The sequence below is a fragment of the Amblyomma mixtum genome, chromosome 1 (genome assembly GCF_055824585.1).
Source record: "Amblyomma mixtum isolate Tamu chromosome 1, ASM5582458v1, whole genome shotgun sequence".
NCBI classification, from domain to species: Eukaryota; Metazoa; Arthropoda; class Arachnida; order Ixodida; family Ixodidae; genus Amblyomma; species Amblyomma mixtum.
In genome coordinates, this window is record NC_143012.1 from 271692038 (window position 1) to 271836216 (window position 144179).

Consider the following 144179-nt stretch of genomic DNA (forward strand, 5'->3'; position numbering starts at 1 on the left):
CCAGGTGCTGATATTCGTTGGCAAAGTTAGTCAGGAGGACGTGGGTGCGGCCGTCACGTAGTTGGACGAGACCTCTTGCAACGGCAAGTCCCCGCTTAAGCAGCAGTGGACTATGGCTGTCCGCTAGGCCCTCGTAGTCATGAAAGAGGTCGTTCCGCACGAGCACCAGAACACTGCACCGCGGCGGCACCGTGACGTCGTTCTCGACAATGCGCAGAGCGTTGCTGCAGGGATCGCGGGAGTCAAAGCGCGCCACGGCCTGTTTGGTCGAGAACGTGACACGTGCCTCCTGAAAGTCAATCACAGCGCCGTTCGACTGCAGGAAGTCGATCCCCAGAATCAAGTCTCTGGAACACTCGGGGAGTACGACAAATTCACCATCGTACGTAAAACCACTAATCCCAACTCTAGCCGTGCACTTGCCCACAGGGGAAATTAGGTGGCCACCAGCGGTGCGAATGGGGGTCCCCGTCCACGGTGTCAGAACCTTCTTAAGTTCTCCAGCGAAGGCACGGCTCATAACAGAGTAATCAGCACCGGTATCGAGCAGCGCGGTAATGTCAGTGCCATCAATTGTCACACGCAAATCGGATGCAGCGTATCTGATACTGTCGCTGCCTCTCTCTGTCCGGGTATCGTCGGCTCGAGGGTTCCGCGATGGAGGATCTTGACACGTCCCGACGTCAGCGGCCTTGCCTCCAGAGGTCGCTGGTGTTAGTTTTCCCGACGCGGACTCGGCGAGCGACGGCCAGCAGAGCTACTCTGGCGGCCAGGGCTGGAAGAGCGATAACGGAGAGGCGAAGGGGAACGGGACTCGCGCCTTCCAGAGTAGGCAGGGTTCTGGCGTGCCCAGAGATGCTGTGCAATCTCATGCGGTCGTTCGCCGTTCTGAGGGCAGGGTGCGTCGGGATGGAAACCGCGAAGGCCCACTTGGCGGTACGGACAGGCGCGGTAGAGGTGACCAGGCTCCCCACAGTGGTAGCAGAGAGGCCTGCGGTCCGGTGTACGCCACAAATCCGACTTGCGAGGGCGTGGCCCAGCTGTAGCAGATGCGGTTGCAGAATACGTGGCGATGTTACTCACGGAGGTCGACGGGGTCACACCGTAGCCAGGCACGCTTGCGTGACATGTGCCGATGTTGCGCACGCCAGGCGTTGGGGTAATGGGACCGTAGCCTGTCGTGCGACGTACAACAGATGCGTACGTGGGTCGGTCATCGAGCCGGGATAGCGCTTCGGGGACAGGAGGTGCCTGCGCAGCCTGTCGCACCTCGTCCCTGACAACTTCGGACAGCGCTGCCAGCGGCGCAGGTGCAACCTGAGGCAGATGGATCCGTTGCAGTTCCTCCCGGACAACGGAGCGAATTAGTTCACGCAAGGTGTCTACACTGCCGCCGAGACACGACGAAAAGCCTTCGGGCACCATGCAGTTGATGTCCCGGTTGTACTGGCGGGCCCGTTGTTGCAGCGTCGTCTCCATCGTGGTCGCCTCGGTTAGAAATTCCGCCACCGTGCGGGGTGGGCTGCGCACGAGGCCCGCGAACAGCTCCTGCTTAACCCCACGCATGAGATGGCGCAGCTTCTTCTCCTCTGTCATGTTGGGGTCGGCGCGCTTGAAAAGACGGGCCATGTCTTCGGTGTACATGCGCACGCTTTCGTTCGTGCGCTGATTTCGGGAGTGCAGCGCAGCTTCGGCCTTCTCCCGGCGGTCAGCGTTGGGGAACGTAGCCAGGAGACTCCGGCAAAACGTCTCCCAGGTGGGAAGTGTAGCCTCGTGGTTTTCAAACCACGTCCGAGCAGACTCTTCCAGGGCAAAGTAGACGTTATTCAGCTTGCGCTCGTCGCACCAGCCGTTGTAGCGTGCGACCCGCTCGAACGTCTCCAGCCAGTCCTCAGCGTCTTCGAACACGTCACCGTGAAAAGATGGCGGTGTTCGCGGTGGGTGGCAAAGGATCGGCGCCAGGGGCCTGGTGTCAGCGGCCATGGCAGTTGGACTCGACGGTAGAGGCTGGATCGGCGGCTGGGTCCTGGTGTCAGTGGCCATGTCAGTTGGACTCGGCGGTCGAGGCTGCGTCGTCCTTGTTGGCGGGTGAAGGGGCCCAAATTCAGGCGACTCTCCGCGGAGACGGCGGCTGGGTCGCTGGTGAACCGGTGTGAGGTCCGTAGTGACGCTGTACGGAGTTTGCAGGTCGGGAAGCGTACCCCGCACCTCCACCAAACTGTAGCGTGCAACGCCAAAAAGAACACCCGCGCAGAGACGAAAAACCTGCGGCGGTCTCCTAGTGGTTCGAGCGCGCGCGAGAGAGCCAACTAACTTCTTCCTCTTCTAGCGCATGCGCTACTTCTGTCTCTTCTTTGAATGCATGTATCAATATTTAGGGTGGTGTTTCTAACGCTGCTGCCAGTTTCGTGCAGCAGAAAATCGACAGCGCGATGACCAATTAGAATCTGCGCGCTGGTGCTACACTGTGAACTGGAGAGACACCCTGAAGGACACGATTTTTTTACCTGTAGTTCGATACGTCACTCTGTGTTCTTCGAAGTTTATACAGCGCATCTGTTTTGTGAAGGCAGCCATGAAAGTAATGGTCATGTCAAAAGTAAGTGGAAAAAATTGGCAGAGGCTCAGCTTGGTTAAGGCCGAAAATTGCGAAAGCAACTTCATCCGTTTCTTCAGCCCGCCGTCGTTTCCTAGCTTGAGCGAATCGTTGCAGCCTTGCCTTGTGCATGTCGGACGACATGGCCTGGCTGAAACGCACAGCGTGGTTACGCCGGGACGACAGCGACGAGCCGGGTCGGAGCCCGATATATCTCCGTGACGTCATCACAGCGAGCGCCTCCTCACGCTGCTGCTCGCCGCACCGTGGTTACGCTGGGACGACCGCGACGAGACGAGTTGGGGCTCTGTCTCTCTCCGTCTGGCGTGACGTCACAGCGGAGGACATGCTAAAGGTCAAACGTGGTTACACCACCGGGACGACGCTGAAGGGCTCAAACTAAGAGCAGTATTGCTTTCGCAATAAAAACATAGTAGATTTAGTGATGACATCCAGGGTGCTGCAAGTTAGGCGCCGCAGTAAGTTAGGGCACAAATGTGACCCTAAAAAATTCACACATAGGCACAGTTGGCACATAAATTTCACAAAACTGCGCGCTTGCGCTTATTGATCTCGGATGCATCTGCTTACTTGTGACCTCTTTTGCGAACTTTACATGCAACATTAAAAGGCTGCAAGGCACAAAGCGTTCAAAGCCTTGGCGAAAAGTACCGCCGCTTCCCAAGCTCAGGCTAGAATGGATGCTGGCGGATGGCCGTCCTTATCGCCGGCCCGCACAGGGTCGCAGAGAAATGACCACGCTCGATCTATCGACCCTGGCCATTAGCGCTGGCATCGCTGCGGGCGCTCCTAGAAAGCTCGGAAGAGGGTCAGGACATGGTACCGCGCCTTACTATCGACCTTCCGACCTTGCTGAGAGGGGAATCTTGGGATGATCCCAGTTTTGGTGTCACAACACTTGTTCAAAGGTACGCCTGACCCTGCGAGGAAGGAATTGCGGTAAGAAGTCTTTGCTGTCAATTTCCGTTGGAGAAAGGACAGCTGACGCATTTAAATCTCCCACTCGTGAAGGACGCTCTGTGTGTAGATTTATTCTCACTGTCCAGGTATTTTTTTATAAAGCAAGATTAAAATTTTATAATCAGCAGGATATTCTTCGAGACCAGCTGTCAAATTTCGCAATGAGCCATTCTTTTTCGTGGTTAATGTCTGGTTAGAAGCATGTAATCATCCCTATTAAAAATGTTGCATATAATAGCAATTGTCAGGTTAATCACTACACTACATCACTACTTCGCTACACTACTTCAGGACACATACGTTCAGCGGCGTGTTTTGTAGCTGACGATTCCATTCGTGCACTGGCTGCTGGCCTATAGCGGTGGCTATTACCAGCCGCATGTGAAACCGATCCCGCTGAAAAACCAAGCCGCAGGTGAAAACAAAATAGAATACAGCTTTGTACTAAAGCGAGTACACAAAGCCAAAACTAAAGATACTTTGGCAAACTTTCCATCTGCCCCGTGGTGCCTACTTGCTGCACTGCCGCCGGGGCAACGCATGCGTTAACAGTGTCTTTCCAGTCCCGTTGTGGGCGAAGCTGTCACGTGACGCGTGGAGACCTTAACTATGTCGTGAGCAGTGATGCAAAACTATCGATACTACTATCGATAGTATCGATTGTTGAGTCGCTACTGAACTATCGATGGTAAAACAACTATCGATAGTACTATCGATAGCCATATCGATACTACTTGATATATATATATATATATATATATATATATATATATATATATATATATATATATATATATATATATATATATATATATATATATATATATATATATATATATATATATATATATATATCAAGTAGTATCGATACTAGCAACTGTCAACAAGGGAAGGGGAATGAGGGGCTTCTAAATTGATCAACACCACAAAATAAATAAATTAATAAAAAGAAAATCCCCTGTTCCCCTGTGCCCCTTGGTTTCTGTGGCAGTTGGCGTCTGTCATATATATTTATATATTGTAACGTGCTTCCATAGAACCTCGACGGAAGAAGCAGAAGATGAAGGACGAGCAGAGAGAAAGGAAGAGAAAGAGCTGAAGGACGCTGGTAGGCTTCCTGCTTCCATCCTGCTCCGACCGATCCCCTCTGTGAATAACCCCCCGTGCGTGCTAAGCACGTAACAGCTTGGTGGAGGTGCTGGGTATCGACCACGGAGCATTCCATCTACCGAAGGAGCCGTAGACTCGCAGGCTTCCCACCACTGCCATCGGACATGCCTGGAGACGACAATGCCGAGCAACCCGGGACATCCACAGCGAACAACTGGCCACATTACCGAGAGCCCCGCACATTTTTTGGAAAACCTGAAGAGGACGTAGACGAGTGGCTGAAACACTACGAGCGGGTGAGCAAATACAATCGCTGGAACGCTGCTACCAAACTGGCTAACGTGGTGTTTTTCCTTGCCGCCACTGCCCTTGACTGGTTCGACAATCATGAGGATACACTGAGTTCATGGGCAACCTTTACGACCGAAATCAAGAAAAATTTTGGGGATGAATCGGCAACAAAGAAGCGTGCTGAACAGACATTGCTTCACCGCGCGCAAGTACCCGGAGAAACTTGCACGGCATACATCGAAGCCATCTTAAAGTTATGCAAGCTAGTTAACTCCAGTATGCTTGAAGAAGACAAAGTCGGCCACCTTCTAAAAGGAATTGCGGAAGATGTTTACAATTTCCTGATTAGTAAAGAGAGCCTGAGCACCACCGCTGACGTTATAAAACATTGCAGAACATTTGAAGCTCTTAAGCTGCGTCGAATTACCCCTAAATTCGGAAGATTGGCCAATGTCACCTCTATAGCCAGTGTTGAAGCCTGTCCTCCAAATTCTATGGCTGAAATGATTCGAGAGATTGTGCGCGAGGAATTGTCCAGATCCCGGGACACCTTCTGCCGCACAGAATATCTGCAGCACAGTTCTGCACCGGAGGAAGATGTTGCCGCCCTGTCGACTCCGTGGGCTCAACCTAACGGCACTTTGCCCAAGGACGATCGGAACATTGCCCAACGTTATGGCCACCAGCCGGCGGAAAGGAGGCCCACCTACCCAGAAGACGTTGTTCGTCAGCAGCGAGATCCTGGCTCCAGCCAACGTCGCGACTTTGTTCGCCAGGACTTTTATGGCGGTCGCTGGCGCTCTCAACCTTTGTGCTACCGGTGTGGCATTGCAGGGCATATCGCTAGATATTGCCGCCGTCGTTTCCCGACTTCTCAAGACTGCCAACCCCCAGCGCCTACTTACGGACAAGTGCACACCGCGCAGCAGCGACCCTCAACGTCCGCTTGGGACCCATACCGTCCGAGCACTTTGCGGAGTTCATCACCTGCATCTGACCGCAGTGTGACGCCGCCACCTCAGCGCCAACGGCGGTCACCTTCTCCTCGACGTCGTGCATCCCCTCCGCCTCCGGGAAACTAGGAGGCGCGGCCAATGGAGGTGAGGCCGCCGGCGAGTCGATGACGTCCAATATACCTCTGCCCGTGTTTATGTTGAAGAACAAGCTGGAAGTGTTTATTGATGGTGTGAAAACAATGGCTCTTGTGGACACTGGTGCTACCGTATCCGTTATGAGTTTGAGTTTTAAGAACCGTTTAGGTAGGAAAGTTATGTTTAGTGGTGACCGTGCAGCGTTATTTCGTGGTGTCGGTGGTGAACCTTTGGTTCCACTTGGTGTGTGTGCTTCGGATGTTGTTATTGGTGGTCTAACGTTTAGAACAGAATTCGCAGTGCTACCACGGTCAACGAATGATGTGATTCTTGGAATTGATTTTCTGCAAGAGTGTGGTGCAACTTTAGACTGTCGTACGGGAGAAATTGCTTTGAATTCTTCACTACTTTCAGCTCTTGTGGATAACTCGACACCGGATTTTGGAGCATTTGCGGTGGAAGAAGACACTATTGTACCAGCTTTCTCCGCAGCATTCGTGCGGGTTTCCTCTATTCACAATCAGTGCGAATCTTTTGAAGCTGTGGTAGAGCCTACGACACTCGCGTGCTCTAAGAAGAGTATCGTCGTGCCTCGTTGCGTCGTTCCCGTGGTGAGAGGCCGTACTGAGCTGTGGACAGTGAACCACTCTGAAGAGCCAGCTGTGTTGCCCCGGGGCCTCAAACTCGCCCGTTTCGAGGAAGGTGTGTCAGGTTCCGTCGCGACGTTAACCAACTCTGTCAGTGAGCAGCACGTGAAAAGAGATATGGAGACCCAAGTTAAGGCTATGATTAATCAGGCTCTTCCCACAACCGAGCGTCGCACTCTAGTGGAACTCCTTCTGAAGCACGTGTTCGTGTTCGACTTTGCCAAAGACGATTCTACACCACCGCCTACCAGTCGTATTCATCACACGATCAACACCGGCTCCGCACCTCCTATACGCCAGAAGCCCTATCGAGTCTCAGCCACTGAACGTAAGTTAATAGATGACCAAGTTCACGAGATGCTAAAGCGAGGCATAATTCGAGAGTCTTCAAGTCCTTGGGCAGCTCCAGTTATCCTTGTTAAGAAAAAAGATGGCACATGGAGGTTCTGTGTTGACTACCGTCGCTTAAATACGGCCACGAAGAAGGACGTCTACCCGCTTCCACGTATAGATGACGCAATTGATTGTCTGCACTCCGCTTCATACTTTTCTTCTATTGATTTGAGATCCGGCTACTGGCAAATCCCCATGCACGCTGCAGATAGGGAAAAAACGGCATTCATAACACCAGACGGACTTTACGAGTTTAACGTTATGCCTTTCGGATTATGTAACGCACCTGCAACATTCGAGCGGTTCATGGATACAATCCTGCGTGGCCTTAAGTGGCAAATTTGTTTATGTTATTTGGACGACGTTGTAATTTTTGGCAAAACGTTTAGTGAGCACAACAGCCGCCTGGATATTGTGCTTGATTGCATGGAACGAGCTGGCCTTATCCTCAATTCCAAGAAATGTCATTTTGGGAACCGTGAAACAATTGTTCTTGGTCATTTAGTTGATAAAGAAGGTGTTCGACCAGATCCAAAGAAAATTGAAGCTGTCAAAAGTTTTACGGTGCCTCAATCAGTGAAAGAGCTGCAGAGTTTTTTAGGACTCTGCTCGTACTTTCGACGCTTTATAGCTAGGTTTGCGGACATCGCTTACCCACTGACGTGTTTGCTGCATAAAGATGCACCGTTCAATTGGACCAGCGAATGTGACGCAGCTTTCCGACATCTGAAATTTCTTTTGACCTCGGGCCCCATCCTACGCCACTTCTGCCCATCTGCACCAATTGAAGTGCACACTGATGCAAGTGGTATCGGTATCGGCGCTGTACTTATACAACGCCATGGTCACGATCAGCACGTGGTAGCATATGCCAGCCGGTCATTGAGTAAGAGCGAAAGAAATTACACGGTTACTGAGCAAGAATGTCTCGCCGTTGTTTTCGCTGTACAGCGCTTCCGCTCCTATCTGTACGGGAATGCTTTCACCGTCGTGACCGACCACCACTCGCTTTGCTGGCTAGTGAGTCTTCGTGACCCCTGTGGCCGGCTTGCTCGATGGGCTTTGCGCCTACAAGAATTTAATTTCACTGTGGTGCATAAAAGCGGCCGTAAACACTCAGATGCCGATTGTCTTTCCCGTTTGCCGCTTCAAACGACTGATGACGACGCAGACAACTTTGATGAATACTTGGCGTCACTTTCACAAGCCTTCCCCGATCTTCAAGTTTTCCGAACTGAGCAACGCAAAGACCAAACATTAACCTCTTTGTTTGATGCCGCTCAAGATTCTGTAAAGAATACTTTTTGCATTCGCGACGGTTTGCTTTATAAGAAGAATTTCGCTTCTGGAGGAGCACGCATGCTTCTTGTCGTACCCGAAAACCTACGCATCACAGTTCTTGAAATGATGCACGACGACGCCACGTCTGGGCACTTGGGAGTGACACGCACACTCCACCGCACACAGCAACGATTTTACTGGCCTAACATGCGTTCAACCATCCAGCACTATGTAGCCAGCTGTGTGCAATGCCAGCGCTTTAAGCTGCCGACTTCAAGTCCACCTGGCAAACTGCGGCCAATCACACCTCCAACAGCCCCGTTTGAGCAAGTTGGCATTGACCTCCTTGGACCTTTCCCACGGTCCTCGAAAGGAAATCGATGGATTCTTGTGTGCGTAGACCACTTAACCCGTTATTGTGAGACAGCCGCGATACCAGCTGCTACTGCGTCTGAAGTATCTAACTTCTTACTTCGTTTCGTCATTCTTCGGCACGGCCCTCCTGCAGTTCTCATTAGCGACCGTGGACGCCAATTTACAGCGGACGTTGTTGAAGAACTTCTCCGCCTCAGCAGCTGCAGTTTTCGCCACTCCACGCCATATCATCCCCAAACGAACGGTGTGGTAGAACGCACTAATCGGACGCTCACCACCATGCTTGCTATGTACGTCGCTGCAGATCATAAAGACTGGGATGGCGTCCTCCCGTTCGTTACTCATGCATACAACACAGCGCAACATGAGACAACTGGCTACAGCCCCTTTTACCTGCTCTATGCTCGCTCGCCTCGCTGTGGCCTTGACACCATTCTACCATTTTTCATCCACGACGAACCTTCTCTTGCGACCACACTCTGCAGAGCTGAAGAAGCTCGCCAGCTTGCCCGCGTTCGAATTTTATCTTCGCAAGAACGTTCCAAGAACCGCTACGACGTACAACACCAAGAAGTTTCTTATGTTCCTGGTGACATTGTGTGGTTGTGGACCCCTCTACGCAAGCGTGGTCTGTGTCAGAAACTGCTATCCCACTACACTGGACCGTTTGTTGTGTTGGAGTGCATTAGTGACGTTAATTACGTTATATCGCGACTAACTGCTAGTGGTCGACGGTCACGCCAGTCTCAGGTGGTGCATGTAGCCCGCCTCAAGCGATTCCATCCCAGGCGGTCTGTTTAACTCGCCCGACGGGCTTCGTCTGCGAGGAGGGAAATGTAACGTGCTTCCATAGAACCTCGACGGAAGAAGCAGAAGATGAAGGACGAGCAGAGAGAAAGGAAGAGAAAGAGCTGAAGGACGCTGGTAGGCTTCCTGCTTCCATCCTGCTCCGACCGATCCCCTCTGTGAATAACCCCCCGTGCGTGCTAAGCACGTAACAATATATATATATATATATATATATATATATATATATATATATATATATATATATATATATATATATATATATATATATATATATATATATATATATATAGGATAAAGTCACCAGAACTTGAAACACATAACAAGATTTAATTCACGACGTTTCGGCTGGAGGACCAGCCTTTTTCGAGTGTGCCTCGTGGATGCTATAAAAGCTGCTTGTTTCAAATACTGTAATACACTCGAAAAAGCCTGGTCCTCCAGCCGAAACGTCGTGAACTAAATCTTATGTTTTTCAAGTTCTGTTGGCTTTATCTTATATTAATCAATCAGCTGCCAAGAAATAATTTACACACATATATATATACACACATATATATATTCCTTCTATAAGATCAACCACGCGTACACCGAGCATCCTAAACTTGGATTCATGAGTGTCCGGTACGGTGGTGATGGTATGAGTGACAGGACTCGCCGTTTTCGCAGCCTACGTGCCACCGAGCTCTGCAGACGTTCCCTACGTAAAGTTACTGGATAAAGTGTCAGTGTGCGAATGTCCTAGTTGCGAAGCATGTGTGCGAAAAGCATTGCTGCAGTGGTTACGTCAGCAAGACGACGTCTGCAATACACGATGGTGTCGTGCTAGCCAGCACAAGTTGTGCAGTTCTTTCATCGGATGCAGTAGCAGCTATCTTTCCGAACTGACCCAGCTACCTTTTAAACTAAACTGTCCCGTTTCTGCGTCCCAGTTGAAAGTGGTATTGAAATTAATTTAACTCTAGTGTGCTTTCACAACCCGGCCAGTTTTCTTTAAAATGGTTAATTTGTATACAGAAGTGAACGGTGAGTGGCTAGTTTGTATGACATGATTACAAAAGATAGAACTCAACAGTGGACAGGACACAGGAAAGAAGCAAACAGGACGAGCTCTGATCTCGTCATGTTTGCTTTATTGCTGTGTCCTGTCCCCTGCTCGATTTTATGTTTTTTATATAGGTCGGCGTATTGAAGAAAAATGCACCTTACATGCTCAGTGTATATGCCATGCTATCACGAGCCTACAAATAATGACATGCACAGCATTTAACGTTCGTTCTTCTTGTCCCGGCCATCATGCTGTCGAATGCTTTCGTTACGATGTGATGCATAGATATATTATGTAGAATTGCTTCTCTAATCGGGGATTTTGTGCTTATATTTAGCTTTTTTCTAGCTCGTGTATCAAGATGGCCTTCTCAGGTAGTTTTCTACTTGAAATGCTCCCGAGATTTCGCCGATAAACCCCTGCCACGCTTACAACCTCACCATCGCCGAAATGCTTGATAAGCATCGCATTACATTTCAATGCACTGAACACAAGGTAGATATGGTCTAACTGAATGCATCTAAATGTAACTGATTATATGTATCGATGAAAATACTCTGGGTCTTTTATTGCGGAAATAACTATTTTAGGCGTCCACAAGCTATTTCATAAATGCATGAATTGGGTATTGCTGGCAGTCAGCTATCGCAAATCCCACGCTGGTGGCTCGGGGTTATTGTACTCGGCTGCTGACTAGAGGGACGCGGGTTCGGTCCCGAGCCATAGTGGCTGTATTTCGGAGGCGAAAGGCCAAAGGTTCGTGTACTGTGCGATGCCAGTGCACGTTAAAAACCACAGCTGGTCGAAATTTATTCGGATACCTCTACTACCGCATCCTTCATAGCTTGAGTCTCTTTGGTACGGTAAGCCTCTTAAGAACGTGAAATCAATCACGTATCGCGAATGTTTTGGTTATATCGCTTGCCAACGAGTGCATAATATCAGTAGTGTTACTATTGGTAGTCTTACAATCGACAGTCTCAGTATCGATAATCTTGCTATCAATAGCGGTACTATAGGTAGTAATACTATCAGTAGTAATACTATCGATAGCAATACTATTGATAGTAATGCTATCGATAATACTGTGGATTGTTTTTTTTTTTTTGCACTATCAATATTTTTAAAAAACTACCGATACTTTTGACAGTCAATTTCCTGATAGTTTTGCATCACTAGATGGCGCCGCGCGTGTTACATAATGACCGCGCCCACGGGTAACTACGGGTGACGGCTCTAGTGCGGAGCCATGGCGCCATGCTTCGCCGTGGCGCGGAGCCGTTGAAAACAGTGAGGACGGCTGCAGGCAGGGGTCCTGAATGTTGCCCTCTGCCGCTTGAAGGACGACACGGACGTATGGTTGTTTTTCAGACGCGAGGCTTTACAACGAGGTTTCGTCTCTACAGTGAGTTACGCCGGTACTGAAAGGCACTTCATGCTTACGTCTCTCTCAGCCACGAGATAGAGTGCATTATATATTGTATCGAAAGGTGCGTTGCAGGTAGCGTAAGTGCCATTTAATTATAACGATGTCCTTGAAGAGAACTTTAGAACGCCCACTGAACCACAGGTAGTTTAGGTTAATGCAAGTACCGACTGGAAACATCAATGGCAGTCTTGACGAGACGGCAGAAGGGTTAATTGCTTTAGGGTAAGCAAGTCATTTGGCAGGTACTGAATGTCGTGGGTTCGAGTCCCTCTAGAGGCTAATTTTTGTTTCCTGAAGTTTTGCTGTCTTGTGGAGGGATGAAAGGAGAAAAATTAAGCAATTAAATACGTTCCTACACAAAAACTTCGGATTAGTCATTAAGGGAATCAAGAGGAAGTGTGATAAGAAAATCGATACGTCTGGCATAGGGCTTTTCCTCTGTCCCGTTTCAGAGGTGAGTTCGCCTTGGAGCTAGGCCTATGACGTCATACCAGCTTGATCCGACTCTTCAGGGGCTAGGGGTGGAGCCACATGGGACGGGCTCTGAAAAATAGGTCTCGCTCTGAAAGGACTTCTCCATGTACTTAAATATAGCGCCGCTCTTTCCGCTCGTTCTCAAAGCACTGATGTGAAGCTGTTGCAGGAAATGTCTTTCATAAAAGCGTGATAGAGAGGTTGATGAGGAGAACGGAACTAAGAGGCCCGCATTGTTCTGCGCAACCTGAATCTTTAAAACCTTATTCGCTATGCTTTTTTGAAATAGTACGCCTTTTGTTGAACTTTCAGTAGGGCATAAATTACTGCCCACAGTTAGTTTTTATTCTGAACGTCTGACAAAATTGCAAAGGCGAGCAGATAAAATGTACACCAAAAAGTTTTTTTGAGAAAGCAGGATATACAAACTGGCAATGTTGAAATAATAACATCAATTTACTTTTTCTGTATTTAATCAGATTAGAAAGAGTTCTAAAAGATATGTTGGCTATTCAATTAAAGTTAACAAAAGAGCCTTCCGAATCAAATGGAACACAGGAACGAGCGTTTTGAGAACTTTGATTTGGACTCAGCAAAAAAAGGCAGAAAACACTCAGAACCACTGAGGAGAGCAGCCATTGTACGTTGAGCTACCAAACGTAGAAAGTCTGCGACAACGGCTCGGGTAATCCGATCAATGAGGTTCGGTCGAAGGTTCCCGAAAACGGCGAGCGACTGCAGTTCACTGAAAACCCCGTTTACAAGCAGTAAGCCCTGTACCCTGTTATCAAGGGCCTTCGTTCGGAGCAACAGCCCGCGTGGATCAATCGGATATGTCGAACTGCTGGTTTAAAATGAAGAAGCCGAGTGAAAAAGCAGAACATAAATGAACAACAAAATCGGAGCAGCGTTCCATTTCATCTTCAGCTGCGCCCAAAATTAGGACGATATTTTTCCCAGTTCCACGCGTTTCACCTTCCTTCATTTTTCACCACCAACTTTGTCGAGACAAAATCGTAAGAACTAATGCAATAACATCGCTCTTATACGTCTAGATGAAGTTCAAACAGAAAAAAAATTGCTGTTTTTTTTTATTGCGCTTTGTTGCACTAAAAAAAAACATCATTAAATTAACATGCAGGTTAGTGCGTTTGACATGGCTGTAGTGTGCACAGCACCCGCAACAGGGACAACACAGGCATGTGGCTCTGCTGTTACCTGTCTTGGCTGGACTCGAGCACTGAACTCTCAAGTGTATTGAAAATACTTCGCAACAATTTTTACTTTTTCTTAACTTTATTCGCTTTTTTCTAGTTCATTGACGCTTACAAATTTGCCCAGCACTCCTCGAGGTCTCAGCTGTCAAGTATAGTTACTTTTTTTTCAATTTTTGTGCTTTGAGGAAAGTATATCGTTCAGTATTTAATAATGACCATGATTGAAACCTTCGGAAGACACGCCAGGAGAAACTAGATCGTCCAGAAATGAAGCTTTCAGTGAATCAGCACCGGACAGGAAGCTGTGAACATTCATTGAAAAGAGCGATCCCATTCACACAAGCGGTGTGTAAGGTGCAACAGCAGGAATAACAGTTGCAGTCACCAAATACATGTGTCTGTAGGGTGGATGTCAGCCAGCAGACCTGACTGACTTAATTCCCAAGTGAAAAAAAAGTGACTTTCTTTTTTCTTTCCCGCAGGTTGCCTGGTAGCATCCAGTTGCGCTTCCGCCTCGACGTCGACCCGGGGTGTCGCAGGACCCCTACCGTCCTTCCGTGGTCCCTCGTTCACGTTGGAGCCGCCACACTGGCTAGAGTTCTCCAACGCCAGCGGCGGCGAGGTGCGCTGCGAAGCCCAGGGGGAGCCACCCCCGCAGCTACTGTGGGCCACGGCGGACGGCAGTCCCGTCACACCTGTCCCCGGTGCCCGGCTGCTGGCCGAAGACGGCGCTCTCGTCTTCCCTGCCTTCCCTGCGGACGCCTACCGGCAAGATGTGCACGCGGCCTCTTACCATTGCCTCGCCTCCAACGAACTTGGAACGGTGGCCAGCCGGGATGTTCACGTCAGTGCCGGTGAGGGGACGCCACTGCTTCTTCGTTCTCTAATGTGACAAAAAACTTTGATCTTCCATTACATTTCTGTGCATAGATATGAGTTGTGGCTGATTAAATATTACTGGACATTCGTCGACCAGTGCTTCATTAGGGGTTACGGCACGAGGTTCAGCCACTCTCCGTAGAATGATATGCGTCAACAAATAAGAAACAGAACTCAATAAATCCTTGAAAGCTGCCGTGCTTCGAAGCTTGCATTTCAGCTTAGTGTCAAAACATTGTCGAACGAGTGATTATAACCCCTGCAGGTGGCAAGGTGTGTTTTCGGAGGGTGTCATGCGCAAATGCTACAGCGCTCCCTAAAAAGTGACATAGAAGTCAGCTTTCTGATTCTCAGGTTCAAGCTATTTTTGCCACATGAAAGCGAGCTGTTCCTATTTGAGCTCAGGCATTAAATTCAGCCTGCACATTAGGTTAGTTTTCTTTCCAGGTTACGTGTGACTTCTGTGAACAAGGCAAAAATTAGATCAATTCAGGGGGTTTTTTGTTGCTTCCTTTAAACTTTTCTTGGAATGAAATTTCATGGATGCTCAAAGGTATACAGCTAAAGTACATATGATAAAAGTATACAGGTAATGCAAGGGGAAACATTTCTTAAACCTGCTTTTCTATTTTGTCGCAGAAGGAGTCTGTAGGGGTGGTTTGCCAGGTGGTCCATTTAAAAACAAAACATGCGAGCTTTCAATTGGGGCGCATAGGCGCACAAGATAGCCTCTGTTGCGAGATCATAGCGGCGCTGGTTTGGTAGTATAACTCAGTGCATTGCACTATATTCCAGTTTAAAACGCGGTAACAGATCTACCGTCTCCTCGTGGACAAAATGACTAAGACATCAATGTTGCCATTCGTGATAGAACACTGCAGCGAAAGCAGCACTACGACAAAAGAAAGGCCTTGTGGCGCCAACACCCTGCGTCACCGTGTCAGAAGCCAGTGCAGAATAAGTCCATTGTTTTTATCTTTTGATTGCGACATCGCACTAAAATTAGCGTTAAAAAATCACTGAAGATTTAGGTGCACGGCAAATTTATGAAAGAATTCCAGCAAAGCCCGACGCTGGGGCGTCCAGCACCAATCTTCTACATCCCGCGATCGAAAATCGTTCGGTCGCCATTTTAGAAGCGATTCTATCGCCAAGGGGGCCGTCGACGGCGACCAGGCTGTTCGGCAGGAAAAAAGTTCGTCAGATTTATTTAGAACACCTCGTAATTAGAACAAATTGTCGGCCGCCGTGCCGTTCGACTTATCAATAAACAAATGTTTGTGTCTAGTTAAAATTCGCACTTTACCTACAATCTGAAACAAAAAGAATTGAATATTCAATGCTGCATCATATAATGAAGTGTACAGCGCAACCAAAGGCACGCACAGTGAAGGCGGGATAACTTCATGTTCTAGACGCAGCACTATGTATGTCTCCAGTCGCGAAGCACTCTTCATGAAGCCTTCGAACTGACTATCCCGCGAAAATCCCGAAGTTTAACGCATAATTGCAACTTCCCGTCCCACGGAAGGAAATTGCTTTTTTACTAGCACTTCATGTGTCTTGCGCTATGAGTAGTGTTAATAAATCCTCCAGACATCAGTCAGCTAGCTTACTATCAAGCGTCGCCCGCATTTCACTTTCTCTCAGAAACGAATTGTAGTTCCCAGGGACTCAGTTTTAGTTGAATGCGACGAGTTACCCGAAAACATTACAGGGTCCTTGCTGCCTGTCATTTCCTTTACGGCAGTAGCACGGAGGTTAATTCATTGGGTTACGAGACCTTTCTTCCATTCTTCGGGAAGTGGTGATTTAAGTTGCGGTCGCTAAGTTGCGGTTCCTTTTATTATATCGCAAGCGCATTCCGATCGGCAGTGAGCGCTCCAAAATGGTCGCAACTGAAGAGGCATATCTATTTCTACTGAGTAGCATTGGAAGCAGACGGAAACTAAGTGCTTCTTGGTTTCTGAGCTTTCTGTATTGCCTTTTCGTGTTTCTCATCGTTCTGCCAAGACGCTTTGTGAAACAAAATTGCTGAGGTAAAATAACCGGGCATTGCTTCCATATTTAACAGTTTCATGTTTTCCTGCTGCCATAGCCAGTTATAAGTTTTATTTGTAGTGAAATCTACCAGGAATTGTATACAGCAATGCATTTTCATTGGTTAAATTCGCAGTTCTTTTTCAAAACTTCACCTCCTTTTACTTAGTTTTTTTCAAATGATTACAATTTAACTTTATACTTTTATGCTAATACATGATGAATCTTTAGTGGAAGAAGAAGAAGTAGGCATTCGACCACGTTTAAAACCTCTTCTCGAGATCCAGAGACTGAAAACAATAGCAGAAAATTTCATTCTAAAAACAATATATGCGACATTGTGCTCCGGGCCGCCATGTGCAAACCCCAAGAGGAAAAACGAAAACATTAAAGGTGTAGTGGTGTAGCTCCTAAACCACTACCTTTCTTAACTCTTTAATGCCCATCGTATTGTTACGACGCAGTGGAAGTGGAAGACGAAGTGGACTCCCGCGTGAAAGGGACGAACGAAGAAGAAGAGGTTGATGGTGCTTCCTGTTCGCGCTGGTGCTCCCGGCTAGGAATTATTCACCTACGGGTTGTAAATAAATGTAAATAGTATTTCCCCGTAACATCTTTGGTGGAGGTGCGACAAGACGGAACTACGCAGCGGACGCTACCTTCCACCCCCGACCTACCTTTCACGCCGCCGCTACCTTCCACGGCCGACAATGACGGAAACAACTCCTCCAGATTCGGCAGCATCGGTGTCCTCCGTCGTCCTCACTCACCCTCGTGATCCTGGACCCTTCTCTGGGGACGACGACGCTGACGTCGAGACTTGGCTTCGCAAGTATGAACGGTGCAGCGCTAACAACCGGTGGGACCAAACTTTCATGCTTGCGAACATCGTTTTTTACCTCAAGGGCACGGCGCTCAAGTGGTACGATACCAACGAAGAGACATTGACCAGTTGGGATGACTGTAAGCAGAAACTTATCGACCTTTTCGGCAAACCACTCGGCCGGCAGCTTGCCGCAAAACGAGATCTCGCAAGTCGCGCCCAGTCATCCACGGAGTCCTACGTCTCTTATATTCAGGATGTGTTGGCTCTTTGCTACACCGTGGATACAGAGATGAGCGAGGCTGACAAAGTGGGCCATGTGCTCAAGGGCATCGCAGACGACGCATTCAATCTGCTCGTTTACAAAAACTTTGACAAGATTGAAGACATCATAAAGGAATGCCGCCGCTTCGAGGACGCCAAAAGCCGACGGATAACCCAGCATATCGCACGCCTGCCCAACACGGCTGCGTCTTCGTCGTGCCAAGATCTTTGTTCTCGGAACCAGCCGACCTCACCTGAGAACGTGACCCGTATTGTACGCCGTGAGCTTGAAGCCATTGCTCCGGCTTCCTTAGCAACACCCGTAGCCAACCAGCCCCTGTCCCTTCCACTTATTCAAGCCGTCGTGCGACAGGAAATTGCTAACTTAGGTTTAAACTCTGTCGCCGCTCTTCATCCCTCCCAAGTCCCTGAAGTCCCTCCTCTCTACCCTGTCCGGCCTGTTTACACCGCTCCTCGACCGTGCAACCCCTCCGAGTGGCGTACACCTGACGACAGGCCCATCTGTTTCAACTGTTCCCGTGTCGGCCACATCGCCCGTCATTGCCGTAGTCGATGGTATTGCTCCCAGCGGACCCGTTACTCGGCCCCACATTATCGCCCCGACGCTCCAGACTCAAGCTCTTCCTCGCGACCCTTGAACCCATCAAGCCCCACCACCGACATCTCGCCGCCCCGCTTCAGCCGCTCACCGTCCCCACAGCGCCGCCAGTCCCGTTCGCCGCAACGACCGCGCGCTTCCTCTCCTGGCCCCTACGGACGATCACAGGCGGAAAACTAGTTTCTGCAGCGTCTAGAGGTGATGCTGCAGTGACGACCCGGGCCCAAAATCCTCGTTTAGTTCTTCGTGCCCCGCGCAATTTACTGACCATACAAGTCGATGGCGTTGCCGTCTCTGCTCTGGTTGACACGGGCGCCCACATTTCTGTGATGAGTTCCGACCTACGACGCCGCCTTCGCAAAGTACTGACGCCTGCTCCTACAGCCGTTGTTCGAGTTGCCGATGGTACAACGTCCCCAGTCCTCGGCCTGTGTGCTGCTCGTGTGACGATTTCTGACCGACAAACCACCGTGCTCTTTACCGTTCTGAATCAGTGCCCTCATGACATCATACTCGGCCTTGATTTCCTTGGTGAGCACGCAGCCCTTATTGACTGTGCTACAAGTGTGGTTGAGTTGGACCTACCGTTCCTCTCTGACCCACCTGCCCCAGTTGTGCACCGTCTCTGTACTGCCGAGTTCATCCGGTTGCCACCTGAAGCCGCTACTTACGTATTGTTTAAATCTGTTCCACCTCTTCCTACCGGCCAGTATATCATCACTCCTGTCCTTGATTTGCCCGTCAGGACGGGCCTTCATCGAGGGCCTCAGTTCTGGAAGCTCGAAGCGGTCCCTGCAGCTCTTCGTTACCGAAAATGACATCCTCTATCGCCGCAACTTCCGTCCTGACGGGCCCTCCCTCCTTCTAGTCATTCCCCAGCAGCTGCGGTCTTCTATAATTGCAGAACTCCATGACCTGCCTGCCGCTGGCCACCTTGGTGTGGCACGAACTTACGACCGGATACGGCGCCGTTTCTTTTGGCCTGGATTATACCGTACAGTCCGGCATTACGTCACCACTTGCGACCTCTGTCAGCGCAGGAAGAAGCCTTCGGTACCACCTCCTGGTCTTCTGCATCCTATAGACGTGCCTGTGGAACCGTTCCACCGTGTAGGGCTCGACCTCCTTGGGCCATTCCCGACCTCGGACTCCGGAAATAGGTGGATCGCGGTAGCCACAGACTATGCGACTCGGTATGCGATCACCCGTGCATTGCCTACGAGCTGCGCGACCGATGTGGCAGACTTTCTTTTGCACAATCTCATTCTGCAACATGGTGCCCCTCGTCAGTTACTCCCAGACCGCGGACGCTATTTCCTGTCCAGAGTTGTTGACGACATCCTGCGTTCATGTTCTACCAAGCATAAGATTGCCACAGCATACCACCCGCAGACCAACGGGCTAACCGAGCGTTTGAACCGAACATTGACAGACATGTTGTCTATGTACGTCTCCCCCGACCACAAAGACTGGGATCTCGCCTTGCCCTACGTCACGTTCGCTTACAACACCTCGCGGCATGACACAACTGGTTACTCTCCTTTTTATCTCTTGTACGGGAGACACGCCGTCCTGCCTTTGGATACACTCGTCCCATCTGCTGACCGTCCAGTCACCGCCTATGCCCGTGACGCCATTGCTCAAGCTGCAGACGCTCGCCAAATCGCCCGTACTCGGCTACAAGCGTCCCAGCAAGCACAGAAGTCTCTGTATGATCATCACCATCGCCATGTCACTTACGAGCCGGGGTCGCTCGTTCTTCTGTGGTCCCCTTCCCGCCGCGTCAGTCTTTCTGAGAAACTTTTGTCCCCCTACCATGGTCCTTATCGCGTTGTGCGTCAGGTCACCGACGTCACGTATGAAGTTGCACCTCATACACTTGCGTCCTCATCATGTCGACCATCCACCGATATTGTTCACGTTACGCGCCTCAAGCCCTATCACGCAGCTCCTCTCTCATCGGCCTAGCACCGGGACGGCGCTTGTGCCGCCGGGGGTCATGTTACGACGCAGTGGAAGTGGAAGACGAAGTGGACTCCCGCGTGAAAGGGACGAACGAAGAAGAAGAGGTTGATGGTGCTTCCTGTTCGCGCTGGTGCTCCCGGCTAGGAATTATTCACCTACGGGTTGTAAATAAATGTAAATAGTATTTCCCCGTAACAGTATTATCAATGCCCTAGACTGTAAACACACGAACCTGTTTAATTTGTGCTTCCACAAATTCATCACTTCTGCACAGACCTGCTGAAACAGGACTTTCCGACAAGTTTTAAACCCCCACCTACAGAGGATGCATGAGGCCCTCTAGAAGGTAGCAGGCGGCATCATCTAGCCCTAACGGCTGAACGCCGTAGTATTTTCGTCGTTAAAACTGATTCAGTAGGAACTGAGGAAACATTTTTGCATTTTGCTATAAATTTATTGCATGTGCGTGATTGTTTCTTAGCAGGGCTCTTTTGCTCAGTAATTTAAAAATGGTCATAATTCAATGATTCTCTACGGATTACCAGGAGCTTGTTAAATACTGTACCCATTATTAAATTTTTGCAATGGAATTGCAGCTAGTGAGGGTGCGTTACAGGAACTTTTATCCGCCGTTTTACGTGCCTGGGCAGCGCAGTACTAAAACGCGAGGTCTTTTACTGCGCACTTTACAGAGAGAGTTTTGGTTTGGTTTGGTTTATGGGGTTTAACGTCCCAAAGCGACTAAGGCTATGAGAGACGCCGTAGTGGAGGGCTCCGGAAATTTCGACCACCTGGGGTTCTTTAACGTGCACTGACATCGCACAGTACACGGGCCTCGAATTTCTCCTCCAAAGAAATTCAGCCGCCGCGGCCGGGATCGAACCCGCGTCTTTCGGGCCAGCAGCCGAGCACCATAGCCACTGAGCCACCGCGGCGGCTGCAGAGAGAGTTTTCGTTTGCTGAACGAGAGAAGAACTAAATACTTTCGCTTGATGTGAAGTTCTTGCTGCATTATTGCCGCAGCAACATCTACAGCTACAGAGGCTAGAGCTTCTCGAATTGCAAACGTATCTAAACAAAAAAAAGAGCCTCGAGGACTGCAGTGCTTTAGCCGAATTTTCATGTTAACGCTGATATGGCATAAATGTCAAACCCTTCGGCTGCTATTCTGCGCTTGAAAAGAAGTGTGCCCTGAATCAACTGTATCTACCGCTCCATTCTGTCTTGTTCTCCAGTGGTGGACTACCACTACGAGCCTCGAGTCTACGACGGCTTCGTCATACGCGGGAACACCGCCGTTCTCAAGTGCCACGTGCCGTCGTACATCCGCCAGTACACGCTGGTCGATGCCTGGATACGAGACGACGGGTTCACCATCAACGCGTCTGGCAACAAAGGTACGTGCGATCTCTTGTATCGGATAAACGTGGTTTATATTTTAAAAGTTTCCATCTGGAGACGTTGTTTTAGTTTGTGAGAAGACGAAGTAACAAAGGGCATCTTGTTTGCAGTTTACATTGCTAGAAAATGTTTTTCGTAATCGGTTTCTTCATGCCCGAATGCGAAGACGGTGCAGATGACGGTCTCCATAAAATGATCGGATATGACTGCGCTGGGGACTGCAGGACACTGACACTTAGTTCACAAGTTTTCCTTCATCTTTGCCTCGCTAGAACCGTTAGTCCTATCTGAATGCCTTATATATAGGGTGCCTTTTTAAATTTTACGGCTTTTTAATCCTATTAGCACTGAGAATCACGTCGATGCTGCTTTCATTGAGCGTGTGTTGGACTTCGCGAATATAAGATTACGAGACAGCAGTCAGTTATGCGGTTAATTTACCAAAAATTTCTCATTCAAATTTAAATAAGTCACTTTTTATCGAGCCTGGAAGCGAAATCTCCCGAACTGTATCAACTCGAGACTAATAAGTCTACAGAACTTCAGATTGTACAGTAGGCCTTGAAATATTCTTGAATCCATCAGCCTGTCAATCGGCTTCTTTTATTTTGCAAAGCTGCGAATATAAAAAAGCGTCGTATACATTTTCGTCATAGGGTCACCTGAAGCGGCATTTTTCATGCATTAAAATTTATGTATTGAAATTAGACGCCCTCCAATTGTGCAGCGGTTAAAGACTTGAATGCCCAAGGCGTACTACATGAAGTGAGCTATGAGAAGAAAAGTGATAGGTGTAACCTTAAAACAGATGCTCAGGGCAGAATGGTTCAGGGATCAAACACTGGTTAATAACATGGTAGTCGAAATCAAGAGGAAGAAATGATCTTCGAGATGGAAGGTTATGCGAAGGCAAGATAAGCAATAGTAATTAAGGGTAAGTGTCTTAAATCCAAGGGAAGGGAAGCGTAGCAGGGGGCGACAAAAAGTGAGGTGAGCGTATAATATAAGACGTTTGCGGGGACATGGTGGCCGCAGCTGGCACAGGGCAGGGTCAGCTGTCCTGCAATGGGCGTAATCAGGCTGGTAATGATGATTATTATGATGATGACCACATAGTAAATTTTAGGATTCAAATTTATGGCATCGACACGTAGCGCTATGCGCATGAACCATGAATTGTGCTGCAGCGCAGGACTCGGGATCATGCTATGTTTGCAACGTGTAACCTATACTATGCAGTTCAATGCTACAAAAACACGAAGACGGCTTAGACACGCTGGCGAAATTGCTCATGTTTCATGCACAACGGGGAATGAAAGCGGATAGTTCTGGGTACTTTCGCCTGTCTTGAAAAATATATTTCCGGTTCGATGCATTCGAGAGAATTGCATGAGCGCCGGGAACTGAAAGGCCCTCACGAAGAATAACACCGGCGCGCCCGTGTTTTTTCTGCCAGCTGAAATGTTTTCCGCAGCAGGTCCTCGAGCAAGCAGCCTCGCTCTCGGCGCAGATCGATGGTAGTCTTGATGGCTTCTGCCCGGGCTAGGCGCCGGAACATTGTCGGTGCCTTCATTCAAGCCTCGGCAATCGACGCGGATGTTTGCACGGTGGAGAACAAAAGAGATCTGCTTTTCCGGTGAAGACGTGGCAGCGAAACAGCAAATAAAAAAATACCGATGGCACACGAAGGTTCGTGGTGCGTCGATAATGCTGTTTGTGAAGTGCGTTAGCTCACTGCAGTACTAGGCTGTGAGGCGTAAAGGGTGGGCGTTGTCGTGGAATACGATCATATCTGTTATGTGATGGAACTCATAAGTCTACAAAACACGTTCATTGCTGGAAATTTTGCGTGTGCCATCAAGGGTTTTCTCTTTCCATGTGCACAGTCGTTGAATCCTTCAGTGACGCCAGCAGAGGTGGAATACACAGGGATCGCCAGGTTGTCGCTGAGATTTCACGTTTGGGTGATTTCACATGTCTAATATGCAACTCCGTGCATGCGAAACTGACATGTAAAGTTTCTGGAAACTTGAAAATCTAGATGTTCCGCGCGCTGTTCCTCTTCGAAGAGAAATACACAGCCGTACCACTAACCTCCTCTCCGACCAACAACAACATTCACTTAATTACCCACTTGAATCACATGATTAGCAGGAGGTTTTAGTTTCTCTTCTTTTTTTTCAGCAGGCGCAGCTGGGTGATTTTGTTTTCGATACACAAAGTCATCGTCAATAACAACACCATTTAAGGGAACAGAAATCCGTAGACAGGCACAACTTTACTATGGCTCAAGCTCTTCGCCCGAACAAATCAAGAAGATCTCTTCAGATGCGTGGCAACGCTTTTCGTTAGCACTGTCTCGTATGCGGGTTATATCGCTATGGCGGGAGCAGTAGCGGAGGCGGGGGTTGAGGGAACGTGCTTGCCAGATACGCAGATCATCTCTTTCACATCTTTCTCTTCTAATTTCGGGAGGACTTTTCTGACGTGCGTGAAAACCGGGCTTCTTTTATATGAGCAGAAATGTTCTAAAGCTGACCTGGCCGCAACGTGTTGCGGGTTCTTCACTAAAAGTTTAGGACTGATATTTGCGGTCACTCAGGTTGGTTGCAAGAATATTAGTACTAGTGAAGCAGCCGTCGCTGCTTATAAAACTTTGGAGACTTCTCGAACTAGTTCTTTGTTCTTTTACATACAAAACCAATGAATTGAACGCACACGATTCCGAACATCCAGATATTGGTTTGAGGCTGTTTCTCCGGTCGAGTATTACAGTTCTGTCACGATGAGCTCCCCTGCAGTACAGTGCGTCCCCGCTCGCTGAGCCCGTACGCCGCAGATGACCGCGAAACGTTTCTTTTTTTTTTTTTTCAAAAGCTCAAGAAGGGGAACAAAGACAGCACGTTCTGCAGGATGTTAATAGCCTGTTAACCTTTATTCTGTTGTTTATCTGCCTTTATTTGCTACTCTGTTTGTTTATTTGGACTATTCCTCGTCTTGGCAAACTTCACATTGCACAGTAGCCCAAGGTAACGTTCCCCAAAGCTTTAGTAACAGTCCCAGCAGGGAAATTAACCAAATATTGTCCAAAATTATGTCCTCGTAAGAGTGTGTTGAACCTGCTAGATACAAAAAGTTTGCTGTTCCCCTAAAAAACTTAATTTTTTTTTTGCTTCGGGCACAAATAAAGCTGGAAACTTCTACAGTTATAGTGGACACCCACACTGTTTGCCTATCGCCGTTAGCTAGAACACTGATGCGCCGCACTTATCATCGAAATTTGCCAGTCGGGACTAAGGCTATATGAAGACAAAATTGTATGCAAGATGAATAAATGGGTTTGATGTATACCCTAGCTCGAAACGAGAAGCACCGCGTTGCGGAACTTCATTTTGGGATCTTAATTGAGATGAAAAATTTCTTCTATGGCAGAAAGTACAGGCTGAGAGGTGGCTTTAATTTTGATATCTTTTCTGGTCGTACGATGAAAATAGCACTGTCCTGTTTTGTATTTTATTTCGCATAATGTTACATAATCTCCTCGGTATGTGCTTAGGTTCAGTTTCTGACGGTGTTCATTATTAAAAACTACTTTTCTGCGCGAGAATATAGTGGCATTTTGCATAAGAAACCAAAATCATGCAATTTTTCTTTGCAAAATAACTGGTAAACGGGCATACCGCAAGGAGAGTGTTCGAAAACTATTTCCACCACTTCGAGTACATTAACTGGCCTGCAACCTAAAGTCTCCTCAAGTATTTTCGACTCGCCGCTTTTAGTCAAAAGCTGTGGATCTCCGCTGATGAGCCCAATGCCACGGGTTGTAACCAGCCCGTGGCGGCCTCCGTTCGATGGAGGCAAAATACAATACCACAACATCTCGTAGTGTTAAAAACCCGTAGCTTTCTACGACGACGTGCATTACAGTCCAGACTCTGTAGGTTAGTACGGTAAAAATTATTCCTTCAGGGGTGCTTCTTAATACCCACCAAAATGTCCCTCTGAGCCAGAGTTCAAAGCCTGAACCTTGTAAGCAGGAGTGAAATGTGCAGCCATTTAGCTATAACGGCGGTTGTTCTACTGAAAACTAACAAAATATACGCAAAAATCATACTTATGCCACTCATCTGCAATTTTTGACAGTCGACCTAGAACCGCAGTCTCACAGCGTCGCGCTTTACTCGTGCCACAAGAGCCGCACTGCGCCAAGCATCCCGATTGAGGTGCTGAGTCTGTCGAGTGCTGTGACACCTGCTGCTGCTGGCCCCCAGACATACACGACGTTGCAGACATGCTCCCAAAGCGAGCGGCACTCTGGTCTAGCGCCCTGCCTCCCTGTGCGCGCAAGGAAATGCGGGTCAGCTTTTGCGACCGGGACACAACGTGAACAGGCGTAGTTAACGGGCGCACCGACGCCGGCACTACCCACGAGCTAAACGGCTGTGTACGGCGGCGCGGAATAGCGTACTCGTAGGGGGGAAGAGTACACGGGTCATAATTACCTTGGACTCAAGCAGTTTACTGCTGCCTGCTAGCATTTTATTTTAGTTAACACAGGGTGTTTACGTCCCTACTGCTGTTTAGGATAATGGCCTTTTCGGGCCATAAATGTTTGAGAGTCCCGGGTGCGGCTAACGAGACACCGTTATTTACTTGCGTTTTGATACTGTGACAAACGCGTGAAAATGTTGCTCCTCGTAAACGACGCCGCTGCTTGGCTTCGCAGTATGCGGTGGCTGAAGACTCTTGCGTTGTCTTCCTATCCGAAGCATATGGTGTATCAAAAAAATCTATAGGCTCCCACCTAAAGGTTGGCCCGGTACCTATTGTGCAGGGCTATATGGATAAGCATATGTCTACCTTAAGGCCCTACACATATAGATATACGTGTCCTGTAAGTGGCCTATTGATGAGACCCACCGGCAGGTGCGTGGGATTCATGTGGGGCGTCCATGTCGATTAGAAAGCAGCGCAAGAAACACAACGCAAAAAAAGGGTTAAGAGATACACGCAAATACGGCACTTCTCTCTGTTCGTGTTCCCGGATTTCATGGGCTTGCTTCTGACAGAAATGGACTGAAACAACTAGCTCAACTCTCTATCCTGCTTATCCTAAGGGACGTGTGCGGCTGGAAAGAGACGCTCATAGTGTGCCATGTATGGTCACGTGATTCGAATGACCAGAGAGGATAGACGCACTGATTAAAGTTGGGTGCGAGTCAATTCAGTTCATCGCCTGTATTTAAGGCGCAAAGTATGAGAGCTCTTCATTTTCTTTTCTTTTTTCTTTCCTCTCTTAAAATTCACGATGAACTCTGCTGATGCGTTTGCCATTTTAGTCAGTTCTAGGTGCGCTAGTTGCAGAAAGCAAAGCGTCAGTTATTGGGTAAAAGCGCACAATTTTTATTAGATCCTTTACAGTGCCAAAATGCACACAAGAAGAAAAAAATGCTCGCCCGCCCCAATGGTACATCGATTCTAAGGGAGGGAGCGGCAGCACATTTTGAATGCCCGCACCACTTAGGATAAGTACAAAGTCTCTTTTCTTGAAATTCCAAGCCTTACGGAAGCTGAACTGAATGAATATTTGGATTTAGTTGGGGATCCAGGCACGAATAAATGAGAAGCTCCAGTAACATAGTTTTGGGACGCAGAAATGGTATTGGTTATCGCTGGAGACTTGACGCCTTGACCGCATATGCTAAAACTGTACTAAAAGCATGAAATGCGAAACTGACAAACCAGAAGTCAAGTACACAATTCACATCGACATTGATTCACAATTATTTTGAGTTTCTTGAGCATCAAATAATTGTAAATATATCTTTTGTGTTTCTGTCTACACTGTTGCTTCTTTGTTTTGTTTTCAGTCCACTAACGACAGTTTTATTACCCCCAGTTTGTAATGAAGAACATAGTTCATTGGCTCAAATACTGCTAGTGTAATGGCTTCACCATGACTCGGAAACCGGTCAAGCTCTTATTATAGGAGAGTTCCTTTACGAACTCATTGCTCTTAAGTATGTCGCCAAGCCTATAGTGTATGTACCGACGCATGTGTTCAGATACTTTTTTTATCTAATGTCGTTTTGTCACATGTCATTTCGCATGGTGAGTCTTGTGTCCTGCTATTAGGAAATGTTTCGATTTAGTTGACTCTTGCAGGGAGAAATATGCGGCCATTACATCTGCCAAGAGTGCTCCATGGCATGGCCAGCTGTTTAAAAACCTTTGACTTGCTTATTTTAAAAATGTAAGCCTCAGGAGACTATATCTGTAGACCGTTTGGTAGCTCATAATATGTTTTAAAGAACGCAGAAGACAACGGACGGCAACAGTAAGAGACACAGGGCTTTGTTCATGCCGCCTTGTGTTCTCTACTCCCTCTGTAAAATGTTTTCTACGGCTCTTCGCCAAAGTTTTGGGCAAAGCTCACACATTTAGCCGCTAGAGTAGCAACAAATTTCAGTTGTTCTTTGAATTATTGCATTAACATATTAATATAATGGTCATTATGCACCGGTTATGCTATAAATATGCATGAATCTGAAAGAATCGCCGACGCACGGTAGCGCAAAACGCATTTCCTGCGGCAGGACTTTAAACGGGCTTGTACCTGAGCTTGCGTGCTCGCTTTCGCCTACGTGAGGAAAAACCAGCCCTGTGTTCTGCAAATCGGTGCGTGAACAAACGCTAGTTGAAGAGCTTTACTCCTCAACGATGGCTTCATATTTTATAATTTCGTATGCTGTACGAAATTTTAAAGCTTTGGCGCTACAGGTAATCTAAGTCGCGCGCATTTCTAGTGTCCACAAATTTTCGCCCTAGCTCTTTGTACGCTGCTTTCAAAGGAAGAATCCATTTAACGCCTACAGTTCCGCACCTATCTCTCCGGGAAATTTGTATGCTGTTTATTTCTCAGTCCGTTCATGCCCGGCCTCGAGGACCTTCAGAAGTGCACAAGGTATTGCTTGATCGAGGTTCAAACTTTCTCATTTCCTGTTTCTTGTTAGAAACAACAGCGTCAATTTGAGGTGTGCTAACTACGAGGAGTTCCAAGTTATCGCCTGCGTTACCAACGTTGTGAAAGCAGCTGTGCACGGTATCGCAAAGGGGAATGTTTTAATGAAAGGATTAGGCAGCGACAGCAATATAACTTTAAAGTTTGCAGTGAGGCTGTCAGATGGCGCCACGTGCCGCGAGTTTGGCCCAAGCCCGCCGCATCAAGACCAATCAAAATCGCCGTGAAAACGCCAGATAGCGCCACGTGCCGGGGAGCATGGCGCAGGACGCCTAAGTCATCTTGACCAATCAACGCGTGAGCACTGGCGGCGCGCGATTCTGTTGCGCTTACGGTACGCACAATGTTAAACATTCATTTTGCGCTCGTGAACGTCTCAGTGTGTCTCTCTTTGTCCCTTGTCTGTATTTTTGCGCTGAATTCAATTTAACATTTTGCTTGAGATACGTCCTTCTGTCTTTCAGTGCCTTTTTCATCCGTTGCCTCGCGGCAACATCCAAGCCTCCCCCCCCCCCCCCCCCCCCCTACTTCTTGTGCGCGTTCCCTGACACTTTTGGCACGTTCTCTGCACTTGTAGAGCAGGCTGTGCGTGCGGGATATGTTCTTTACACGTAAACGCTTGCTGCCTGCACAAACTGTTTCTTTGACACTAAGAGCACTGGTCAGCATCTATGCAGTCCTGTAGTGGGGTAGTTAGGCGTAGCACCTATTACAGCACAACTTTTATTTTTTTCTGTTTCTTCTCTATCACCATTAAAAGCAGCTAACCGAAGTTTATTTTTCTGGTTGACTTGCCTGCCTTCATTGTCCTGTTCTGTTTATTTCTCTCTTGAGAAATATCGGCTGCCAGCACTATTTAAAAAATATCAAGTGCAACCAACAATGTTACGTTTTCGTAGTTCACAAGTGAAAAAAGGAATTGCGCCCTAAACATACCTATAAATAGCTAGCGTACTTATGAATTACGGACGCACAAATACATGTGCCCTTTATAGCCTAGCGAGCTTCCAAGGTCGCTTTTTTCTACTTAGGTCATACTAAAGCCTCAAATGATAGATTTGGAAGCTGCCATTGTTATTTTATTCTGAATACTGCCGATTTTTAAATGCGTCGTAGTCGCGAATCTGTCGCGCTGAAAGTCGTCGGAACGGCCCCACCAATCAAGTATATCTTTTTGCGCTTTCTACATAACAAGTAAGAAAAAAAAACTACATATATCTTGGGAATTCCTCAAGTACATGCCTGCCACTTCTGTCTGTGAGATACGGTGGGCAGCAAGTACTTAGACTTATAAAAAACCATGCTCAGATTACCATACAGGGACGTTCGCGTTACTGGTTGCTTCTTGTCAACACCGGAGGAAACCAGGTGTCAAAGAGTTAAAGGCTGCCACATCTTATTACAGACATTCCAAACTTGGTTTGTGACTCTGTACAGAAACTAGATTGGTTAACACAACTGTGTGCCTGCTGCTGTTTTGGTAACGCCAGGGCTTGCAACGAAATGGATGCGTAGCGTCGCATGCGTCTGCGCTACCATCGCTTCGCTGCTTTCAGCGCCGCCGTCGCTGACCTGCAGGCAAGACAGGGGTGACGGCGCGCAGAAAGCCGGGAGGCAGCAGGTCCCGACGCGCGGGCGCCTTAAGTTCATTAGAGGGTCCTCTGTCGAGCGGTGGAACCTCTTCTTTTCTTTGCTTGCATAATTAATTTATCCTAATTGGGAGGCTGCAAGCACCGGCGAGCAGTACGACTCAAGGAACTTCCGTGCGGCAAGCAGCGTATTGCTGAGCCCGCCTACCACTTCCGCGTCCGCACTTGTCTCGCCGTTTCTGTCACGTCAAGAGCGGGTTTTGTTTTGAATTCACGTGTTTATTTTCCTGAGCATTTGTTTAACCTACGCCGCCGCGCTCTGGTTTTTCGTAAATTGCTTGGGTGGCGTACATTTGCACTCGTGGAAGCAGACTTAACACTGACAGAGAGAAGCGTCCTACTATACAGTCGTACTCGCTAAGCTCCTGCGCTATTTCTCGTTTGACCTTGTTTACCTAACACTAAGTATATTTTGTGCCATGGAAGTTTATTTCATATATCTGCTTCAACTGTGCAACTATGCTCAGTGCATCATGCTTGACTGCGTTAATAGTTAAACATAAAATAACTCTTTCCACTGGGGATAAGGGTACAAAGACGGATCGCAGCTATATTTTAATAAGTTTGTGGCACTTTGGCGAGACGAACGATTCAAAAGTTCAACACTGCAGTCGTGTAATTAGTAAGTAACAATGTATGTAATAGAACACTTTATGCTTCCTTTATGGTCTTCGGCAAGATATCAACTCAAGCTGTTCTTGGCATACATACAAAGTGTGAATGAAGAGGTCTGGGGAGCTGCCTACCTGTGGGCAAAGAAGGCGCTAGAATGCAGCAGCTAACCTGTAGTGTCACCTAGTGCAGGAATCTGGCTTTTGCTCATTGAATGCTTCCTCCGTGCAAAGCTTGCATTAGCTATAAGGTGGCTTTCTCTGGTATTCCGAGCAAATATAGTTCGACGCCTATAGAGCCGCTGAGTTAGAACGACCATCTCGCATGCTGGTATTAATGCTGATGAGTACATACTGCTCTTGCACCGTGGAAATAATTTTATCCTCCTGAAATCGGCACGAAGAAAGTCATTCCCGCGGTAGTATAACCTCGACTGTTCACAGAACCGTCCTCTCGTGAAGCCGCATGAGTACACCTAACACGCGTTCGACAGAGACAGCGGCGCCGTTTAAATGTCAGGCACTTGGCCCGTATACGGATGCATCTGACAGAAAATAGCGAGAACGCCCGTTCACCTCCTTTGGAGGGCCTTGAATTTTTTTTTTTTTTCACCTAAGCGAAGATTTTTCAGACATGATGCACTGAAAGTAGTTCTCACCGAGCAACAGCTCATTCGTAACGAAACCCCAAATCGGTATTGAACTTTTTTTTTTATTCAGTCAATTTGTTTCAGAACATTTTTCCTCATCTTGTCAATTGTATTTCTTGTACAATGTTATTTTTGTCTACTAGTGTGAGAGTGCTACTTCGGCGAAGTTACGTAACGCATTCACTTGATTTTTAGGAGCAAAATGTTCAATTTTTTTAGTGCCGCGTTCTTTAAATGTGCTTAATATGAACAAGAAACCCAGTAAATATACGCTGTATTATATTTAGGACTTCCATACTTCTTCAGCAAACAGTCTCGTAAACAAAGCCAGGGTTAAGCATAACCAATTTCATTGAGGCTATGAAATCTGAGCAGGCAAAAATATATCGCAAAAGTTTTCCTCCTCGGTAAGCGTGGTAAGGAGAATATATTTGGGTCTCTTTTACTGATCGTTTTGAGACTGCTGAAGAAGAACTCTAGTTTGGGCTAGTTGGTTCATGATTCAACAGGAAAATGGCGCAAAAGACGTGGACAAAAGAGACAAACACGACATGGCGCTGGTCCTGTCGTGTTTGTCTCTTTTGTCCACGTCTTTTGCGCCATTTTCCTGTTGAATTGAGACTGCTGGCATACTACAAAGAGTTCAAAGCAGATTGAACAAAATACCCTCTCTATTCTGCAAAAATGAAATGTAGTAACTTATTGCATTTTCACTAAATTCGATTAGTCATAAACTTGGAATTTTTACAGCACATAAGGGGATGCCAGCTCCGTGGAGCATGCATCGCCTCTACGGCCCCAGGACCGGACCGCTCAGCACCCCAGGGACACGCAAAGATCGGTAGTTCGCGCCCGTAAAGCGTGCTCCCGACGCATCGCGCGTGATATGTGGCGCCAACGCACTTTAGTCGGCAACGCTCGCACTCTGCGGCTTCTGGAGCGGATATGATGGATGGCAGTGGCTTCGCTACCCCCGTTGCCTCCATCACATATTCAGTCTGGCTATCGGTTCACCCTGCGCTTGCTGCCCTCTGGCGTCCACCTCACGAGGGCTTGCAGACTGCGAGAGGTGTAGGGTTCGATGATTAGGCGGAGATCCGGGAATACCCAGAAGTTTTTCGTTCTCCTTCCGGAAGTGCGCCCACTCCATGTCTTCTACGGATAAGCTTTTTAAGTGGTGTTATGTGGATGAAGAATAAGTACGGTTGCAATTTTTCTGTCCACGATGGCTTATCAGCAGAGTGTGCGTAAAAATCTTCCATTAAGCTAGATCCACACGACAGACTGGTCCGCGGATGAAATAGGGACGTCACTGGTGACTTATCCATCATCCGTCAGCAGTTTGCATACGCACGGCGGGCTGCGAAAGCATACGGCGGAGTGGATAGCCGGGATATTCTAGAAACCGTTGTGCTCTTCGCTCTCTCGTGCTGCTCCATAGTGCCTTCCGAAAAGCGAGACTGGTACCACACCCACAACTGCGCCAGCTCAAAGGAAATGGGCAGCCGACAACACCTCGCCTAACATGGTCATTTGCTGAGACAAAATGCCCTACACTGAAAAAGAATAAAAACTCGAAAATGCGTGGCTTCCACACTGAAGAGTTCCACTCCTTTTAGAAACGCAGCACACAGCCACCAGAATGCGACAGGCGAATGCCATAGAGCTTCGCCTGCGAAGCCTGCGCCATCCGCTTTGTCCCTTGACCAACATTTTTAAAAGTGGACTAATTCTAAGTGGTCGTGTCGAAGCGTTGCTCTTTGGACGGAGGCTTCCATATGGCCTCTTTTAATTTTTCTGGCAATGGTTGCTTAATGAATATGACTTTCGGCAGCTGAGGCCGATGTAACATGATCTAATCCCTACCTTGGCGGCTGCCGAAAACGATCCTGCATTGTGTGATATCGGTGCAAGTTGAAGAAATCCAGGCCGTAGAAATAATTCCGGAGCCGTCAACTTCGGCGTCTCTGTTAGCCCATGTGCAGCTTCGAGGTATAAGCCAAGGTGATTTAAATCGCGTACTGTAACGTAAAACAACATAGCAGAACTGCGTAACATCCGATACAAATACAGAATATACCACAGCAACCTATGCGGTATCATAACATAGAATAACGTACCATTCATGCCATAACATAGCATAACATATAACTTTCCATGCCATATACTTGCATACCTTTTCATAGTGTGTTGAGAGGAATTATTTTTTTTCTGGTTCCTAATCATAAATAGTCTATATACAAAGTAACTCTACTCTACATGAACTTAAGCAACTTCATAAATGAAACAGCTGAAGTATAGAGCACGAAAAGGCGGCTCTGTTGGATCGACTCTCTTCGTCAGTGGAAGCAGCCCCAACACCTAGGTAGATCCTGCGTGCTGGCGAGAAAAAACATCCCCAAGCAGTTCTCTCTGAAAAACCGCTTGGGGTGGCAGGGTGGAGGTGCCGCAGAGGGAAACAATGGGGGTTGCGGAACCGTGCCTCCACTGTACCACACCGCTTCGCGCTCAGGCCGTGTAGCCGTTACCGACTATCGCTCAATTACGTCCTTCAGGCCAGCGAGACGCGTCCGTGCGTGCGCACACGCTCCCGGCATCGGAACGGGCCTCCTTTCTATCGCCACGCTGATGCGGGTAGCTTGTGTGAGACAATCGCATTTCGCTCCCCTCTTTCGCTCTGCAAGGTGTTGCAAGGACCCGGGGGAGCGATTGTGGCGGCGGATTCTTCGCATCAGCAAAAACGCACTGCACTGGCGCCTCGTGTCTTCGTGAGTGTATTATTTATGGGTAGAGGCTGCCCAAAAAATAAATGGGCGTAAAGATCACTTCATTAATAGCCATCACTTTATACCGTTCGGCCTTATAAAAGTCGCCTGCTGAATATATTTCTAATCACACACACTTCCACCACTGCTCAAGCCTTGAGAACGTTCGCTAAAGTGCGGCTTATGCCGGCAGGTGAACGCAGGAATTGTTAAACGGCTGAAACTTCAAGTCGAATGGTTCTCTAATTTGTATCTAATGACCACGAACGGCGTTTGCAAAACAGCGCTGCTGGTAGGAGGGAGGTATACTAGCAAGTGTTTCGTTGTTCCCGCTAGCAGTACCCTGATTTTGTTTTCACTTATCTGCTCATAGAGTAATTCACCATGCTCACTTGCCTTACTTAAGTATGCACCGTGCATTGCTTGTGTGAAGGAAATGTCTTGAAGTGTGTTGATACGCTGGAACAAAGATCCCGATTCTAAATGAAAAATGCTCTCCCCAAAAACTTACCTTCGGGCAATGACGCAGCGGGGATTAAGGTTCATAGTTTTTCTATTTTACCCTTTGTTTACCAGGATTAGTTTTTTTCTTTACAACAGTCAAAAGGTGTGATAAACAGTACCGGATGCGGTTTCCCCACAATGCGAAGACGGATGCTAGCAAAGTGGAATTATGGCAAGGAAACTCTCTTGCAACTCTCGCTTAATGGAACCCGTAACTGGAGAGCTACTGACGCGAAAGTTTGTTGAAGAGAAGGCTATTGTGAGAATTTGTACATTAAATATCTACCTTTTTTCATTTATGTCTCGCGAGTATCCCGAGTATCTTTAGTATTTCCTTTTCTGCAGTGTGCTAAACTTATTAGTACATGATTGCGATGGCAGCCGGACAACCTTTACTGAGGTTGTCATTCATGTTTATGTGTCTATGTGATTCTTAAGTCCGTACATCCTTACTTACTGCTACACCATTGCATATTTACGTATTGTTATAAATGTTTGTTCCCTGCTGTGACTATACTCACTAAATAATGTTTTTTGTTCTGACGGGTATACTTTGTTTAAGAGGTTTCATACTATTCTTGTAATTGTGTTGTGATTTGTCGAGCTGTATATCGCCTGTGCGAGTGATGTGATTTCTTTACATTTTCTATAAAGAGTAGCGTGCGCAGCTACATATCATCAACCGCTCCTTTCGTGTCCACGTAAATAAAAAAAAAAGCCTGGCCACGCCTTTGGCCGCCTAGTATTTGCGAACTTATTGAGGAACGGGTAATAACAATAAACCACAGCGCAGTCACGGGGAATAATGCGAGATTCTTTCTGAGGTGTTTGCGAGATTCGTATGATCCAGTTTAGGAGCAGAGAAGAGACTGTATCCATGCAGCCGGCGTTTTGCTTGTTCCGAGTACATCTTACTTAATTCAAAAAGCAAGTGAAAATGGTCGCGCCAGTTTCACCGTACTTTTGCAAGGAACGAATTTTAAACCGAAGCCAGCCATATTGAATTAAAGCTTTCAAGTTCTTTGATGCTTTTCGCTGTATTTATGAATTTGGCTTGTTCCACTTATTGCTGTTTTTTAGAAGAGCGTCAAAGGTTACTCACAGGAATGTCTTGGCTTTTAATGTCGTTCTGGTGGCAGAGGCCTTCAGAAAATATTCATGCATTCATGGATGCTGTGCAGGATGCCCTGCACTCAGCGCTCACCCGAGTCTTCGAGTTTGCGTGATGGCAGTCAAAGAACAAAGATAGCGCGGAACGCGCAAAAGCAGCAGGCAGTAAAATGCCGAGCTAAATCCACTTGCGCCAACACAAGCGCACCCTAAGTGTGCGGCGCCTACATTTCTAGAAGAACATTTCTAACACTCTAGACTGCGCGTTCGAAGCGTCAGCGTCGCTCAAACAACGCAATATCGCAAATCATAATACCGTGGCTATCTCATTTCACAGAAGCTGAAAGCCGTCTGCCACACTTTTTTCGGGCAAGTGAAAAGAGTGTCTCCTCTTTCGGGGATATCTGTCTATCCGTGGCCGAAGGCGAACAGTGCGCACGCGGCCTATTCTTTCGCCAACCCTTTTTCTTTCAATTACAGCACAAAAATGGCAACTAACAACGCTCTTTGACGCGATGCTGTGGCAGAATGGCGCATGCTCTATAGTACCGCTTCGTCATCGTCGTCAACCGTGCCTAACGCGTTTGCAGTTATCTGCAGTGTCGTGCCGACAGCTCTTTGCTGCGGGCTACAAAGTTAACAGTGCTTTTCTTAGAGCGAAATTTCTACTTCACTACCAAAGCTGCAGAACCCGGGCCCATCACTGAAGCCTTGATCTGGACAATAAATAAATAAGCAAATAAATATTGCCGGCGGCGCGAACAAACTAGCTTTGCTGGACACTGCAGGAGAGCACTATACTATCGGCACAGCTGGTCACGCCTCGTGTTAAACTGCAGCACACTGTCGTGCTGTGCATTACATGTTGTCTTCGTCAACTTTCATATTTGGCGCGAACAGATCAGATCAGCTTAACCGCGATCACAGCTTAACCCTAGTCCAATATGGTTGCCAGACGTGCTGACGACCCATCAAAGCCAAACTATGAGCCAATCAAGCTAAGCACGTGCTTTCGCGTGGCTACTCGGTCCAACTGCGCTAAAACCCTACCATTTTTATGCAAACGCAGTCCTACATATGAAACCAACGGCTGTCGACGCGTTAAAAAGGGCTTTACCGTGACGCTCACACTCATGGGAGATGACGACATTTGTACGTATACCTATTATGACTTGACGCTTAAGATTGTTGTTGCCTGTCCGCACGGCTTTGCTGTAGCCGGCAAGCACGTTGGGTGTGGCCAAGCGGGTTGCGCACAAGAATGACGCTCCAGGCCTGGAGTGTGAAGTACAGTTTTGACCAACATATGAGCTGGGGAAAAATTAGTGAATGCTGAAGCCAACGAATTCAACACGCGACTGTCTTGGAAGCGGCAGCAGCAGCTTGGGCCACGTCAGCAATACCGACTGGAGCCGTTTAATGACAAAATCACGAATATTTCTTTCGCCATTTCCGCCTGCTGAAAACGTCGGTGCGCTGGCTTCGCGAGAGCTACGTGGCGACCCATGTATGCGGAAACTCAGTGGCGTGCCTCAGTCGTTCATAGTAGAAAAAAAAAGTTCTCTGTCCTCTTAGATTTTATAGGAGCTAGAGTTTAGAAGGAAGAGTCAGCTAAGGCCACAACCCTATATATCACCACACCACGGCGGATCACTGTATATGGGACGTCTCCGACGCACTGGGCAGAAGTGGTGCCGACGACCCAGCATTGCGACGGCTCATTTTTCCAAAACTGCTGTGGCCCGTCGTTATATTAGGTCCTTTGCCTTCTTCGCGGCAGCGTCCCAGACATCGTGGAATGTGTCGGCGGCGCATACGCTGGAATAAAGGCTCTTTCAAAGTCTAACCGAGACGTGGTAAAGCAATCAATCAGATTTTCTTGCTTGAGCAAGAAAAACTACGGCATGAGCAAACATCTACTTTCACTTCCTTAAATGTTTGAGCGATGCACAGGCATGAAATCAAAAGAACTTATTTACACCATTGATCAAAAATTTGGAAACGGAGAAACATGCGCCACTCACCACCTATTTAGGCTTCGCAAAGTTGATCTTCAACAATAAAAAAAGTTCAACTCTGAACGCGAGTACAGGCGTAAGCTAAACACTGGAGGGCAGCGAAGTTTGCTAGCTTTGCGCTCCAAGTCCTTTATTTTGCCGTCAAGGTGTATGCTCAGGCATAGTTTTTGCAAAAAGAGAATAATTACTCATTGACATCCAGCGCAGCCATACGGCTACAGTAATTACTCTCTTATTATAAATCAACTACACCTTGGGGGATTCCCCTAAAACATTTGACCATCACAGTTCCCACTCATTTGGTAGAGCGATTGCTCTGGTGAGGTTCCCGGGTTCGAACCCTGGACTGGGACGATTTTTTCTTTAACTGCAACGCTTCCGAGAAAGCAGCCTCGGGTGGATGTAAATGAGTAATTACTCCCTTTTTACAAATCTACTCCACTTTGGGGGATTCCTCTAAAGCATTTCACCAGGCATAGTTTCTGTTTTGTGAAATCAATTTGCAGCGCAACGAAAGGCTGCTCAAGGACAGGCCTCAAAAAAAGAAGCTAGGACCTGAGTTTGCGATGATCTGAGTTGAAATGAATTGTTAAAATGTCCTCTCATTCTTCGTGTTGCTGTTTTGGTTAATCGTGAAACATAAGTCTCCTGAAATGTTATTAATATTAGGAGCTTGCCCAGAGCAATAACTACCATCAATTCCACGTTAATGAGCTCTAGTCAGGCTGTACATCTTCATAGACATTATTTCTTTTGACGTAGTCTAAATACCATTCAAATCGACGACGTCACCACTGCTCCCGATCTTGACCTAGCAGTGCAAGCAAGCACCAAGAATAGTAAGCGGTATGATAGCAAGCAAACGGGGGTATCGTGACATCTGAAATTAGAGTGCTGACTTTTTAAATGCATGCCTACTTCAGGGTGCTGAATCGTCAATTTTACCTCGACAGACTGACTTCGCACCGGTACAAGGTGCAAACGTGCCCATTGTTGATAATGATGCCGAACTTCAGTGTAGTTATAGCTATAAACGAAACCGCTCCTCCGCCACCGTAGTAGGCGCTACGCCGCCTTTTGTCACACTTGACTGCTCAAAGGCAACCTGCAGAACCACAGCTAAATTCAAACCGCGCGCGAAGTCCACGCCACCATAGCTGATGACGTGACCGTTGCGTTCCCTCGCTCTACAAAGAAAAGTATAATGGAATAAAAATATTTCTGAAGCGCATTCAGTGGGCATCTTGCAACGTATTATATTCATACTACTCAAGCGGTGATAGAAATTGGGCTCATCTACGCATACAAAAAAAAGGCCAAGTATAATCGTGGTGAAAGCTTTTCTATTTTCTACACCAGTCTACATTGTTTTAGTCTGGTTACATATCTAGCCCACACCGCAAAATTTCGTACAGAGGTATTCTAATGTCAAGAAGTGCACAGACCCGCTAATTCCAAGAGACTGATATTTATTGCGCAACATTCTTCTCACCCTCGCAGAAGACCGTTACTCTCTTCTGGAAAGTGGCGAGCTGCTGGTGCACAAGGCCACGCCCGAAGACGCCGACCGGAGCTACCGCTGTAGAACGCGGCACCGTCTCACGGGCCACCTGACCGCAAGCTCAGTCGCCGGCAAGATCACCGTGTCTGGTAAGGTACCTTGAGGCGCTCAGGAGTCAGCAGACATGGAAGCCTTTACTCATCCGAAAAGCTTAAACGAATGTGTACAGAGTATATTCAGAAAATTATCACCAAGCAAGCAGTTATTATACCGCTCCATAGTTTCGTTTACGGGTATTGTGACTTATTAACAATGCCAGGGCACCTGCTAAACATATACTGTACAACTGCTTCAATTCGCTGGGCTAAATCTCCTCAGCGTTCTACTACTTATTTCAGACACATCAATCAGCTCTAAACTGTCTAGTACTGCTCATAGTGCTCGATGGAGAGTAGTCTGGGCATGCGCCTAACTTATTCAGCGTAAAGAAGAGAGCAGCGAGAACGGACTAAGTACACTAAAGGAGATGAATTAGATTCCTGCATACTGTTAGTGATCGGTATGCTATCAATTGTTTTTTTTTTTAAGTATGTAGGGTACTCGTACTGCGGAAATTCTCCGTGGTGAGCAAACCACATCGAATCCCATCAATTCGAAGCCAACGAAACACGTAACGCAATAGCAAACAGTCAAGGAAGATAATCTGGAGAGAAACTTGCCTGAAACTGCACAGGTGAAACGCATGAGAGTTTTGTGATCAAATTCAATTTTCAATGCCAGTTTTGGTACCGGGGAAAAAGAAGCACAAAGTTAAGTTTAAAAAAATATATTAGATGCGAGGAAGAGTTTAGGCTCTGACCCGGAGAAGCTGTCTAAACCATGCCGCAAATCTAGTTTTGAGCGCCTATTCAATTCGCGTTGCTGCAACGCTCTTTTGAGAAATAAGGCCTGCGGCTGCTGATTCAGTGATTTCGTCGGCGCTGGTCGCACGCTTTGACGACAACACCCTCGGAAGACGTGCCTAGAGTTTGGCATGTCCTCGGGCGGTTTTTTCGTCGCTCCGAAATGTGAGTCCGCACGTGTGCTCGCAAAGTAATTCCTATTGAGCTGAAGGTGCGACCGATTCGTCTTCGCATCGTTCTCACGTACAAACATCGCTTTAGATGCTTGTAAAGGGCTAACGGAAAGAAAGGGGGGTAAACTAGCGTCGTGGCACTTTCCTTCGGGGTGTCGCTGGTTAAGGAAGACTCGATCAAAGCGCAAAACAGACTACCGCCCGGCAGCATAAACAGCGCAGTGAATTGAGCTCCGCAGCTCTTTTTCAAGCCTTCGATGCGCTCAGAATGTGCGAATCATGGAGCGAGCGCCTTTCTCTTGTTTTCAAAGTCTCTGTTCTAAATAATTAAAAAATTGCTTGGGCAGTACCGACTGCTGGTCATGCAGGTTCTATAACAGATGTGCGAGAGAAAAATCTCCATTGGCTTTCGTGGATAATTCGGCATCCATGAGGCAAATATAACTCCGTAATTCTAAGGTTCGGCAAAGAAATAGACACTTCGCCAGCTTAGAACGAATGTTTAAACTTCTCTGAAGAGAGCAGATGACAGTAATTATTCTGTCCTCATTTTTTTCACTGCATTGCGATTGATGTTTTTTTTAGATCTGTTCCTTAATTTGACGAGGCGTAATATTCAGAAAGAAAAAAATATTTAGCAGGGATTTGCGCAGTGTATGCTGACTTCTGGGTATCACCGTATCAGAGTTAATTTTTCGTTATCGCAGATGCGCACGCAATGACACAGGTGAAAGTCACCCTCAACTTTCCCGAAGTCAGGACAACTGTGGGAAGCCATGTTGACCTACCTTGCGTCGCTCAAGGGTACCCACCCCCACATTACACGTAAGTAATACGTGTCTCATGCGTGAGCACACTATGAGATAATAAAAGAACCAAAAGGACCCATGTATTCGTTGTTACGCCTCGATTACCCCACTGCATTAATGAGTGCGATTGGTTCAATGTTTTGGTGTCAACCATTCAGAGTCAATTACACCAGGTTGGTTATCACTAAAGAAAGCTTTACGTACGATTTGGGTTACGTCACTTGTAAACGCCCACGCGGCAGCAACGGTGAATTAGCGTGTATCGCGAGTCTAATTATAATCCTCGCCTTTTCGCAGCGTCGGAGAGCTAACATTTTTTTATTTTCATTTATTTTTCAATATTCCAACGCCTTCCAGGTGTGGTCTGTGTGGCGGATACAAGAAACGAGAAAGCTAGCGTTTATACAAGCATATTTATGGAGATTTTGTGCAGGCGATCAGCCAATCAGATAGACAGAAATCACCACACACGAACACGACAAACGCAGTATGGTGTCTTAGTATGATCTTAGATTAGTATGGTGTCTTTTATACAAATCTTTGCTTTCGACATTCTGCTTCGCAACGTACGAAATGAATGCCAGTTTTTAGCAAATCTCTTGTTGTTCCGTTTTGCGCTAATTATAGACCAGCACGATAGGTGCGACTAAGTGCAGCTGGGTGAAAGTGAAAAAAAAACCGTCACTTTTTAATGCATTGTCACAGCACTTGGACATGATTCCAGAAAGCCATACCTGCCATTCTCTGTATTTTGTCATGCTCAGAATACAGGTATATAAAATGCTGTATTTTGTCGCCTGAGCTTCCCTTTGCGTTCATTTCAGAAGTCTCGCTAGAACTCCCACCTACATTTTAAGGAGCACTAGATCAGAGGACGATTGTACTCGGTCGACACATCCAACCCGCATCTACCAGAACAAAAAAAAAAAGCTTGTGAGGCGGCTAGCATAAACAGCGTGGTGAAACTAAAGAAGGGGTGTCCACAGAGACGACAGGCTAAGCTCTGTGCAGTGAAGGGTTGCTTAATCCGATTCCTGGCAATGTCGAAATCTGTCGTGATCGCGACACCGACTCGGACGCTGCCCCACTCTGGTCACGCAGGTGGTACCGCGAGGACCGCGCAGGCAGGCGCCTGGCGGTCGCCGAGTCGGACCGGCTCCAGTCTTCCAACGGCGTGCTCAGCATTCGCGGCGTCAGTGTGCAAGACGGCGGGCGCTACGTCTGCGTAGCCCGGAACACCGTGGGAGAGCAGAAGATCGAAACTCTGCTCTCGGTTGCAGGTGGGTCGTTGCCTGCTGGCATCCCTGCTATGCGGCCGTCAATAGTCGGCGCCTCTCTCGCAGCTATGCCCCGGGCTTGGGTATCGACTGTGCCTTTTTCTTGTCATTAATTCCGCTTCTGGTGCTTTTTCAGGGGGGGGGGGGGGGGGGGGGGGGGGGTTTAGGCTACGCATGTTGCTTCGATGCTGAGACGTTTGTCGTTGCACGCTTAATAAGGGTATCTGAATAACGTGTGAAACGAAGTCAGTATTTCGCTTCACATTTTTGTCTCCCCACGTTTTGTGATGCGTTTATTTTCTTTCAGTTGTAGTTGTGAATCTTAGATGAAGCATGATTTGAATTTCTCGCCCCGAGGAGGGAAACATTCGCGGCCGAAACAGATGTGCATATTATGCTTAATGGTATCTGTGCGTTGAAGCTGATGAATATTTCTTTTTAATGGCATGAGGGGCAGCTTTCTTCAAACATGGCATAGCACAAGCAGTTCACTTTACTCGAGGTGGGTTTAAAGGCTCTTTCACACCCAATAATTCTGGACAAAAGTATTTTTGAACGGGAAAGACTTTATAAACGTAATTTTTTGACATACTGTAAGATTGAAATATAACAATCAATATATACGCAGGTCTCCCGTCGATAGGCTCGCATTTTTTTGCTTTTGACGTTCGGGCTATCGTGAAAAGCATTCCCCATTTATTTTTATGGCAGTCTTAAGTGCTCGATGTAAGCAGTGTAATAAAATTAAAAGGAAGATAATGCTACACATCGCAAGAATGGACCATTACCTTCCATATTTTCATTACATTATCTTCCAATTTTGCAGCATTCAAAATTTTTGTCCAGCAATGTCTTACACGTTGTGATCATTTCAACCTCGAGAAGACCAGGCTCACGAGGCTAAGAGACAGCTTGAAATCTGCGAAAGCTTGCGCGTATTTTGCAGTTATTCACTAGTAACAACAACGCACTGCAGTTACACGCAGAAATATATGGACCGCTGGAAAAAACATAGAGAATTTTCTCCTACATTCTCTGAACGTGCGAAAGCGGAATTGTATGAGTGATAACGAGGACGGTGAGGACAGCGAATTCTCTGACAGAGCAACGAAGAAAAAAAATTCAGGTGGAACTTTGGCTATCTAAAGTGCTGCAAGGCGAAAGCGTTTCCTGGCGCACTGTTTTTCTGTTTTTTTTTCCCCATATTGTATTTTTATTTTTATTTTTTATATTTTATTCTTTTTTATACTTTTGTATTTAATAATTGATGTTTTTTATTTACTTTATTTTATTTATGAAACCCATGCATTCACTAGATGCGCCTTTATTCATGCTCAAATTTATTCAAGATGTGGTAGCGTCTCCACTTCAAATACCAAAGGCCCCTGTTTGATTCCCGGCTGCTAACGACAGTATGAGCCATTAAAGGCTTTCGCCTTAAAATTCCGACTTTCTGTTATAGTTCCAGCAGGTATATGTTTTGGGTAGAAGTGCTGTCACCGTTTCCGCAAGCAGTCTTCTGCCTAAAATATGGTGGCAGGTTTTAAACCTGTAAATACAGGCTCGTTTTTGGTGTCTGTAGTCTGAAGCCTTTGAGTGAAGCGCGCTTTTGAGCCCAGCCGGTGCCTTCGCAGTCTGTGTCAAGTCTGTGTCAAGAATCAAGGACTGAACGAAAACATTTTTGCTTCGTGATTGCACAACCCGCTCTACGAAGAACACTTGGGGCTGAAAAGGGTAAACAGCTGCATGTGATCGATGTTTGCTCTTTGTATTGGAACTACCACAAGCAAAACGGGCAAAAAGGTAATGTGGGCATTTAGCGATGGCTTTACTTACGACCTTTGACGATGTGTGTTATATGTCTTCTTGTGTTCGCCGTGTTTCTGAAAAGTTTAAACCGCGCACTTTCTTTCCTGTTTAAGCGCATAACCACTTGCTGTTCTTCTGTAGCTATAAGTCCTCTCAAACCAAAATAAGATCTGTTTTTTTAGGTGAGTACATAGTCCTCGCGCTAATATTGTAATATCAACTACTCGCCGAAATCTGATCTCTTTACCTTCTAATGTTCTAAAAACGAAGCCAGAATATAGGTAAACAACGCTGATAATGTTTAGAGAAAAATCTATCGCTCATTATCTTAATCAATGCAACAACAAAAATTAACGCTTTGCAGAACTTACAAAGACGCCTGAAAGACAAATAAATAAAGCGTTCAAATAATTTACAAAGTAAAGAAGTTCTATTCAACATTATTACGCCGTAGTAGTAGCGCTATGCTTATTGCGAGGTTTCAAATAACGCAATTTTTATTGACGTTCCAAAAGGCACGCGTTTTCAGGCAACATTAGCGCTGGGAGTTAAGTACTAACTATGCGTAACTTTCTAAAACGTCATCATCAGCCTGACTACACCCGCTGCAGGGAAAAGGCCTCTCCCATGTATCTCCAATTAACCTCTTCCTTTGCCAGTTGCGGCCACCGTATTCCCCCAAATTTCTTAATCTCATCCACCCACCTAACTTTCTGCCGTCCCCTGCTACGCTTGCCTTCTCTTGGAATCCACTCCGTTACCCTTAAGGACCAGCAGTTATCTTGCCTTCGCATTACATGCCCTGCCCAAGCCCATTTCTACCTCTTGATTTCAACTAGGATATCATTAACCCGCGTTTGTTCCCTCACCCACTCCGCCCTCTTCCGATCACTTAACGTTACACCTATCATTTTTCTTTCCATTAACTTCAGCTGAACCCTCTTCGTAAGCCTCCACGTTTCTGCCCCATAAGTGAGTGCTGGTAAGATACAGCTGTTGTATACTTTTCTCTTGAGGGATATTGGTAAAACCTCAGTCGCTAAATGTTGTGCTTTGTTTCCCTGCTTGCCTTCCTACTCGCAGTGCCCCTGAGTGCGCGGCTGGAGCCTCGGCTTCAGACGGTGGCCATCGGCATGCCGGCCGAGTTCAACTGCAGCGTGGAAGGGCAGCCCATCCACCGCGTCACGTGGCGCAGGGACGGAGCCCCGTTGCTTCCCGACGGCCGCATCGAGCTGGTGGCCCAGGGCAGGCTCCGCATCCGGACCGTGCGCCGGGAGGACGCCGGCATGTACCAGTGCTTCGCCACCAACGACCGCGACTCGTGTCAGGCCGCCGCCAGACTTCGACTACACGGTGAGTCTCAAGCGCAGCGGGCCTGCCACATTCTTAGACCATAGAGTTTATTACTATTACCTAGAGGGACAGCTGGCGGCGCTGCCCTTCAACCACCATGGACGCTCAAAGCATCATGGGACGGTGAGCTACTTGGTGCGGGACAGTCGAATTTTTTCGGGAACACGGAGTGGCACTACTGAGATGTTTCATTCCGAAAACGCTGTTCGTGTGCGCGCAGACGACTTTCACGCGAACGCAGTGTGCAAAAGCCATAGTAGCGAAAACGCAACGACACACGACGCCAATAAAAGGTTCCACTTTTCCGAATTTTATTAAAAACCTCTTAAAGTATCTAAGCAACAACTTTTTTTTTTGATAACATATTTACTTTTAAAAATGCGCCTGTTAATTACGAAATATTAGTTTTCGTAGTGTTCATTACTTGGCCAATAGGAAAGCTAGTCATCTCTCATTTTGGGCAAACTTTGCATTTACGTGCTTTTCTGCTCGTTTGTTGCAATCTATAGAGAGGATATTAAATGTTAGGGCATTCTTGATTATCGAACAGCTTTATTTTTTATTATTTTTTGGCCAAAAGTTGTAGTTCTGCAGTCGGTAGCTCACCGCCCCATGATGCTTTGAGCACCCATGGTGGCTGAAGTGGTCTCGAGGAGCCTCCATGCAAACTCCCATAGACGCGGCGCCAGCTTTCCCTATAGCTAATAGTAAGAAACTCTATGTCTTAGACGGAACGTCGCAATTGGTGTAAATTAATCCCGAGCACTACACTACGGCCTCACTCTACCACTTGTGTAGCTTCGGCAGGTCAAGCCCCATCAGCGACTTGACACTCTTCTTTTGCGTATGCCAGTCAGTGCAAAAATTTTGGCCGTTAATGAAAATTTAGGACGATATGCACGCCCTCAGTGTGCTTCGGTACCTAGAATATCGACGATCACAATAACACGGCCCTCAGGCATTGAATATAAGCGTCCAGTCTTGTGAATATGGCTGTCCGATTCGTGAAACTGATTATGAATTCACTGCTCTAGTTAAAAAAAAAGCAGCATTTCTTGTTATCGTAATTTTCAAACCTTTTTGTCAACACTATCTCGTCTGAGGTCCAGCATATGCTCAGATGATCACATAGTTGGGGGATTAACTCAAATTTAAACCGTTGTTTTTCGGAGCGCAGGTTTAATCTCACTTAAGGCAAAATAGATGCGTTAGACTTTTATAAGCTTATTTGCAAACGGAACGTTGTTATACGCTAAACTCCCGTCGCCATGATAGAGCAGTGAACGCGTGCACTTTCAGAGCTATCGCAGGGTGATTTGGAAAATGCAGTAAGTTAAACGCAGACGCATTTGCTTTGGGAACATGCGGAGAAATTCGGGACAAATGAATTTTCCCTCAAGCGTATTAGCCACAATAAAAAAATTGGTAGGCTAGAGGATATTAGGGCGTTCAGAAGAACGACAAATGTACTGCTGGAGAGGATATAACACAAGTATTATACAGCCTACTTTTGCACTGGTGGAGTTGGCAACAGGAAATATTTAGGGGTGTGCGAATATTCGAAATTTTCGAATATAATTCGAATATTACATTTTTAGTATTCGAATTCGATTCGAAATCCAAGTATTCGTGTTGTCTCGAATATTCGACCCGACGCGAATATTCGTATCAAGCCGAATATTCATTGTGAGCACCGGCGTTCATTTCGGTCCGCAAGCCCTATTGACAGGGACATAACAACAAGGCGGCGCCCAGAGCAATGCGCATTCCTTCCTCTAAGGGCCATGCCGTAGCTGACTGCACTGGTGAGCTTCTTTGTGGCTATACCTGCGAAGCTGGTATAGTCAGAGCTGGGCACGAAGTACCTCGCAATACGTGCCAGTTCAGTGCCAATTGAGAGGGCATTCTCTGTGGCTGGAGAAGTCGTTTCAGCTAGAAGGGAACTACTTCTGCCTGACCATGTGGAGCAGCCGGTTTCCCTTCACGACAACCCTTCATATTCATCCCAACAATGTGTTTTTGTGCTTATGGCAAGCTAGCCTTGATCAGTGCCGTGTACCAGCCATCTTCTATGATATTTCCACTCTTCTAAAAACAATGTTCGAGACTTTCATACTTTTTGTGCAGCCACACACACCTTTTGTGCTCATTTCATCACTGATAGTTGAACTGTGATGTTCTTGGGTGCTCAAAAAAAGGTTTTGTAGTGGTTAAATGCGTCTATCCTTGATTATTCGATATTCGATTCGATATTCGGAGCCAATTATTCGTATTCGATTCGTATTCGAAGAATTTGATATTCGCACACCCCTAGAAATATTTTTGGCAAACGCTGTAGGAACGTTAAAGTGAATTTACACGATAAAAGAAAACCGTCGGCACAATATTCACGGAATGGTATTTATAGCATTTATTTCATTCGCAGAACTTACATTTTGTAAAGAAATCGGAATAAAAAATTATTTCGCCTCGCTCTTCTATTGCTAACAAACAATTTTTAGTGCAGACTCACGAGGCAAAAACCAACAACAGATAATGCGCCTACGTGACACAGACAGTTCTCAATTACATATAGATATGCCTTTATGGCGGGTTCAAAGGAAGATGTTTTACAGTATGAGTTTGTCTTTCAACTTTTTGACTACGAATTTACTCCAAACTTCCACAGAAATATTCGTCGTTGAGACGTATCAAAAACTGCCTAAAGTCATTGAACCCCTCAAAACTATCTCCGGGAAAGGCAAAGACCTGGCCATAAATAAGCTAACAAATGCTGCAAACGGAGAGATGGTAGTAATTTCACTCCCCATCGGCCTTCTGGCTTATTTGTGTCATACACTCGGTGAGATCACATTCCTTTTTATTGCCCAAATTCCTTTCATACCACTTAGATGAAGAACTTTTATTCATCTTTCTTTGCCTCCAAACTCAGTGAACAAGGAAAATACATTTATGAGAAGGAAAAAAAAGTAAGCTTAGCAGAACCTCAAAAACCAGACGCTAGCCTCGAGATGGCTTTTCTCGAGGGATTCGATGTGAGCTGCTGCGTTATTAATATCACGTCCATCCTCCTGCAAAGATGATGGCCGAGACACCTGCCATCTCATGAATTTTTTCAGAACTCATTTCTTACTCTATTTCATCATGAAGGTGTTAAAACCTGGCGTCCACCTTTAGAATAAGATAGCTTCAGACATCCCATTTTCCATTAATATCTTCAACCTGCATTGCGCAGGGTACAAATTTTGAGAACAATCATTAAATCTGAATTTTGGCGAAGAGGGCTAAAGCTAGTTGTTGTTGACTTCAGCAGGGCAGCCTTTCACCAGTTTGTGTTTGCAGCTCGAACAGACCGCAGTCGTCTGGGCCTATTGCTTGTTGTTAGAGCCCAGGACAACGGGGGCATTACGGGACTGCTGAGGACTGCTAAGTGGGTCGGTTGACGCTTTTCCTTTTATTACCAAGTAAAAGCCCGACAATAGGATTCACCTGGTTAACGCTCAGTACTGAACTGAGTGCTTACCGAAAAACAAATGCGCAACAAAACAAGACACCTCATGGTTCATTCATACAAAACGAGACATTTAAGCTGCAAACAGGATTTGGTTCTTTATGACCGGTAATCTTTACTCCCCTTCTTTGTTCCCAGAGGAGAAGAGGGTTATGTTTTGTAACGTATATGTTCTTCTTGCACCGTATTTCACTACTGGACTATCAGGAGCTTTTTTGTGACTTGACCTTTGAAAACATATTTCTGTAAGCTCGCACTAGTCGTAGCTACCATAAAATGCGGTTACGTACACTCAGGCCGGAATGAAACGCGAACACGCATATGTCATACATTTCTGCTTTGCAGCGAGATATTTCTTTACAACCTATTTTCGATTATGCAATTGAGTAGGCCCTTTGCCCAGACATATGAATCAGGCTAGTTGTACACTTCAGCTGAAAGTAGGCAGGTAAAATATTTGTTTTCTTGACATGCTCTGTTCGCGTTTAATTCCGGCCTGACTGTACATCAGGAGACTATTTTCGTTATGTAGTTGTTTTATTTTTTTTGGAAACCACACGAATTTTCTCACTGCTTCACGCAGTTCGAAAAGACAGAACAAAAGCGCACGCAGTTACTTTTTGTAAACCCCATCCTAAAATAAGCGACGCTGGCTGCAAGGCTCAGAGACCGTTATTCCAGGATAAGGATCGCATCTGGAAAACGATGTGAGCCTGCTTTTCTTTCTTGTAACCTAATAAGCCTGCCTCGGTCGGGTGAACCAAGCGGGACTACTTGCGCGGAAGGCTGAGACCAAATGGAGAAAAAGTCCGGACAAAAGCATGTATACCCTGCACAGCAAGGAGCTCCCGTCTCTCTATGTACGCGGAAAGAGCGCGCTCTCTTTGACGGACGTTGGAGGGCAGCATGGTCGGTTGCGTTTCCACGGACGTCACCATTAACCCACGGACTTAGGAACGAGGACGACACTGAGGTATCCCCTGTCTCAAGAACGGTAAAAAAAAAAAAAGCACCACTGACTCCGGCGGCCGGAAGAGAAACGAAGCTTTGTCCTCTCTTCCGCAGCTTACGATGACGACGAGCAGTAATCGATATGCCATGGATGAGCCCAGCTGCCAAGCGAGGGGATTTTTTTCTCCGAGTTTTCTCGTTTTGTTTTTGCTTTGCGAGTTGCCGTCATCTTTCTTAGTTTTTCCTCATTTCGTTTTTCTTTTTCTTCGCGATCATTACATGCTCTATTTTTCGTTACTTTCGCACGAAGCTTCTTCAGAACATGCGTGCTCGAACTGGTGACACATGTCGCGTGCTTACTGTGCTCCCTAAGGAAGTTTACCGGTGTGTTTCATTTTTCTCTCCATATTAAGGCGACATAGTCGCTTCGAAAGGCTATCCCGCCGTATATGTCCGAAACAAGTTTACCGGACATTCACAGCGTAACAAGCGTTTTGTTGTTGTGTTGTGTTATAAGGCCCATAAGCATCTAAGGCCATATTGTGCCAAACGTATAGAATGCCTCCCGCCCATTGAGCCGCTGAGACGCAGTTCACGCGAGAACAAAAGCTGACAAAGGTGAATAAAGAATGGACATTTTAGTTGACATACCTTTCGAGTGTACTTCTCCATAAAGGAACAACTGAAACTGCAACGCGCATTAGGAGGGGAGACACCCGAATGCTTCCTCATCTGCATTCAAGGCGGAAAGCAGGGCTAGTTTGTGTGTGATCATTAATTAAAAGACCAGCGCATAAAACACAGACATAGAAGAACATAGAAGAGAAGAACAAGTAGACATAGAAGAGCATCTGCGTGCTCGGTTTTAAATCGCAGGGCGCAAATCAATAAACGTAAGTTCGTGGACCTATGCAGTTTAGGTCCTTATTACTCTCAGGAACGAATACGTTCACATAAAAGCTGCAAGTTTCTTTCTTTTCAGAGTTTTTGTTACCTCCTTCTGCTTGTGGCATTGTCGCCGCTTCTTTCTAGCTGTAACGAAACAATATGTAAATTTTTCCTTAGTTTCAGCAGCCTTCATTTCAAGCGATGTTTGCTGTTCCGATCGAAGTTACAGTTTTTAAGGCGACTGCTTGGTAAAGTAATGCTTGTCTACATTTTTAGAACATAGACAAGATGCACTGCGGAACGGAGTTTCGACTTCCAAGGGAAGGAATCTTCTTTTCCTAAAGTAACCGACTTAACGTATTTTGCTTCTGAGCCATATAAAAGGCACTTATGATAGCCCTTAAGCTCTGAATATGCGTACGGTAAGCAGAACCTTTGTCCTCACCTTTGGGGACCATTTTTTGTCCGCAGGAGTGAAGCAGCCGCGTTGCATGGTTACTTACTGTTCTTGCAGCTTGAAAGAAGTTACCCTGCGGGCTGCTCTGGAGGAATATCAAACTTTTATCCCGAAGCATGTCCTGAATTCTAGCTAACAATTTTATGTTCAACAATTCTCTACCGGGTTAAAAAAATAAAAAAACTTCGCGTGTCGATGGAATTGCATAACCAGGCGTGGGTGCGGCAAGATCTCTGCGACCAGAACCGACAACGCACTCCCTCGCCAGAACAGGATTTGGCCACCCTGCTGTAATACTTGGCCGCAACCTTCTATGAACAAACAAATCAAAAAAAAATTTACGCGAGATTTGCTTTTGGCGCAATCTGTATGTCATAAAGAAAACACGTGTTCTTTTTATGTGGTCAACTACATTCCATCATTCATAAGCTTCCTCAATGAAATTTCTGATTTCTTTACATGCAATTAGTGAAGCGCCATCAAATCGGTGCCTAGAAAGTGCTGGGAAAGGAAGAAATTATTTTTATCAACGTGCTGTCTGAAATGGCTACCCTATATTCACGTCACTGCTCCTCTCTTCTGTAGTGTTGCTCTCTTCGCATTATAATCTAAGGGGCCAAGGATTTACAGTGTCATTTAATTATTTAATTGGGTGTCATTTAATTATTTAATTGGGCATCAGTGAAGGGCACCCAATATCCGTATTAAGAACGAATTCCGTTCACTTAGTACCACTAAGATCTACTTCTTCGTCCTAACGTTTTTCTTTCATTCTTTACGCAGACATATCTCCGAAACTAGTGGAAACCTTCCAGCCGCTGATGGTGAAGAGGGGAGACCCAGTATCGCTACTGTGTCGAGCGCGTGGCAGCCCAGCGCCCGAGATCAGCTGGGCTATCGACGGCGACTTCCTCTACCCTTCGCATCGGCTCAAGATCAGCGCCGACCGAGGCGCCTCTGAAGTGGAGTCCCTGCTCAACATCTCTGAGGCACGCGTCGAAGACAGCGGCGAGTACAGTTGTGTGGCTCGGAACGACATCGCGACCGAATCGCACTCGGCGAGGCTGAATGTGCAGGGACCGCCTTTCGTCAGACCCATGCGCAACATCACCGTGGTGTCAGGCACACAACTCACGCTACGGTGCCCCTATGGCGGCCATCCTATCGATTCCCTGGCTTGGCAAAAAGGTAAGCGGAAGTATCTTTTCGCAACCCAGGTTGCTTGGCCGTAGAGAGTAGTGGCGTGGCAGCTACGGCGACGTGGGAAGGGGTGTTGAAGGCAAAGAAACAAATAATTTCATTGGATGTGCTTGCAATCTCACAAACTTTACAAGCGGAGGAGATCCGACTGAGCTAGAAAGCGAATTGAGAAGGCTGTGTTAGACCACTTGCGCAGAGCTTCCACCACCCTTCGCCACTGCCAATATTGCCAGCAAAGCAGACATTTGGGCTAGTTGGTGTAAATTCATAGTGGAAAAAACAGCGCAAACTTTGACAGAAAACACAGAACAAGAGGGGAGACACTACAAGCGCTTTCAGCGCTTGTAGTGTCTCCCCTCTTGTTCTCTGTTTTCTGTCTTAGTTTGCGCTGTTTTTTCCACCATCAATATTGCCAGCGCTTTTTCCAAGTTCGTCGCTATAACCTATCACTGGCATTCCCCGATGATAGGAACGGGATATTTCCCCTACACTTGAATATGTCGACACCGGCTGGTTGCCGGCGGTTAGTCGTGAATCGTGGCGCAAGGCTAAGCTGTTACCGTGCTGCCTAAATGGAGTCCTCAGGGCGATACACGGCCATTTGCTCTGTTGGTTTGCGGACTTCCCTAAAGAAAGAGCTTAAGAAATTTGCAGAAACTCACAATGCTGTTTTTTGCCAAAGTAATGGTCGTACCGAATATGTGTGGTTTACCTGGCGATCTGCGCTTCGCTTTGAGTCTTTATGCTGCCTTAGGATAGCACCTAACACCGCACAGTGAGCATACTTAACGTGTTTACTGCTGTCATATAATGGCAAAAACAATGCATTTCTGCAGACGTAAAAATAAAATTGTCACATTCTGCCATGCAGCAAGAAACTATTGCGAATTTAATTGATGTCAGGTGCACTGACCGGAGCCATTTGCTGATTCACGACTACGAGGGGGTACCCAAAAGAAACCGGACTTATTTTTGTTCGAACTTATTTCTTCACATTTTAAGCACAGACCTTCAATCTCCTTCAAAGTATTCCCCACTTGCAATGATACGCTTGTCGAATCTTTCATTCTATTTTTCACAACATTGTTTAAATTCATTTTTTGTGATGCTTCACAGTGCCTCCGTCGTTTTTTTCTTCACCTCAGCAACATCAGCGAAACGCTTTCCATTCACCTATTTTTTCATTCTAGGAAACAAAGGAAGTAGCACGGGGCAAGGTCGGGAGAGTATGAGGGTTGAGGAATAGGGGTCATGCCATTTTTGGTCCCAAATTGTCGTAGAGACAGGGCGGTGTGAGCAGGGGCATTGCCATGATGGAAAAACCAGTCACCCGACCGCCACAAATCTGGCCGCTTCCACCGCACACCCGTTGCCCAATCTTTTCAAAACATCCAAGTAGAAAGCCTGGCTAACTGTCTGACCCTGCGGAACAAATTATCAATGGACGACTCCTCTCACGTCGAAAAAACAAATCAGCATTGTTTTGAGGTTTGGTTTAACCTGACGAGCTTTCTTGAGGCGAGGTGAATTTGAAGTTTTCCATTGCAATGATTGTTGCTTTGATTCAGGATTCGATTCAGGAACACTTGAGTTGTCCCCATAGCATCGTCCTTGTACGTCTTTCTTAATATTTCAGGAGTTTCCATTCAACTTTTTCCGAGCAAAAATCGTAATTTCACCGGCGCACGCTGTTCACGAAAATCAGCCATTGCAAAAACGACGTTCACACAAAACAGTCGTCACTCTAAAACTCTGCCTAAACTAGTCTGACCTCCTTCAACGACGGCACTCGGCTTACTGACTCTGGAATGTTTGTTCTATGCGCTCCTAGTGGCAAAACGCGGTACCACAGAAGCTTTGCCGAGCAAAAAATTTAGTCCGGTTTCTTTTGGGTACCCCCTCGTACTTAGAAACCTTGCGCTGCGGTTTAGAAAACAGTGTCCCTCTGTGTGTGTGCGATCGTATGTGCGCGTGCGTGTGCTGCGCGCATGTGCACAAATGTGCACACATGTTAGATGTGTACGTGTTAGTGCCCTTGCGTGTGTGAGCATAAGAGTATGGGCATTCCCACGTGCCTGTCGTCGGATGCTTTTGAGTGTGCGTGCGTGTAGGGGCCAGTGTGCTTGCGTGCGTGGGCGGATGCGTAGGCTTGTTTGCGAGTGCATCTCGTGCGTGAAGAGAAGTGCAAAATGAGTTGACTGGTCGTTTACGAAAGCACAATTTTTTAGGCACAATGTAAAATCCAGTAAAGATAGCAATACGGCACAGTTCTACTCCTTCTGAATATACTGATACCAAGCTCATATCAGTTCCTCCAAACAAACGAGAGAAATACCACGTAAAGCGGAAAGTGTACTTCTAACATCACGAACAGAAATAGAGACAACGCGTATGTGCACTTACTGAGTCGAGCGAAACATTTTGAGCGTTTGTTGCGGTGCTCTGATGCCATCTCAAAATGTGTCAAAAGCAAAGAGCGTGAAACGGTCTTTCAAACGAAAGCAAAATGACCACTGTTGACGCGCAGTTTCTGAATATCCATCACGTGGAAAATCCTTTCTACGCTCGTCCTTTGTTTTTCAGGCGCGCGATTTTGAAAATACACTTTATTAAGGATCCTTTTGAGTGTGCATATTTTAAGGGTATACAGTTTGATGTACTTTCAGTAAAGAATAATATTTTTTTCTAAAAAACGACTTTTTCACAATTTTTCTCGCAATTTCAATCTAGCTCCTGCTCACTAATACAAAACTGGCGATAATAACTGGCGATAATCGCCTGCCTGAAGATAGCGCTGCTAACTGAAGCCAATTGGCACGACCGGACGATGTCCCGGATTAGTAGGCATCTATGTGAATTCAAAACTATTACAGGAATGATGCTAAGAAGATGATGAAATGAACAGTAGGCTTTTTTAGAACAAATATGATGTCTCGACCAGATAATAATATTACTGTTGAAATAGATATTATTATTGTGGCTCATGGCGGCATACAATTCCAAATTAAATATGTGCATATCAATAAAGCAAGTGCTCCTTCATTCTCATGCCACCAACCCCATTTCACAACAATAATTAGAGTAAGTAGTAAAAAGTAGTTAGACAGATAACGGCTCAAAAAAAGAACAGCTTGAAAATAAAAATACCGATAATGAGGATTTATCTCATATGTCGTAATATGGTCGCCAGTGCATTTTTAATAATGTAAACTTATCTGTCCAGCTATAAGTAGCGCAATACTACAAGCGTGCGTCTCCGAAGTCGTTTTTGTTACATTCTGTGCTTTTTTTTATTCCATTTGAGACAGAACACTGGTCACTTGATTTTGTTGATTTTACTACTGTATTTGGGCACACATGTCCCGTGGGAGCTCCATACTTTGCGCACGGTGTCGATGTCCATAGTGAAACTTTGAAGGATACCAAAGGAAGGTAAAAGTGCGTTAAAAGTCAGTAAAAAAAAAATGGCTGAGGCTTAACTTGGTTAACCCTGGTCAGATGAGAAGCATATTGATGGCCAGGCTTGGTAATACATGGCTTTCCTTGGTTGAATACTTGGTCATTTTAATACAACCACTAGAAGCCTTCGTCGTGGGGGAAGACAATGACATGGCTACAGCGGAACGCCGACTAACCCCGAGACGCGCGTTGGGTGAGCGCCTGGATTGCCACGGAAGCCGCGTCCGCCTGCCCGGTGGAGCGAGCGTTTCACCTACACCGAGTGTGAACGCGCGTTCGAAATGCGCGGGAGTGTGACGTCACCATACCACGTGATTCACACGGCGTGCAACCGCAGCGACGGCACAAGTTGGAGCCCCGTTTCTCCACTGTCGTGACGTCATCGTGTCACGTGGTGTGACGTCATGTATCACGTGATTTGGAGGCGCACAACCACAGCGACGGCGCGAGGTGGGCCCCCGTTTCTCCACTGTCGTGACGTCATCGTGTCACGTGGTGTGACGTCATGTATCACGTGATTTGGAGGCGCATAACCACGGTGAAGGGCTGAAGTGGTAGCTAAAGTAGTATGCTTTGCATAAAAGAAAACTTCAGCCATTTTTTTCTTTTGCTGCGGAAAATGAGAAAGATAGAGACAACTTATCCTTTCGGAAGCTTGTAGCAACGCTAACTTTAGATTTTTTGATGTTTCATTGGGGTCGCTTTTGAAAATGCTGTAGTAGCTTCTGAATTTAAAGATAATACTACAACTTTGAAGTTTAAACTTTAGGGTTCGAATAATAGCGGATAAATCACACGGGGACAAAAACGGAATAACGATAACAAAAACATTGGTTGTATTCTGGAAAGGTTACATACGTCTTCTTCCGACGACTCCTCTTTTCGCACACTGCTCTCGTCCACCCGCCTTTTCGGCCACAAAGTTCACAACACGCCCTTTCTCCCCCCTCTGCACGTACGCATGGTTAAGTGGCCACGTCCCCCACTCCTCGCACTTGCACTGTGGCCGGCATCTGCTGTTCGGTCCGCCGTCTTTTGGGTGCCGCCGTTCAGATGTCTCCAAGACGGCCATGCTTCCTCCTGCCGTCTGTGTGTGATTATTCCTCATTCCAGCAGGTTCGCGTTTGCCGTGGAACTGCTGTTTGTAATTTGTTTCTTTACTGCTGCTTCTGCTCTATGCTTCTTTACAAATGTTAATGCAAAGAGCAGCATGGTTACATAAATGAATGGATGATTTGCACCTAAAATAACAACTCCAAAGAACCAAATAACAGAAAAAAATGACGAGAATTCTCCTAGCCTTGCCGAACGGCACATTCCGTGAACCGCTCAGGGCTAGTCGTCTTGCTGTTTTCTTTGTTACGGGTCGTTATTTCCCACCGTTACTGCGAATTTAAATCATAACTCAAGCAATGTGAAGTACACCACCGCAAGCTCGAAACGGGAACGAACGAGGCGCGTGGGGCGATCGCCAGCTGGTTTCCGTTTTCTCATAGGAAAGAGGAAATACTTTTTATTCTTCTTCCTGTTGTTTTTTTTTTTCAATGCAAATTTTATTTTACTGTTCATAAGCCAGCCTTTTTCTTCGTATTCCTATTGGTTCATTTTTCACCTCAACGCGCATGACCCGTTCTTAGTAAAACTAAAAAACAGGGCTACTTTAAATGTCTGAGTATTCGACGGGGGATCCAAAGTAAGTTTCCTCGCTCGTCTTTCCTTCCCCCGCAGCTGTGTCTAGGTTTTGCTTCCATGCTCTTCGCCACGGCAAAAGAGATAAAATCGGAATGGCAACGCAAACCTCTGGCTCCTCTCTATGTTAGCGTAACCATCGTATCGTCATTTCCCTCCCCTCCCCCCCCCCCCCTCCCCTTCCTCTTCCTTCCTGGTTTGCCTGAGCGGTCCTGGTAACCGAGCTTCACGATGCAGTTTGCTGAGAGGCCGAGGGAGACGATTCAAGTGGGAACGCAGAAGGCTCGGGTCGACGGAGCGTTTACAAGCAGTGTACGAAATTGTCGGACGCGTTTCGCTTAAACCCAGAGCGAAGGAATCGCTCTAGTCGAAAGATAACAAGCCTTGAAATGTACCAAATACAGATACGCAAACCAAGCGAGGCCAGCCCACGGGCAAACTAGGCTATTAGGTGAAGATGGAAAACCTGTCTGTGGTTTTCGTTCAACTGAGAGAGAGATCTGATTGCTCTTTGAGAACTTGCAGAAGTAGGAAGAAAAGATGGGAAACGGAGAAAATGTACTATAAAAAAAGCAAGGCGCTCGCAAAGGAGAAAGAAAGCAAGTTTGAACATTTGAAAGCCTGCATGGACACAGGTATATTCTTGGTTCGTTTAGCATAACTGGTGAAGGAGGCGCCCGAAAAGAAGACAAACGGAAATATGAAAAGGGAGAATCGCTTATGCCGAAGGGCGACCGGAATTCAAGTAATCTAAAGACTCAGGGGCCTAATGCGCTCCTGTCTCGTCTCAAAAAGAAAATGAAAAGCAATCGATGGAACGCGTAGCGCACTGTGTTCTTAGTGTTCCATTTTTTTAACCTATCCTGAGTTGCGGACAAAAAAAAGCACCTTTGCGCATTTCCTTTGTTTTCTGTTTTCTCTCTTTTTTTTAACAAGACCGCCTTAAGCGGCAATGTGAGGAAATTTCTTGCTGATGCGACATTCTAAAAGTATCTCTATCCGACGAGCACGTAGGGCAGCCAGAAATTCGTTGCTTAATGTTCCTTGTGAATCAAGACATCAAGGATTCGGCTCAGTTATTTATGCGATGAGATTCCTCTACTAGGCCTATTTAGATGAGGAGGATAAATGCTGACCCACATTTTACCTTAGTGTTATATTTATGTAGGAGAAAAATGAAGGGGATTCAGCTTGCGTGGCCCACACGAAACGCATCAAGTCCATCTCACCATCAGCAGCAGGTGATGCTGCATCTCTATTTATATATCAAAAATTCCTAAAATGATTTCAGCGTCATTTTATCAGCCTGCATTCTTATCCTATTGGCGATTTTTAATGCACTATTAGCGTCTACTGTGTTCGTTTGCGGTTGCCTCGCGGTCTTAGGTGCCCGCATAGCACCAATGGTAAAGAAATAATCGATGTCGCTGTGGAGTAGTGGTGTGTTTGAAAGACGGAGAAGCAGATCGAATGCCTTTTTTTAGAATAGAGTTTTTCTTGTAGATGATGGGAACTTAGAGATTAAAACCAATAAAATATTGTAATTTTTTTTGTGGGTGCTCTTTCAGGCTGAAGCCCGAGATGCATTGAGCCAAAAATTTCTATTTAAAAAACCCATAGTAATGGCATAGCTATTTTTTATGCATGTTTGGAGCGAGGTTGCTTCTTATTACTTGACACTGGCCAGAGGTATCTCCTGTATTCGAGTAGCGAAATTATTCCATTATCCCGCACAGTTTGCTAGGATTATTGCCAAGCGCTGGAAAATATAATGTATGCTCAATGCTCTGTGACTTTTAAAGCGATTGCAGTCGATTCTTTCATCATGCTTATATACCAGGTGTTTAGGAAAGTCCTCAACTAATTTTTAAGATGAAGTTTTTTCTGATAAAGAGAACCTTTTTACGGCTCAGTAATGCCAGCAATGGGGGACGTCTGAAAGCCGGCATATCAGCCCAAACTAGTTCAGTCATAGCGGCAATTGCTAACAGCGTTTTCAAAATTTAAAAATAGTGATATGGCTAGTGCCAATGGCCGGCTACAAATCTCAACTGGAATTAGGCGCATATCGCGAATGGGCAACTATTAAATAAGAGTATTTATTCCATCTTATTCTCATGCTTCCTGAAGTCCGCCAACACTGGTAATACTATGCTGCAAAAGCCGCCTCGTTGGCTCTGCGGTTATGGCGCTCGGCTGCTGACCCGAAAGACGCGGGTTCGACCTCGGTCACGGCGGTCGTACTTCGATGGAGTCCAAATGCAGGAGAACCGTGAGCTGTGCGATGTCAGTGCAGGTTAGAAAACATCAGCTGGTCAAAATTATCCGGAGTCTTCAACTACGGTGTCCCTCATAGCCTCAGTCGCTTAGGGACGTTAAACCCCCATAAACCTAAAACCTAAACTGTGCCGCAAATAGCTTCTTTTTACCTCAAAAACCCTATTGTTAAAAATTAGTGGGGGCTTCTCTGATAGACCAGGTGTGTTTAGGTACTATTATATTTTGTTCTATCATATTCTGATTCCTGCAGGCTCAAAGTCTGCGTTCAATGCAAAGTGAATACAAAGGGACAACTGAGATTCATTTTCCGTGCGTTTTTTTCCTGTTGCGTAGCCAGCCTACGAACAGATGAGCATTCATTCATTTATTCATAATCATCAACCTACATCAGAGTTTAATCTCTACAAAGAGAGCATCACCTCTGCGTCACAGCAGCTGCAAATGCAGTCACTCCTCCTACAGAAACAAAATTCACAAAGAAACTCAATCACGCATGTTACAATATATACGCACCTTCAGTCTTTTCGACCCTGAGTGTGTACTTGAAGCTTTCCGCTGAGAAGCCTGAAAGCACTTCCTGAGTTCCTAGTGTCTAGAAAATACTTTTCAATGGCCCCATTTTTTCTGTAACATTGACGGCTGCAACATCGATTAGCGGGAACATAGAAAGTCTTGAGTCATGTTCAACGTTGAAGCGTCTTGAAATGCGTGTTTTTATATGACATTCGTTAACCAGGCACCTTATGTAACACTTGCCGGTGCAGTTTCCGTGCGAATGATATGAATAGTCAGACACAAAAAATAATACGGCGCCCTAAGAGTATCGCTACGTGTTCAGCTGAAAAAGAGTTCTCTTTACATGTCAACACTGAAGCAGCAACGGCACTCAACGCCTTCAAGCCCGCAATTGAAGATCAGAAAAGTTTGATTCTTCTGCGAATAAAACATTCCACATTCTGACGTGTGCGACGAGGCACACAAACATCCCTTGTAACTCTCGTAGCATACTCGCGTCTTCTTTCGTTTGAGCAAGTCGTCTCCTCTCATCCGCGCCGTTTCTTGCACTCTTTATTTTTATTTCTGCACAAGGTGGCAAGCGCCTTCCACATCTCCTTTGCACCACAGCCACAATTCGATGGTGGCATAAGTTCTCTTCAGTCGTGTATGCATGAAAAAGTGTTGACAGTCTTGTTCTCGTTAACTTTTTTCTTTCACGTAAAGTAGGTGCAGTACTTTCAAGAAGGCGCGTTTTTCTGGCTCAAGCGCCTGACCCTTCTTTATAGCTGGCGCGGTACGCGGTATGTTTGCAACAAAGGAGGTGCACGCTGCATGTTTTTAACAAAGCAGACCATGATTCATCGGGCCCTCGCAAGCGATTTCTTCACGTCCCTCTCTCCTTTCCCTTCTCCTCCTTTGATTCGGATCTTAGACGCGGCCTACACTTCTCAACTCTGCAAATTCACGTTCAGAAGGCAGGGCGCTAGTTGATATTGCCCGCCAAAAGACGGCTACCGAGCGGAAGCATAAATTTCCGGCACACTGCAGGCGATTTACGGGAGCTGCGGAAAGCCGCCGCTCCCGCCGCCGTTTCTGCTTGCAGAATGTGCCACTGGCGTCTTCGTTACTGCCTCGTTTATTTGTTCACTGGGTGGTTTACTTCCGCAGTCGCTTCCGTTCGTTCTCTTGTTTTTCCACTTCGGTGTTAACCTGCGCACACCCAGCCAGCACTTTATTTCCGGCCGCTCGAGAGCCCCCCGCGTAAACAAACTGCCACACAAGTCGGAAGAAAACAGCCGCACCGTAAAGGGAAGCACCAGCGCTCGAAATAGCGATGAAAGGAGCCGACACGCTGCGGCAAAGGCCTCGTTTCTCTCCTGAGCGGCACTGCAAGTTTCGTAGTTGATTTGGTCGAGTAGTGTGGCCTGAAAACTTGAAGAACGCTTAACTGCCTCTCTATTGCTAAGGAGAATCCACATAGAGATATAAGGATCTCCAGTGGCGTGCATCTCCGCTCAGCGGTTTTTAGCTTGCCTGGAGAGCATATGTGCTGGTGAAATTATTATCTCAACTTGAGGAGCGAGCACGTGGTTAAAAATGCACACGATGCTTTGGCGTGTATCAAAGCTTAGTATAAATAATTCCTCGCCATCTGGAAACACTTTGTCATCGACTTCGCCTGAACGCTGCATTTACAAACGGCTTGCGATACCGTTTTGGCCAAATGAACTGTCCACTTTGTGACAACTGCGGCTCGATTAAAACCATGGAACATATCCTGATTGAGTGCCCGGCATATGCTGACGAGCGTGCGTACTATGAATATTGCATGGAGGAGCTCTCCACAGTGCCTCTGACAATGAACAATGCTTTAGGTTCCTTAGCCTGCCCTTGGCAACAAAGCCATGCATTGTACTTTTTCTTTGCATAAATAGAGGGCATTGGACATCTTCACATGCTCTATTTCACCTTGCATGTTATCCTCAACCATTCTCCACGCAGTGAACTTTGTTGGCTCATATGTCAGACGATGTCAGTGCACGTTAAAGAACCCCAGTTAGTCGAAATTTCCGGCGCCCTTCACTACGACGTCCCTCATAGCCTAAGCCACTTTGCGACTTTAAAGTTTCAAAGTTTCGAAGTTTCAAAATTTATTTCCCATCTAACACTACATCTAACCACCATAAACCGCATTTCATTAATTCATATGTAAGATCATTACTCGCAGGTGCACCTTAGTAGGCATTTAATGCACGCATTTGATCTTCTCACCTTTTTGTTTTATTCTACCGTTTTTTCACCGCTCTCCTTCCGCCTTTGTCTCCCAAATTCCTTTCCCCACGCAGAGTAGAATGCAGCGATATTTAAACGCCTGCTAAATTCTGCTTTTTCATTAAAGGGCTTCTCCCACTCCCTTATTATAAGGAGTCCATGGTAGAGAGAGGGTGTGGTTGATGGTCCTTTGCGATCACAAAAATGAACAAGGGAGGGGAAAACCTCAGGTTGCTTGAGCCAACGTTTCGACAAGGGGACTTGTCTTCGTCTGGGCAAAGCGTTCATCATTGGCAGGGATTAAATAGGGCCTTCGCTCCGAGGAGGAAGGCCCCGGGGGTGGGGAAGGAAAGTGGTGTGAGAGGGGATGCGTGTCAGGAAGGGGAGGGAGGTGAACCTTGATTCGTTAAGCTGCAATAGTGGAAAAACTTATATCCGGGGGGTGTGTAATGAACAAAGGCTTTGAAGGGGCTGCGACGGGAGGAGGCGCTGTAGTACCTGAAATACTCAGATAAGAGGATTATATTTCTAAAAAGCAAAAAAAAAAACTTCATTTCCTTTATTTTGTATGTCTATAAGAAGCTGAAGCAGTAGAAGCAACTTCATGACAAATGCAACACTCCGCTGGTGCACAGGATAACCAAATGTATTTCTGCAGCGTGATTCCTACGACTGCTCAGCATCCTTGAATAGGACACGCCCTGCCATAGTGTCAAAGAGGCCTATGAAAATTAATATATACCATTGTTCACACTCGCGCATTCTTCGTGCGAGCATTTATAGTAAAGCTAACTAGCCCCAGAAATTCGCGAGATATTTGGAAACGCCTTCAGCTTTCTTAACAGATGTAAAAAGCTTATTGTTGAACTGTCATATCCGCAGCTGGTATGGTGCTTCCTGTCAACTACCGCCAGTCGGTGGACACCAGAGGTCGCCTCCTCGTTCAGCAGGCCCAGAAGTCCGCCGATGAAGGAGAGTACACGTGCGCAGTCACTGGACCCACAGGCCTTGTCGCCAGCGGGTCCACGTACGTCTCCGTTGTTGGTAAGTATCGCAAAGGGGCTTCCGAACCACACGGTTATCGTGATCGTTTAAAAAAAAACTGGAAAAGAGGAGGAGGCTTAAAGTGAGGAGACAGTAAGAGAACGCCAAAGTCAATGCACTCTACATAATAGGATCTATTATATGGGCTGTGTAAATATGTAGTTCGTGAGGGTGCACTAATTTAAACTTACGTTTTTTTTTTTAAATGACCGGTTCTAGGTATCGTGCAGACAACCGAAAGCAAATTGCTGCACGGCGTTTTCCCGCACACGACGGCTGCGTCTAAAACCGATTCATCATAACGTTCGTACCTGTTGACAGCGCTCATACAAAGTAATAATCATTATATTTGAACAATGTAATTAGCATTTCACGATTTATCAGACATTGCAGAAACTCCTGCGTAAAGAAAACACCTTATGAGGACACACAATACAACATATTCGAAATCGAGCATCGAGCTGTTTACACTCGGATATGCATCCGGGGGTTCCTTTTCAGTATGTCGTTTATGTTGACAGGCAATCTAAAGGTTGTCGTCAATGCGCTATCGTGCCGCTGAAGTTGCTATGTCAGCACCAAGAATGTGCGTAGGGGCGGCCTGCAAATGGGTCGTTTCATGCGACTTGATATGTCAGACAAAACCTAAATCAAAACAATTTACTTCTTAAACAGTTTCGACCTAGACTGAAAATACCTGCTTTCTGCTATAACTTAACTACGGGTTGAACCGATAAAGAGCCTTTCTAGTTATTTCGGACATTGAAATATATAGTTATTTGACAGCCCGCATGTAAACCTACAACAGTTCGATATTTGATTCCAGAATAAAAAAAAAACATACTTGCATTCCTGCTTACTGATGGGGTATTCACAACCTTATTTCTGGATGGTTATGATAAAAATGGTGCACTATCAGTTTTATAATATGATATCAGCAGAAAAAAATTTTCATCCCACCATCTTCTCTGCCCTTTTTTTTCGTATAAGCTCCCCAACATATATGTTTAATCAGTTAGGTATAAGGACTTCTGCCACACCCCGTTTTGCTCTTGATAATCAAAGACTAGCACGTTTTATCCAGGTCGCTTTACAATATTATAGTCCTATTCTAATCCTTTCCATAGTGGCACCGGTCATCGACGAACACTTCTTCCCGGATGTCATTAAGGTTGAAGAAGGCACCCGGTCGCGGCTCATGTGCTCCGTATCCAAGGGCGATCCCCCGCTGCGTTTCCGCTGGCTGAAGAACGGCCTCAGCATCGGGTCTCACGGTGAACGCATCATTGAGACCACCGACGACTCGTCCATTATCAAGTTCGGTCGCGTGCGCTTTGTTGACAGAGGGCGCTACGTGTGCTTCGTCTCCAACGACGCCGCCTCCGTCAACCGCACCGTCGAGCTTGTCGTCAATGGTGAGGAAGCCCTACGACGCACTTGCTTAAATGATTATTCACAGAGAAGGAATTCTCCACATTAGTATCAGATTTTAAGCTTTGCGGGCGCATAGTAGCGACGCATTACGTTAACTGGTTTATGAATTTCAGAGAAACAAGCCTGAATTGCTTTTGGTCCGTGCTACGCGCTAACACGAGCTTTCTGGCGTCAGCGCTTTCCAAATGCTAGGCATACAAATATTTGCGTCAAAACTGCTCCTGCTTGCTGTTAAAGTTCACGCATGTGGAACTAATTCTCTAGAACCTTGCTTTGAGTGTACCGGCTCATCGTTTTAGGGTCTTTCCTCTATGCGTTGATGCCAAATGCATCCATCACCCGCAGAACTTTGCAGATACCTCATGAAAAAAAAATCTTCAGCAACACATGCAAGGGATATAATTTTGATGTTTAAATGGTCTCACTGTGACTTTATGATCTCATTAAGGTAATTTTCTTGACTCCTTCAGGCTTGCAACAACCATAGGTTTAAGTCCGCGCAACGGCAAAGTTTTTCTCTCGCGATAGGGTAGTAGCGTGTGGCCATTAGGACATGGCGTCCACAGTCGCTGCGACCCGTGGGGTCATGGATAGTGTCGATTAAGCAGAGCTTAATAGAATGTTGAAGAGAGGGTAGCGTTAGGCTTATAATGGGCTTCTATGAGTAGCCACACGCGCTTCAGCATGCTTCTGATGTACATTATTAATCTATTAATGCAGGAGAGCGTGCGGAATACAAAGGTTATTCAATAGAGCCGTGAAGGCTAAAGTACGCAATAGGAAGCCGTCTCATCAATTATTCGACAAAATTTCTCGTCAGGTTTATATAAAGTTGCAGCCCCGATCTGCGCGATGCGGTTGCGAAATGGTTATTGTCATCGCACCTATGTGTTTTCCTTTGGTGGCGAACAGGAGGACCCAGAAAGTAGTTTGCTTTCAAAGCTGCTGTGTTACTAGCTTAAGTTCATCTCTTAATTTTTCATTCGTTTTCGCATTTTACGCATAGTTTCTCTCTTTTTAAAGTCATAATGTGGTGTGCTGTCTCCCTGCTTTTTTTTCACAGTGAGTCCCCGCTGGAAGACAGAGCCCCAAAACGCATCCGTCGTTTTAGGTGCGTCAGTCTTCTTGCACTGTTCATCGAACGGTTACCCAACACCTGCGGTAACATGGAAGAAAGGGCAGAGTGAGTTCTTGTATCTAGCCTCACCCTGCATCTCAGTTCTTGTTTTGTAAATTGCTCCATTATGTCGTGTGTGAGTGAAAGCTCTCAAAAAAGGGATGAAGGCCCAGCTTAAAGTTCGAACTAAAACTGCCTCCTTAAGGGTCCCAGGGTGAGCATATAAATTTGAGCATTGCGTGTTGCTTTTTTCCCCCCATCTTTGCTTGACCTCCCAAACATTCCAAAAATAGATGCATTGACGCGGGTTAAATAAAGTCATGAACTTACTTCTTCCTATATGGACTAACCGGCAATGTTAAATTTTTTCTGCAAATCAACCTGCGCAATGCATTCTTTGTAGACTTGTCATGTTTACTTTTTGCAAAGATTTTTCAAATTAGGCGGCCGAAGAACGCGTTTCATAGAAACAGTTTCTGTTTCGTTCATTACTTCCCATAATATCTGCGAGTGTTCGTGTGCGTGTGTGAGGGTGGGAATTTTATCGTTTTCTAAAAAAACGTCAAAACAGAAGAGTTCAATAGCGCAACTTTCGAGTTATTAATGACCTCTTTCTCCGAAAGAGTCATGCAGAAATACTCCATCATCCGTAGAGGGCATCCGTGATCCTAAAGTTCACGACGTACTAAAAGTCGTCAAGGGTCCCAAAAAGGCGCCGAGGATTAGAATAAGGACAGCGTTTACGACGCTTTCTCCAACTCTGACTCCTCGTCGCAAGAAGCGCCAGCGGGGTTCCGAAAACTTTCCCCGTCCACATTAAGAGCTGCAGGGATTAAAAATTTTGAACGCTCCATAAACTCTCGCCTCCACGTTCTTGGTCGCTCCCGCTGCCAAGCACTTCGTTCCTCTCCAAGCATCGCAACATTGAAAGACATCCATAGACAAAAAGTGCAGATGCCAGTAACTCCCGAACGAGCTCACATCACTGGACAATTCTCTTTCCGCCTCCTCTGCAAAGCTTTTTCGAGCACAGTTTCGGAGCTCTAGAAAGCAGTTGTTGGCGGTGCCTACATTCGCGGCACGCCTTCAAGGCGGCACGGAAGGTCCCTGAAGGATGCGCCATGGGTCCATTTGTCGAGGCGGCAAAGAAATGAGACGTCGTCGGGTGTTCAGCGGCGCCTCAGGGGCGCTTGTGGGTCGCACTTCTCTGCCAGTCTCGACTTAAGTAGCCGTGCTCTTCAGAGAGCTGCGCTCATTCCCTCTTTCACTCCACCCTCTTTCTTTCTACTATTTCTATGTTCCTCTCCCTGCTCTCTGCACCCTTTCCCTCCTGTGCACTCTACGACTGCGCTCTCAAAACGAGGTCATTTAAAGCGCAGATTTTGTTGGAGCACAGAGTGTGTTTCGCTTTGCTCCAGAGCTCCCATTGAAGCACGAACTGGATTCCACCCGCGTGAGCCTGAGAGAGGAAGTGAGCTTCTGCTAGTTGTTTTGTGTTCACGCGTTGGCATTAATTTGGACTGTTGTGTTGTTTTTTTATTTATAAAAACGTTCCACCTTATCTTTCTTTTATTCCTGTTGCCTGCTATGTGAATAAAAATTTCGAGGAGATCAGTATAATTGATAAGCATGGAGGCAAGTTTATCCCACCAGAGCCACTTTTAGAAGTGTCAGGATACAGCGGTCCCAAAGCATCCAATTAGTCGCCGTGTCAGTTCGCAAGACGAATTTTTTGATCCGCTCGTTGAAGGAGAAAGTAATATATCAAACTTTATTCAGTGCTTTTGTTTTTTTTATCCACATTGTAGCTAAATGTTGGCCTCAGCGAAAACCACCCGCTTCAAACTCTCAGCTAAATCGCTCTAAGTTTTGCCCCTTTTATTTTTCGCCAAACACTGAGACAAAGTTGAAGCAATCTTATAAGTGAAATTAGGTAGTTTTTTTATTGCTGGAACTGGGACAATCTTTGTTATAAATAATTCTGATGACCAACTAACGTAAGAGCACAGCACATTGCATATGTTATACGTCATTGTAAGCATATGTTTTATATAAGACACAGTTCGCAACCTTGTGTGGAGGTTCTCATTGGAAATGGAATTAAAATTTCTTTTCATGATGCGTGACGAATCTAAGCTAACACTGCAAGTCGGTGGAGCAGAATTTTGGGCAACCTGCAACTGGACTATATTATAACCATCGTAAACTATCTGGTGAGACGTATACTCCGGGGGCTCATTACCTTACTAGCGCGTTAAGAAAACTAGTTTGAATTTTCGTCCAAGCAGGTGAAGTTACGAAAGATCGGCATGGCAGAGGAACATCAAGCACGCAATCAAACTTCAAAATAGACCCATACTGCTATGCTATATAATGCTGTGCTATAGAACTAATCCTAAAAAAAGGCAAAACTTTTATCATTTATTTGCCGTGAATTCGCACTAGAGCTGCACATTGAAGATGTTCAGCCAAGGAAAAGTGCGCGATGTTTGCGCGAGTTTACTTTCTCGGGCAACTTCTAAGCATAAACTAACGAAAGCGTGCATGAAGAAAAAGCTTTCTTGTTTTCGACGCATTCATGGTTTTACGAGCTCCCGTAAAGAATTTTATGTTAGACCAGGCTCTTTTCACGAGCTGTTAAGACTTCCTCTTGAGTCATTCTTTTCCAATTGCGGTTCCTGTTCAGTCTGTTAATTTTTTATTCTGCGGGTACTGAGTATTTATGCCTGAGTAAACATTGATGGCGCCAGAAAAGGCGGTTTCGTTCTAAACCATCAAGACTTATGTGTGTGTGTTTATGTATGTGTGTGCGTCTGAACTACTAGATTCATGCGTCTATTTTCTCACTATTTAAAAACTTTTTTTCTTTGCTTAACATTTTGGAGCACCTAAAACCATTTCATTTCATACTTATTTCCTCTGCTCCTTTCTCATTCTCATTCACTCGAGCTTACATTAGTATTAATGTTTCTGCTTACCACAAATTAATCATATAGGTCATGAGTGCTTCTGTGCCTTTTTCTGTTCGTTGTTTACTAGGAAGCCAGCCCCGGAACTTCTCCTACATCCACTACAACTTCCGTAACCATCATTTCATCAATGGCAGCCTGCTTATTCGCGAAGTGGAAGAATCCGACCGGGGCTTCTATTTGTGCGAGGCACACAACGGCATTGGACCGGGTATCAGCAAACTGGTCTTTCTCAAAGTGCAGGGTAAATATTTCCGCAGTCTTCGGTTCCCGCCGCTGACGATTGAAGCTCCTGGCTTTGATATCGTTGCTTCGCGTGTGTGTCCTTTGTCACGCTTCGCCTTTCGCGGTGCCGCTTCTCCTTTATTTTCCTGAAATAAAACTTACCAGACGAGTCCTTTTTTCAATTCTTTTTGTACCCGCGGAAATAAACATCTTGTAACGATGTGTTAACTTTCATGTTTGTGAGCAGTGTTCCTGGGTTTTTTCTTCGAACTACACAACGGTGGTTACTGCTCTGCTACTCCTTTATATTTACAATGGCCAATGTACGGCATGCTTAGTGAGTAGGGAAAAGGGCTGTTACTGATCGGGTGCCTAAGGACACAGCTTTCAATTTCAAGAAACCTTGTTGTTCACGTCATGACGCGAAACTATGCTCAGTAGTGCAGGTTTCTTTTTAGTGGTAAGAACGCGACACACGACACGATTCCGGACGTTGCTTTGTTTCCCAGACACAGACGCTGACGAGTATAACGGAAAAAAAAACATGGTAGGCCGCCAGTTATAACCAGTTTAAATGCTCGCACTAATATAAGAGCGAGAGAGAGAAAATAACAAGGTCAGGTTTGAGATATACTTTCCTTTCAAGTGATAATGGTCAGTAGATCACGTGCTTAATGACCAGGCGTAATGCGTAATCACGAAATGGGGTTTTTTTCAGTAGATGATTATGACGTAAGCAGGGTCGGTGGCTTTTTACTGTATTAGTATACGGAAGCAAAGTAATGTTTTTTACGAAAAGACACATTAATTGAGCTGTTAGGCTTTTGTTACTTTTATCCCACAGTTTTGAGCGTGTGCTTGAGGATAAAGTTGAATTAACCCTTAAAGGCAGAAGACTTTATATTTCATCTACATTATGCGCAGTTCCACCGCGGTTCGAAGTCAAGCACCGGAGCTTCCTGCTCAAGAAGGGTGAAGACTATCGAGCTCAGTGCCTCGCTGTCGGCGATCCACCGACATTTTACTCATGGGAGAAAAACCAGAAGACGCTCGACTCTGAAAGGTAACTGATCATTTATTTTGTAATAGTATTTGTTTTTTTTCTGAAAGCAGTTTCTCTCATTGTTGAACTGTGTAAAAAAAAACTCTTCTAGGCTGAAGTGAATTCCATTCTTCCTTGTGTAGCTCATTCTTAAAGGTATCCCTGCGAAAATAAGAGACCGTAATAACGCTTGTTAAGGTTACTGCAATAAACCTAACTTCCCCTTACTAGTTTTCCCCGGCGCGGTGGCAGTCTATATGAGCTAACCTGTGGGAGGAAAGTACTTATGAGGCCCTTTGGTTTCCGTAAATGATAGCCGCTTGATATCAGTGCACCTCGGAAATTCATGCCTTCAGATGTAGCTTCATTGCGAAAAACGTTTTTTAGCTTACCTCAAAAAGTAATTCGGTTTTGGAACAGCAGTGATATCAACATACTGTACAACGTGTGTGCTAACTGACAGAGGCAGTGAGATGGGCCTAAGACGATAAGTTGGTCTATAAGCGTAGCAAGGTAATTTCGCTAGAATATCGGGGTGTTTTTATATATTCAAGAGTAAAACTTTATTTTTTTTTACTGCTGCTTGCTGCACAGAAGGTTACTATCGAGATGAAAACTGAATATTCTTTTGCACTTGGCTGTATGAATGGCCGCATATTGTCGTATACGTATTAAAGAGCCGTAAACATTAACAACGATAAGTTCCTGGGGATAATATTTTGCTCTTTTAATATTCTCCCGTTCTGGGGATATTGAACTGTAGTGAAACTGTATAAGCTTCTATGCCATCAATGTTCGCAAAATATTTCAAGCGTAATGAAGTTGCATTAGCAAAATATTTTTTCCCTACTCATGACCGCTTTAATGCGGGTTCTTTGCTATCTTTATTTTAATTATAGCAGTGCTTGGCTTGTTGAATGTCACTTGCAGATGCTTTCGTCTCTCAAGCTGTCAACTGTCCTTGCCGTTCCAGATATCAAACGAAGGAGGAAGAAAAATCCGAGCAGGAATTCCACTCCGAGCTCACGATTCCTCAAGCAACGCGCGAAGATTCGGGAGTGTATACTTGCAAGGCCAGGAATATTTACGGCGAGGACACAACCCACTTCCAAGTGATCGTCCAAGGTCAGTGAGACCACCAAACTAAATGCCGCGATCTGTGCCATAGTGGTTCCTCTAAAGTGGACACTGGTGGAGTCGCACGAAAGTAGTCTATATGACTGTGGTAAATCAAGATTGTATGAGATTAGCCTGTACAAGTACATATGATAAGGCTACCTAAGAAAAATATGATTGCTTTTTAAAATTCTCTCATAATCAAGGCAGCGTACAAGATGCGCACACGCTCAAGCTTAATAGTGAATATGGCGAAACTGAAGCGGTGTCTAGTCAGCGTGGCACTAGAAATGCTGCTTCATTTGAGACGGCGTCCAACATCCCGCCTGGCAATAAGTACTGTCTGCAAAGCAGCGATGTACAAGGACCCGCTGCTGAGTGCTTGCACGAAGAAAAAAAAATCACGCTAACAAATTCGTAGCCATACTGAAATGTATCGCAATTAATTTTTATGATAAGGTGATTATGTTCTTATGGGAAGCTATATATAAATAGCTTCAATCACTTTAGTGAATGAGCTCTGTGCTCCGGAATATCTGCGAGAATCCGATAATAAACTTCATGTATCGGTGTTCTGGGGGAAGTATGGATGCTTGTTATTTATTTTTATTACGGGTAGCTCAGATGTGGCTCGGGCAGCTCTGCAATTTCTTAATTCAGATCCAAAGTACAGTCTCGTATTAGGTATTACCCGTATCTATACCCGTTGTTTCTGCTATGACTAGATCACCCACACGCTTTGTAAAATTGTACCCTTTCTTTGCAGAATATGTGTGCATGTTGAAAAAGAAAGAAGCTACAAACGATGCGAAGAACAGCTGTTTGATTGATTTTTTAATTAATCCTTGTTTTAATGATCATGATGATGCCGTGTTTTTATGGCGCATGGGTAACTGTGGCCAAGCAGCGCCATGGCACAATGTTTCTTCTTCTACTCAAGGTGGTGTCAAAGAAGCATTTCCCAAGCATTTCATCCTTTAAAGCAGCCAAGCACCAGGCAGGGGAAAGGTTGTACCCATTGTATCACTGGTGGGTACCCAGTGGCACTGGAGATCGAACCCCGCACCCCCCGCATGCGAGGCAAATGCTCATACAATTAGGCCACCGCTGTGGTTCATCGTCCCTGTTCTGCGGAGCAAACTAGCGGCGCGCGCATTCTTCATTTCCTTCAACAGGCCCACTCAGTGCTGTTCTTTAGAATATTTTCTCTCTACTAATTGGAGCATGAGCATCGGGGCTCGCCTGTATAACAGCATCTTCACGCTTACTGTCTACAGCATTGACTTCCCATTCTTTTATACCTTCTTGTTCCTTCTATGAACGCCACTGTCTACAGAAAGAAAGGCGAAGCCCAATATTCTGTGATGAACGCGCTCGGCACCGTTTTTTGCGTCTGAAGGGAAAAAGTGTACCGCGAGCAGAGCGTACAGTGCTACTGGTTTCGGCCAATAATTCCTGTAGTTCGCTTCGTCTCTCCAATATATAACGTGGCAGTGCAGCTCTGAATCTGATGGTCTCTCCTCTGGTGCAGTAACTTCATGGAACAACAAAATTTTTTTCCGTGCTGCTTCGAACCCTACCCTTGTACACTAAAGGATGGTGAGCGTTGGATGAAAAAGTGATCGAGCTCTTTAGAACGATTTAAGGCCCCACCTTATAGCTTTCGGATGGGCTGTCATGCTGAAGCACGAAGCCACTACCAAGCCGAAAAGTGATTAAACGCGAAGGTGTTTTGTCACGGTTGCAGTTCGGTTAGCTTCCCTTCTTGTTGCACAAAAAGCCTTGATATATTAAGCAACAATTTCTTGATCCTTCATGACAACAGCTTCTACTTAGTTTGGTCACTGAGGAATTGAAGCATGGCATACGCCAGCCATTTATGACTGCAAAAGCTTTATATGGTTCACGAGACGAAAAAGCTGGTGTTGTCCACGTCACACGGTCCGAAAACACACCTGACCTCATAAAGAAAGAAAGAAAATAAAATCCCTTAAGCAAAATACGCTGGCCGCTTCATGAGAGCACTGCACCATCTCCGCTGCAGAACACCCCGCGCGCTCAACTTGCAGCCTCTCGTGCTGAGTTTGGCTATCGTCGTCGTCATCAGCTCCCATTCGGGCAGCGCGAAGAGATCAGCTTCGCTGGCCACGGGATTAGAGTAGTACGCCATCGCTGCAACCTAAAACCTCGTGTACACGCTTTCGGATTCACAGCACGTAAGTAGTCTTAGGTTCCCTCCGCAATTTTTCTGTAATAAATAATTATTTGCGAACCCGTAGCTAGTATGTTCGAAAAGCATTCAGGAAATTCGGGTTGAAGCCACTATATGCTTACAAAAAAGGCGCGCCAGGGTTATGATATGGCTATGTCGCAACACATCCTCAGGTCAAGCGAAAGTGAATGCATCGGTAAAACGCTCGATATTGCGCTTGGCTGTTATCGCTGGTAGAGTTGTAGAGGAAACACGCATTCGACGACATCAATCATCCCCATGGCCTTGATCGTTCCATTCAATACAGTGCCATTTGAAAAAAAAAGAGACATGAAAATAAGACAAAGAAGTGCAAAATTATCGGACATGGTAGGTCGTGGGCGTTTTCATTTCCTCTTTGTCACATCTTCGCCTTCAAGCGTTTTTTTTTTGTATCGCTTTCATTCCTTTACTGCATCACCTGCAAGCATTACTGAGAAGCAGCAGGGCGCGCGCTGCCAGGCTTCCCGATCGATGCGTCCCGAGTCGATATTCGCTTCTGCAGCAAAAAAAGAAAGCAAAGGGATAACCATGCGGAAAGGGAAACTAAAGCAGCAGAAAAAACACAATGGCAATGGAACAGCGAAGCTGAGAGAAAAAGATCGGTATAAAGCGTGGAAAGAATTGTCAGAAAAAAAAGGGGGGCTCTAACATAATACAAATCACACGTAAAATGAGGGAGGCACAATGACAATCGGCCGGGAGGGGGGTTGAAGGGCCTTGTTTCCGTTTCGCGTTACGTGGAATGGGCGTTTCCGCAACGCATTTCGGTCGAGAGTCTCCTGCACGCTTTGGCACCCGGCAGGCCGGGGCCTTAGTATTCGGAGGCATGGCAAATCCGTTCGATGCGTAGCGTCGAGTCTTGCCAGCTCCGGCACAAACAATCACGAGCGCCATGTAAGGTGGGGTTCCGACCGTCTTTACGAATGCTGAATTTGGATCGTTACCCTCGAGTCACGCAACCTCCTCTTCAGGATTCTTCGATGAGCGACAGATGAGGTTGCTTTATGGGAAGGTTGCCTGCACATTTCGGAGGCTTAAAGGGGGAGAAGGGGCTGATAAAACAAGCCTGATGAAACTGAAACACAGCAAGGCATACATTACCTGATAAATTAGGTGAATACCTGAAACAAAGTAAGATTCAAATTGCCCTTTTATGGACATTTGTTTTGTCTATTTGGGCGCTGGATATTGGTACAAAACTCTCTGCTACATGGCCATGCCTAGTCTCCACCCTTCGAATTGGACATAAGAGTACTGCTGCGTGCTGTTCTTTCTGGGATGAAAGCTAGCTTCTTGACAATTGTAAACGGTGTCAAAGGAAATTTAATATACTTTCTAGCTCTCAATAGGAACCTGGGTTAACTAAAAGACTTTGGACCGAAAATTACATGGGCATCCAAAAAATGCTTTTAAAAGGACTTCTCTTGACTTCTCACTCAACCCTGAATGAAGATCAGTGTAGGCCTCGGAACGTCGGTTTTCCCCTCATGACACTTTAGCCAGAGTGTCACGTGTTTTTCGTTCTAAAAGATTTTAACAACTGCCTAGAGTTTATTCGCGGGCGTACCATACATTGGAGCTTAGTTGCGGACATTGGTGTAGGCTTGTCGATACTAGCTGTGCCGGGCCTAGTGCCAATACAGGTGGTAAGGTAATTTGTACATCCCCGAACTACAAAAGCGAACCATGGGTCAGTAAGTTGACCTGAATATTGCCTGTTTGCATCCATTTCCAACAAAACATAACTAGTGTCCATTTTACTTACATCACTTCTATTCCCGCCTATGGACTACGAAAACTTTTCTGGCAACGGAGCAAAATTTGCGTAACCGGTACAAGCATTGTCTTCCTTTGTAGCAGAATGTTGCCCACAGTTTAATTTATTTGTTTTCTCTTAAGTAGTAATGTATTGGCAAAATTGGTTATTCAATTCATATTCCTAACAGAGGTGCCAACTTTAAAAGTGTGAAAGAAAAGTTTCGTATATCACAATGACTTTGCTATGCGCAAGCTTCCACACATGGAGGCAGCTACGCAAGCGATGGAGTGAAGCTGTCGTACGGAGAACAAGGCGCCAGGCAATCAGGTGTGCTGTTGTCCATCCAAACTACTTGGAGCAATGACACAGTTAAGGACAGGACGCTCCGCCCCTGTTGCCTTCCTTTTATTGCCAAGAAAAGCTTTCCCTGAGTGCAATCGCGTGCCTTTACGCCTCGGGCATTGAGGTGCTTCGATGCTCACTTCATTGAGTTGACCTTTAGACGCAGATAATATATTCTGCGCAAGAAATAGCTGCGTAACAAATGCCCCTGGTGACGTTCGCTACGAAGTCAACTGTCATACAGAAGACGAACTGATAGTACTTACGCTGGACTGCACCTTGTAGTTCACTGAAATGACCTCCTTGTTTACAGGCTAGTGAAAGCAATGTTGAAAGATAACAGGTGTTAAGCACACAGGAAGAAGTTCGAAAACAACGCGACCAAAATAACGCAAACGCAAAGGCAGAAATAAAAGATAGACAAAAAGGACAGGAAAGAAAACAACAGGCCCATGCATAATTTTTCAGATTTGTTTCTTCCTGAAGCACAGTTTCTGTTGCAGTGGACTATGTGGGGACGCCTTCGTCCCCTGCGTTCGCTTTCCCTCAACGCACCCCACTGTTGTTAGCTGCCCCCCCGAAAAGCACTCCTCTCGGTTCGGTTACTGTAACTAACAAGGGAGGGCGCTCGCGTCGCAGCGACACCAGCGCCACGGATGGCGTTTTGCTGCGCGCTCGCGGGGAGCGACGGGGTCTCTTCTCCCTCGGCAACGGGAAGCGAGCAGACGTTTCGCTCGCGGCTTCGCTCTTCGTTGACGGGCGCCTCTTGGTCGGAACTTACTCCCGCCGAGCACGTCCCGCTCGACCTCGGAGTTTATCCCTTTGCCCTCGCGTGGGCGGACGTTCGCTCGTAGCCGTGCTGGTGAGTCGGACATCCTAGATTCCTCAGTGTATTTTGTTGCTAGCTGGCGTTATTGTTGCTATAGCAATAAATGCCTTGTTTGTGTCAGCCATTGTGTCGTTCCTTTGTTCCCGCAGAGCAAGGCCCGCCGTGGTCGGCGTGCGCTCAGTAGCGTACGCGACCACGGGGTGGGGTCCGCGCGGTTTTGAACTGAGTCAGCCGCGCTTAAAAGGGGAATACGTATATATCCCCCCCCGATTTTAAACCCCACATCTGGCGCCCAACGTGGGGCCTGCTCTTGGAACATTGGACGACAGTCTGTTCGGTTCGAGGAACGCTCTTTGTCCGGACTTGACAAGTGCTAGGCCTAGAGTGAATTTTGATCGCTAGGACCTGCGGCATGCTTTCTTGAGTGCGAGGTGTATTGCGCTGCAGCATGTTTGAACTTTTCGACATGCTCAGCATGTTTTTTTGTGAAGTTTTCTTCCTGGAGTTTCTTCAAGAACCACTTGGTCCGCATCGAGGGAGCGCGAGGCCTAGCGCCCGCGGAGTTGCCGAGCCCGAAGCGAGTGAGTACGGAAGCCGCGTGGGTGGTCCGAGTTTTCTGTATATATTTTCTCGCTGTCTCTTTTTCGACTCTGGGAGTCGCGGCTCTGGGAGCCGGGTGGCCTGGGGCCACGGGTGCAGTTACGAGCTCGCTGGTATTGCAGCTCGGCACCGGGCGTTCCGACACCGTCCGATACGGTGGGCGCCGATCACTCAGCAGCTGCTTCGTGCAGTGAGCGGGGAGGACCACCCCACAACGCTGATGTCTCCTCGCGGCTGCGCGCACGAAACCCGTTTCGGGTCTTTCTTTTGTTGGGGGTCGTCGACCTTCACAGTGGCATTGAGGCCTAAGGCTATTCATAGCCGCCTGCACCTTGTCAAAAGTGACACGACCACCGGACCGTGGTATTGAGAGGGGGCGCACTTTGCTGGCCCACCCGTTTTTTTTTTAACCTCGCATGAACCGAGCATTCTCGTTCAACTCAAGAAAGGGCTTTGTTCACTCGAACTTTGCATTGCACAGCCGCCCGACACGTTTTGCTAGCGAGTTGAGCATTTGAGCCACGAGGCCCTTGTGTACGCCGTTTCCCCTCCCGTGACCTACGTTAAAGGCATGCGGAGTGTGTTTCGGAAATTTTACAGATCTGGAGCCACTGCGGCTTGCTGTCCTGTGCACATCGTCTCGCCGCCGCCTGCTGCGACGGAGCGGCCTGTATCCTGTTCGCCGCATCCATCCGGGGCAGCCGTGGCGAGACCAGACAGCAGCCACCTCCGGCTGCTGCTGCCCTGGCGACTACTGCGGAATCTTGGCCTGCAGTGGTCAACCGGCCCTCCTCTTCGCGGGCCTGCGGGCACATAGCCCGCGGGCCATGCGAGTCGTCCCAGCGGAGACCTTCACGCCGCCTTCGGAATACCGCGGAAGACTGCGTGCACCCTGTCGGCGTGACCTCCGCTGCACGACCTGCCTCAAGTGCATGAAGACCAGGAGACTCCTCCATAGCATGTAACTTGCAGGCGCGTGGGTCTATTTAAGGTTGGGGGGATGTGGGGACGCCTTCGTCCCCTGCGTTCGCTTTCCCTCAACGCACCCCACTGTTGTTAGCTGCCCCCCCGAAAAGCACTCCTCTCGGTTCGGTTACTGTAACTAACAAGGGAGGGCGCTCGCGTCGCAGCGACACCAGCGCCACGGATGGCGTTTTGCTGCGCGCTCGCGGGGAGCGACGGGGTCTCTTCTCCCTCGGCAACGGGAAGCGAGCAGACGTTTCGCTCTTCGTTGACGGGCGCCTCTTGGTCGGAACTTACTCCCGCCGAGCACGTCCCGCTCGACCTCGGAGTTTATCCCTTTGCCCTCGCGTGGGCGGACGTTCGCTCGTAGCCGTGCTGGTGAGTCGGACATCCTAGATTCCTCAGTGTATTTTGTTGCTAGCTGGCGTTATTGTTGCTATAGCAATAAATGCCTTGTTTGTGTCAGCCATTGTGTCGTTCCTTTGTTCCCGCAGAGCAAGGCCCGCCGTGGTCGGCGTGCGCTCAGTAGCGTACGCGACCACGGGGTGGGGTCAGCGCGGTTTTGAACTGAGTCAGCCGCGCTTAAACGGGGAATACGTGTTTATCTCCCCAGTTTTAACCCCACAACTAACAAACTAAAATGAGAAAGAAAGTTGATAAAAAAAAAGAAAGAAAGAAAATCACACTGGAGCTCGACAAAACTTCTCAGAGGCACACGCATTGGGCTCACTCAGATAAGGCAAGCCTTAAATGCAAGTGGCAAGGAGGCGGTGCTCAGCCATGTCGCTTTTCTTCTCCTTTGAAAATTCCTTACTCGATCTGGTGAGAAAAGAGCAAGTTTTTCTCGTCCTACTAATAGCAGTAGTATTATTAACACCACTCAGTGCTGAAATTAATGCAACTCATAAAGCACCTCACCTCTCCTACATTAAGTGTGAGTAGCATAAGTGTACAAGTAATATGATTATTACTTCTTGAACAGCTGTCATGAATCCATAGGATCATGCATTGCGCAAAAAAAGTGGCTGCGTACAATTATTTTGGCATTATCTGCCTCTAAAGGCAGTGGCTCTTGTGAGTTCTGAATGATCGCGGTCAAAAGCAAAGCTGGCTCAAAAAAACATGTTGCAAGCTTCATTCTCTGCAGTACTAGTATGGTCTCTGAAATAGCGTTGTCGTACATGATATGTTACATCATATATAAAGGTCAAAACAGGTCGTGAGAGCTCCACAAAACAGTCGGGGCGCAGGTAGTGAGAGACCAATTGCCGATTCTTAAATGGTAGTTGCATATCCACAATATACCTCAGTGACTCACGTGCTCAAAGCAGCGTTTATAAATAAGCGCGCAGATATATTTTTGATGCCAGTTCTTCCAAATGCAGGCAAAAAATTCGTAACCACTGCTTAATTGTAATTGTTATCCGAGACGGTGCACTAACTCAAACAACCTGATTCGTTGCATGAAAGCGCCGAGCTCCAGCGTGGTTTTGCTGGTTCTTCTTAAATCGTGATTGGCTATTATTGTCATGCAACACTGCATGCGCTAGAGCAGGAAACAGCCGTGAAAACAGATACGTGAATGTTGTTTGTTTGTTTTTTCTTTATTTCGTTTTCTTGTTGCTTTTTGGGGAATTGTGCGCGCTGTTCTCAGCTGTTAGTTTACATGTTTCTTTATTTTATTTTTTGAAACACCCTGAAGGCCCAGCAAGGCATTAGATAGGGGTGGGAATATGAGACCAATAAAGAGTCAAAACAACAAACATGATGAGAGATGACGTTATCAGCATAAACCAAAGTAGTAATTAAAATGGCAAGTAACTTACATACGAAAAGGAAAAGTAGGCAAACAAAAATATTACAATTCAATAATATAACTGCGAAAAAAACAAAAAACTAAGGAACAGCGGTGTTATGAAAATTGCATCGAAACAATTATATAACGCATGACAGCCTAAGAGAACGAACACTAGACACTAAAATTAACACGAATGCTCACAACTAAGAAAAAGCAAGTTCAAAACTAAGTACCCCAAAAACTAAACTGTCCAAAAATTACATAGTCCTATTTAATCAGCGCTTATTTAAAGTCAAGCTCTTTTCCAGCGTTTTCCTCGCCCTTTCCTCTGTGTATCTTACTTTCGGATACCTGTTATTGCCGATTTCACGCAAGAACTACCAGCAGCACGTTTTTCATAAAGATAATCTATAGGGATACACTCCTTAATGGGCCCTTTCATATCTACCTCTTTCGAATCTAAATCAGGATTGTGAGGAGAAAATTAAAAACCTCGATGACATTCTACTCGGAGAACTTGGTCTGTAGATGCTGACCAAATACAATGATATATTCTATTCGCGCGGAGAGAGAACAAAACAGGCAAATTAGTGTTATAATCAAAGAAAGGGCGAAAGTATTGGTCATGTCTTGAAAACGTTGCTGTCCTAATATCAAGGAACACTACGCACTAAGGTCTGAAAGGTCAGTGTAGTATCAACATTGACTTTTCTTTCAAGCGAGACATTCATATGATCAAGAAACTGATCAATAATGATCAATTCTTAGAGCGATAGTGGGCTCATTTTGATGAGAGCAGGAAACTGAGACAAAATTATCGGCCTCTAGTAGCCCGTAAGGGACGCAACTCTCAAATAAAGCATAAAAAAAGATGAACTGGAAATGATACATAAATATTATGTGCAAAAGATTACTTCCTTCTCATCAAATGAATGCGTATTTTGAGACAATGTTTTTCGAAGCCATAGATTAGGATGTGTACACAAAGACACACGTACATAGATGATTTCAATATACGTGCCCAAGAACAAATGTAGGCCGATGTCACGACGGACTGACTTCGAACTGTATAACAATTAGGACGTGTTCGAAACAGAGCACATCCTCTCCCTGCCGTGCAAACAAATAATCGAACTAGCACTATCTTTGACAGGCTTTCTTCTACGTGAGATGCGCACAATGAGCCTTGTCAGCCAGAACCGCCGTCCGTGCATCATGCCGTTCCGAGTCAGTGCAGGGAACCTGTCCGTCCTTCTCATATCTCAAGTTGTCCCGAAAGCTCGATCAGCAAACGCCGAAAGAAGGGCGTTTTCGGAATGGTGCCGCCGCCGCCGGTGCCGTCCTTGAGCCCGCAGAGATCCCGTTCGGGAAATTCTGCTTTCGATTCTTATTTCCCTCCTTTCGTGTTCCGAAGAGGTTGGCCTGACAAGCGGGGAATCGGAGCGTGTTGAGAAGACACGGCATGAATCTGGTCCCGTTATCTCGAAGCAAGTGCGGGTGTGGAGCACGTGCGTGCGAGCAAGTCGGCGTTCGTAGAGGAAAGTGGCCGCGCCCTGCTATAGACAACTGCGCCGGGAGGGCGCCTTTCATTTTCTCTAAGTGGAGTCGGCTGGAGACTCATCGACTGATCTTGTCTCTTGTGCCGCGTCTGTACGAAGCAGTGCGTTTTGGGGAAATTCGCGTCGATGCGTCTGCGTGTCCTTGCCACATCCATTTCTCCTGTGCGGGCCGACATTCTCTTTGAAACCTTGTCTCTATTTCTTTGTTTTCTTGTTTTTGTAATATGTTATCAACTGCAGCACGAGAATGTTAGTCGAAATAGATTTCTTGAGGCTATAGTAGGTTCGTAATTTAAAAGTAAAAAGATACAGATGATGCGGGGCTGCTTTTACCCTTTTGACTGAGCGCACCACCGCCCCTGGCGTGCGGCCATCACTCACGGTTCGAGTGAGTGATTTTCCAGGGGGGTGCAGCCGCCCCCCCTTGCCCCCCCCCCTCCGGACGCCCATGTACAGAACACTAGTTTCCTTTTTGGTTTACCAGTCTTCATAGGTGTGAGTTCCTCTCTTGATAATTTACAAAAACACAGCGTAAATACGGGATGAAGAAAGACGAGGACAGGACGGTGCTATCCTTACAACTGAATGAAATCTTTCTTCGTCCTGTCTTTACGCTACGTTTTTGTTTAGAATGTCTGACCAATTGGCTCTACAGCATACTTTGTCAAATTTCTCTCTTTATTTTGACTTTCCTTTAAAGTCACCTGCCTCTAATGTGCAAGATAAAGGTAGTGTATCACTCGACTGGAGAGTGTAGAAGAGGAGGTTTTTCATCTGTTCGATGTATAAATGCATTTAAAATGCATGACGGGTGAAAGCAGTTAAATATAAAAAAGTATTGGTGTTTCTGGCTTACAGATATCCAATGTAACCATATAAAGGCAGTATGACCTCGACATCACATATTTTACATGAAAGTGATCAAATGATTGCGTCTGGTCACACAAACCAGTGTGGTGAACATTGCTTGAATAAGCGGGCTGTGGGATCCAGTTTGCGAGTCGTGTTAGCTACCTGAATGGAAGACACCGATGAATTAGTGGGATCTGCTGGTTTACTGCAGTCGTTATGGGTGGCCACGGAATCGAGCTTAAAAGAACTCTTAAAGGAACTCTGAACAAGTACCGCCCATATGCAGTACTGAAAAAGACATCTAACCTCACGCCATGCTCCTGTGAGTGATCTATTTAATAAAGTTAGCAGGTAAGTTTAAATTGCAGACCTACAGAGGGTGGAATTTGTACGATGGAATTGTCCCATGTCAAATAGTTCACGTAGTAGTTGCTGCTATCAGTTTCGATTATTTCAAATTTGAATAATGCTCCTCCGACGAATACTAAATAGTTGTATGGTAACTCTTGTGCACTATAATTTAACTTTGCTAGGTATAAAAAATTATGATGATGTTATCATACTTATCGCACAGGTCAAAGTGTTCGTGAAAGGAGAAATGTTGCATGCGCTGATATTGCGAGCAAGATACAGGTACCGTTTCCTTATGTTTTGGCAGCGACCTTGCATCACTTAAAGGACCGTGGTCAATCGCCTTTCTACTCCTAAGCAATTGACTTAAAGGACAGGTTCTAATAGTCCATTGTTGCTAAAATGTAGAGGTGGATTTATCCGTGTTTTGCTTGATTTTGATACTCCTACTGCCATGGAACTTTGGAACTTGTCTTGGCTAAATACAAATGTTTGTAGTAATGGGCGACTGCAGAGCTTAGGGTGACCGTAGCTATATAATGTCAGTGAATACGCTTGATAAACTTGCTCATACCTCTACCGCGTACCCGCACACCAACGCACCGATATGTACAACGAAAGAACTCAATACAATCTCGGCATCCATACTGCACGACATCTGTTGTCTGAGCACTGTGATGTGAAAAGTGATCCTTCATGCGGTTTTGACGACATGGTATCGCGAGGCATACCTCTTTGTTCTCTTCTAAGCGAGTAATACGACAGCCCGTTCCAATAGGCGGCATTCAAATCTTTTCTTTGTTTATGGACATGGCGATGGCGTAGTGTGCGAGAAAGGAAACACATATGGTGTGTTTTAATCGTCCTGTTTCATACGTAGCTTTTGAAGTGCGGTGTCAACTTGTAAATCAATGTGGATCGAATATTTTTTCGTTTGCAGAGCCTCCCGATGGTCCAACAGGGGTGACGGTGACGAACTACACAAGTCGTTCTGCGACGCTGCAGTGGCAGACTCCGTACAACGGCAACAGTCCCATAACACGCTATATATTGCAACACAAGCTCCAAAAAGGTGACACTTTTATTGACTGAAGTGCGCAGCGATTTATATTGCTTTAAATTTATATAAAGCAAAAAAGCTCATGGCTTATGAGAAGGATGACACGTTCCACGCTCCAAGCAGTACTAGTACCGAGCACATATAAGCAATCCATTGATGTGTCTGAACAGTGCGATCGCTAAAGTTGTCCGCTAAGTGTACAATGAGTGCAACGATCTCCCATGGAGGCCCCTCCTTTCAGGTTCATCAGCTTTTAGTAGTCTTTCCGGTTGAAAAAAATTGCGTTTAGTTGGCAGCCAGAAATACTGACAGGCTTTCGAATTTCAGTCCGGCTGCAGAGACTGAGCCCAAGATTCGAGGAGCTATGGTGGAGGAGGAAAAGCATGGCGAGAGGACTTCACACTTTAATGCTATCGAATTCAAAACACATAATTGAATTAATTCTCCTCTACATTTTTTGGCAACTAACTGCGATAGAACAATGGAAATGAGTGCGCGAGTTTTCTTTACTTTCTGACAGTGAAAGCGCTCAAAAAAGAAAAGGACTACAGATCCCTCCTTTGCGCTTTGTATGTCTCTCCTTTTCTGTCGTCCTTGTCTTTTTGAGGGCTTTCACTGTCATAACCGCTATTGAAGGGTAGCACTCACTCCATACAAGAAGGCGGATTGTAATCTTCATGTCTTTGTTCGGAATTGACGGCGGGCAGGCAGTCATGTGAAGAATTGTGTAGCAAACTCGCTGAGAGGGATTGCTCTCACAAAAGACGAGACAATTTCCGTTGAACATCAGTTCCTTAACTACTGATTGCAAGAGTTGTGTACACTCCTCTTGATTTGGGCAGGACAATAAAGTTCTGCCCCACTCTTCTCTTTTATGTACAAGAGTCCTGGAGCGGCCCCGTGTCCCAGCTAGTCGTTCCCGGCTCCGACACACAGGCCACTGTTCGTGGTCTTCAGCCGGTCACCAAGTACGCGCTTCGCATTGTGGCCGAGAATGTGCTCGGACCAGGTACGCCCAGCAACGAGACGTTGGTCGCAACTCAAGAGGAAGGTGAGTGCTGATTGCCACCAAATTATAGAAAATTCATTTCGTCCTGCAAATAATAATAAAAGCATACTTATGCTGAACGGTGAATTTTATGATTACTTTCTTCAGCGGCTCTTAAAGCTGAGCACTGTTTGGGAATTTTCCGCCTTTGCTTGTGACTATTTATTTTGAACATAGATGGAGTCATAATGTTTAAAAATTGACAGAGCCTTAAGTTGCGAGGTCTCGCAATTGCTCCTATATAATATGCGCGGGCGTACAATAGAGTGATAACTAGTGGATATAAAAAGATTTTTTCTTGCACTGAAATTGACCCTGACTAAACTTTTGTACTTAACCAAGAAGCCGGCTTATTATATTCTAGAGACAAACTAAATGCAATTTTAATCTTTAATTTCTCAATTATTGGGGTCTCTTTGTTATCTAGCTCTGAGCAAATGATTCGAACCTTTGATGCTATGAAAGATGTTTTTCTTCTCGATCTGCCTATTTATTACGCTCGCAGCTCCCACTGGTGCGCCGTCTTCTTTGACCGTCCATACAACTGGTTCTCAATCGCTGAAAGTTTCATGGAAGGTGAGTGCTACTATGAGGGAATACTTCGTTTCAGTTTATTGTTCGGCTGCTACTCGTAAGACACCGGTTCAATCCCGGCCGCGGCGGTCGAATTTTGATGGAGGCGAAATTCGAGAGGCCCGTGTACAGTGCGATGTCAGCGCATGTTAAAGAACCCCAGTTGGTCGAAATTTCCGGAGCCCTTCACTACGGCGTCTCTCATAGCCTGAGTTGCTTTGGGACGCTTAACTCCATAAAAAAAAATCAAACCATTATTACCCACGTAACGTTTGAAAACTCATACAAGAAGCCTGTAATGGCGACTTCAAAAATTAGACATCCCTTGAAGTCTATGCTTGAAATGTATTTTTCGTGACTTGTCTAAACTATTGTATTTTTCAGTATGCGGGACCCCTAAATGGTTCTAAGCATGGGCCTACCTAGAACACTAATTTATTTCGCTTTTTTTTTGCACTGAAGATTGAATACAGTTGACCTCATTTGTGATAATTTCCCTGGTTTTTGAGATGTACCGTTCCGTCGGGTTACCTCCTTAGAAGCTTTGTGTTGCCGGTGTGTGAGCAACGAGCTTTGTAGCGTGGGGAGCTGATACTCCATCCAGGGGTTAGTTGTTTGCAACTAACTAGCAGGCAGCAGAAGATTTTTGTTTATTGCTTGTTCTTTTATTTCTAAGCAGTCACCTCACTCTGTGCACATGTTGTTGCTAAATGGATTATAATAAAAACAGTTAAAAGGGATTTGCTTTTCCACTCCATCAGAATCATTGCAGGCAAGCCACTGGACTGATGGCGAGAAAGGTATCACGAAACTACTAAACGGAGAAATTGCAAGAGATTCTGAGGCTTATTTAGGGTTTTCCTGTAGTGGAAGCTATGAGCGATCGCCGGTAGCTCTAAGGCCTGTGTCTTTGGCTGGTTAGTGCCTGCGAACAGCGCGCTGGTGAAAGCCGGCGTCTCGGGCTCGTAGCTTCTACTGCATAACCACAGAAATCTGTCTCCGAGTATAGAGGCTGCCAGCGGTCAATCTCTTTTCGCGGGTGACCCCTCTAGGTGTCAATGCACTTAAATATGACACACGTCTAATGCTATCTGAGGTTACGCTAGACAAAAGGACGCGCCTCACATGCTGACAAAAATTATATCAAGCGGAAGTATTAATGTGCCCCGTGTTTTGAAGAGCATTGTTCACTGGTGCTCACCAGAAATGTATCAGCTCACAAAACCCACGAGTCAGTTATCATCCAGACAACGCCTAACACACTCAACAGGCATGAGGGCACTTGCATGATCCTATCTGTTTATAATAAGTAAAAACGCTTCTATGTGCTACAAAAACTTTAATACGTCCGCCCGCTGCCTGACTGTGAGCAAGGAAGTCGTTTTTTTTCACAATGCTCACTGACCAGTGAACATCATCAAAAAATTTCCTGTCAGGCTCATGTGAGATAATTTATGCGCGAAATTCCTACAGAAATGTATATTACCAGGTTTATTTCTGTAAGACTTAATAGAAAAAATTCAGGGGCACTTTGGCTCTCTAAAGTGCTGCAAGGCGAAAGCGTTTCCTGGCACACTGTTTGTTTTCATTTACTTTTTTATTTTTCATATTTTTTTATTTTTATTTCTATCTTATTTTTATTTTGTTTTTCTTTTGTTCATTTTCTTATTTTTATTTTTATTTTTCCTTTTCCTGACTTTATTCCTTTTATTTTATTTATGAAACCCATGCATTCACTACAGATGCGCCGTTATTCATGCTCTAACCTTGAGCCTTCGTGGCGGAGTGGTAGCAACCCCGCTTCAAATGCCAAAGGCCCTGGTTCGATTCCCACCCTCGGCGCAGTTTCTTTTTAAGCAGTGACACCGAAAGGCGGACAAGTCTGCCGACACCGCTGCCGACGCGTCTGCTAACGACAGTATGAGGCATTTTAAAGGCTTTCGCCTTAAAACGATGCTAAAAATGTCTGAAGAGAGCCGAAGAGAGCCGAAGAGCGCATTTGTTGTGGCATATACTTGATTTACGGGGTTTAACGTCCCGAAACGACTCAGGCTGTGAGAGACGCCGTAGTGAAGGGCACCGGAAATTTCGACCACCTGGGGTCTCTAACGTGCACTGCCATCGCACAATACACGAGTCTCTAGAATTTCGCCTCCATCGAAATTCAACCGTCGTGGCCGGGATCGAACCCGAGTCTTTCGGGTCAGGAGCCGAGCACCATAACCACTGAGCTACCGTGGCGGGCTGTTGTGGCATATGTTCCCTTCAGACCATACTACAGAATGAGTGGTGCCACTGGGATAATGTAACCTCGTGCGCTTCTAACTTAGCTCTCTGGCAAAGCTGCATTGTTCAGTTGCTCTTCGTTGAAGAGCGCAAAAGGTAAAATTAAACATGTTTTTCCCATTCCGAACACCTGGAAGGGCCATGTAAAGTTTTTTCCTTCCAGTATTGGTGTTGATTTTATTAAAATGTTGCTCCCGTAGTAACCTAATGACACGGACAGCCAACGTGATACTTAGATTTACAAAGCTTTCACCACACCTAACCTAGCCACTCCTCTCTGCTTCTTTATCTGTGCCCATGACTCGCAGGCGCCCAACAAGGAGCAGCAGCACGGAACCATTCTCGGTTACCGCATCGGCTACCGCGTAGCCCATACGGACGATAGCTTTCAGTTTAAACAGGTCGAGGCCCGTCGAAGTGCCGCCTCTTCTCTGTTTGGCGGTCGCAACAAAGAAGAGCAGGCCGAAGGACCGGGAGAAGAGCAGAAGGACGAAGATGCCCTGGAGACCACGTATCTGACCAACCTCCGTCGCCTCACCAAGTATGGAATTGTGGTGCAGGCCTACAACGCCGCGGGCACGGGACCGGCTTCGGATGAGGTCATCGCCACCACACTCGAGACAGGTAGACGTATTGTATTTCCAGTATTAGATTTACCGAAATCCAAAGCGTGGCTACGTTGTCACTTTTGCACCGCATGAGCCCAGCACTTAGTTCTTGCTTGACGCCGCGCATGGGGTGGCCTACTTCCTTGTCCTCGCACATGTTCGCATTGGCCTGCTTCAAGAGGCAGGGCCTGTCTTCACACTACATCGGGCCACTTTCGCTCTCTCGCTGGTTCCTATACTGCAATGCAGACTGCGCTCGTTCTCTTCGGTCGGTGTTGATGTAGGTCTAGCAGCTGGAGACGAAACACGCTTCTAGAAGGTAGCGTAGCTTCGTAGTTCTCGAACCATGTCCACTCAGAGTCTTCGAGAGCGAAGCAGACATTCCGCTCTTCTTCCAAACCGTTGTATACTAGTAACTGTAAAGCTGCTGTAAAGCCGTTATAACTGATCGAGTGAATCTTCAGCGCCCTCGAACTGCTCTACATCGAAAGATGGTGGCTTTCGCGAGTGGTTGACAACAAGCTGAGCGGGTGAGCTCTCTCCGCTATGCCTAGGAGCCGCATTTGAACGGTGCATAGTCCTCACAGCTATGGTTGTGGGCCTTATGAAAACCGTTGACACATTAAATGCGTCAGAACAAAGCAAAAATAAAACAAAACAAAGTGCCTTTCAAAATATAAGAAACGATAAGTTGTTTATCTGCAGACATAAGTGCTATATCTTATCACTTCTGGCAATTTTATTTCTCTTTCGAAATTTCAAAACTCCTAATCAATTTTAATAAATGTATGCGACGCGCAATATCCCTTATCCTTTTACCATACTTGTAAAACGTCGCTCTGCAATGTACCCTTCTGTCTTCATTTTACTGTACAGGAACACAGCCCGTTGTGCCACCTGGTGTTAGGGGCAGGGCACTTTTATTTTTATTTTTAAAGAGTTTTCTAAGATATGTACAGGGACTTTAAAGGCATTCCTGAAGTAAGGATGTGTGATTGCTACATAATTAACTAGTTGTCACATTTCCAATATACAAAGCTAATTTTATTTTTGCTACACGTTGAGACACTGCAAATAATAGTACCATACGTTATACTGTTCTCTATTCACTTAAATATAGAATTTTGGCTTTCATTCTGTAGTGAGTACGAGTTTAATCTAACGGAATACCGTAGATTACAATTAGAGAACTCCTTGTGCATGATTAGCATTAAGTGTAGCGTAGTTTTACCACTCAGGTTGTAATCATTGGAAACACAGCTGTAAGCGTATTACATATACGGCGTCATTCAGATTATGGAATACAGATTTTGCAAAGCGGTGAATATGCGTATGTGCGGTGTCTATCTTGATTACATGACATGGCAGACATTATTTACCCAATAGGGGCCAACGAAAAGAGGGGGAAATAAACGCAATACAGTGAGCAACCTTATTGTTGGTTTTAGGGCACAAATATATTGAGAAATTCTGAAATAGCTAAAAGTAAAAGAGCAGACTGCACAAAATGAACAGATCAGTTCACTAAGGGTGGGAACTTGAATTTGAATTAGGTTTATTTGTGCCATTAAATTTTGGCGTCTACTATAAAGGAAGCTCGAAAACAGCCGCCGAAAATGAACATTTTTGATGTCGGAAAGGCTCACCGCGCAGAAATAAACATAATAGCCTTGCAAGTCAGGGGCGCAGCGAACAGACGTCACGGGGCTTGCGGCAGCACTAAAGCTGGCCGCATCATGTTGTCACAGCCAATGGAATCCCTGCATCCTGTAAGAACAGAACAGCAATAAAAAAAAGCGACAACTGTAGCTTACGTTAAAAGAAATTTTCGCCGCATAGCAACGAAAGCGAGGCCATACAAGACGGGAAGCACTGAGTTCCTCAGTCGCGAACAATAGCATTGGCGTCAGTACTGAACAAAGAGAGAGAAAAACCAAAACTAAAGTTACAAGAGAACGTCACAAGTTCTACGCGAGCCATTTCCTGTGGCGAAGTGCAGGGTATTCCCCTCATCCAGCGTTCTGTTTATTTTCTTCGCCTCTAGTAGGTTCCTTGCCGTACATTGCTCCGCTGGTCGTTCGCTTTTGCTTGCCTCTTTTGCGAAGCTACGTTTTGGGACGCTTATTTCTTTTGGCTACATGCGAGCTGGACGACACATGGTGCCTCCGAACGGCAAGAAAATTAGAGGGGAAGCCACATCAGGCCATAAAATCTGCGACAAGAGGTATAAGGCGGATACAGAAGGCTGCTTTCGACTGTGCGTATTACTAGAACCTAACAAATTGATACAGATGGGAAAAATACGAAAACGTAATGCTCAGCGGTGCCACAAAACTTACACAATTTGTCATTGTCGTAGCGTTAAAGGATTGGTTCGAACGTGAGATATTTTTAGCAAAAAAAACTAAAAAAGACCACTATTGGAAGTTTGATGACAAGTATTTATGCCAAGTAGTTTTACTAACTGAGCAATAGTTTCGGCTGAAAATGAAAAAAAGAAACTGTAGGGAAAGAAAGACTTTTAATGAAGGATGGTAGTAAGATCGAATATTAGCACAACTCGTCTGATGTTCATGAAAACATTCTGAGGATCACATGCGGCACCCGCGCACCAGCAGTACAACGCACATGTCTTAGCATGGTGACTACTTTAGTGTCCTGTACATTTTCTCCCTGTCAGCTCCTCCCACATCTCCGTCTATCAAGGCCAGCCCTCTCTCAACAACGTCGCTCACAGTACAATGGGAAAGAGAACCGAAGGACAAGTCCTCGGTCACAGGTAAGCGACCATTATTTGAGAACTGTTTTAAATGTTCGCATTGTATATCTAAAGTTATAACAGCTGAAATAAATGGTTATCATCCACAGTCGAAAAAATCATAATCCTGACAACTTATTTATGCTGGATAGCACAAGATGGACAGAAATTACTTTCTGCTTTGAGACGAGAACTGTGTCTCTGTCGGTCTTCCGCAAAAAACAGCACCACGAAAACCGAGAATGCAGCAGGACATTTCAACAAGTGGCCTTGGGGTTTCCCATATGTGGTGCCTAGATGACGCAATTTCTCATATATTTTATTTCGGAAAAGATTAGCATCATTCCAAAATATTTACTGGGTAGCATGCGACGAGACTTTCGTTCCCTCCTTTAAAGATAGAATTTTTTTTCTGAGACGATCGCAAAAGTGTTGCTAATTGAAGCCGAATATTTTCTTGCATTTGAGAAATTTTTCCCGTCATACTTCAATGTTAAGCACCAATATTCAGTAAAAGTTGTGACTTAGAAGTACGCTCTTTTTTATTTTGTGAAGTGAAATTGATGATTTCTGCTGTTAAAATACATATCCTCTTCTCTGCAATCTGCCCTAAATGCAATTCAGCCCTCACATCATCTCGATCTTTCTATTGGAGCTAGTTTGCAACTTCCGAGGCTTATGTACTCATAATCGTTTATTATTCACCCAGAGAAATTCAATAGTTCAAGGTCATAACTGACAGGTATGCATGTCCTCGGGAGGACGCCTTAAATACATGGGGGACGAATAGGCTCCGCCTTTAAGGGCATGACGCAACAGTGGTTCCTCTTGTCCACGCAGACACGGACGCGCTTCCTGTTTCACAATCACCGCCATTGTGTAAAAGACATAAGGCATACATACCAAGCCCCGCTTGAACAAACGTGCACGAACGTGACTGCGTGACGTAGTGATAGCGTGTCAGACTTGCAACCCGAGGGCTCGAGAGTCGGGGGTTTCAGATGCGGCGCTGGTGTGGCTGGCGCTATCTATGGGACCTTCTTGCAATCGACTAGCCCTACTTTTCCGTCACGCCGACGGCAACACCGACCGCGGTTTTTCTGCGACACGACCCACACCGTGATGTCGTCGGCATACATCGCGTGTCGGATGCCCGGGATTTCCTTGAGTCGTCTTGCTAGCCCGATCATCGCCATATTGAACAGGACGGGCGATATCACGGGGCCTTGTGGTGTTCCTTTGCAAGGCGTGGTGAAGACGTCGCTTCTCAGCTCGCCTAGTCCCACGGTCGCTGTTCTGTCGCTCAGGAAGGCCCTGATGTAGTCGTGGGTTCTTCCCCCGCAGTTGGTGTTGTTGATGCCTTCCATGATGGCGGCGTGGCTCACGTTGTCGAAGGCTCCCTTTATGTCGAGGGCCATGACAACGTTTTCGCCACTTCTCGGCATTTTCTCGAGTACTTCCTCCTTGAGTTGGAGTAGTACGTCCTGCGTAGACAGGTGGGCTCTGAACCCGTACATGCTGTCTGGGTACAGTTGGTTCTTCTCTAGGTGCGACTGGATCCTTTTTGTGATTACTTTCTCGTACATCTTGCCCAGGCACGACGTGAGGGAGATCGGCCTGAGGTTCTCGACCTGGAGTTTCTTGCCAAGGATCGTTAGGGGAGAAGCAAGACAGACTACAAGAAGCTGCGACCTGCGTAGAGACCTACGTCAGGGAGAGAGGCCTGAGATGTTCGACGGAGAAGTCGGAAATCATCAGGATCGGAAGAAATCCTACCAAAGCCTCGCTGGAAGTAGTTCTAGAGGGGCAACTGATCCAAGAACAGAACATGGTACGAATCCTAGGCATGTGGCTGCAGAGCAGCCGAAAATGCAGCCATACCATCAGCCTGCTGAGAAGAGCCGCGGAGCAGGTTGGCAGAATGATCAGTAGAGTCTCTCAGAGAAGGTACGGGATGAAAGAAGAAGATACCCTCAAACTCGTCAACAGCCTAATCGTTAGCAGAGTTATGTACTCCTTGCCCTACCACGCAACAACAAAGGCGGAGCGAGAGCAAGCCGACTGTATCCTCAGGAAGGCATACAAGATTGCTCTACACCTGCCCAGAAACGCATCAAACGAGAAGCTACTCCAACTCGGAATCAGCAATACCTTCGATGAGCTTGCCGAGGCTCAATTGGGGGCACAACTCATCAGACTCAGAGGCTCCTCTACGGGAAGGGCGCTCCTGAGAAGGTTGGGTCGGAACACGTGCGGACTGGTAGACAGATACGCGGACGTACCGGACGACCTTAGAAAGACCTTTAATGTAGGACCCCTGCCTAAAAACATGGATCCTAACCTACACGAGGACAGACGAAAAGCAAGGGCCAAGCAGATAGAAAGGAGGCTAGGCCGATCAGAGAACACAGTCTATACGGACGCCCCCATGTACGTACATGCAGGGAAGCGCTTAGCCGCTACGGTGGTAGTTAATAGCACAGGAGACATGGCCACATGCGCCTCAGTGGAGGTCGTGGGCATAACGGAGGCCGAGGAAATTGCCGTCGCGCTGGCGGTAGCAGAAGGCTACCGGAAAGGCCGATCCCTAAACATCTTAACAGACTCGAAAGACACGTGTAAAAACTATACGAAGGGCAGAATTAGCGGCATGGCCCTCAGGATAATCAGTGGGGCTGCAGCCTCTGCTGAGAAGACACCCATACAACACATAATCTGGGTCCCAGGCCACGCAGGCGTAGCGGGGAACGAAAGAGCAGACAGCCTAGCTCGAGGGCTTACATACCGAGCAGGCATGTCAGATGTTCTGGAGCTTCAGCTACTAGCATGCGAGGGGGGATACACAGAGACATTACAACTATACAGGGGGACTAGATTCAAGTACCCACCACCACACAAAGCCCTCACGAGGGAGGAAGCAGTCGGCTGGCGTAGGCTACAAACAAACTCCTTCCCCAACTTGTACATCTATAACAAGATGTCACCAACACAATACAGAGCAAACTGCCCCTGGTGCGGCGACACACCCACACTATACCACATCACATGGGAGTGCAAACGAAATAAAGCATTCCACCAACACGAATTCCCGAGTGCGGAGCAATGGGAGAGCCGGCTCACCAGCAGCGAGCTCGCGGCCCAAAGGGCCTTAGTGCGGCACGCTATTGATGCAGCGCGACTCAGTGGAGCCCTGGACTAGGGGCCCAACCTTGCTGAAGAGAAGCCTCAAGTCGCCGGCGCCACGAAAGACGACGGAGGCTTCGAATCCGCGAATCTCTTAAAAGATCTCAATAAAAGTTTTCTACTACTACTCTGCGACACGAAGCCTGTGCTCTTTCGCGTAATGGAGGTCTGAATTCACCTAAGATGATAGACTCGTGCAGCGGCGTATGGAGGCAAACGCAATTTACGAAGGTCGAAAAACACCAAAAGTAGTTCTGTAAAGGGTGCTTGTTCGTAAGTAGAGCCTTTATGAGGCAAAACGCAACTCTCAATGCTAAAGCGCTGGCTGTTGCTAGCGTTTTGTCCCCTTTCATTCCTACTTTATTTTTCTTTATTTTTCTTTTTATTTATTTCTTTTCTTCCCAATTTTACTTTTTAGTTCTTTTTTGTTTCCTACTTGTGCTTTTTATTTATTTATTTTTCCTTTTTCGTTTCCGTTTCCGTTTACGTTTCATTTGTCATTTTCTTTCACACTTTTCTTCTTTATTTTCTTTTTCCATTTTCTTTAACATTATCTCTTTATGCCTTTCATACATCTCTTTGTCTCTATTTATCCTTCCTTTTTCGTTCCTTTCTTTTATTTCATTACTTTGTTCTCGTCGCACGAATAACTGGAGAGACCAATAATTCATACTCGTAACTATGCCAGTACTGAAATGTGAACGATGGTAAGATACCGAGTTTGAAAAAGAAATCCGCTAATGCGTCGCTTATTTCACGGGCAATAAATTCAGAAATGGTTTGAATTGAGCACGAACTGTCGTACATATCCTGCGACCAGGCTTTCGCAAGACGCACGGACGATACTTTTAGCCTCCTTTGTCGCAATGATCACATGCCCTTAGGTGCAACGACAGTTTATCAGCCATAACTACTCGGTTGAGTAGAAGTGTTTAATACACAGAATGAAGAGATTTTAGAACTACTATTTACTTAATTGTTTTTTATCCCACTTTTGCAAACGTAAGTTAGCACAAAATCACCTGTCGCATTTCCATAACACCAACTGCATCCGCACGTAAGAGAGTTGCAAAACCAACATGCAAGTTAGAAGTTAGCAACGAAATCAGTTTTCATTAAAAATAAAGGACGTGGACTACATTTAGTCCAAATGCGATTGTGAAAGGATGTCGACTATGAAAGACCAGTAGTGTAGTGCCCATATCAAGCAGAGACATAAATGACGCAGAGTACAAAATTAAAATGTAATAATTTTTTTCACCACAACAAATGGCGTGACGAAAAAGAAATACATCACCTAGCACACAACAAGACATCTCCCGTAATTCGCTCGTGATTCAGAACGACGTACAAAGGAAGCGGACTTTTCTTTGCCGTAGCAGCGAAACCTTGTCTTCGAGTGAGGTGGACGAGGAGATTTGCTTTGTCGAAAAATCGTGTGAAAGGACCCTGATGCCCAGTTGCAACACCTTTTAGTGCTCGCGCAATGCTATAATATTTTCGGAGACGATCACAACGGCTTGATCTACGTACTATACTTGTCTATTTTAAGTTTTTGAGCCCGGTAACGCAAATGCATTTTGGACACGGTGCTCATAAACCAGTCAATCTTATTCAACATGATTTTAGCTTTAGAAATCTGTTTATTCAAATAAAAATTTTATTTTGTTCATAATCTTTAGAAACGGCATCATATTATGCCGTCGGAACGATCATTGGTCTCCATGGTTAATTTAAAAAGAAAATATAAGTGTATTTTTTTTTCGAAGAGAGAGTTCTTGTGCCTAACTTTTCGTGACTACTGCCCCCAACATCCTGCCCCTCACTGCAAAATCGGGCATGACAAATAGTCTGTGGGATTTCCTAATGTTCGTGCAGGTATTAAACAAAACTCGCTCAGATGAGAGTTACTCGTTGCCATCGGGTCGAAGACAAGCTCCTAGTCACTGCACAGATACCATGTAGGCGGGTGGAACACAGCCGCCCCACGCAGGCACGGAGTGGCGCCAAGCAAACAGAGATAGCCGGCCGGGCCATGCGTAGTTCTTCTCTACCGGGCTGCTGGCTGCGCAAACATCGCCCTGTGCAAACAGGGTTCGCGTGTCCCTGTCCAGGGGGCGAGTTCGCGCTCGCTCTGTCCGCTCTAAGCACCGTGTTCATCCGCTATCGACTGGCGTGCCTGACTGCCGCTTCTAAGCTTCGAGCACTTTTAAATACTTTTTTTAATTAAGTTCCGGCTGCAGTCATTTCAAATGGTTGGCAGTGCGCTCAATGGGGAGCCCTCTACCCTTTCATTGGAGGCTGTGAAAAGTTTCTCACCGGAGTAGTCATGAGCTTTAACCGGCGCATACGAGGGCGAAAAATTCTGGTCGTCAACCTCCCTATCAACAACACATGAGCGCTGCTTGGAATGCATCCTGGTTGGATTAGTGACTGCAGCATGCGTGAGCCGGGTGGTCACTGTACCGAACAAAATTTCGATCGTTCAAAATCACCTGTGATGCTCTAAGGCTTAAGTTTGTAGCTATCTTAATTAAAGAGTAAGGGGCCGTGTTTTTTACGAATCGTTTGAAACGACAATTTGTTGCATCTCCTCCGCTAGGCGCAATATCCTGCGACATAACCCTTCTTAGAAGCCAGCAGTGTCATCGGGCTGTTAAGGTTCGAAAGTTGCGATCTGACCCGTCATCCCAGCCAAACAAAAAATCAGCCGGGACGAAAAAATCACCTCGAAATTCTGCCCTCAGGCACCATTTCGTAAGGGCAGTGCGCTTTGTGTGGTTTAGGCCTGGCGATTTTTTGTTATATGGTGCAATACCAGGATATTATGATCACATGCTCAAGAGAAAAGCTACAAACTTCTCTGTCCTAAAGGTACGTTCCAAATTCTTGAAATCAGCGCAATAAAATAAAGGGGAATGCACGAACTCTATGGTTATTTTGTTTTCCAATTCTTTACAAGAAAGATCTGCAAAATGAATGAAGGAAGACTGAGCGTTAACCCAAGTTTTGTACGAAAAACGGGACCGTGCAGAGTACAGAAAAAGAAAGAACCGTCTTCTTTCTAAGTGGTTCTTACACTTCGCAATTTTCGCGCCGGCTCACAGAAGCGCAAACCATCTAAAGAACGACGTACAATGAAGGGTGACATCACTCTTTCGCCCCGATTTCACTGGCACTCTTCAAGTACAGCGCATCGTTCATGGTGCACTTTTTCCAATCTTGTGGTCGTGGAAACTACGGCAGAATAACCGCGGCGTCCTGAGTGCATCCAATCAGTGGACGTGGCTTAAACAGCCGCGGAGTGCTCTGTGTTGCTAGCTGCTGTGTGTTGTACTGACGAGTGAAACTCTGTTCATCTTTTTTTTTTTCGTATGCGTGTGTGTGTGTGCGCTAGGCTTTAATCCTAACGGCGACCATTCCTGGGCACTTTCATGCATGTTGGCGGTGTTTCTGACAGAGTACGTGCTCCACTACCGCATGGAACACGGCGAGTGGAAGAAGCTGCCCCTGAATTCCACTAAGCAGACCTTTGTGCTGGACGGGCTCAAGTGCGGAACAACGTACCGCCTCTACATGACCGCCTCCAACAGCCTGGGCAGTGGGGAGCCCGGAGAAGAGGTTCTCGTTAGCACACGGGGTGCAGGTTTGTGCATTAATCGATGGCAACGGCTTTTTATTTTAAAGTTGTGTTTAAACGTGATGGTTTTAATTCGCATTGCTACCTTTCTCAGTACGCTTACCTGCATACACTGTTCGCTGCTTTCGAACGTACTTTTTTCTAACGCTTTTTTTTGCTTCAAATGTGGCCATTGGTCTAAGTTTCGTTTCGAGCTTTTTTTCTGTATGTTTGCTTTTTTTGCTGGGGTTGTTGGTAGCTATATTCTTGCCCCGCCCTTTTTCGTACTGTATCACACTCAACCCGTTGCCAAAGCCGTTCCTGTGTTTCCTTGAGTAGAAATGACGGATCCATTTTGCACGTTCACGAACACATTTCTGCTCATTGGAAAGAGATATGCGGTTTTTTCTGCTATTCACATATTTGTTTCACACCAGTTAAAACAGCAATACTTTTTTGCATTGACTCGTTTCGGCTCTCGTTTGCACAGCTTAATTACTTTCGACAGCTTGTGTACAAACATCTTCAGCTCGAAGTCTTGCGCATCTCATTTGTATTTTGATTGCGTTCGAAGTAGTATTGGTCCACCTCTGGGCACAACTATAATTACGATGCTGATAATTCAATTCTATGGTTAGTGCTGGCTGTTCGTTGGTACTGCACAGTCACAAAAAATATCAAAACAAATGTCTGATTAAGTCCTGTACTTTGTAAACTCAATTCCAGTCCAATATATTGGCCAAACGATGCTTCCTCTTTGCAGTTTTAGTCTAAACTGAACAAATGTATCTCATAATAACCTCGGTTACAAATTTTCTATGGAGCCTCTGCTGTGCCTCTTCCTATTTTTGTTTTATTTCAAGAGAAAAAAATCTGCGACAAAAGATAACATGGAGTTGAATTTTCCTGGATGATTTCGGCTGAAAGTTTTCTTTTCATCCGTCAAACGTTCCTCCCCTCATTCAGAGTGTGAAAATCCTCTGTCAGTACAACCATTCTTAATAAGGACATCGGCATCCTAGCTCTGGCGTGACCATGCTGTTTCTTTAAAATATCTAATGCAAATCTCTCAATAATCTGATCTTTTTGCGCTCAAAATATTTGCCTGGCCTCCGGGATTTTTTTGTAACATGCGAGATAAAAATAGCTCTCATGTACTTGTATGTCCATAATCACTTACTGATTCCCCTCTTTGTTCGTATATTCTGTGGTGCTCCTGATGGCGTCATCGAGAGTGTGCCCCTGTCGCGTTTCTTGAGTTTCGTGCATGTTGGTCACGCAGGTATTGTAATGACGCAGCTTCCAATGCGCAGTCTTCTTAAAGGTAACACAAAGCACTTGACGCAGAAGGGGCCAATACAGGCCGGGAGGCATTGTTCTGTAGCACGAGGCGGGCACTAATATTTTTAAATATTTATATACTGGCATAACTCGCATATTTTGGTGTTTTTACTTTCTGGCTGCCCATAATACAGCGCCCGTCTCACCCCCGGTGGACAAGTTTATTACGGCCAACGCTACGAGCGCCACGCTGCACCTGGACGCCTGGCTGACAAGCGGTTGTCCAGTGACGCAATTCACCGTGAAGTACCGACCCCGTTTCCAGCAGGACTGGATACCTGTGGCTGACGCTCTAAGGCCGCGTCTGCGCCGCTACGTGCTCGCAGATCTTGTGCCCGGCCGCCAGTACCAGGTGCAGGTTGTGGCGCAGAGCGAGGCTGGTGCTACGCAAGCCGACTTTGAATTCCAAACTCCGAAACTATCTGGCTTGGGTAAGCGAGGATTTCTCCTTACTTATCTGCCTCCTGCTCTTTCTCTGGCAGCTTTATGTTGAGCTGAAACTTTTCTCGCAGTCGCCCTTGTCAGCGTTTTCTTAAAGTCTCTGCTTTTGACGTCATATTGTGAAAAGGCTGTTTTGTTTTCGCGTTTTCTTCTGCAAGCTTTCGCCTCTGTTGTTTTGTTGGCAGTAACGTGTGTGCCTTTTGCGTTGGCTGTGGGTCTTGTTTTTCTGTACTTTTTGTGCTATGAATTTTTTTTAGTGGGAAACGCCGTGTATGCGTTTTATTTTGTAACTCTGTAATTTTTTTTTCCTTTCTTCTGTCATTCTGTTGGTCCTCTCACTTGTCTGAAAAAAGTCGGCGTTGTGCTCTCGCATTTGGTAGTCCATAGCCTTTTTTTTTTTTTCACTTGCGCTTACATTGTAAAACGAACACCACCCTTTTCCAAGAAATACATCGCTCATTCCGCCAGGAAATAACAGAAAACGTTAGTCCTGTGGCAATTCCATTCAGCCTCTAACAACAAAGGAGGAATAACTCGCAGTCCATTCTTACTATATAGTTAACTGGACGATTTTTTTTTTCTTTGCTGCGCAGTGGCGACGCTGAGCCCCACGGCAATCCATGATCAAGCAGCGGTGCCACTATACCAGAATGTGGCTGTAATGGCTCCAGTTTTGGTGTCTATCATCCTAGTCGGAGTAGCACTCCTCATTGTATACGTCGCCTTCAGGAGGAGTGATCTATGTCGCGGCAGTTCCTCTGAAAATGGTAAGCAGCGCACATGACCTCGTTCTCATGGTTCTTTCCTTTATTATTAGTTAACTTTTCAGTGAACTGCATGTCGCCCGCCTTCCTCATCGCCAGGACAGCACATACTGGCGGGCCTCCCAAACTCACCTTCTCCCTCTGACCACTACATATATTACACAGACAAAAGTTATGGTGATTATCTTTTGTTACACAGGAGTGTCTACACTGAGTAGAGCTCAGGCGTTGGAAGACTACCTGCACACTCAAGCTACCATCACCTAGTCCCTGTTTTCCAACTCAAAACCACCCTAAGGAGTAATTTCATCTCGCTGGCTCCTCGACATAGTTTTCCCACCAATGTCCAGGAACTGTGGACAGGCATTTTAGAGCTACAGCTGTCCTTACTTTGTAGCGCCTGACTTGATGCTTAATTGATGATGTAATTTTATGGCGAAAGGGCATCTGTCGCCAAAGAGCGGCATGGCACAATGTATTTTTGTGTTCTGAAGGTGTGGTCAAAGACCCATTTCCCAAGCATTTCACCCTAAATAAGCCGAACACCGGACAAGGGGAAAGCTTGTACCCATTGTATCACCGGTAGGTACCCGGTGGCACCGGGGTTTGAACCCCGCCCCTCCCGCATGCCAAGCGGATGCTCAAACGACTAGGCCACTGGCGCTTAATTAAAGGCTTTTCCACTCTTTGTTTAACTTTTATATTCATGGAAGCCCTTAGTTATCGTGACTACTTTCCTCAGTCTTTAGAATCGGTCTTTGTTGTCCTGGAGACTGGTTTTGTTTTTATTCGCATATTTCTTCTTCTTGCATTGGCAGGCAGCGCCCAAGCTGGTAAATTGTACCTGGAAGAGCCTGTGATCTTGTCCGAGTACAGCCAGAAGCAACCCGCACCTAAGAACGCTGTAGCGAGCTCCACATACTACCTGGCTCCCGCACAGAAGACTGTTCCGGTGTACGTCAAGAATCAAAGTGAGTTGAGAGTATTACTTTCGCTATGGGGCAAAAAAAAAAGGAAGAACAAATGGGTGGAAAACCCCAGAATGTTTACCCCTTTCACGATGCTGTACGCATAACAACTGCTGCAAAAAAAAAAATGCTGTATCACTACTACTGCATCGAGCAGAGTTGCTGTAGAATGTGAATTATGGTGGATTGCACCTGCAGAATCCGTGATGTCCGGCCTCTTCGCGGCAAATCACCTGAAATCAGCGCAGTCACTCGGCGCAGATCTTCGTTTGAAACATTTGTGCGTTTGGAACACCCGGTGGTGGAGAAAGCTCCTAGCATTCCTCGAACTTTCCAGCGCTCGTCGCCCCATGCGAACTGGGGACGGCAAGGTGCGGGAAGAAAGGGTTCGGCTAATATAAATACTTCATGTTGACTTCCCATCAAATCCGCCGATTTCGGCGGAGTGCTTGAGGGTGCTCCATGGAGCACCCCTGGCTTGACAACTCCTCCTATTGTGCCACGGCAACACGCCATCCGCGACAGAAATCTGCCGCTAGGATAGCCTAGAGCGGAAAAGAGCTGAAATAATTGATGCGGAACTGTTGCGCATCTACGGTTGGAATTCACAAGCAACGGAAAGTGAGCCTCCTCTGCGCTTGAGTAGATCACACGGCAGGCATTTGCGTGTGCTCAGTTGCGCGACACTCTTGCCGGGTACCGTTCCTGAATCGGCGCTGAGGGACACTATAGCTCTCTCTTCACAACAATTTTGGCAGCGCCTTAAGTATTGATACCTATTGTCGGCTCTGTATTGCCGGTAGCTGGGTATAGGCATGTCGGCCTTCATTTAATGCGGCGTTTTGTTAAAACCTGCGCAGAGCAAGCAAGAGATCAAGCTAAGTACAACGCCTATGACACGGATGAGGTGCTATGAAGTAATACAGTTGCTAGGCCAAAGGCTGATCCTGTGGCTGCTGACAATGTGCCCCGAGGAGGTAAGTCTTTACCTTTTTTTTTTTTAGGTTAGTACGTACCTTCCTTGCATGTTCGTCTTCACAGGCTTGCCTTGTTTTTTTTTTTTTGAGCAAGCCTATTTCCTTGTGTTCTCGGCAGGTCACTCAAGCAAGCACTCCGCCATCAGACTCCACTTCTCCCCTAAAAATGGCCCTTCAAAGAATTCAAAGAAGAAACAATTGGTGGATGGATTGACAGCGTATATAACCTGAGAGAGACGGCTAACATTATCGCTGCCCTAATAATTTGGCCCTTTGAGGCAGTCTGCATTGCGTCTCAAGGATATTAGAGACGTCAGGAGCTACTTTACTTAGCCAAAGAGCTAAAGCTGATCTCGAGAGCTCAAGGCCACGTTGCCAGCTCAACCGAATCCTTGAATTGGACTCTCAAGTACTCGTCCTCTATGGGGCCTTTACCAGTCCAGAAAGCATCTCAAGAAAGACTTCCTGCAGAATTCACGTCACCAAGGTGAGAGTACTGTGCTGACGAAGGACAAAACTTGAGAAACAATCTTTTTTTAGTTCTGTATAGCAGCTGGTAGCGGTGGCGTTCATTTGTCATTAAAGAGAGTTAACCGAATTTCAATGCCATTATTCCCGTAGCGATGTTTGTTCTTACCAGGGCGTGAATGAAAGCCTACTCACCACTCCCTCTTTACAGGTCCCTTTCAAGATAGCTGCAGCGCCTACGGCATCCACCAGGGAAGTCTTTGGAACAAAGCATTTTCTGGTTCGGGCTCCTCGTGCTCGGCGGAAAGCCCGCCATTGGACCGCGGCCATGGTCATACATCGTCGACAACAATGAGGGCCCCAGAAACGACGCTTTTATCTGCATTGCTCTACAGCGTGAAGAAGGGCTGGACATGGTTAACCTGCTATACGCCCGAAAAACAATGCGGAAACTTCTACATTAAGGAACGCTGGAATAGTGCCTGCAGGGACGCTAATTGCCGAAGTAACGACGAAGTGAAATCACTTTTCGAAATCACCATGCGCCGTGTGCGTAGCGGCATCACGAGCATTTACAAGCATATTTCTGTGCCTTTTGTTGACTTTGTGCGGAGCTAACCTGCGTCGATGGAATGTACTGCAACCGTCACTGTGCTCCGACCTTTGCTGAAAGTTCTGCGAGAGGGCGTGTGGTTGCTCGACAGTCGTGTGTGCGCTGGTAGTGGGTGCAGCATCTTCGGTGCGAAGAAAGTGAACTTGCGGCAATAAAAATTGATGGCAATGAAATGCGGGTAAAAAGCGGCAGTGAGACGAAGGTATTGCTGCTCGCTAAGATATAAAAGATTCCCGCATATTTCGACCTTCTCTACCATTGGCAGCTGGCAAATCAAACAATATGATTTCTTACTTGATTATTCTTCATCATCTGCAAGGTAAACGATCCATCAAATAATCTTTTTTAGCTATGTGATTCATTTTTCAGGACTAATGACGTCGGAAGGAAGAATGCAATCCGTCCAGGTATTTGAAGAAAAATTCTGGGGTAACGTTTTTTTTTTATCAGTGAAAGATGTTTCACAGCTTCAATTCAAGTGCTGAAGAACAACAACATTATGTGCATTTCGCGTTTCTGAATGCCTCCTGTGTCGTGTAAGCGTTTCAATTTCCAGTAGTCAAGGCATGTTTGACCCGTTGGGCACTGTTGCCAGTGTGTCACATTATTTGGCAGCAGTTTTTCACCAATCTCTATTTAGGGGTACCGTCTATTATAGTTCATAATTATCAGATTGAATGAATGTTGGGTTGTTTTGTGAAGAATTTTTTCAACGGTTATTGTGTGGAGGTGGCTGCGAAGGAAAGCCTGTGGCTGGAATCGACAATAAGTTATCTGTTACAAAGGTGTCTATAAGCGTTTGGTCATGCCCTGGACTTACAGTAGCACTTGTAATAAAAGTGGAACATGTGAAATTGAAATGCAAAGCTCGCAAAGCACTAAAATGAAAGGATTTATCCACACAAACGTACAACAAATTTTCTCTCTTTATTTTTCCGACTTCATTCCTATGAAGCCTGCAAACTAAACAGATGCATTATTATTGCGAATCTGTGCTGCCTTAGCTGTGACAGAGCAAGGTCCTCTTTGGTCCTTCACTTAGCTGAGAATGGAAATGTTTTAAAAAAGTGACGCATAATAAGTACTTGGATTTGTTAAGCGCTCATTACAGGATGAATATTGAGGTACTCGCAGTGATATTTTCTGCAGGATACAAAAAATGGCCTGGCTTAGCTTATGGTTAAGCCTAGGATGCGAAGCATACCTCCGGCGCAGGCTGCGCGTCCGCAAGCGAGCGCACGAGTTGAGCCCCACCTTTCACAGGATGGATGGATGGATGGATAGGAGCGCCCCCTTTGAAACGGGGTGGTGGCAATTGCCACCATGCTCAGCTTTTCTTTATTTATTATTTTTTTTTTTGTTTACTGTGTTGGCAATTCTCATTAAGATTCTCCATCAACTTTGCCTACGGTTTCCTACTATTCTAACCTTATGCCACATCTCTGCTTTTCAGCCACCAATCCTCCAATCGCTTTTTGCTGACTTCCACTGCAGATTTATTTACATGACCATTGTTATCTTTAAACCCTAGGGCCTCAGAAAGAGTGACTGTGCCTGCATCGACATCCGGATGGATACCATCACATTTGATTATGAGGTGTTCAATTGTTTCCACAGATCTACCACACACTGCACATGTGTCATCTTCTTCGTTAAATTTCTTTTTGTAGCTGCGCGTTCTAAGACACCCTGATCTAGCTTCAAAAAGTAGGGCACTGCCTCTTGAGTTATCATAGAAAAATTCTTTCCTGATCTGCCTTTTCCAGAATCGATATAGTTCTACACTATGTTTCTTTTCCATTGAATTCATCCAATTTTTAACTTCCGCGTTTTTAACCTGTCGTTTAATGCTCTTTCTTTCTCCGTCCTCATGACCGGCATACTTACTGGTTAGTTTTCTAGTTCTTTTCCGCCACTGTGAGTCAACGTTCTTTCTGTATAAATATTTAAATACCTTAGCTGCCCATCTGTTATCGTCCAATTTCCTCAGGCGTTCTTCATATAGTATTTTACTCTTAGCTTCCCGTGCCTCGAACGATGCCCAGCCCATATCCCCTTGTACTGCCTCGTTTGTGGTTTTGCCGTGGGCACCTAGTGCTAATCTTCCAACAGCTCTCTGATTTACGTCTAATCTCGACTGAATTTCTGCCCTTAAGCACAGAACCGCATTGCCGAAAGTAAGTCCCGGCACCATTATTCCTTTCCAAATACCTCTTAGTACTTCATATTTGTTGTACCCCCATAATGCCCTATGTTTCATTATCCCGGCGTCTCTTCGTCCTTTTGCCCTAAGAGCCTGTTCATGCTTTTCCATGTATATCTGCCCTTCGTTTAGCCATATCCCGAGGTATTTGTATTCGGCCACTTTGGGTATTTCGTGGCCTTGTATTGTAAGCACCTGATCAGTTGTATCGTTAAAAATCATCACACCTGATTTAGTTGCGCTAAAACTGAATCCTAGAGCGTCTCCTTCGTCTCCACAGCAATTAACCAAAGTTTGTAAATCTTCCTGGCTATCTGCTAACAGTACAATATCGTCCGCATACATAAAACCCGGGAGTCGCTGCTCAACTACATTTCCGCCTAATCTGTACGATAGATTATAACCCAGATTACTTTCTTCTAGCCTTCTTTCCATATTTATCACGTAAAGCATGAACAGCAGCGGTGATAGAGGGCAACCTTGCCTTAATCCTTTGTGCACCCCTACAGTTGTGGTACTTTTTTTCCCTTCCCATGTAATTTCAACTTCATTATCTCGGTAGATTTCCTGTAGAAAATCAATTACCTCATCACCAATACCTAAATCTTTCAATATGCTCCACAGGAGTTCCCTGTTCACGTTATCGTATGCACCGCTTATGTCTAGAAAGGCTATAAACAGAGGTCTATTTTCCGCCTTAGCTATTTCTATGCATTGGGTAAGCACGAACAGGCTATCATCTAACCGCCTACCCCTTCTGAACCCATTCTGAAGTTCTCCGAGTATCCTATTCCCTTCTACCCATGACTGCATTTTTAATTTCACCGCCTGCATTGCCAGCCTGTACATAACAGATGTTATCGTAATCGGACGGAAGGATTTTATGTTCATCTTATCTCCTTTCCCTTTATAAATCAAATTCATTTTACTCTGTCTCCAGCTGTGCGGAATTTGCTGATTTGTTATGACTGCCTCCAATGCTTTTATCAGCGCGTCCTTGCTTCTTGGGCCAAGTTCATTAATCAGCTTAATTGGAATTTCGTCTATCCCTGCGGATGTGGTTTTAGGAATATTCGCTTCCGCCTTTTCCCAGTTAAGACTAGTCAGTTCTAAGCTGTTCTCTTTTGTGCTGTCCTGTGTTGCCGCCTCACTTGGGGAGATTACCCCATTGGCGTCGCTAAAAGACGCAGCTATAAATGACGTAATGTAGTCCACAGCATCGTCTCCCTCCAAACATTTTCCCTCAGCATCTATAATCTGTTCCTGCTTTCTATGATTTGTTTTTCCCAACCAGCTTATATGGTTCCAGAATTTTCTTGGCCCCCCTTTATTTGCCTCGCGAACTTCAGCCAGCCATTTATCAGAGGACTGCTTTATTTTAGCCTGGACTAGGACCTGAACTTGCTGTTTCTTTTGTCGATAAGATTCCCATTTTTTTCCTATTTCCTCTACAGATAACTGCGCCCTCTTTGCTTCTCTGTGTTCCCTTGAAGCCACCCGTCGTTGTTCGATGGCCTCCTTAATTTCCATATTCCACCAGCTTCGTGGCTTCCTCTTTCCTCTCCAGCGGTTAACTCCTTTCACTTGTTTCATTTTTGTAGCAATGAGCAGTTCCAACTGATTATAATCCCAATTTTCCATGTGGCGTTTCTCAATTATTTCTTCTATATCGGCTGATATTAGCGCTATTTGTTCATCATTTAATTTTTCGTTGTCTTTTGGACTTCGTTGCATTTCTCTTTTGACTAGGGCTCCCAACTGTAGACTAATACGTTTATGATCACTTCCTAGGCTGTCCTTCCCCTCTTCGTCTATTTCCATTATTGCGAGCTTGCTATAGATGCCCTGCGACATTAGACAGTAGTCAATGGTTGTTTGCCTGTTACGGGATTCCCACGTGATTTGTCCCTCACATTTAGTTTCTCTATTGACAATAACTAAGTTGTGCCGCTCACACAAGTCTAGCATTAACTTCCCGTTACAATCTGTGTATCCATCCAGATCCTCGATGTGGCCGTTCATGTCTCCAAGCAAAATAATACCGACACCGTCTCCAATCTGCTTTATATCGTCATTGAGGCACTTAACTAGATCCTTGTTTTCTTGCCTGCATTTGTCCCCGGTCCCTAAATAAACTACCCCTAGCCATGTCCTTTTGCCAGCAATTGTACCTGATACCCAGACATGTTCTTTGCAAGTTGATTTTATTCTTTGCCAATTTGTTCCTTGATGTATCAGCATACCTACTCCTCCTCCCTTCTTCTCCGTTGTTGTTCTGTTGCACCCTTCCCAGACATAGCCATCGATGAAAGGTGGATCTTCTAGATCCCTCAGATGTGTCTCGCATAGAGCGTACACACCTACTGCTTCGTCCTTTAACTGCTGTTCTATTTCTAGCCATTTCGCTCTCTTTCTACCCCCTTGCATGTTTATGTAACTGATCCTGGCGTTAAATTTCTTTTTCGTAGTTTTCTTTCTGGGCCTCCTAGTGGCCATTTTGTTGGGATCAGCCGCCATTGTTACATTTACATCGCTTCTACCTACACCTACGCCCTGAGCCACCGTGGACCCCCTAAAAAAGCTACCGCTCGGCCTCCCAGGCGCCTGCCTATCTCTTCTCCTACCCTTCCACTGAAATGGATGCCATCTCGTCCAAAGTCTCTGCCCGAACCTGCCCTGTGCACTTCCTTGTTTATTTCTACCACCTCAAAGCCTTTCTCGAGGCCTAACTGCCTTATCTCGCGATTAAAATTCACAACGTCTTTAGCAACCTCTGCATTCCTTCCTTGTACCTCAGGCACTGTACACACCACGATCTGCGCTTGCTGTGCTATCGCCCTTATACCGTCAACTCCCTCAGCTAATGTTTTCCCTACTTGTGCGGCGTTACCATTCAGGACATCATTTAGCCCCGCCGCTACCACTACCAAGTTACGCCTTGCAGCCTTCTCGGAAAGTTCACTTTTAGTCGCTGTCAGGACATCGTCCATTGTCTTTCCTGGAAACACCCCGACTGCTACTCGCCTATCACCCTTCACCCGGTCCAGAATAGCTCTTTTGCAGCGCCCCATGTTTGAGTCACCAGCGATAAGCACTAGGGTACTCTGCCACTCCCTCCTAACTTCCGGATCTCGCTGCCTCTTATCAGCGACTGTGCCCTCATTTCCTGGAAGTAGCCCGGGCCCCTTCTCAGTACCGCCTCTCGAATTCCCAGCTGCCACCTGTGCATAGCTGTTCCTGCCTGAACATGTCTGACCTACTGGCCCCTCGCTGTCCATGCCAGTGCAAGCCCCATCCACGTGGCTGGCGCTGGAATGCCCGCCATTGTGGCTTCCAATGGCGGTGTCAGCCGTTTTTGACTCGATCTGAGATAGCTGTACTTGAAGCTTACGCTTCTCTGCCCTCTCTATCTGTAACTCTGTTTCTAGAGCATCCATCCTTAGCACTAGTTCGCTGTTCGCCTGTTCAGCCCTGTCCAGGCGTGCACCAAATACGCAGAATTTGCACATAAAATCTGCGCCTTCGGCCTCCTCCACTGAATCGAACCGCGTTTCTTTTAAATTCACCGATTCCTCACACTCCATACATCTAACCTTCAGTAACTTAACCATCGTAGCAACACTCGATTATTGCTTGCACCAAATGCCCAGATATCTACACGCTCAAGACGAAAACACTTGAAAACACGTGCAAAATCAAATAACAGTCTGGCTACCGCAAATGCCGATCAATCACTTGGAAAAAAATAGCTATCTCTCTAAAAGTTAACGCCCAAAAAAAAACACTGAGACAACTGTCGGCCAAATAGTCCCGGCCGAAATTAGGTCACTGACCTAAATTCTATTCCTTAACCTGCACTTCCCCTAACAGCCTAAAAAACTAAACGCACTTTTAAAACTATTAAAGGAAAGTACTCATCTATTTTACGCAGACGCTCTCGCAGTCTGTCCGGTCCCGGTCTCCACGCGTGATCCGAAGAGCACCAAAAAGCTGTTGTGAAGTCAGCGCCCCTAGCGGAAGGAGCGGGAGTTAGGCCGCCGGTGGAGGCTGCGCGTCCGCAAGCGAGCGCACGAGTTGAGCCCCAGCTTTCACAGCTGTTGTGACGTCATATCACGTGGTGCGCCGATGTAGGTCAAGTGGTAGCTACGCGGCCGCGAGCGCTGCAGCAAGGAAGAGCTCGGTTGTGCGGCTAGTATGCTTCGCATAAAAAGAAAAAGATCTACGACATAGTCGTGACAGAGAGCAATTCAGCTAAACCACACCGCAAAGGACTAGCATTTTGTGCGTTACACAGACGACAGGAAGTTGCTTTCTTAATCTTCCTTCTACATTAAAAAAAAAAAATAAACATTACCCGCAAGCTTCCGCTTGAACCAAATTAAACTTTCGAAGTTGACAGCCATCGGAGCGAGAAAAGACTTGGAATTTTTTGGTGTAACATTACTTACAACTGAAGCCTTCTCCACAGCATCTGTACCCTCCGGATGGGAAGGCAGTGTAGGCTTTTGTTACCCAGCAGTTCATTTTCTCGTTGTTTGGGAGACTGAAAGTGCGAAAAGGTAAGTTTGGACTAAGTCTGCTTTCGTCACAAGAAAAAATTGAAAGATATTTGTGCTGGTAACTAGGGGTCTTTCAAATCAGGCCTTTAAATATTTTGACTAATGAATATTGTCACAAAACAAAGCAAAGTAATTTTTAATTGACTTTTGCTTCTAAAGCAGCAATTATGCCGCTGCTTAAGAGTGAAAGGCTATATTTGCGCTTACAGGCTAAGAGTTACCTGTCATTGCTCTATTGTCATTGGTTCGAATTCCAAAAGTTTACGCGGCGCAACAGCGCAGTAGATAGCCGCTGAGCATAATATGAAAAGGACGCAGTGCTGATCGAGTTAAATCTGTCTAGGTTCTGACTCAGTGTAAAAATTTTCTGAGATGCTAGAAGCATGATGAGTGGAAGTGGTAGAAATTGCTCTGTACGCGTCTTTCGGGTTATAGTAGAATTTGAAGACAGTGATCACCACGGATAAGATTTTCACACCTTTAGAATTCGAAATGATACATTGTGTCATCACTTTTCAAACAGAACTTTTAACTCTAGAACCAAAAGTTATTCCATGGTAAGCGTTAAGAATTTAATGGTGGAGACGCAAATTCCGGTATCCGTGAAATAAAAATTGTCTTTACGTAGCCGCAGTTTTCTTGTATAAACAGGTACGTTAAGAGGCCCGTGTACTGTGCGATTTCAGCGAACGTTAAAGAACCCCATGTGGACACATTTCCGCAGCCCTCCACTACGGCGCCCTTTAGAGCCTCACTCGCGTTGGGACGTTAAACCCCTTAAAGAAAAGAAACAAAATCATGTTGTCACTTCCATATTGAAGTTGAAAACGTCTCATCGGCATTATGAGCTGTTCGGAAAAAAGTAGAAGCGCTCTTTTCACTCATGCTTACGAGGTAATCGTTCGATAACTATTAGATCCGAATGTTCATCTGCCGGCCAAAATTCATAGAGTGTGACTTCTGCGAATTAGTTTTTTTTTCTTCGCACTCTGCGCGCATAACAACAGATTTATTTATTTTATTTTATTCAATACTGTCAGCTGGCATTTGGCAGCCAAGGCAGGAGTGGAACAAGCATACACCATTGTACAACGCTACGCAACAAAGCAAACACATATAAAATAAAAATAAAAAGCGAGCACAGAAGCAAGAACAAATACTGTGCGTTTCTCAAGAACATAAAAATGAAAAAAAAGAGCTTGAACAAACACACTGCATCTATAACAGAGATACGATAGCAGATAACAAAAATCTTGGTTTTTCAAGCTGACTACTTCACGCGGAAGCTCGTTCCATTCTGATGAAAGAAAGAAAACTCGTAAGCTTTAGTTCGGCATCGTTGCACTACTATTGTCGAGTTGTGTTTGCCGTGTGTTGGACGAGAAGTATTATATTCCATGTAAGAATCAAAATTAGTGTTTGTTAAATTATTAATAATACCATGCAGCAGTTTTAAACGGTGTAACTTGGGGCGGGATTGAAGAGTCTGGAGGTCAAATTGCCTTAAGTAGATTAGTGACAGATACGTGTCTTGCGTTGTAGATGAATCTTAGTGCTTCCAAACCAAGAGTCCCGTCTCATATACCTATTCTAAGTTGCGTTGAAAGGCAACGCAGAATTTTTTTTTCAGTAACATCAATCTCCATAAACTTTTCACTGCGAACGTACATCTGGCGACAATGGCCGTGACGAAGACGTCCTCTTGTCGAAACGTTGCCAGGCGCACTGAGGCTTTCCCCTCCCTTGCTGACTTTGTGATTATATGACGATAATGAACGTCAAATGTTTATTGCACCCATTCGCGGCTATTTCAAGCGAACATTCCCTAGAAACCTTCGTGAATCAGAAACCTAACATGATGGCAACATATACGAAATCCCGAACTTCTCCGTCTGCTTCGTTTACTAAGGCGCTACGCCACCCTGTTTCCTGCAATTTCTCGAACAGCTTCCTGTAGCTGAAGGCCTGGCACATCGTGTTGTAAATATTCCTCTTCCCCATCTTTCGCTCCCCCCGCCGCAGTGGCTCAGTGGTTACGGCGCTCGGCTGCTGATCCGAAAGACGTGGGTTCGATCCTGGCCGCGGCGGCCGAATTTCGATGGAGTCGAAATTCTAGAGGCCCATGTGTTGTGCGATGTGAGTGCACGTTAAAGAACCCCAGGAGGTCGAAATTTCCGAAGCCCTTCACTACGGCGTCTCTCATAGCCTGAGTCGCTTTGGGACGTTAAACCCTAATAAAACAAAAAATAACATCTTTCGCTCATTCGTTTTCCGATTCAAACGCTTGGAGTCAGATCTGCTGCCACCGCAACCTTGCAGCTGACCCTGCAAAGCCGAGAGAGAGACAGGCTGGACTGTGTCGTTTGTAGCCCCACACGAAGGTGAGAGGACTGCTCCGTTAGTCAAACACGCCGGTAAGAACGATGAAGAGCGGGCGAGCGCTTTGGAGGATGAAGTAGCGAATTTAGAGATAAAGGCTGATCGTACTGACCATCAGAAAAAGCCGAAGCGGCTGAACGCGGCGACTTTCAAAGCTCCAAAAGCGGTGTAGGAAGCCGAATGAATGCGCTATACAGTTAAGAAAATAGGCAGAGAGGTTAGGGTGCGCAAGCCTCGAGTGCAGCAAGGGAGGCTATGCGCGGTGCCTCGCTGAAAGGAGAAAAGCAAGAGAAGCCTGGAGAATGTTCAGAAGCCAAGTGCCTTGCCATTTTCTGCTGCGCTGCTACTGCCATTTATGAGCCTTCTGAGAATGTGCTACCACTTTCCTGCAACGCATTTCGTGCTTACTGCTGTTGGCGTCCACGAGATATACTACAAATTCGTGGCTCAAGCATTTCATTCCTAATTTTTATGAAAGTTTTACAAAACGAAAGTGCCTAATAGATAGCATAACACTAATATGCAACTGTAGGTTTCGTTTTCCTTCCTCTCTTGCGGTGGATTAGACCCACCCTCGGTTATTGTGGAGCGTGCGCGATCATCAACCTCCTCCTTTTTTCCTTCCCTTTTGCATTCCCTTAACACCCATTTCCAGAGCGCGATTTATGTGACCACCCAATTACACAATTACGGCAAGTATCCGCTCCTCATAACTACCTCTTGCCGGGCGCACACTTCGTGGCTACGAAAACAAACCTCCGTAAACGAAAGGAAATTGACGGGACAGAGAACACCGTCGGCACATTTCAAGCATGGAATGCATGGGGGCCCGATAAGTATGGCGACGCGGTGTGTGACTTCCCTCAGAAAGTCATCAGCGAAAATATACGGACAATAGTGGGGCTGTCTTCTGGCCTGCCGATGAAAAGAACAGAATGTAAACTTTTAGTCACCGAATGAGGTCATTATCCCCTGGGCTGGGATAGAGTGTGAGGTCATCATTTTGAGAGAATTTTCTTTAGGTATCCAAGTTTTCGAAAAAAGCGGTTTCGTTAGAGAGATGCCTACCAGTCAAACCTTCTGGGCCAGCTTTATTTGAAAAATATTGATATAAAGTAGTAACGAGGCGGACATTGTTTCCACGATTTAGCAAGTTTATGCTTCGCAAGGCTTGAGCAACCTTTGCAGCGCATTCTGCTATTTTAGCTTTTAACAAGGAATGGCAAGGCCAAGATACCACTTAGACAGTAATCTTTACAAGACTGCACGTTACCTTAGTATAGAGGTCTCCGCTCAGTACGGCTACAGAGGGTCTCTTAGGGAATGCTGTCTTTTGATGCGTTAAAGCTTGCAAATATTTTTCGTGTACAAGAGCAAACGGCTTCCCAAAGCACGACGCTCTACAGAGCCATAAACTGCGATGTTTTCCATGTTGATGACGTAAGAGTTATTGGTTGTGCGTGTCTTTCGTTCGCCTCGCACTTCAACATTCTCTCGGATGGTTAACCGGAACTTTCTACACCGATAAAGAGGACTATCTCCGCAGAGTTCAGGTGCTTCGTCGTTTGCTTTGGCTTCTGCAGCTGACTGCGACCACTGCATAGTTAACTCTCTGCCAGCGGCGCTCAGCTGCATTAGAAGCATAGGAAATGTGGACAAGCGCTTCTAATTTGTGCGACAGCTATCAGGTGTTGCACGGCGCTGAGCGTGAGAATTTATTGCGGGATGTTTGAATATTTGTTAAACCCCATTTATTTTCTGTGGACGTCAAAACTCTTCGGTGATCTCTTCAGTGCAGGCGCAGCAAACATAAAGAAAGCCATACCCTGCAGCACGTGGGAAGATTAAACCATCCGTATGAACATCTTCGCCCGCCATTATCTGGACGGTTTAGTTTTTTTCAGTTACAAATGAAATATCCCTTTTTCGTTACGCGATGTTCGCTATTTGCAGCCGACAGATCACGCCGCTCTTTGGTGGTGCTCAGGGGAGCTGGGCATAAGGAAGATTTTCAATAGGCCTCCTACTTTGAGCACTACACTCATAATGCTGAGAATGGTGCCATTTCGGAAGCTTCAAACGGAGCGCGCCGTCAGAACTCTGTCGATTCATTTCGTTTCACCCTTTAACCTTTTAGCATAGCGATGTCTATCTTCTCTTTCTAAGCGTATTCATGGTACCTATTTTTCTGTTATCTTACGACTCCTGATAAGATATTGTGCTCGGCGTAAGAAAGCAAATTGGTGATGGTTGTTGAAACGTATTCGCCTTAAGCAAGTTTTTTTTCGAAAGTTACCCTATTCAACTTTCTGGAATTCAAAAAGTTACCATGTTAAGCTAACTGAAGCCATTCATGTGGGTCTAAGCAATGCTTGTATGCAGTCTCGCTCTCTTGAAACGTCTGCAGCCGCATACAACTCAAGCCATAGTCAGTCATCTTCTATAGAATCTTTCCCGTCGGGCATTTCAAGTCGTGTTCGTGAATGCAAGGCTCAGTGGATGCGTTGTTGAGCAAGTTGGCGCATTACGAACTTGACTGGAACTTGCGCAACAACACAGTCGCAAGAGCTGACTGGAATTTCGTTAGTCATCTGTCGTCTTTCAAGTGCTTCGTCTTCGCAACAATTCCCGTTCAAACTTTAGTGAGTGCGTGTTCAATGATGTAAAGGTTAATTACCTTCGTCTGTTTCACATACTTTGCTCGGGTCAGGAAGATGGCAGAGAAAGAAAAAACCAGACAGACTTCATTCGGAGGAGAGAACTTAAGTGCCCAAATTTTTGGGGGCTTCCTGCACCAGGTTATATCCAAGCTCAAGTTAGTCTCACTTAAGCCAAGCGTTCTAGAAAGGAGAGGGGTATTGTTAGAAGCAGGTGATGAGAGGAGCTGCGTGTCACGATGAATGAAACAGAAGAACGATTTTAAAAGCAGGATAGTTTATATTTCTACCTTTGTTGACCATCAGAAACAAAAATAAATATCAGCAGCTGTAATTCTACTGAGTGCCGTGTGCACCGACCGATCTGTGAGCTTTTTCAAATAAGAAAATGCATGCCACCCTATTGCTGCGTACAGCAGGTAAGCTTACTTACTAAATTAAGCGAGTTTCGAATGTGTACCGAGAACTTCTCTTTCTAATATATACTGCACTGCTACTTTGCCTCCGAGAAAAGGCATCAAATGATCTCTGACAAACATCTAAGCAACAACAGAGGTCCAGACCACTGTCCATATTCAGCTATAAATGCCTGGTTGACATCTCATACTCCGCTGTGCACGCATTAAGAAAGAATAGCGAATTTTCTGGACAACCAAATTTTATATTTTCTACAAAGCTTAAGCAGAGATCGTAGAAGTAAAAACTAATTGTTAGCTATAGTCATGTATGTCATAACGAGCACCTCTTCTACTTTTCCTTATTTGACCAAAATGTATTGTTTAATGCGTAAGCGTCAATTGGCTCACGTGTGGCATCCACGGAAAGTGTGTACAGAAAGTGTGAACACTTACTTGAGCTTAGCCGAGTCACTGTCACTCGGTTACTCGGTAGTAACTCGGGTGAGCTCGGGTAAGTGCGGAGAAGCGTCCCGAAAGCTGCAGCCAATGGGAGGAAGCTCGGTTTCTATGGTTTTGCTTTTTGAAAATGCCAGCATTCCTTAAGAACAGACCCTTCAAAGAGAGCGCATGTATCAGCCCTGGAAGATATATAAAATTGATGCAAGCTTCTTCGGTTCGCATTTAAACACAGTGCTATTTAAATACATTGGTGGTTCTTCAATGCATTTCGAAATCAAACCAGTCTCCTTCAATACTTCCAACTGAAAATTTGTATGCTGCATGTTAAAAAAAAATATTGTAAGAGGCATGTGAAATTTCAGTTTGTTTCTTTATAAGGACCGCTGAAATGTTAGCAAAAGATCTAGGCTTTTGTTAACCAACCATCCCCATTTAACAATACTTAGTTAAAAGTGCTGTTGAAAGAGCTTCATTCGAGTCTCTTAGATGCGTTCTAGAATTTCATGCAGAGTCCGAACTCTCGAATGGAAGCAACCAATAACGGACTTGTGTCTGGGTTACCATAAGTGGCAGAACCAAGCGCAATATTAAAGAGAGCAAATTGCCGTCTGCCGTCTTGCTACTGGCGCCTGCTACTGGATCTGGCGCCGACATGGCAGCCAGACGCTTACATCTTGTTCTTCTTCAGATGCTGCAAATGATGGCGATTTTTGATCCTGCCGCGATGACGACGTGCCTTCCAATGAATGGAGCCGCTTCTACCGAGCAAGTCTGTCCTGCTGACCTGGCTTTTTTGAGTGACGCTTCGCCTTTGGACCTCACAGCGCTACCGGCGCTCGAACGTTTCATCGACTGGCAACCCTGGAATCTTCAGCACAAGCATGACCTACATAAGCAGCTGTTGTACCCAGCCACACCGGAATCTGGCGCCGACATGGCAGCCAGACGCTTACATCTTGTTCTTCTTCAGATGCTGCAAATGATGGCGATTTTTGATCCTGCCGCGATGACGACGTGCCTTCCAATGAATGGAGCCGCTTCTACCGAGCAAGTCTGTCCTGCTGACCTGGCTTTTTTGAGTGACGCTTCGCCTTTGGACCTCACAGCGCTACCGGCGCTCGAACGTTTCATCGACTGGCAACCCTGGAATCTTCAGCACAAGCATGACCTACATAAGCAGCTGTTGTACCCAGCCACACCGGGATCTGGCGCCGACATGGCAGCCAGACGCTTACATCTTGTTCTTCTTCAGGTTTGTTACTCTTACCTTTCTGTTAATGGCAAACCATTTAGGAAGTCGACGCCAGATCCCAACTTTGCTGTGTGCATGTTTTTACGCCTTCTGTACGATGTGTCCGCGAGCTGTTCAGGATACATAGGTTTGTTTAAAAGAAAGCTTTTGCTTGCGGGAGACGTAGAGCAAAACCCTGGGCCTCTGTCTGCTGAGCAGGAAAAGCAGATGTTCGATACTATCATGACAATACCAGTGATACAACAGCAACAGACCGAAATATTGGACGAACTACGTTCCATTCGGCTTGAGCAAAAGAATCTCGAAGAAAAACTAACAAAACTCGCAGAAAAAGTCAAGAGCGTTGAAGATAATGTGTCACTGGTGCTCCCGCTAAAGCCTGAAGTAGAAAGATTATCTCAAAGTTCCCAGAAACTTGCTGTTGCGTGCACGGCCCTCCAGTCATCGCACGATGACCTGGAGAACCAATCACGAAGAAATAACTTAATATTCTACGGCATCCATGACAAAGAAACCGAATCGTGGGAACAGTCTGAGACTAAAATTATCTCTTTTTGCGCTGAAAAGTTAGAGCTTTCCGTTGACGCCGCTGCTATTGAAAGAGCGCACAGACTAGGAAGATATGCGCCTGACAAGCACAGACCCCTGATCGTTAAATTCTTGTCCTTTAAAGAGAAGAATCGTGTTCTTTCAAATGCTGCCAAACTAAAAGATACTGACTGGGCGATAAGCGAAGACTATTCGGCCAAAGTACGGCAACAAAGAAAAAAGCTCATGCAGTTTGCTAAGGCACGCGGCGGAAAGTTGAAACTGCGGTTTAATAAGCTAAACCTGGACAACAAAACCTATATGTACAACATTGAAACAGACGATATCACTTGCGTAAACCAATAGCCATCACCGAGGCTTTTAGCTTGCCCACATACTGCTATTAAAAATGAACTTGTCTGCATTGTTGTTAATTGTCGCAGTCTAAAAAACAAAACTGACCAATTCTCCTCACTCTTACAAATGACAAACGCACATGTGGTGATTGGAACCGAGTCATGGCTGGACAGCAACATAAGCGATGGTGAAATATTTCCTCCATCCTATACCACGTATAGGAAGGATCGCAATGTACGCGGTGGTGGTGTGTTCATCCTCGTTCATAGCAGTTTGAAAAGCGTGTCTGTTAACCTAGAAAACGATTCCTGTGAAGCTGTCTGGTGCAAGGTACAGCTGGGCGATGGTACTTCTTTCGCAATTGGCTCTTTTTATAGGACGCCCGGTTCAACCTGCGCACAGCCATTTTTTGAACTTAGCAACACATTATTAGCCTTAGATGCAACACATATTATCCTTGCCGGTGATTTTAATATGCCCTGCGTAGAATGGTCTTCTTTTAAACCAGTAATTCGCACTGCATCGCTCTTGTATACCGCTTTCCGTGAAGTAATTGGTGCTCACTCATTATTCCAGCTTGTTCAAACCCCTACCAGACTCGGCCTTACCAGTGCTAATGTATTAGACTTGTTTTTCTGCAATGACCCTAGCCTAGTCTCGTCTGTCATAACGCTGCCAGGCATAAGCGACCACGATGTAGTTTTAGCAAAAGTATCCTGTAATGCTATGAAGACCCACTACACCCAACCACGCAAAGTGTATTTTTATGAAAAAGGGGATTATGCTTCGCTATCACGGGATCTCGACGCATTTTTTCCTGAGTTTCTTTCACATCGGCCATCTCTGGATATCGATTCCTTCTGGAACTTGTTTAAAACTAAAATTTTGTCACTGACGCAGACTTTCATCCCATCCCGCTTGATTTCAGCCAAGCGTCGTGACGATATGCATTGGATGAATAGACAGTTGCGGGCAATGATCAACCGGCGGAAACGGCTGTTTCGCAGATATTGTGATACGCCCGCACTAACTTTGTACTCCGAGATGAAAAAGCAAACTAACAACTTATCGAAAGAAATCCGTAAAGCAAAAAGGGCATACTTCAGCACACTAGGCCAACAACTAAAGACAAACCCGAAGGCAGTCTGGAAATATGTTAAAAATAAGAGAAACAGCAGGGTCTCTGCGCCTGATATACTAGACGAAACTGATTTTGGAAGGGATTCAAAAGGTAAAGCGAGAAGTTTCAATCTTTATTTCCAATCGGTGTTTTCCGATCCCATTAATATACATACTGATTTTCAATCTTCCAGCACCCTGACCAGAATGAATGACGTAGAAATTTCTGAACGAGGGATCATGCTTTTATTACAGAAAATTAAAGTTACATCAGCACCAGGGCCTGACAACATTTCCAATTACGTTTTGAAAAATTGTGCGGCTTCGGTTGCCCCGTATCTAGTTGCATTATTTCAGAAATCGTTAGAGAATTCTTCTTTACCCCTTGACTGGAGAAGTGCCAATGTCGTTCCGATTCATAAGGGTGGTGACAAAACTAAAACATGTAACTATAGGCCCATATCGCTGACGAGCGTGTCGTGCAAAACACTGGAACATGTCATTTATACTCAGTTAATTAGCCATCTACAAAACAATAGTTTTTTCTGTTTGACACAACATGGATTTAGGTCCGGCTTCTCATGTGAAACACAGCTCGTGGAATTCACACATGACATTTCTGTTTCCTTAAACTCTGCCGGTCAGGTAGATTGTATATTTTTAGATTTTAGAAAAGCGTTCGATTTAGTTGCTCACAACCTATTGCTACAGAAACTTTCAGAATTAAATATTCCTACCTCACTCTTATCCTGGATTGAAGCGTATCTTGCGGAAAGGAAACAGTGCGTGGTTATCGACGGTGTCAGCTCGGAAAGTGTGGGTGTAACTTCAGGTGTTCCGCAGGGGTCGGTTTTGGGCCCTCTTCTTTTTCTCATTTTTATAAATGACCTCACTAGTAACATTTCAAGTATAATCAGACTTTATGCTGATGACTGTTGTATCTACCGCAACATTTCTTCTGAAGCAGATGCAATTTCACTACAGCATGACCTCAACTCTGTATTCTCTTGGTGCAACAACTGGAATATGGCGCTAAATATCTCCAAATGCAATCTGGTCCGGTTTACAAAAAAGAAACAATTCTTCCAAACAGACTATTTCCTTGGTAGCACTGAATTATCCACAGTTTCAACTTATAAGTACTTGGGAGTCTTTTTTTCTACTGACCTATCATGGAATACACACGTAAATTACATATCTGCTAAAGCCAGCCGCACATTAAACTTTCTCAGACGTAACTTTAAGGACGCTCCCCTTACGCTGAAGGAGACATTATACATGTCTACTGTACGTCCGATACTTGAGTATGCTTGCGCGGTTTGGGACCCGCATACAAAACTGAATATTGAGGAGCTGGAGCGCGTCCAGAAACGGGCTGCTAGGTTTGTGTCTGCCGATTACAATTTCCAAAAAAGTTCTGGTTTGCGCGAGAAGTTGGGATGGCCGTTACTTGAAAACAGGCGCAAATATTTGAGACTCTCTTTCTTTTATAATGTGCTTAATAATAAAACTGGAATTCCAAAAGAGAAATACATTAATGAACCCAGCTACATTTCCGCCCGCACTGACCACCCACTTAAGGTGCGCGAGTACAATAGCCGTATAAACGTATTCAAATATAGTTTTTTCCCACGAACAGTGCATGACTGGAACTGTCTCCCTTCTCGGGTCGCTACCGCTCCTCCTACATCGTTTCTGGCCGATTTGCAAAGCCACCTGTCAATATAAGTGCAATAATTCTTGTCCGAGTGTATCATGCTGCTTTTTTTGAAATTTTTACAAAGTTGATTATTCCTAAAGCTTTATTCTTTAAGCAGTGCTGTATTTTAAAATGTATCTTTTTTGTGTGTGTGTGTGTGTGTGTGTGTGTGATTACGGTATGTTTGCCTTTCTACAATGGTTTTCTGTATTTTCTCTGTAGACCGCATCATTTGCCTAATTTATTGTGTACTAGATGTTTGTTCTTATTTATGATGTTTCCCCCCTACAATAATGCCCCAGTGAGGGCGCTGTAGGTACTGTGTATAAATAAATAAATAAATAAATAAATAAATAGACATTTCTTTTTGGTCGGAGTTGTTTGTGCCGCTATAATCCCGTTAACTTCATCACGTACTGTATTTCTTGAACTAAAATGCCACCAGACCCGAACAAAAAACAACAATAAAAACACTATATCTGGTTTAGTCAGCCGCACGCAGTGCCAATATATATCAATTAACCTTCACCGCTGGGCATTTTAGTCTGTTTATTTTGGGTGATGTTAACAAAGAGGGCAGAATATAACACTCTGGGTTCTGTGCCAATTCGAATCCAGCGTGGCATGCTTTACGCTTCACTTTTTCTATTTTCATCCCGATTGATCATGCCGGAGCCTTGTTTTCAGTTGATATAGCAGTTGGCAAATGGCATGTGATGCACCAAAACAAAAAAAAATTCATTTGCCGGCTGCACATAAGTTTTAAATTTTCTTGCTCTATCGATAGTGGCCCAATACCTATTTCTTATTTCAGACTCAAAAATTTTTCGCCACAAATTCTGCTCTCCTACATGTTCTGCGCCTGAAGAGAGCCGACGTTCAGCACAGAGGCAAGTAAATGCATGGTTGATAGCGGCTCTAAGTTCTATGAGATGAGGGTGTCTACTGCCCTAGTACAATACTAAGCACCACTTTGAAAAGACACACAAACACATCACGGAAGGAAAATAATGTTTTATAAATCATCGTACAAAAGTAATTCCGATATTATTTTAAATAGCATTCATCATGAAATAACGGAAAATAAAGGACGTAAGGCTTTTTGTGGCTGATTGCTGCTCTTTTCGATATCATTTCCTAATGATTATGCTGCCTTGCTGACATTGCAACGCCGCTTGTCAAGTCACCGTTTGATATATGACATCCGCCACACCGGCTTTTCAATCTTTCTGGCCGACCTATTTGCCTTCGTTTCATAAAATTTATCTTGAACATTATTTCCAGTAGCTAAAGCCCTGCATAAACGGCATTTCCTGCACGTGCACAAGCTGCAATTTTTTTTCCATTATCGATGTTACTATAGTGGCCAAATACCTACATAATAGTTTCATATAGCGAAAATTCTTCGCCACCGAATGCGCGCCGCTCTCTTTCTTTGAATGAAAAGAATATAAAACATTTTCTTGTAGATCAAAGGGCCAATTCTTCCAAGAGCGTGAACTGCAATGATGTGGTTGGTCCTTCTCTCCCCATCGTTGTGAGAGTTGGCCGCTGGTCAAGACTGTGAACCGGATGAGGAGTTGGAGAGGAAAAGGAAAAAGGAAAACCACACTCCAGGCAGCAATCAGGCTGATATAACCTCTGTCGGGATCTTCCTGCCCTTGGTACCTTACTTACAATGCGCAACTATCCGACACGTGTTTTCTGGTGTGCACGTTCTATGATCCTTCGCAGCACCACACAATCTTGAATGCGCGGCTGGTAAGACGAGCTGTGCCGCGAAATTTCGTCCCTCGCGACTATCTACCTTGCTTGCGTCGTCTAAGCTTTTCTTTTCTGACGACTTTACGATAACGTCATATACTCTACGCTGACGTTGTGCGCTCCCCGAGGGAGCGTTTCACCGGCAGCACTTTCTCTTTTTTTTTATGGCTCACTTCCACAAAAGTAAGGAATACAAGACGACCTCTTCATGCCGAACTGCTCGAACAAGAGGGACCATTCGACAAATAGGCGCCTGGAGAATTTCCATTCATGCCCCAAACCCAAGCGATAACATGTCATCTGGCTGACATTGCTAGGCCGCTTGTCATGTCACCTTTGGATATTATGACATCCGTCACACCGGCTTTGCATAGAAATTCAGCCAAAGCCTTATTTACCAATTGCAGGCCCTGTCAGAAAGTCTCCGAAAGGATGTCACGGGCCTCCAGGCGCCTAGCTGTCACCTCAGTGCACCCCCTAATAATTCTTCAAGGAGAAAAAGAAACTAAAACGCGAAAGTACAGAAAAAAAACACGCTGTCTTTCCTCAATGAAAGTCTCTTGCTGAAGAGTAAAGAAGTGGAGAAGACAAAAAAGTGCTTTTTTGAATGCTTACTCGTGTTAAACTCTGGAACCGTTGCGGACCCCCCCCCCCCCCCCCCCCTCCCGCATTCTTGGTAAACAGATATTCTTTATAATTTATACGTTTATGCTTTCCTGAGCAGCCGCTACAGTGCAGTTCAAATATTCTTCATTATCGCTATACCTATTCAATGGCTGGGGAGTCGCCGGCATAACCAACGATGAAAAACATTTATGCTGTTAGCCTGACTGCAGCGAGGAACCCAACGTGTATCGAATCATATGAACAGTAATATCGCCAGTACTGAGTGGAATACGTTGCGCAGTAACATACATTTCAACCCTATAGTATGCCCCTCGTGCATACGCCGCAGAAACGCGGTCGCCGTACCTAGAAATAGCAGCATACCTGCGCGGCACGTATGAGAGATACATATTCGAAACAGTTTACAAAAAAACTTTCCTTCGAGCAAAGCCTGCACAGAAACTGAAATTGAAGCCGTGATGGTCGCACCTAAACGCGTCTTTTAACGCATACCTTACTAGAATAGTGTTCCTTGTCCAGCATACGCCTGTTCAATTAAGATGAATTAATTGCTCTTGAGAAGAGACTTTCACTGGGATCCGGTAATGAATGTGAGGCTTTGAAGCTACTAGCACCTCCTCTAAGCGAATACTGTCCCTCTATACAGCTAATATTGCGTTTAGTTCCCAAGTGTAGCCTTGCGGCAAAGAGTGAACAGCGCATATTCCTGCAGTGGACAGCTTATTGATTTTTAGTGCGAAAGCACAACTTCGCGAGGTCAAAACGGTAATGCTTGACCTTGAGGGTTACTTCGGGCAAACCATAAATAAACAAATAAAAAATTGGTGTGGTTTAGCTCTGGTTAAACCTGGTTAGCTGCGAAAGCAATACAATGTTATGCATGGTCACACACAGTCGTGCTAATTGTTTGCTTGTTTAGCGTGGTTGTTCCTCTGTTTCCTGGGCACATTGTTTCCGCTTGGCTTCATTCCGTTTAGCTTGCCTAATCCCAGCTTCTGAACTCGATACAGCTCGTTTAGCTGCTTCGGCTTCTCGTCGTTTCCGCAGTCGTTCTTCTGGTTGTTCTTCCCTTTCTTGGGCACGTTGTAACCTCTTTCTTGCATTGTTCCTAGCTTGCTTGGCTGTCGCCTTAGAGTTAAACTGTTCATAAGCAGTAGAGCAACTAGATTCAGATATAGACTGTTCGTCGGTGACTTCAATGGCGAGACTTCTCGAGGAGCGCGGCACGACCGGCTCTTCCTGGCCATAGCAACAGAGAGGCTGACGTCACACCATCTGTTAGGCGCGGCGGCGGCTCCTCGAGGAGCAGGGGGTCCACAGGCCGCGGACCACGCGACGAGAGGTTAGACCTGGCGTAGTATTGCTTTCGCAATAATAAACAAAATAAATGTTACCATGACTACGACACGAGCCCGCGGCGGCGCTGTGGCAGAAACACGCCAATAGACCAATACGCGTTGGCACTGAAAACATTTGCTACTGAAATGCGGCGCTGAACCACAGGCTGCTGGCGTACATTGGGTATATTGGCACTGACGATGAAAAAGTTGAATACGCGCACAACTGGCTCTGTCCGTCAGTGACACTTCAAGCGCGCTTCCAGGTGCATGGTGGTGGTGTCCACATGCAAAAAAAACTGTGCTTTCGCTCAATATTTTGTGCCTAGCAACCCTAAACCACTGGAAATTGTTTTACCTCAGCTTTGTAGATAGCGCTGCTCCAACCTTGCTCCTGCCTACTTAGCCCTGTAACGTGTTGTCTGCTATGCCTTGACGGTTCTCTGCGCAAAAAAAAAAAGTCTGAAGAACTCTCAGTAGAGTTAACTTCCTATCAGAATTTCTAGAGTTAAAGCGTATGATCGCATTGAAAGAAAGTCGATTTCAGGCTCATGCAAGCCCTGATTTTTTTTTTGCCACCGTACATTTTCGTACCATGTTCTTAGCGTTATGCTACGGAGCTTAATTATTTATATGCCACTGCTATGTGGGACGCATTGCATAGAAGCCGTGGTCCCTCCTGCAGGCCGCACTCTCGCCTATCTGTTTTCGCGCCTAAAGAAGTTTTTGCCAGGATTTTTGTCGTGCCGCCCATTGGCATACAAGAGATGATAGTTTTTTTTTCTAGATTAATTTCTTCACCTGGAGCCAGAATTTTTGTACCCTTTCATTTTTCTGATAATATTTTCATTCAAGTGTTTTTGAAGAGCAGTTTTTCCCTCTCCAACTCTTGGCAGCTGTACTGGTAGGTGCTGACGTCATTTCAATTTTAGGCGTCGTATGCCTGTATTGAAATCAAAGTAAACAATTTATGGGCTACCAGTGTAAAACTAGCGATGGTATAGTCGATTTGCCGCAGAGCAATTTTGCAAAAAAAAAAATAGTTTTACGTGCTAGCCTTAAGGGCCTTGTGCCGTAGAAAAGCAGGCATCGTCGTCGGTGTTCTTTGTCGGAGTCGTCGGTAATCAACGAAAAATCTACGAAAGATCCCCAAAGGGGGGCCGTAGCAGGCAGGTGGGCCACCTAGGGCAATTGATCCTGAGAGGTTATCGAAACCTGGTCACTGGACAGCGAGCAAACTGCCCACCGTGGCAGGTGACAGTTAAATTGATGATGTGTCGCGAGAGGTTGCTCGGGAAGAGCCACCTGAATCTCACAAGCATCACCTGTGGCAGCAACTGCCGTCGCAGGGCAGTGGTGCTTCGCTTAAGCGCTGCACCACTGTGCTAAGAGTGGTATGAGAACTTCCAGGGAGCTTTTAACGTAAGTTGGGGAATGACCAATTCCTTCATACATGGGCATTAACTCTTTCAAGTTATCGCGTCATGGCTTTCAGGAGGAGCTTAAGTGTACCCTCTAGTTCTTTTTATTACGTGCAAGGTTTTGTTGGAAAGAACGCCAATCATTGATGATCGATTAGAATAACGGGAATATTCTTTTGAAAGATGTCTCTGTTTCCCGACACCAATAGGGTTGACTTGGATAGAACTCATATCTCCCGTGGTTAAAAAAAAAGTCCGCTCCACGAGCTGCAATGAGTGTAAGTGGTCCACGAACGGCAGATGTGGTGTCAGCTGTCCAGAGTTCAGTGTTTAGGGAAATTCAGAGCACGTAAAACGGCAGTATCATGTCAGGTCCCCAAGCACACCGGACGCCGTTTCTGTGACCTCATATCCTCCGACAGACGAGCTAATGGCTGCTACCAGAAAGGAAACCCTTTATTGCGCACTAAGTACGTATCTGGGGCACGCTCTTGCGAAAGCCATGAAGTAGTAAAACTGCCGCGTTAATTGTGCCCTGCCCGTGTAGCCGGCAGATGGCGGAGCCGATTTTCTTTCCAATCAGGCCGATCAGACGAGAACATCCCCTCCTTCCGCGTGGCTGCGGTAATTAGGAACAGCTCGTCGGTTGGCCTCCACGCTTCCCAACGACTTCCTTTCCTTCCCTTTCCCCCAACGTGGCCATTTTCTTCCGGGAGGGACGCGAGAAGCACTGCAAGTAGAGAGCGCGCCTAGTTGGCAGACAAGCAGCGCTGTTCTGTACGGAGGCTCATCCGCTTGGCAATCACGTTTCTGAAGAAGGTTTCCGCGTTCATCAATCCGCACGTTCAGTGTCCGACTGTCCTATGTCTTTATTAAGTTCTAGCACCCGCCCTGCGCCCCTTCATGAGCGCCTGCTTTGTTTCCGGCACCAATTACTGCCCCTGCGCTCTCTACGAGTGTCATGTTCCTGCCTAGCTGCTAGCTGGTTTTTTTTTTCCCCTCTCAGGCCTTGGTTTCTTCGTATCATTCCTCAGTGGGAAAGAAGAAGGGAGGGAACACAAAAGGAGAGAGGAAAAACAGGTAGGTTAACCAGGCAGTCCTCGAGTGGTTACCCTAGACATGAGAACCATGACAAGAGGAGTGAAAAAATGGAAGAAAGAAGCTAAATGGAGTTCATATTGTCGTGTAAACAAAGCATGTTTATGCTCTTTCGTGGCTTGTAAGGAGGAACAGCCTCCACAGTGTGTCTGTAAACTCGCAGTCAAGAATGTGACCTTCTAATGTTTAAACATCGCATTGACGGCCACCTTAGCTGATGATGATTGACGCCATTGTGTCAGAATCTTTACCCTTATCAGAGGTGGTTAGTCCGAATAGCAAAGTGCTTGCTCCCGAGACACTCATTCGTTGTCAAATCGCAGTCAAAGGCGAAGTAGGAGTACAGCCTTTTGTTCGGAACTACAGGAAATTCAGGCACAATGATCGAATAAGTAGAAGTGAACCTATGTGCCACACCAACTAAAGGTTACCCAATAAGTCTAGCATTGAAATGGGGAGCCCGGATGGTAGCTTGAGTTGCAGTAAAAGGTGAATATTAGAAAAACACAACGAAACGTAATTTACTGTGCCTGCTTAATGTGTCTGTTGGTATACGGATCATGCACCGTTCAGACGCTGGAAGAGAAAAAGACGCGTAATGAAATAAAGCGTCGAATTTTCCTTCCTCTCCAAGAACTTGTGGCGGCGGCTGTTCTGGAACGTATTCGGTCGCACGACTTCTATTATTATTAGAAAGAAATATATTGAAGAAATGGCAGCACCATTAGTCCTAACTGCAGGCCCTATCATTTGGGACTGTTAGGGCGCTCTCGTCCGGAGACTATTTATATCGGTCTGCTGAGAGGGTAATTCACAATACCTGTCAACAATGATGACATGTCTGGTGTGGTTGACAGCTGAATAAGGAAGCCTCCCTCCAATTAGATCGCCTAACTGAAACGGTTCTAAGCATTGCATTATAACAAGCAATGAATTCAAGTTGCACAGCTAAACCCGCCCAAAAAAGAAGGCGTATCTCACGCAAGTTATCATAGTTCCAAACAATTAAAGCATGCACACACTACCGCTGCGTAAATTTTTAAACAGAGCGAAATCTGTGAACCCAGCGCGGTAGAGCGTAGCGCTCTTGGGTGTCTACGCCGCCGCAATCAATCCTCATATTCGTGTTGTTATGTCACTAATTAGTTGTATCTACAGAACTAAGTTCGTCGAGCATCCACCACCTGTACTCGCTTCCTATGAATACTTATTCGCGCTTTCCACCTAAAGGCATGACTCTTATATAATGTAGATACACAAGTTCGCACTCTTTCGCACACAGAGAGCTGCTCACACAGCCTCTCCCCGCTCCACCACACTAACCCCAATGCAGGCACGGCTCCAGGAAAGTGCATTACGCCTCGCCTGTGCGCTGCTCCGTCTCACACTCTCCTTTGACTCCATCAGCTTCTGGGTCTTCAGTCATTGCACAGCACACGAAATCTGGCTAAGGGCATAAGGGCTCTTTACCGTGCGAAGGATTGGAGTAGGCCGCTTTTTGTGATTTAGGAAACATAGCTGGGTAAGCCACGACAGAACGGAATAGGTGCACAACTCAACTTTAGGAAAAAATCTTAAAATCAGTTCGTACGCAACCCCCATTTTCGCGACCTATTTATGCAGTCTTGGCGCAAACGCGACAAATTGAGCACACTCACTTTGCAAGTGAAAGTTCTGAGGAGGTCACGCTGTCGGCCACGGAATGCCTCCCATGAAGAGCTTTTGCTCTAAGTATCGCGCCTAGTATCGCGCCTAAGTATCGCGCCTAGTAAGTATTGCTCTAAGCCCGCACTAGCTAAGAAGCTAGTGCGGGCTAGCAATGGATGTTTGTCAGTTCACAACGAATGCAAGCAATTCGCTATTCTTTACTGTTGAATGTTTCCCCAAAAGTCCACCATTATAAAAGAGGGCCTATTTCGAGTGCTACGTTTAGAATTTATTCCTAGCAATGCCTTTAGAACAGAGGAGAAGAGCTAACACGTTTATTTTGTCTTCAAATTTTGTATTCATCACTGTGTTATGATAGTAAGAAAAAATATAACATAAATGTATTCTTGCCGCTTGAAAGTCAAGAAATTTTGTAACGCGAAAATAAGATTTAGATTTTCGTAAAACACATATGAAGAACACGGTGAGATAATTTTACTCCTGTCTATCAGTTTGCCAAGCGTAGCAGGGGGTGGAAGAAAGTTAGGTGGGCGGATGAAATTAAGAGTTTGCGGCGATACGGTGACCGCAACTCGCAAAGGACAGGGTTATCTGGAGAGACATGAGCGAGGCCTTTTCCTTGAAGTGGGCGTAGTCAGGCTGGTGATGATCGGTTTGCCGAAAAACAAAACGCATTGTGTCTTTGAGAGAAGCAAACAGAAGCTTTGAAATATTATTTTCATTGTGATATTTAAATAGATTCAGAGTAATTATTGTGGCAATAATTCGAAAATAGAGCAAATAAGGAAACAATACACATTTGCCGCGCAAATACTATGCACTCAAATAATAAGAGCAGAGCTTACCAGGCAGTGCAACACAGCATACTCCCATGCTGCTTACTGCAATATAGTCTGCCTGATGTAAGGCAGTCATCTTTTCCATCTCCTATGTTTCGGCGCTTTGAATCCGTTGCAGAATAAACGTCCTCAAGTGGTATTACAACAAACGGTTTCCTTGCACGATTATTCAGATAGAGCATATGCGTTATCAGCACCCCGTTTCTTTTAGTCTCCAACTATGAAGTTCGCTTTATTAGCGTCAATACTCCTGTTGTAATCACAAGAACTGGACACGTCACGAAGAAGTCGTGGCTTTGAACAAGCGCTCTACTTCTCTACATTCTGTGCTGCCATTGAGCAGTGCTTTTATGAATAACGCATGAGGTACGGAGCGATTTCCGAAATAACCTTCCGCTATATCGAAGAGCCCCATCATTACAACCTTTGGTCTATTGACAAAACCCTCTACGGTTTCAGGAAACGTCTTTCTCTTGCCTTGCTTGCTTGCTTAAGGCGCCACGCTGGGCTATGGAGGCTTGTGTATTGTCCTTGTTTTTCTGTCGACTGTGATTCTTCTACCGTGCAGCCGTAGGGCTTTATGCAAGCGGCGCATGTCTTTGGCTGGATGAATTGAAACTTCTGGGGCTGGAATTATCGTGGCGATATTCGCCCGTCCTCAGGGTGCATCTTGAATTTTGTTTCTCGAGCTCGTGCAAGGAGTGGATTCTCTTTGCTCGAAGTTCGTAAGGAACCTTGCGTTCATTGTTACCAAACGATACGTTCACAGAAATTTTACTTTTGCCGATATTTCTCATGCTGGCTTCCTTGCTGCTTTTATACTTAGAGTGGCGGGGATTGTTGTGATGTATTGTATAGCTACCGCTTGAGCTATTTTAAATGCTTGATTTGGGCTTGCTCAATGATTACGACAAGGATATAAAATGGCGCCTAACAAGCACACAAGTGAATATACACAAGCACGAGGCAGGCACCGAAATCACATTAATACCACCAGTTTAACAGAATTATAGAAAGCTAAGCTTTCTGCTTATTATATGAATTCCATGTGTCATCCATTTGCCAAGAGGCCTCTGTGCAATTCCTAAAAAATTAAGTATACGGCCGATTATAAAAAGTTTGCATGCAAAATTTTGGTTACAGGAGCAAGAGATGAGGTAACAGTACCTGCATCGTCACCTTTTTATGTGGACTCACGTTACCGCCTACCTATAGCGGTGACGTCAATGGTTTCCAGAAACTGAGACTACCCTTCTCTAGAAGCACGGAACCCACTGGGATGATTGTGTACCAGATGAAGGACAACGAAGAACAAGTGACAAAGAATGAGTGCCCCCGCCGTTGGTATGTGCCATTCAGCCTGAGGACATCATCATCATGAGTGCCAACAAGGTTCTAGTCAGTTTCATTTTGCCGGTGGTTAAATTAAACAGCCATTTATCTAAAGTTACATTAGGCTCACATGCTCTTATAATGTTGTGCTAACTCATGGCCAGTGCACTCTAATTAAGGCAGCAAAAAAAAATCTTTAGCATAAAAAGGGGTTCAAAAATAGGCCAGATGATGAACATGAGTTTTACGTTCTCTCTACAATGGGATAATGCGAAGAAAAATAAAATATAACAAGGAGATTGCTCATGGAAATTGATGAGGGCGTAGTAAATTTAATGAACTGCATAATAGGTGTCCAAAACAAAAGAAATGCCATACGCCTGCATAAACTCCGCATACCTTCACGAAAATTGTTGTTGGTGCGGAAGTTCCGGTTAATTCCCGGGCAGGCTCGAAAACCGCCTTTGCAGGTTGGTTTTAACCGATATCAGCCAAGGCCCTCTCGAGAACCCCTTTGGAAAATGAGCGGAAGTCCAGGTGAGTGATCGTCGTTCGAAGCGAAGTGCTGCTGTCTTGCCCATTTACGAGGCACGAACCGAGCTGGGAAAATCGCCACTGGTGTACTGGAGAAACAGCGAGAGAAAGTGAGCGTTTACTGATGCTCTCATGCCCCAGTTAGTAGAGGTAGTGTCTAGTATGTTTGTTTGCCGTGATGGCTTAACCTGAGGCATATGGCTTGTTTATGGCGTCGAAGACGATGCGTATGAGGAAAAAAGACTTAGAACAACCTTTACAACTAATCTTCTTTATAGCCAGGGTGGTTCCGCAGAAGTCTTATGGCTAGTTCTAAAGCGGGAGACAAGAAATTGTCGCGTCGACTTTGGAGATTGAAATCCTTAAGAAGCAATTTCTTGTATGGATCAGCTTAGACTTTGTGTTGCCGCCTGCTGCTCAGTACCTACACCGGGTTGGCAAAAAGCCCACTGAACACTTATGGTGCCTTCACTTTGCCAAGTAAAATACTGTTACTTATAAAAACATGCGCAAAATTTGACATCAGGAGAAACCGTAGTTCTTCACCATAATTGTTTATATTAGGAAATGCTCTACGTACGATTGTAAAAAAAAAAGATAAACGAACAAAGGATAGTTTCATAGCTAGCAATGCGTCATAGGCGCTGTTGGACGGTGCTTATAGCTTCAAGCCCTCGTTAACAAAGATTTATTTGGGTTCGGCCCGTTTCGATATCTGCCACGCTCTTTCGAGCTGGTTGTAATGTATGCGTGAATGCTACATCTATAACGAAGACGTGTTTAAAATATACGTCACTGGCCACAACTGCCTGTTTTTTATTTGTTATTTTATCGGTGTCTCGCATTCATTGTTATGATTTGACTTTTTTCTCTACAGTGGTTCAATGATTGGGCTGCGGCTACGGAAAACGAGTTTGCGAGTTTAATCCCCGTTACGGCAGCTGCGTATTGGCCAAGCATAAATCCGAAAACACTCCCGAGATATGCTTTGAATGTGTGTTAAGGAACCCATCGTGTTTGAAACTGCCCCAGCTCTTTATAGGGCCTCCATCATAGCTCACACAGTTGCGCGGATGCGCGAAAATGCATTACCCATTGTTAAAAAGTTGTTCACGAGTTAACTCAAGCAATCAGGTCCAAGTAAATACTCAGATTTTGTAAACTTTGATGAGTCCGCTATTACACAGCAGGATTTATATAGGTACTAATTGTCTGAACCAGTGATCAAATATGTTATCGGCAAGACATTTTAAGAGTCATTAGCTTTTTATTGGATAGTACACAGCACATCCAATACATGCATGTTACAAAACTGAGCGCAGTTTCTGAGCTGTTCCAGTCTTCCAAAACATATTCACTGTCATTAAACAGCCGGCTCCTATCGCCCATGAAACCTGCATTTGAACACGATCGTTAACTCCGGACGACGAACTTATGATCCCTTCCCTAGGGCACACAGAAAATGAGAGAAAACCCCGAAACCGCACGCAAACGTGAGGATCATTTACAGTCGCTTGAGGATATTTGGCTCCCCAAAACACGTTGTTCGCTCAGGGAATCAACGAGAACCCCCCTAGCCTAGAGCGACGAAGAAGCAAAGAAGCTGGCTGCTTTGCCCCTTGGGATCCATGCATCATGCTCTCGCATTTAATTGCCCTTCGGTCCCGAAGGATGGTGGCTGAAGTCGGGTGCGTTCAGTGCAAACGGCGACATGGTATACAATCAAACAATCTGGTAAGGAAAAGGAATCTACAAGGCACTGTCGTTTAGAAAATAGTAGCCCGCAGTAGGGTTAAACCACTGCAGCATGCGCTGCAGGTGAAAGCGAAATTTGAGAAATAAGTGATGATGCTGGGGGCATTTTTAATAGCAAGGGCACGAGTAAAGAAGCAAAAGGGAAGAGAGGATCCCCTGATAGAAAATGAGCGGCGGGGTGGAAGGTGCAAAGAAAGAGAGACGTGGTTGGGAAAGCAGCATAACGTCTTCCATGATTTACTACCGTAGGGTAGAAGAGGTGTACAGAATGGGAAGGATTTGCGGCAGAGGGACGTTGCAAGAGGGAAGCAGTCTCACAGGTGGTTTTAACGCTGTTATCTCCGGCCTTACTAAACATGAGCCGCCAAAAGGGTCTTTCAGAATCCCGTGCGCCCCCAGGAGATGGTATGAGTAGTGACCGTTCAGCCGATACTCTGCAAGCTCAATACTGTCTAGCGAAGTTACAATAGCGAGCACAAACGTTTGTAATTTCTTTCTGTGCACTTAAAGACGTGAATTCGGTGTAAAGTAGCAAGCAAATAAATAGACGCTTGAACACAAATTTCTCGAAATAAATTATTGAGCATTTCAAAAAGTGACTTACATGTGTGCACTTCCCTATGATTTGCGAGGTAACTGTTATTTTGCTAAGCTTGTTGACAAAGTCGCAATTGTGGTTATAGAGTTAAATACACAGAAAGTACATCACAATGTAATAGAGCATTCATCAGTTTAAAATGCTGAGCGAGTTGGCGAAGGTTCATGATGAAAAGTAGAACAAAGAGAGGGAAGGGAAGGGGGGCGCTATTTTTAATCTTGAGCTCTTCAATCACGCCGGGAAAAAACTGCGTCCATAAAAAAAGAAACATAACAGTGATGAGTAATGTCAGGGTATAAAAAATAATTAAACAACAGGTTGGTGTAGGTAGTGTCGTCTTCGGAAATGCACATGACTATTCCTCGCTTACAGTGGATGACCGTTCGGACAGAAAATTAAAAGTAGAGAAAAACGGAAGCAGCATTTGGCCGGAATACGCCACACAAGTATGGAATCTGTGACGGAAACAGTTCCCTCTCTGCCAGTACTCAGGAGAATAAAAATACAGCTCACTGCCTCGCTTGCTATATGTACGAGCTCGCGTCCTGACCAAAAGCAAGCAGAATGAAATACTAATAAGCAGGCAAATTTATCACAAACCGCATCTGCCGGGAACTTTCGCTTAGAAATTGCACTGCACTGCGGAAGAAGCTTCAAACCAATCTCGACCTGAAGCGCCCTTCTAGAACTGTGGGCGCTAGGCAAGCAACTCACAAGTACTGCAATGATTCAATTTTGTCTGAGAACGCGAGTAGAAGTTAATAGTTGAGTTAGTTTCGCGTTCCTGCTCTTTCCTGTCTCCCAGTTATAGCCTCGACGTTAACAATGAATAATCTGTACGTACTCAAAGCTATTATCTTATATTTATATCCTAAACGGCTGGCTGTCAGCTAGGTTTATTAGAATTTACTGGATATTTTTCATCGCACTGCAGGCGAAAGTATGCGCACGACATTTCTATGCGTAGTTCTTCGAACTACTCAGCATAATGAGTGAAGTTTCGATAAAAAAATTTCATAAACGAGAAAAAAATAATAATTTTCGAAAAACGTGTTTCGATTGAAGTATATTTCTTTGTCTGGTCAAAACTTTTTGCTAACAAAAGTGGTTCTCTTCTGGTTCTCCTGATTACCGAGAGCGCAGGTACAAAATCTCTTTGTGCGCACTAAATTGATGGCAGAGTATTGGCACGCCTTAAGCGCAGAAATTGTTTTGAGTTATGCGCTGTGCTGCTTCACTTTTAGCTGACATTTAGGGGGATGCACTCGCTGAACCACTTTGGCCAGTGTACCTCGTTATTTGGTTTATTGGGGGAGAATGCGAGCAACGATAATGATTGTTAGCATCTCGCTCACCCTTCCATTTTCATCTTCATTTTGGACATCCTTTTTATTACTATACCGAAACAGTTTCCGCCTTTGCTGTAAACAAATTGTCCGCATACGATCATTACTAAATTGATAAAAATTCAGAAGAATGCTTCAGTTCGAACATCCTTGCACGAGCGTTAAATTATGGTCTCAAAATTTCTTGTTATGCTGGAGTCTACCCGAAGACAATATTGGCTGTCGAGTGCGCTTTAACGAAAGGAAACTTTTAACGCACTGGACGAAGAGCAGGAACAAAAACAAATGAATTGCATTTGCGGAATTCATGCTGGTTCATATACCCTCTACAAGTGCGCAAAAGTGCAGTAATTGTAAGATTTAGAGAACCACCGCATACTTCACTGTGCTGGACATTCGAACACGCTGCGATTAGGTTGCATGTAATTGGTCTGAAAGCTTCGTTAATTGCCGAAAGCATTTCACTGCTGGGATTTCGAAGTACTGGTAATGCACATCACAATGCCTGACATCACAGCAACCTCAATAGCCGACACGTGGTATTTATATTGAGGAATTATGAACTCGGACTAGGGAAACCCATGTTAACCAACCAAACTTTCTTTTTAAGAGTACTGGAAATTCAAGCTTGTTTCTTTGGTTCCACGTTGCATAGAATGAAGAGACATGCAGGCGCGTATGGTGAGTACACACTTAAACGACGCACCGCTTTTAATTTTCCCTTGCCGCAACTAAACATCCAATGAAACCGTAGTAGATCCCTTCAGAGATGAATATATTTGGTCCTCTCAGAAATGACATGGCGTTTGACGTCTTAAAAAGAAACAACTGGCGCGGGAGATGAGTCCGGTCGCTGTTCTATATTTTTCTCACAACCGCCATCATTGCGTTTTAGAGACTTGGAGTTCTAGTGTGGGAAAGATACCAAGCATGCAGCTCTCGGGGTTTTCTTTCTACGTTCCATCACACATTTTCGAACTGTGTCGCCGTGACTGTTGAAGAGGCTTTTGGAGTTAATAGCTGGTTTCTCGGCGGTTGTGGCTGAGTATGGTGTCATGGAGATGGTCGAGTGGTTTACTATGCGATGAGACATCATATCAAATCTAGAATATCTGGAAACAGGGAACCGGTTTTTTTTTTTTTTTCTGGTGGCTTTTCAACGGCTGAACTCACCACCGCACCGCTCTTTGACGCGGCACATTTCAAGACTTGAAAAAGGACAGGCTCAGTCCGAAACGTCGACTCCTAATAAATGTTTTACCTAAATGAAGCGTTTCTCAATTTCGCATATATATATATATATATATATATATATATATATATATATATATATATATATATATATATGTGGAAGGGGAATGAGGGGCTCGTTGTAAATATGACAGAAGCCAACAGCCACAGAAACCAAGGGGCACGCGGGATTTTTTTTTAATTAATTTATTTATTTTGTGGTGTTGATCAATTTAGAATATGTCATCGCTTAAAGCTAATTGATTAGAAAAGCAGAAGAAAAAACAACCACATGCCGCCGGTGGGATACGAACCCACGACCTCCGAATTACGCGTCCGGTGCTCTACCTCTGAGCTACGGCGACGGCTGTCAAACCTTCTGCTTTCGGGGGCATTTATGTTTTTAAGTAACCTAACCTTGAGAGTGTTCATCAGCGCCACCCACGTTCATAAGCGGCGGACGTAGAACGTCCTGAGTTACCGCAGGTGTGACGTAGAACGTCATCGAACGGAGAGGGTGGAAGCTGTGTGAGAACCCTCCTATGCTTCCTGGCAGCCTTGATGCCATAGTAGCGACATCTCCTAAAAGTAGCGACATCTCCTCCCTCCTCCTCCTCCTATGCCGGCGCTCCTTCTCTCGGCTTCTCCCGGGCGCCGACGGTGGCGGCACCTAGGCCGGGAGCAGCTAGCAGACGCTCCCAACTGTCGCCTTTTGGCGCCCGGCAGAGCGCGCGCCCAAATGTATTTGTGTTGCGTTTTGTGACTTGGCTTCGGTCAAAATGGCATCATGAAATGAGAGATTAAAAAATCAGTTAGTGTAATAACTGCCCAGACCAACGTTGGATTGCTTTATAGAAACTTCTTGTTCTTCGATCGCTTTGACTGCGGAGCACACGTTGGAAGTGGCGCGCGCGAGCGAGTTCGCGGCACTGGAGTGACTACCATCTCTCGACGAGTGGCTTTCTCGTCGCTCGCGCTTTGGCGCGCACCGGACCGCGCGCCCGCGTGATTTTTGTTGCATTTTCTGCCTCCGATTCGGCCGCATTGAGATTGTGGCGTGGGAGATACAAGGCACGAAAAAAATATAGAGCGTGACCTTTCATAACTGAAAAAACAATACACAAGTGTTAACACGTCACCACTCCGCATTAAAAGCCATGAGGAGCTTTTCCAATGTCGAACTTTGGAAATGGTCTCGATCATCACCTGCTTTAGTGATTCATTTGACACCACCTATCCACGTTACATAGCTCCACGCAGCGTGATTTTCGCAGGAATTCGCGGCAGCGACGACGGCCTCAACCCAAAATGTCTGAAACTATGTTTTACAGAGGTCCTTGCTAGCATTCTCAAGTATTATCCACGCAGATATCGAGTATTCAAGAGACAGGTGCGGATTTCGGTCTAGAACCCGGCTTGAAAAATACGTTCAGCAATGCGCGCATCATGAAAGCTAGACCTTAATCGCAAGCAGCATGAGCAGTAGGATCTTCAACAGGAAGTACCACACCTTTGGTGTTCGTGAGCGAGGGAGTGCAACTGTAACAAAACAAATACGTCTAGCGATATGCGTTCAACATGAAAGCTAGACCTGCACCGCGAGGAGCATGAGCAGCGTAGGCTCAAACAGCGAGTACCGCCCCTTTAATATGGAGTTCGTGCGCCCAGCAGTCTAGCTGCAGCAACACAAATACGGCAAGCAATGCGCGCAACATCAAGCCTGGACCTGCATAGCGAGCAACGTAAGCGGCGGGGCTCAAACAACATGCGAACGAGCCCGACTGAAACCAAGCCGACACGCCGCGCAATGCGAGCAACATTAACCTGCACTTCAGCACGGCTTTCGTACCCGCTAGCGAACGAGTCTATTTAAAATCATGCCAAACGGCATTTAGTGCGAAGAAAGACTGCAGCCGCTGGCGCTTCACACCAAATCATCCGAAAAAACACGACTGACAACTGAGAAACGGCCACCTCACAAAGACGCGGATCCACATCATTATCGAAGTTTGTCCGGCCGATCCTGTGCTGCCAAACCTTTCGGCGAGCCGCGTTGCTTTTTCTGGAAGGAATTACAAAAAAACCTCTTGCCACTGCCACCTCGGACGAGAGCCGGCTCCGCCAGCTAATCATAGTAGTCGTAGTCGTACACGTCTCCGCCGCCACCCCATGCGATGAGCGCGTAGTCCATGACCGTGACTTTGAATCCGTGGCTCCTCTGTCGGACGAACTGCGGGAAACTTTGCCGAGGCACGACCCGCCTGGCACTGCTCCCCGGTCCGAAAGACCCGAGTAAGACACGCTCGAAATCACGAACGTAACAAGTGGTGGAGGTGCTCCTAGATCCCCGCTATGCAAAAAGAGAAAGTAAGGAAGGCAACCACTCGCCGAGACCGTCGAATCGCAGTTGCGCAAAAGTTAGGGTTCGAGTACAGGACGCGCTTTGAAGGAGAAGAGCCGCAATTTGGACGAGCGCTTCAACGACCTATTCGCGCTTTGCGAGAAAATTATCGCGGCACAAAAAAAAAAAAATAAGTAGCTGATGTTCACAGCGGAAAGAATCTTGAGAAACCGCGTCATTCCCGCCAACGACGAACCAAAGATGAACGATCAGCACAGCATGCCATCGATGAGGGCTTTCGCGCCGCCTCCCGTGTTTAAAGGGACAGCCAGTGAAGACCTAGAGGATTGGCTCCATATATATGAGCGGTACGGGCGATCCCTAGCATGGACAGACGAACAGAAAGCGGACAATCTAGTGCTTGCTCTCGCGGACGTCGCCCGGGCCTAGTACGTGTCAGCACTCCGGGATAAAGCACCAGACACATGGTCACAGTAGAAAAAGGCACTACGCGCCACCTTTGCATGCGCGCATGTACAAGAATGGGCGTACATTCACCTACAGGAACGCAAGAAGCAGCCAGGGGAGACGCCACAGCAGTATGTGGCTGGGGTACTGCAGCTATATGGACGGGCCAACGCGGCGATGACAGATGCAAAGAAGCTTCGGTACCTACTCCGGGGCTTGCGACCGGAAATGACAGAACGCGTAGCCATTTCTAACCCCAGCTCCACGCAGGAATTCCTAGAGCACTTGAGCGCCTGACACACGTAGGAGCCATGGCACACCACGCCCTTATGGCTAAGCCGACACACCCACTGCCAGGCATCCCAACCGGGCACCCGGCAATGTCATTCAGCCAATACCTGGCAACATCCCTTTATGCTGCAGGGACCCCACCACAGGTCCTCTACGCACCGGGCCGACATGAAAGCACTCAAAACAAGGGCACAGATGCTGTGTTAGAAGCCATGCAAGAGACCCTGCGCGCCTTGACTGCAGCTGTAGATCACCTCGGGCAACGTGACCGTCGACCGTTCAAGCCACGTGGCTCAAGGACGCAGGGAGGGCAAGTGGTTTGCTTCCGGTGCAACCGAGTCGGGCACATCATGCGCTAATGCCCAGAGAACCAGGCACAGCAAGCTCCGGCCTCACACCAGTCGGGAAACTGGTAGAGCCGGGTCCTGCCGTCCGACCCGGTGGCAAACATGAGGACTCGGTTCACGCGACGTTCCACCAGACGCAGCTCATCACAGTTCCTGCCACGGTGGAAGACCTTGACGTCCAGGTAATAATAGACACCGGAGCAGTTGTGAATGTTATCTCGGCAGCCCTAGCTGCTCGACTGAGGAAGGCCATCTGACCGTCTGCCACTCTCGTGCGTGCAGTGAACTTAGTACAATCATGCGGAGAAATAGATCTGGGGATTATAATCCGTGCGGAGGTTAGCACGAAGGCAACATTTGTAGTGCTCCCAAATTTCCCACATGATGTGCTGTGCGGGCTGCCATTTTGCCAAGCCACCCAAATGGGGCTCGATTTCTCACAGAAAAAGATTATCCTGCAGGGACGACAATTGGTGCTACGCCTCGATCAAGACGGTACCCGCGACTCACCTGACACGTCAGAGAGAGAGAGAGAGACGACTTTATTCACACCAACATGGGCCTCGGGGCAGGGGCTCAGCCAGAGGGAGGGTCTCCCCCTTGCCGGCCCTCCTGCGCCGTGACCGCAGAGAAGGTCTTGGAGTATGCCTCCTCCGCCAGGCGCAGGACAATCTTCTGTACATGCGCATTTGGGCTGCGGATGTAGGACTCCCAGGCAACTTGATCAAGGGGATCAGTCTGCTTAGCTCCCGGAGATTCGGGGCATTGCCAGATTAGATGAATTTGACTCAGAGGTACGTTGCAGAGAATGCAAGCCTCCGGGTCGCCTGTAAGCTCATTATGCAGAGTAACATAAGGGAAGAAGCGATTGGCCTGAATTTAAAAATGCGCTCTTCCACGCCTCACAGTGACCTGCGGAGCCGGCTTTCAACCGAATCCGCGTGCAATGCGTCATGCATTGCTTGTTACGTCAGCAGCGGAGGGCTGTCATTGGTTCACCGTGGCGTCTCTTTCTGATGTTCCGCAGCTTCTATGGCCGGGGCTGGAAGCTCCGCCTCCCCGCCCCCCTCCTGCGCGCGTCGGCAGCCGGCGCAAAGACCGAGTGTGTGGGGCCGGCGGAGGAGCGCCATTTCAGAGTGCAAAAAGTAACGAGAGAGGCGCAAAGATGCGTAAATTCAAATCGTGACTAGATGAGTCAGCTTCCACAAAACACATTAAAAAAAATTCTTGCTGGAGGATATTTGTGAAACGGCGCCTTTTAACATCCTAGGCATACCACAACTTTATTTAGAGCCCCATTCTGAGCCCCTTTAAGATAGAGCACATGGTCATAAATTGGTCACTGACATGGGATCGCTTTCAGTTTTGTTTCTTTACTTTATCCTACGTGACTCCAGTATCCGTGGAGCGCATACATCTAGAAAGGTATTGTGTATATGGTGAAGGGACTTTTTATACCTTGTGGCTCAATAATATTAATAGAGTTTCGGAATTTTGATGATACTAAAACGGGTTAACCACTCATTTGTGTGGGCTCAGTATTCTACATCTGCAATAAAACAAATCTCTTTCTTTTGTAGTCGAAATAGGTTTTGAATATTTGTCTCCGTGGTATTGCACCAGACCAAACAACTCACACGGGGCAAAAACAGTGCATTGTAGATTATAAGTTTGATTGGCACTGGTAGAAACAAGCGATGCTTTGCAAGAACAACGAAGCATTTTGAAAGTTTAGATACAACACTGTCAATGTGAGCGTTCCAGCTCAAATTTTCATGAAAAACATCTCCTAGTGCTTTAACAGAACCTGCAATGTTTATAATGAAGCCCCCCATGCACAAATCAAAGTTCTGAAGAATTACATGTTGCCTAGGGTGAAATATGACTGCTTTCATCTTTTGTGTACTTATGATTCGTGAATTTTCTTTACTGCAAGCCCTCACTCTGTCTAGTGCCCTATTGACTACAGGAATTATTGAATCAAGAGTGTTGCCTTTAAAAAGCATTAATAGTATTGTCTGCGTACAGTATTATGTATTCTGATATGTTGTCGATGTTCGTGATGTCATTTATACACAAAAGAAACAATAGCACAACTACAATGCTACCCTATGGAACACCGGTTTTAATAGTGAAAAAAGATGACGACTGCAAATATGACCTTGTGAAAGACAGAGGAGCGACCTGGATCCCTACAATTTCCAATTTTCTTAAGAAATAAATGCTGGTGATTAAGGTGGTTGAACGCCTCGAAAAATCTATAACTAATCTTAGACAGGTCCGTTTCTGTTCAAAAGCACCCAAAATGACTTCTTTTTGCATCAACAGGGCGGTTTCAGTACACTTCCCTCCAAAAAATCATATTGGCATGAAGACAGTAAGGAGAATTTAGCGCTAAACTTCGTGAGTTTACTGTGGACAACCTTTTCTAAACCTTTAGATAAACAGGTAAGATGGCGGTGGGCCCATAATTAGACATTATTTTTGTCTCCACTTTTGAACAGCACAGTTACTTTAGAAGTCTGCATTAATTCGGGAAACTGCCCACAAACCAAAGCAAGTATATGTAGGTAAGAGCAGGAGCTAGGAGGCTGACTACATGTTTCACCGGGCCTTTCTGAGTGCCATCAATATCGCGAGCTTTACTTTTTTTGAAAGAGGTAAAAATGTTGCGAATTTCATGTTCATCAGCTGGTCTAAGAAAAATGCTATCAGTATTATGTCCTATATCCAGCCCCATAGTATCATATGATAGCATATTACTGACAATGTCTATGAAAAAGTTATCGAATTTCAATGTTTCAGCCAATTCTGATCCTTGTTGTGGTGCCCTTAATGAATTAATCCACTCACAGGGGATACAGTAGAAGCACGACTGAATAAATGATTAAGTTTGTTCTAAATGTCACTGCTTCCTTTACAGGCTTCAAATTGGTCACGCAAAATTGCTCTTTGTTCGCACTTTAAAAGAGCAGTCACATTGTTCTGGTATTACTTATAATTCGCCAAGTCGCTCAAAGATTTAGTACTCAGAAATTTTTAAATAGCTGCCTTTTTTTATCTTCAAATGCTCTTTAGTAATCTAATCTTCTACTGTTATTTTATCGTTCAGCTATCGTCAGTATTCCAGTGCTTTAGCCAAGAGAAGCATTCTTTGGTTTTCTCTGAGCAAGCATCAATCTACACAGATGTTAACTAAGCCTAACTTTCATGATACTGTATACGTATTCATAACTGCAAAAAGAAACAAACTGATTATAAAAACAATATCTTTATTGCTCTGTTAAATCACTGGGTAGAACAGAATGACTAAGCCCTGACATTTTTGCTATTATGTCAGCGACATAATGGCAAATTTCAACAGCCATTATTTCAACGACCTCTGTCGAAAGGCCGACTTGAATTATGGACTTTTCTGGGGACCAAAGTATTTAAATGCATTTACGCCTCATTAATATGGAAACTCTGTCTGGACAGTGTACAGAGCGAAAATGCACAGACCCCACTGAGGCCCATCTATTTCTG

At 45.8% G+C, this 144179-nt stretch overlaps 3 protein-coding genes across 3 annotated transcripts in view; 2 read left to right on the forward strand and 1 right to left on the reverse strand.

The window, feature by feature from the left end:
* Positions 1-10981: 10981 nt before the first annotated feature.
* Positions 10982-104684, forward strand: LOC149371685 (cell adhesion molecule Dscam1-like). Its single transcript, XM_089580974.1, has 26 exons — positions 10982-10994; positions 14223-14594; positions 21566-21727; positions 39560-39709; positions 41343-41460; positions 42546-42724; positions 45614-45883; positions 52474-52878; positions 63970-64131; positions 65259-65546; positions 66629-66748; positions 69722-69895; positions 70801-70939; positions 71892-72043; positions 84282-84413; positions 85285-85452; positions 85955-86025; positions 88617-88932; positions 91597-91695; positions 98318-98503; positions 99952-100248; positions 100852-101025; positions 101841-101993; positions 102851-102967; positions 103086-103454; positions 103647-104684. The coding sequence occupies exons 1-24, from the start codon at positions 10982-10984 to the stop codon at positions 102904-102906; spliced, it is 4356 nt and encodes a 1451-aa protein (XP_089437100.1). The 3' UTR covers positions 102907-102967; positions 103086-103454; positions 103647-104684.
* A 12951-nt stretch (positions 104685-117635) lies between these two features.
* LOC149371686 (uncharacterized) lies at positions 117636-118861 on the forward strand. Its single transcript, XM_089585224.1, has one exon. It carries the CDS (start codon positions 117638-117640, stop codon positions 118847-118849), a length of 1212 nt encoding a protein of 403 aa, XP_089441350.1. The 5' UTR covers positions 117636-117637; the 3' UTR covers positions 118850-118861.
* Positions 118862-143909: 25048 nt separating this feature from the next.
* The window catches only part of LOC149371687 (DNA repair protein complementing XP-C cells homolog), a 16704-nt gene continuing 16434 nt past the window's right edge, over positions 143910-144179 (reverse strand). The window contains exon 6 of the mRNA XM_089565919.1: positions 143910-144179. This exon is cut by the window's right edge and continues 795 nt beyond it. The gene's annotated coding sequence lies outside the window, so the exon portion shown is untranslated.

What these genes read in the sequence shown, in the direction of transcription:
- LOC149371685 (XM_089580974.1), top strand. An exon ending in CGCCAGACTTCGACTACACG is followed by an intron (nt 45,884 to 52,473) that starts GTGAGTCTCAAG and finishes TTCTTTACGCAG; the next exon opens with ACATATCTCCGAAACTAGTG. An exon ending in GCAACACAAGCTCCAAAAAG is followed by an intron (nt 84,414 to 85,284) that starts GTGACACTTTTA and finishes TTTATGTACAAG; the next exon opens with AGTCCTGGAGCGGCCCCGTG.
- LOC149371686 (XM_089585224.1), top strand. Translation starts at nt 117,638, where the DNA reads ATGGCAGCCAGACGCTTACATCTTGTTCTTCTTCAGATGCTGCAAATG.